The sequence below is a fragment of the Trachurus japonicus genome, chromosome 11, assembly GCF_045865225.1.
Source record: "Trachurus japonicus isolate A0001 chromosome 11, Traja_1.0".
Taxonomy (NCBI): Eukaryota; Metazoa; Chordata; class Actinopteri; order Carangiformes; family Carangidae; genus Trachurus; species Trachurus japonicus.
The window spans coordinates 25,345,048-25,489,226 of NC_140917.1; the positions used below are offsets into that span (position 1 = coordinate 25,345,048).

The window sequence follows — 144,179 nt, forward strand, 5'->3', positions numbered from 1 at the left end:
TCTCCCAGCCCTTAGTCGACATGAGGGTGAGTAGATAACGAGTGCAATTTGAATTTTTGGTGAACTATCCCTTTAAAACATGTAAATAAAAGTACACATTTTCTTCACTGGTATCCTACCGGCCTCTTCTCTACTGGTCTTCTTCACCCAAACATCTTTCTCTTTCTTCCATCCATGAAACAGCTGAAAGTTGAAAAGCAGTTTCTATTCCTGTGGATATAAATGTATCCCAGCAGACAGACGATGATGTATGTTACAAAGGCCCCAAAATAACCGCTGGGGTAAATTTAGACCCAGCCCACCGCCAGCACAGTAACTGCACACTACATACATGAATGAGAGACGGGCTCACGGATGAGCTGTGAGTCTGCATTTACTATGACACTGATAACAAGTAGTGGCCATTTGTGTTTTGTTTATGTGTGTGTTTGTGTGCTGAGAAAGAGAGAGAGAGAGTGAATAAGGGCGAGAGAGGCGAAGGTGACAGGGATTTTCACTTCAAAGGCAGCAGAGAGCACAGCACAGATTAAAGCACACCAGGAATCAAAGAGCCTCAGGTGGTAGGGAACACACAGGTGTCCCCCATGTGTACGTGTGTGTTTGTGTGCCCATACGGTGTGTGTGCGTGTGTGCATGTGCATGTTTGTGTTGCTCAAGAGAAAGCCCATCTATTTTTACCTCGTATCTCTCCCAGCACCTCCCTTGGTTCTTCAGGACTTTCAGGAAGTGTTGTTGAAGATTAAGAGAAATCTCTCCCACGGACCACAGCTGCTCCGTGTGTTCAACTCCACCTTGTAGATGTGCACAGACAGTTCAACATGTGAGGAGCACTTTGCAGCGTGCAGCCCCCCCGCGTTGCACAGAAAGCACCAGTGCCACTGATGTTGCTGGTGCAAGGACATGTACCATTAGTGCTGTATCAGTGGAGATGTATTAAGACCTCTACAAAATAATTACATACAGTACAATGATACAAATAATCAGTAACACTGAATGAAGTAGCCCATTGATGCTGTGGAAGAAGAAAACAAGACTATGGGGAAAAAAGATAACAATATGAGCCTGTGTTCTCAGCCTGACGAAATTATGCATGTTGGCTGGATTTATTTTTCCATCAGAGAAGAAAGCAGCAATTTTGGATTTCAAAAAAAAAGGAGGAAAAAAGTACAAGCAACTACTTAAAAAACAAACAAACAAAAAACACTGCATACCGTGTACAAGGTCTTGAAGTCTAGGCAAAGTATTGTAAAAAAAGGTGCATCGATTTTCAAGTCAGACAGACAGCTACACATGCTTTCAGGATTTATTCATGTCACATTTATGTTTTCTATTTCATTTGGAACAAAGTGGAGAAATGGGGCTATAGCCTACTTTTTAAAAATTTGCTCCAGCAGGGTTCACCCACCACTGCAGCAGTAATGGATATGTCTTAGTAATAGGAAACAATAGGGCCTTCCTTAAAGGCACAGCTATTCTCTCCATTGTGATACAGGAAGTACAACATACAGTATTATGGTAAAACAATGATGTAGCATACAGCTAGATAGATCTACATACCATGGCTTATCATACCCTTTAATTACTCTTTATGCCGTAAGTACATGGTGTGAGAGCTGTGATATACAGTAATGTGTGGTTGTTAAAAACTGAATACTGGACTTAGATTCATTACGTAAGTCACTAAACTTTAGCCCTTTATATCAAAAATGTGTGCAAAAGTCACAATTTTGAAATAAATTTTGGTAAAAGGCAATTGTTCACGCTACTTTCTACTTTTTGAAGATAGACCTAATTGACCTTACCATGAATTCCAAATGAGGAAAAGTCCATGAATTTAATTTGTTAGTAATTCACTCAGTTTTTGTGAAGAATAAACTGTAGAGATAATTTCTTCATTCTCTCTTTAGTACAGATTTCTCTTTCCATAGATAAAAATGCTCCAGTCTTTGCAGAATGTAGCCTAGTCTCATATAAAATGATGCAAAGTGATTTTTCTCTTTTTTCTTTTTTTCACAATTTCATCTCAGATTCACATGCCCCTCTATCAGAGCACTTTTCTCCATCAGGCCAGGTCAGTAATACCCGGCAAATGGATTTACAGTAATGGAAACACGCAGGAACAAAAGAGGTGTAGAGACCCAGGAAATATGAAAAGTGGAGGATAAATACAGGTGGGGAAAAAAGTGAGAACTGTGAAAACATGAAGGAGGAGGTGTGGAGGTGTCCTTGAACAACTCACATTTCAGCTGACACCTACAAGAGAAGATAGATAGATAGATAGATAGATAGATAGATAGATAGATAGATAGATAGATAGATAGATAGATAGATAGATAGATAGATAGATAGATAGATAGATAGATAGATAGATAGATAGATAGATAGATAGATAGATAGATAGATAGATAGATAGATAGATAGATAGGTGTGCATAATGGCAGAAGAGAGGAAGCCACTCTAGACTATTGACATTTACTTTGTGTTTCACCTCGTAAGTGAAGTGTGCAAAAGTAGCATCAGGGAGAGGGAGAAATAGGGAGAACAAGAGTACACACCCACATGCAATCACACACACACACACAAACACACACACACACTGAAGTGCTTTCCCCTGCCCAGTGCACAGTGCTAAGCATGCAGACAGCCATTAGAGCCCGTCCCTCCCAGTGGAGAGCACCTGGCGTGGGCCACAGGGCTGAAGCTCTTAGCCCTCCGTCACTGCCGGCCACAGCTCTCCACTCACCCACTCACCACTCCACCACAGGGGGGTGTGGGTCGGGGGGTGATGTGTTAAAGGGATAGTTCACCCAAAATTCAAATTTCACTCATTATCTACTCACCCTCATGTCGACTAAGAGCTGTGAGAATTTTCAGAGTCCTCCGTTCCTTCTCTGAGTTACGGGGGGGGGGGGGTCCGCGCAGCAGTATTTGTCCATATCATGGTTGTCAATGGATACCAACTTTCTTCGTCCAAAAAGACACACCAAAAAACATCCAAATACCTCCATAGTGCTCGTCTGTAATGTCCCTCTTGTATTGAAGCCCCAACATGAGAAATTGTTCCGAAAAAAATCAAATAAGTCTATATTTTAAGCTTGTTTACAGCGGAAGCTCCCAGTGTCTCAGTTCACTGCTCTTCCTGTGTCCGGCCGAACACTTTCTCATGTCGGGGCTTCAATACAAGAGGGACATTACAGACGAGCACTATGGAGGTATTTGGATGTTTTTTGGTGTGTCTTTTTGGACGAAGAAAGTTGGTATCCATTGACAACCATGATATGGACAAATACTGATGCGCGGACCCCCCGTAACTCAGAGAAGGCACGGAGGACTCTGAAAATTCTCACAGCTCTTAGTCGACATGAGGGTGAGTAGATAATGAGTGAAATTTGAATTTTGGGTGAACTATCCCTTTAACTCAAACACTGCCCCAACTGCTAAAGTAGTATCGCACAATCCTAAAAAAAAAAAGTGTCACTGTCGCTCACTCACTCACTCACTCACAGAGTACGGCGGCCTAACACACATTTACCCCCCACCACCCCACCCATCCCTCCTCTCTCCCCTGTCTTGGCTGTCTTCCAAATACACATAGCCACACACATGGGTGAACAAACACACACACGCACACACAATAATTACACTTACACAAGCTGACAAGTGTCTGCTCCAGCACAGGTTGCCATGGCAACACGGTCAGCAACGTTCTTGCTCTTTGGCTCCGTTGAGCATGACAGCGAGGCTAGTCAATATTTTAAGTACACTTGTGCACATTCACATATTATCAAGGCCCCCCCCCCCCCTCCCCTGCTCACATGCACCTGCATTCATATTCACTTCACTTGTAACTTCTCAATACAGTCCGTACATGTAGAAACTGTATTCTCTGGCACAGAGCAGACGTGTGATGGGGCTACTCTGATGTATTTATAGGTAATGGTTCTGATGATCTCAGAAGTGATTTGGTGGCTGTACAAATTAAATCACTGAAAGGGCAAAACATTATATTGATTTATACTGCCATCTACAGCACCAACACTGCAAATGGATCAAGAGCCATGATCACCTCATATTAGGAACGTTACAGTAGGCTATTGCTGAACATCTCATCCGTGCAGGCAGTAATATGCTGCTACAACAAGCCTTCACTTTACTGGTTTCAGGCTCTGCACCAGAGGAAACTGGCTGCAGAGATTCCCTGTCATTCAGACACATGAGCACTAGAGAAATACAGTTGAACTGATTCATAATCACAATAGTCTTGTCGGCCACTTTAGTGTGTGTATGACGAATCTAATACAAGTTATCATACCAGCTCCTTACCTTTAATTTTACCTTTACAAAGTTTAGGATGTTCAGCTGATGTTGACCCTGTCTGCAATGGACCAATTCAGTGTTTGTTAAAAGCTGGTGAACCCGGCCCTTACAGAAAAACCTCCACATGTGATTTTTCACATGTGAAAGATTTTGCGCATGGAAATGTTATTTGCACATGGGAAACATGTGGGAAACATGTGGTTTTGACCCAGTTTTTTGGCCCAATTTTCACATAAAATTGGGCTAAAACCACAGGTTTCCCATGTGCAAATAACATTATTCCCATGATGTGCAAAATTGTGAATCACATGTGGAGTTCAGGTGGTTTTTCTGTGTATTGTGAGTATGAAGTATTCATCCTTCTAATTGACATACATAGGGGGCATAATATTGGAAACACACCACTGTACACATGCTGGTCAGTATGCGATCACGTTTATGCCAACATAAATTAAATCATCACCTCTTTGACAGTGTCATCAAAAGCTGAAAGGTTATCATGTTACTGTAATGTACAGGAGTTTGAACTGGGCAAAGAGAATTTCAGGACCACAGTCAGCGACACGCAAACTTCCTGTAGTGAGCACAGGTGGCCACTAGAGGGGGATACAGCTGTATATTAATATTTACCATCACTGAGGGTTTTTGGTGTTGGTTATGTGACTTCCGTTACATTGTGTCCCTCAAGTGTAATTGTCAGTCCTGTAGCGGTGTCCTTGATCAAACACTCTGAATCCCAGCTCATCCAGGTGTGAGAACTGTGACCTTTGACCTCTCTTGGAGGTGAAACAGAAAATGACTCACTTAGAGATGACTTACTTCTTCATCCTACCTATTTTACAGTAAGACCCCACCATTTGTAAACAAATTGGTATATTAGTTCTCTCACCCTAATCCAGTGGTTCTCAAAGTGGGGTCCGGGGACCCCTAGGGGTCCTTGAGTGGGTTCAAAGGGGTCCGTAACTTTTTCTCAATTTTATTTTTTTTGAGAATTATTACATTTTTTCCAGAAATATCTTTAAGTTTTTCCAAAGATTAACACCATTGGCAGTAATTTGAACGTACATTGACTAAAAAAAGTAGCATTCTTCAGTCTCAGAACAAATATTTGTGTATTTCTGGTGTTTGTTTCAAGATTTTGTCTAATGGGGGTTAGTGGTCTAATTTGTGTAAGTTTAGGGGTCCCTGGTGTAAAAAAAAAAAGTTTTAACCCTAATCTTTTTTTTTTTTTTTTTTTTGATGGTAGAGGCTATTCAAACTAAGTGAAAAAACAAACAAACAAAAAAACACAACTGAAGAAGTTGCTTTAAACATCCCTTCTCATGCTAAAGGGATAATATTAATGGAGGGAAAACTTTGATTTTTCTTTTTCTATAACAACCCTTTCCTCCCCTGACATATAGGGCAACAAATGCCATAAAGTGTGATAATTCAGTGGTGAAACCAGCAGCATACTTTAGCAGTTAGCTTAGGGGCAGCCCTACAAGACCTAACCTCAGGCCTGAGGACACAGATGTGTTAATAAAACTAAATTTATCATGTCATGAAGGTGGAATTTTATGGCTCAGAAAATAGATATTAACCGTATGTTAATTCCCCATACTATTGGTGTATATTAAGAATAACAACAATTACTTCATTATTGGTGCACTGGGGAAAAAAGAATTTCCAAAGAGAAGATACTGAGAACTTTCATAAATTGTCTTTATTCAGCTATTGCAATGTTAACTTTGGTGCACAGTGGACAACAGTCATGGGACCACAGTATAAATTAACCTTTAGGTTCATCTGATGGCTAATCTGAGTGCAGCACCATGTGCAGTGGTTACATAGGGAGGATGAAATAGGAAGACACATATTATGATATAGTATTACAGTCAGGAATAAACTGCATAGATGTGATAAACAGTGTATTTTGTCAGAAATCAATATAAATCAAAGTTTTCAATAAAACAACAGAATAACATAGTATATCTTTATAGCAGTATGTCAACGTGTGGGCAATAGTTACCACTTCCACCACAGAGTTTTAAGGCCACTGAAGAACTCCTTTGTATTGCATTTTCAACTCACAATGAATGAGATTCACCAATCATCAATTCCTGTAGTGAAAATGATCCAAAACTGTACTTCTATTCACAAATGCAGTATTTGACATGAATGCAGCAGTTTTAAATAGGAACTTTGGTGGTTGTGCTGTGCACACGTCTAAAAACTGCAGTTTTTCCCTACAGTAATATCTAATTTCAGATGCCAGTGTGCATAGTTACAAAAAGTGCTGTTTTGGATTCAGACTTGTAGACACTGTGATGTGGACTTTACAGTGTAGGAGAAGAACGGTTAAAGTAACTCAACTGTCTGACTGACACACAAATCTTTTTCTTTGGTGGTGAGTTTTTACTGTCTCCTTCCCTCATTTCAATAGGCAGCCTGTTGATAGTCAGGTCCCTGCACCGCACCATGAATGCCAATAACAGTGGAGGAGAACACAACATGTAAACAATACAGGCTTAAAGATTAAAAAAAAATTAAAAATAAAGGCTTTGAAGATATTATAAATGAGGTAGTAAATGCATTCAATGTGTTGTGCCCAAAGGATATCAACAAGAGTTTTTTTGGTAAGAAATTATTGACAGTAAGGAAAACATATGTGTTGATCTCCAGTTGCGTTCCCTTATGGCACAGTCAGACTGAAATTGACTTCCCATTCACGTCTGTGTTTAACAGGGCATGACATACACACTTGTGATTGGACTTCCTGCCTCATTCATACCGCACACATTTCAAACAAGAATTTGACCGCCCATTCTCCATCCTTTTGGCCACACACTACACAAGTTAGTAAACTTAGTTCTCAGGTAGATTTCTGTCTGACTGTGTCATCAAGCTTAAAAAGATAGTTCAACATTTTGGCAAACTGCCCTATTGCCATAATCCCTATAGTTTTAGGAGTAGGTTCTTTACCTTTAATTGTCGGTGCAAGCTATTTTTAGAACGGCGGAGCAGAGCCGCGAGCTGCTCAGAGCTACGCTACGGAGGCTAATCGGATTTCCTGGTTTCCCTCATCAAACTCATCAATCCAACAACTCCAAAAGTCTCTCGTGGACAAGTTGTGACCTGCACATTCACCACACTATGAGATAATAATGGAACGTTACGAGACAGAGTTGTTTTTTAAGCAAATGCAGAGACTGCTTGCCGAAAAACTACCCACAACTGGAACGCGCATCAGCGGTTTGGATGAATTTACCTCGAAAACTACTCTGTCTCGCAACGTTCCGTTATTATCTCATAGCGTGGTGAATGTGCAGGTCACAACTTGTCCACAAGAGCGTTTTTTTGAGTTGTTGGATTGTGTATTGGATGAGTTTGATGAGGGAAACCAAGAAATTTCATTAACCTCTATAGCTTAGCTCTGAGCAGCTCGCGGCTCTGATCTGCCGGTCTAAAAACAGCTTGCACCGACAATTAAAGGTAACAAACCTACTCCTAAAACTATAGGGACTATGGCAATGGGCCAATCTGCCAAAATGTTGAACTATCCCTTTAAAAACAAACAAAAAAAAGCTTTCATTTTGTGCAGTAACAATTACAAGTGTTACTGAGAAACAAATGATCAGTTAACATCGTGTTCAAAGGCTCTTTGGCCTATATGATTAGTGTTAGTACTGAGACACACACACACACACACACACACACACACACACTTGTTAAGAGTATTGTAGCACCTTTAGAGACATTTGGATAAAACTGTGAACTGTGGAGGTAAACTGATCATCAACTTCTTCAGGATATTACCCACAGTATTTGGAGGTTACATGGAAAGTTAAAGTGTGGGCCTGCCCTGCTGTCACTTAGAAATGGCCTGCTCCTCCATACCAGCCTGTGTCATCAGATCAGACACGTTTTTCTCCAGGCCATCAATGCGGGTTCCCATTTCATTAAGTGTGAAAGTGAAGGAAACACATTTACGTGTCAAATTAGAGCCAGACAGCAACAACACAATACAGATGTGTTCTCAAATCTATAAGGTTCACATTACATTAATTACTTCCTGCCATGTGCATCATGTTGCATACAAAAATAAAGAGTCCTACCAGGAAGTGGAAATAAAAGAGTAGTAGGACTGAGCTACCGCATTAAAAACTAAATGACACTATATTAACCCCTTTTTAATGAGGGAGCTCTTAGCATGTCACAGGTGCAATTAATACAGCAGGATGTATCAAGTCACCATTAATGTTATTAGTAGGCTAACACCTGTGTTTTTCAGGGGCAGACAGTGATTAAGTAGTGCTGTGATTCTTTTTATTTTTTATCAGAGAATCTGTACTCTACTTGACTTAGATATATACAAAGAAAGATTAACATAATTTTCATTTTTTCTGTGTTGTTTACCATAAATAAACTTCATCACTGCCTAAAAAAGAAATATGAATTAAAATTGGCTTGTAGTTGATTCAATTGTGTTTTTATTGAGATCTCTTTAAACTTTGTTTCCTACTTCTTCTTTTTTTTGTAGTCAGTCATTAGATTCTGTGAATGTTGACAGAAAGAGAAATACTTTTGAGAACTCAACAACATTTTAAATCTAGCCTACTCCAGACCACAGCATTAATTTACTTAACTAAAATCAACTTTAACATAGCCTACTGTGCTGGAATCATATTTTGGCCTTATAGTACTTGAACTCCAATACCTTGTTCATCTGTTTTTGTTTTTTTTCTTTAATGAGGTGTAGGCCCACGTGTCTGCTGCTGTAGAAAGGCCTGGGCTACTCTGAGAGCTTTTAGCTTCCTGCAGATGTGGCATCATCTTCCCAGATGTGTAGCTGGACAGATGACTGTGTCTCAGGTGGGAGCTGCTGGCTAACTAGACCTGAACCAGACCAGCTGCTGTATCGTCTCAGATCAACTTCTATTGGAGATATCCTGGATAGAAACACGTGACGTGGAAACAGCTGTTTAAAGGATATTTTTGGACTCCAGCTGTTGAGACATCTCCTGGAATCTCCCTTCAAGTCGTCGCATCGTTTCGTCCATCTACAGGAAAACCAACACGTCAGGAAGTGTATATGTGTGTTAATTACTGTATGTTCTGCTTGTTTTCAAGACACACAACTAGCTGACATTAAAACTTACCGTGTCTGTCATGTCTTTAGCCGCCTTGGAGTCTGTTTGTGACATGTTTTCTTCTCTGTGTGGTCGCTGCAGTCTGACGGTGACTGTGTTTAAACTGGACTATGACAACGACGATACAAAATCAAAACTCAGCTACTCTCCAGTAACCTCGGCAGTGACTCCATAACTTTGCCGTAAGTTGAGTCGAGTGACTAAAAACAACATGACTTCCGGTTGTAGTGCGCGTCATTTCAAAATAAAGGTCAAATGACGACGGCGTCGTTACCTTGTCTACTGTAGTAAATTCTACTGAAGTGATAAAATGCTGAATCAAACTGCTAATTAAATAGTCATTAATATCGATTTATAATTGATTCAATAGCCTATTAGGCCAATTTGCCCCTCACACATAAAAGTATTCTGACATGAAATGTGGATTTCTTGACAATACTTCAAAATAAACACAATGAAATATCACAGAAAATGTATGTTACAATATTTAACAAAGGCCAATAATTTTGATTTTGAAATGAATTCGATCCATCAAATTTACCTGAGTTTTTAGTAGGATTTGTAAATTACAAGCTTGGGTGTTTTCAGTGTAAGATGTGCCCTAAACAGGCTATTTCATCAGAACAATAGCCTACCTCTATAGTACGTATTTGATTTATCACTGCAGCACATGTTGACTGCGGTCAAGTGAGCCGTCGTTCTTCCTCGCGGAGTCAAGCCAGCCGCACAAACATTTGAACTGCGCCCGTATCATAGAACTTACGGTAAATTCTCCGAGTCCACTGACGGAGCTAACGCTAGTTCAGAACCAAGCGAGATGACTTCCGGTTTTCAAAGTAAGACGCGGATAATACAAAGGCAAGGTGTGTGTGTGTGTGTGTGTGTGTGTGTGTGTGTGTGTGTGTGTGTGTGTGTGTGTGTGTGTGTGTGTGTGTGTGTGTGTGTGTGTGTGTGTGTGTTCCCGTGTGTGTGTGTGTGTGTGTGTGTGTGTGTGTGCGCGCGCGCGCGCGTGTGTTCCCGTGTGTGTGTGTGTGTGTGTGTGTGTGTGTGTGTGTGTGTGTGTGTGTGTTCCCGTGTACCTACCTAACAGGGCCTTATGAATTTTAAACAGGAAAAGAGCCTTATACTCCATTTTTACTGTACAGTAACATGACTTTGGCCCATAAGTTCTGGCAATACTTGGTACAGGTGACTTCAGGACCACCCTGGCTACTTCCACAGTCATTATCAAACAATTTTACTGTACCATTTTGGGGAAATTAAACCTCAAAGTTGCATCTCTAGTTTTTTTGTTTTTTCCTTTACAGGAAAAGTGCCTCATACTCCATTTTTACTGTACAGTAACATGACTTTGGCCCATAAGTTCTGGCAATACTTGGTACAGGTGACTTCAGGACCACCCTGGCTACTTCCTCAGTCATTATCAAACAATTTTACTGTATCATTTTGGAGAAATTAAGCCTCAAAGTTGCATCTCAGTTTTTTTTAAACAGGAAATATGCCTTACACTCCATTTTTACTGTACAATAACATGACTTTGGCCCATAAGTTCTGGCAATACTTGGTACAGGTGACTTCAGGACCACCCTGGCTACTTCCTCAGTCATTATCAAACAATTTTACTGTATAATTTTGGAGAAATTAAGCCTCAAAGTTGCATCTCTAGTTTTTTTGTTTTTTTCTTTACGGGAAAAGTGCCTCATACTCCATTTTTACTGTACAATAACATGACTTTGGCCCATAAGTTCTGGCAATACTTGGTTAAGGTGACTTCAGGACCACCCTGGCTACTTCCACAGTCATTATCAAACAATTTTACTGTATAATTTTGGAGAAATTAAGCCTCAAAGTTGCATCTCAGTTTTTTTTAAACAGGAAAAATGCCTTATACTCAATTTTTACTGTACAGTAACATGACTTTGGCCCATAAGTTCTGGCAATACTTGGTACAGGTGACTTCAGGACCACCCTGGCTACTTCCACAGTCATTATCAAACAATTTTACTGTACCATTTTGGGGAAATTAAACCTCAAAGTTGCATCTCTAGTTTTTTTGTTTTTTCCTTTACAGGAAAAGTGCCTCATACTCCATTTTTACTGTACAGTAACATGACTTTGGCCCATAAGTTCTGGCAATACTTGGTACAGGTGACTTCAGGACCACCCTGGCTACTTCCTCAGTCATTATCAAACAATTTTACTGTATCATTTTGGAGAAATTAAGCCTCAAAGTTGCATCTCAGTTTTTTTTAAACAGGAAATATGCCTTACACTCCATTTTTACTGTACAATAACATGACTTTGGCCCATAAGTTCTGGCAATACTTGGTACAGGTGACTTCAGGACCACCCTGGCTACTTCCTCAGTCATTATCAAACAATTTTACTGTATAATTTTGGAGAAATTAAGCCTCAAAGTTGCATCTCTAGTTTTTTTGTTTTTTTCTTTACGGGAAAAGTGCCTCATACTCCATTTTTACTGTACAATAACATGACTTTGGCCCATAAGTTCTGGCAATACTTGGTACAGGTGACTTCAGGACCACCCTGGCTACTTCCACAGTCATTATCAAACAATTTTACTGTATAATTTTGGAGAAATTAAGCCTCAAAGTTGCATCTCAGTTTTTTTTAAACAGGAAAAATGCCTTATACTCCATTTTTACTGTACAGTAACATGACTTTGGCCCATAAGTTCTGGCAATACTTGGTACAGGTGACTTCAGGACCACCCTGGCTACTTCCACAGTCATTATCAAACAATTTTACTGTATCATTTTGGAGAAATTAAACCTCAAAGTTGCATCTCTAGTTTTTTTGTTTTTTTCTTTACGGGAAAAGTGCCTCATACTCCATTTTTACCGTACAGTAACATGACTTTGGCCCATAAGTTCTGGCAATACTTGGTACAGGTGACTTCAGGACCACCCTGGCTACTTCCTCAGTCATTATCAAACAATTTTACTGTATAATTTTGGAGAAATTAAACCTCAAAGTTGCATCTCTAGTTTTTTTGTTTTTTTCTTTACGGGAAAAGTGCCTCATACTCCATTTTTACCGTACAGTAACATGACTTTGGCCCATAAGTTCTGGCAATACTTGGTACAGGTGACTTCAGGACCACCCTGGCTACTTCCACAGTCATTATCAAACAATTTTACTGTATCATTTTGGAGAAATTAAACCTCAAAGTTGCATCTCAGTTTTTTTTAAACAGGAAAAATGCCTTATACTCCATTTTTACTGTACAATAACATGACTTTGGCCCATAAGTTCTGGCAATACTTGGTACAGGTGACTTCAGGACCACCCTGGCTACTTCCTCAGTCATTATCAAACAATTTTACTGTATAATTTTGGAGAAATTAAACCTCAAAGTTGCATCTCTAGTTTTTTTGTTTTTTTCTTTACGGGAAAAGTGCCTCATACTCCATTTTTACCGTACAGTAACATGACTTTGGCCCATAAGTTCTGGCAATACTTGGTACAGGTGACTTCAGGACCACCCTGGCTACTTCCACAGTCATTATCAAACAATTTTACTGTATCATTTTGGAGAAATTAAGCCTCAAAGTTGCATCTCAGTTTTTTTTAAACAGGAAAAGTGCCTTATACTCCATTTTTACTGTACAATAACATGACTTTGGCCCATAAGTTCTGGCAATACTTGGTACAGGTGACTTCAGGACCACCCTGGCTACTTCCTCAGTCATTATCAAACAATTTTACTGTATCATTTTGGAGAAATTAAGCCTCAAAGTTGCATCTCAGTTTTTAAGTTCTGGCAATACTTGGTACAGGCGTTTCTAATGTCCTTTTGTTTTTCCTGCTTTCCTCCTGACGTGCGGCCAGTTGCGCAACTTGATGATTGACGTCTGACGTCACTTTCTCCCTTTTTTCTTTTTCATCTATGTTCCCACCAAATAGCACCTTTCGCCATATGTTTTTGAGCACTCTGAACACTTTTTTCTCTTTTCTTTTTTCCACTTTCCTCCTCTTTTCTTTTTTTCCCCTCAGGTTAAATGCCTCCAAACAGGCAATTTATGGCCTACGTCCTGAAATAAAAGCAATAGCACAACTGAAATTTGATATTATTGGCAGATTTTATTGTAATAATGGCGGAGACGTCTGTCCGTCTGCCTCCAGTGGCTGCTCCAGCACCGCAGCACCGACAGCGTGTGTGAAGCGTGTGTCTGTCCGTGGTGCTGAAATAACGCGGAGCGCTTTTCTCTAATTGCTTTTGTTGCCAATTTAAATTCAGAATATTGATAAATCCTGAAGTTTTTGTTGAGGATACCTGTTCATGTCTGAAAATGTCATAATGATTTTGGTTTTGGACGAAAACCAACTTCAAATAGTTTTTTCTGCTAAGTCCTGCATGGTTTCTTGTCCTTTACTTAATGTGTTATGCGAACCTGGAATGCATAAATAGTGCGTTTATTACCTCCTTTCAGGGTTTAAAGCATCAGCGACACATGGGCACATGGCAAATAATTCTATGTTTAACTGAGTAGGGCCTCATATGAAATAGGCTATTGAAATGGGGCCCCAGGTGTCTAAGGCCGACAGCAGCAATACAGACGGCTACATAATTTATTACAATATTACATAGATGTATGTATCATATTACTCTGTCCAGTAGCTAAACTTTTTTTTTTTTTTAAAGCCAGAATAAGGCATTTCACTAATTACAATAGCTAGGCCTATAACCTACAATGTGCATGTGTCTGTGAGCTAACCACGTGTGTCAGTTGACCCAAGGTGATAGACTATTTAGCCAATTAAAAAATATTTGTGATGACGCCCTTTATTTAAGCCACATAATTATAATTGAAAAATATGTAGACAATAAATGCAGTGTCTTTTACCCACATAACATTGGAAATTATTTGAAAGCCCCACTTACTCTTTTTTTGCAGCCATTCTTGCAATCAAGTGGAGATCCAGTGTACGTCGTCGTGGAGGTGTCAATTAACAGGGCATGTCATTTGCGCATGCGGTGATGCGTTGGATCGTTACCAAATAACTATTGTGAATTGATACGTTTATATCGATTTAGTTGTTGAAAACAAGCTCCAGATACAAATTTGAGGATTAATTTATCCAAAATGATACAGTAAAATTGTTTGATAATGACTGTGGAAGTAGCCAGGGTGGTCCTGAAGTCACCTGTACCAAGTATTGCCAGAACTTATGGGCCAAAGTCATGTCACTGTACAGTAAAAATGGAGTATGAGGCACTTTTCCCGTAAAGAAAAAAACAAAAAAACTAGAGATGCAACTTTGAGGCTTAATTTCTCCAAAATGATACAGTAAAATTGTTTGATAATGACTGTGGAAGTAGCCAGGGTGGTCCTGAAGTCACCTTAACCAAGTATTGCCAGAACTTATGGGCCAAAGTGATGTTATTGTACAGTAAAAATGGAGTATGAGGCACTTTTCCCGTAAAGAAAAAAACAAAAAAACTAGAGATGCAACTTTGAGGCTTAATTTCTCCAAAATGATACAGTAAAATTGTTTGATAATGACTGTGGAAGTAGCCAGGGTGGTCCTGAAGTCACCTTAACCAAGTATTGCCAGAACTTATGGGCCAAAGTCATGTTACTGTACGGTAAAAATGGAGTATGAGGCACTTTTCCCGTAAAGAAAAAAACAAAAAAACTAGAGATGCAACTTTGAGGTTTAATTTCCCCAAAATGGTACAGTAAAATTGTTTGATAATGACTGTGGAAGTAGCCAGGGTGGTCCTGAAGTCACCTGTACCAAGTATTGCCAGAACTTATGGGCCAAAGTCATGTTACTGTACAGTAAAAATGGAGTATAAGGCATTTTTCCTGTTTAAAAAAAACTGAGATGCAACTTTGAGGCTTAATTTCTCCAAAATTATACAGTAAAATTGTTTGATAATGACTGTGGAAGTAGCCAGGGTGGTCCTGAAGTCACCTGTACCAAGTATTGCCAGAACTTATGGGCCAAAGTCATGTTACTGTACAGTAAAAATTGAGTATAAGGCATTTTTCCTGTTTAAAAAAAACTGAGATGCAACTTTGAGGCTTAATTTCTCCAAAATTATACAGTAAAATTGTTTGATAATGACTGTGGAAGTAGCCAGGGTGGTCCTGAAGTCACCTTAACCAAGTATTGCCAGAACTTATGGGCCAAAGTCATGTTATTGTACAGTAAAAATGGAGTATGAGGCACTTTTCCCGTAAAGAAAAAAACAAAAAAACTAGAGATGCAACTTTGAGGCTTAATTTCTCCAAAATGATACAGTAAAATTGTTTGATAATGACTGTGGAAGTAGCCAGGGTGGTCCTGAAGTCACCTGTACCAAGTATTGCCAGAACTTATGGGCCAAAGTCATGTTACTGTACAGTAAAAATGGAGTATAAGGCATTTTTCCTGTTTAAAAAAAACTGAGATGCAACTTTGAGGTTTAATTTCTCCAAAATGATACAGTAAAATTGTTTGATAATGACTGTGGAAGTAGCCAGGGTGGTCCTGAAGTCACCTGTACCAAGTATTGCCAGAACTTATGGGCCAAAGTCATGTTACTGTACAGTAAAAATGGAGTATAAGGCATTTTTCCTGTTTAAAAAAAACTGAGATGCAACTTTGAGGCTTAATTTCTCCAAAATGATACAGTAAAATTGTTTGATAATGACTGTGGAAGTAGCCAGGGTGGTCCTGAAGTCACCTGTACCAAGTATTGCCAGAACTTATGGGCCAAAGTCATGTTATTGTACAGTAAAAATGGAGTATGAGGCACTTTTCCCGTAAAGAAAAAAACAAAAAAACTAGAGATGCAACTTTGAGGTTTAATTTCCCCAAAATGGTACAGTAAAATTGTTTGATAATGACTGTGGAAGTAGCCAGGGTGGTCCTGAAGTCACCTGTACCAAGTATTGCCAGAACTTATGGGCCAAAGTCATGTTACTGTACAGTAAAAATGGAGTATGAGGCACTTTTCCCGTAAAGAAAAAAACAAAAAAACTAGAGATGCAACTTTGAGGCTTAATTTCTCCAAAATTATACAGTAAAATTGTTTGATAATGACTGAGGAAGTAGCCAGGGTGGTCCTGAAGTCACCTGTACCAAGTATTGCCAGAACTTATGGGCCAAAGTCATGTTACTGTACGGTAAAAATGGAGTATGAGGCACTTTTCCCGTAAAGAAAAAAACAAAAAAACTAGAGATGCAACTTTGAGGTTTAATTTCTCCAAAATTATACAGTAAAATTGTTTGATAATGACTGTGGAAGTAGCCAGGTTGGTCCTGAAGTCACCTGTACCAAGTATTGCCAGAACTTATGGGCCAAAGTCATGTTACTGTACAGTAAAAATGGAGTATAAGGCATTTTTCCTGTTTAAAAAAAACTGAGATGCAACTTTGAGGCTTAATTTCTCCAAAATTATACAGTAAAATTGTTTGATAATGACTGTGGAAGTAGCCAGGGTGGTCCTGAAGTCACCTTAACCAAGTATTGCCAGAACTTATGGGCCAAAGTCATGTTATTGTACAGTAAAAATGGAGTATGAGGCACTTTTCCCGTAAAGAAAAAAACAAAAAAACTAGAGATGCAACTTTGAGGCTTAATTTCTCCAAAATTATACAGTAAAATTGTTTGATAATGACTGTGGAAGTAGCCAGGGTGGTCCTGAAGTCACCTGTATCAAGTATTGCCAGAACTTATGGGCCAAAGTCATGTTATTGTACAGTAAAAATGGAGTATGAGGCACTTTTCCTGTTTAAAAAAACTGAGATGCAACTTTGAGGTTTAATTTCTCCAAAATGATACAGTAAAATTGTTTGATAATGACTGAGGAAGTAGCCAGGGTGGTCCTGAAGTCACCTGTACCAAGTATTGCCAGAACTTATGGGCCAAAGTCATGTTATTGTACAGTAAAAATGGAGTATAAGGCATTTTTCCTGTTTAAAAAAAACTGAGATGCAACTTTGAGGCTTAATTTCTCCAAAATTATACAGTAAAATTGTTTGATAATGACTGTGGAAGTAGCCAGGGTGGTCCTGAAGTCACCTGTACCAAGTATTGCCAGAACTTATGGGCCAAAGTCATGTTACTGTACAGTAAAAATGGAGTATGAGGCACTTTTCCCGTAAAGAAAAAAACAAAAAAACTAGAGATGCAACTTTGAGGTTTAATTTCTCCAAAATTATACAGTAAAATTGTTTGATAATGACTGAGGAAGTAGCCAGGGTGGTCCTGAAGTCACCTGTACCAAGTATTGCCAGAACTTATGGGCCAAAGTCATGTTATTGTACAGTAAAAATGGAGTATGAGGCACTTTTCCTGTTTAAAAAAAACTGAGATACAACTTTGAGGTTCAATTTCTCCAAAATTATACAGTAAAATTGTTTGATAATGACTGTGGAAGTAGCCAGGGTGGTCCTGAAGTCACCTGTACCAAGTATTGCCAGAACTTATGGGCCAAAGTCATGTTATTGTACAGTAAAAATGGAGTATAAGGCATTTTTCCTGTTTAAAAAAAACTGAGATGCAACTTTGAGGTTTAATTTCTCCAAAATGATACAGTAAAATTGTTTGATAATGACTGAGGAAGTAGCCAGGGTGGTCCTGAAGTCACCTGTACCAAGTATTGCCAGAACGTATGGGCCAAAGTCATGTTACTGTACAGTAAAAATGGAGTATGAGGCACTTTTCCTGTTTAAAAAAAACTGAGATGCAACTTTGAGGTTTAATTTCCCCAAAATGATACAGTAAAATTGTTTGATAATGACTGAGGAAGTAGCCAGGGTGGTCCTGAAGTCACCTTAACCAAGCTTTGCCAGAACGTATGGGCCAAAGTCATGTTACTGCACAGTAAAAATGGAGTATAAGGCTCTTTTCCTGTTTAAAATTCATAAGGCCCTGTTAGGTAGGTACACGGGAACACACACACACACACACACACACACGGGAACGCGCGCGCGCGCGCGCGCACACACACACACACACACACACACACACACACACACACACACACACACACACACACACACACACACACACACACACACACCTTGCATTTGTATTATCCGCGTCTTATTTTGAAAACCGGAAGTCATCTCGCTTGGTTCTGAACTAGCGTTAGCTTCGCCAGTGGACTCGGAGAATTTACCGTAAAGCGGCGTTCACACCGAACGCGATAGACGCGAATGGAGCGGCAACTCTACATTGAAAATCAATGTAAATGGCGCGATGACACGCGATTCAGGCGGAGGCGGCGCGAATGGAGCGTCTGGTGCGATGAGACGCGGCGCGAATGAAGCGGCGCGTCTGAAGCGGCGAGAATAAAGTTGAAAATATTGAACTTTTCAGGCGGCATCGCGCCGTGACATCCAATCAGCGACGAGTTCAAGCCGACGACGTCACTTCTCTGTACGGTTGTTTACACTCAGAACAACATGAAGGAGAAGCTGATTGTATTTGAGCTGTGTGTGGGCACCGCTGCCGTCTTCTACACAGAGTGAACAAAAAAAAAAAACACACACACACACACACACAGTGAACCCAGACACGACGGCGGGTGGTTTTCTGGTGTTTCTGAGACTTGTACAGCAGTAGTACAGTGCAGCAAAGGTGGTGATATCAGCCACGATTGACGTGGAAAGGGAGCAGGTTGAGATCACCGGTTTTCAAATGAACGGGCGGAGCGTCTAGCGCGAATGACGCGATGGACGCGAATGATCCAAAATGACCAAGCGGTGCGAATGAAGCGTCTGGCGCGATTATATTCGCGTCTATCGCGTTCGGTGTGAACGCCGCTTAAGTTCTATGATACGGGCGCAGTTCAAATGTTTGTGCGGCTGGCTTGACTCCGCGAGGAAGAACGACGGCTCACTTGACCGCAGTCACATGTTGCCACCAGGGAACTATTGCACCGTTTTATTATGAAGGTTACTTTTGCGACATTTCCGGTCTCATACTATCCTATTTTGACTCGCTTGACTTTGATATCCTTTGTGAATTGTATGCATGGGGCATTATTGTTAACTCTTTAAAACCTGGTTAACTGTGTGCTGTGTAATGAAGATGAAGGGACAATTCCCTCTCCCCTCTCTGAAGCCTCAGTTTTTATGTAACAGATAATCCTGGATCATAGTGACTGATGACAGATGAGAGGTCATCTGCCATGCGACTTATATAACTTTCATTAAGACTTTATAATCTTTATAATCTGGATTTTGTGCCAGTGACAATCTGAATTCACTCCCACTGAATATGTTGAATTCATAGTGTGTGTCATTGGAGAGTCCCATAAAATGAACTTCAGAAGTATAGACCATTGGTGTGTTAGTTATACTAAACCAGGTCATCTGAAATAGCTCTACAGTCTATACAATATTTATGTCTTTATTTATGTCTCCTGGAAGGCTGGTTCAACCCATGTAAATAATCTATGCTTTTGGTCTTTGGGGAATTAATTTAGAATTTAGACAAACATGGAGCGAGCATGTAGCCTACCGTAAGAGGTGACAAAAGATAAAGTCATGTGGTTTCTGGCAGGTCTGACTGGGTAGCTGCATTGCATCATTGGGATTATAGTGAAATATTAGCGTTGTCGTAATCTGGGCCAGACTAGATCATGGTTATGTGTGTATAACTCAGTAGCCAAATCTGTGCTGCCAGACTTGAATGTTGTGCTCTGAGGATTCTGAGGGGCAAACAGCACCAGGAGAGATAGCCTAGGCTACTGTAGCTCCGCAGGACACGACTGATGACCAACTACAAGATAAATCTGCAGTAAATCAAGAATATTCCAGATGTAGGGATGAGAATAACATATTGCACACTGCATTTTACAGATGGCTCAAATCATCCTCTTCTAGACATATTAGCTACATACATATCATGTTAAAATAATAAGACTGTTCATGGGTTGTTGAGGCCCCATTTTATTTCACCATCTCCCCATGAGATGGACCCACCTACTGCCCATTTCTGAGTCCTTGATGCTACAGCTACTATACTCCATAATATGATATGCATTCAAGGTAACTGCAGCTTGTAATAGCTCACTATTTCTTGTATGCTAGGCTGTAATGTTTGTAATGTCTTGATTACTCTTTCCAGTGTCTGTGTGTGAATGTTGTACTGTAGTATGTTGTATTTGTTATGTGTTTCTATTCTCTTTTCCTTATCCTTCTTTCTTATTTTTACTTGGGACCCCCTCGAAAACGAGGTGATACACCTCAAGGGGTTAATCCTAATAAAGAAATTAGAATATAATAAGAGGAACATAGCTTGTATTAAATATTATAAGAAAGAAAAACTGAGGAATGCAGTTCCAGGCAGCCCACATTTTAACAGCTGTTTTTAGGACAAGCCCCTCAGAAACAATGACATACAAGAAACACATTTCTCTCTTCTTTGTTTGTTTGTTTTTGGTAATACTAGCTATTTTTTTAATGTATTGTTCCTTTTTTTATTATTATTTATTGTTTTTGTTTTTGTTTTTTTACAGACAACTGATGAGACATGAAAAGAAACACAATCGGTGGGGTAGCATAATGAAATACTGTTTGGTTTTGTTCCTAAGTGCAATATAAAAGTTTACATGCAGACTGGGGGTGTCCCATGCCCATGCATTATGAGAAGAAGAAAAAGCACGCTCTTCGCGTGACGTGACGTGTGACGTATCAGGAAGTGTAGGCTGGCTAAACCTCAGGATGAAAATACACTGACCGTGGGTCAGTCTCATATATTACATCCATGGTCAGTCTGCGAGGAAACAGTTGTAATGCAGGGACGCTGAGCTCATTTACATAGTTTAGATGAAATCTCCTGTCGGTTTCAAGAGCTTTTCACGCAGTTTCCGGAACATTGAGTGTTTTCCTCTTAGTTAAGCGCGGTCTGTCAAGCAGCGCTAGCTAGCATCAGCACAAAGTGTTGAATCAGTTCATCAGCCACAGACGCAGAGTGAATACAACAACAACCACGGTCGGTGAGCGTTGTTGTTGTGTCTGTCTGGTTCAGTAGCTAAACATTAATGTTACTTGTGTTCGCTCAGCTTTTCTCAGCTGTTCCTGTCACACCGCCCCCCGGCTCGTTGCTTTCTGATGCTCTGCTCTGCTCTGCTTGTGATGGCGTGGCAGTAGCCTCCGCTTTGTCTGCGTGAGCCTCAAAGGAGTAATGCTCTGCAAACACGGATGTTCCTCTCTTCGCCCTCTCCAACTCGCCAGCAGGAACCAGAGGAGGACAGCCGCCGTGCAGCAGTCTCCACAGGGCCAGGACCAGGACCAGGACCAGGACCAGGACCAGGACCAGGACCAGGACCAGGACCAGGACCAGGGCCAGGGACAGCCAGCTGACACCGCCTCTTAACGTCTTGTCCCCCCACACTGCCTGCTGTTGGGACCGCCGGTGGTGAAGCACCGACTTGGAACATGGAAGATGAGCTGTTCAACCAGATCCTGTCCGTGTTCAACCAGCTGGTGGCCTGGGTCGCTGCCGGGGCCATGGTGTTCGGTGGAGTGGTCCCCTACATCCCCCAGTACAGAGACATCCGCCGGACCCAGAACGCCGAGGGCTTCTCCACCTACGTGTGCCTGGTGCTGCTGGTAGCCAACATCCTCAGAATACTGTTCAGGTAACTTAACGAGTCAACGTAGTTCCAGTCACACACCATTCACATATTTACCTCTTAAATGTTCTCCTGTATGCCAGATCTGGTATAGGCTTATATTTTGTGATTTTTAACCCCCAGGGACCCCTCAGGCCAAAAATGTATTCCCTAAAGGTATTCACAATCAGAATCAGAAATGTTTTCATTGCAGAGAGCAGTAAAGATCAGTTTACAGGACAAGGAACTTGACTTGGTGTCAGGTGCAGACACAAAGGTACAAAAAATAGTAAAAGGTAGCAATATAATACAAATTTGGAATAAATTTAGGATTTATATAAAAAGAATAAAATAGGGTTATATACAGAGGTCCCTCAGGGTTGAGAGTGAAATAAATCCTGAAAATTCAGCATGTAAAGTATCTATATAACCCTGTGTGGCATTTTGATTGCACTTGGTTATTGTGTATGCTCAATTAAAGTATCTTAAAGTGCAGGGCTCCAGACTGCCCCTAAGTGGGGGTATTTTGCCCCTAAAATCTGAGACGGTGCAAGTAGGCTAATTTATATCTGCTTGTAAAATAATAATAATAATTTATTTATAGAGCACTTTCCATCAAAGTTACAGTTAGAGAACATTAAAAATTTTTTTTTTTTTTTTTTTACATCATTTAAACATGGAAGGGGCAACTCAAATAATATATGTGAGGATCATGAATGAAAAGGAAATGTGAATATTTGCTGTGCAAGTAGATTCATGGTGTGCACCCCTAAATTTTCTGCTTGCACTCCTGAAATTTTAAAGCAGAAGTAAGCGATGCGGTTGTTTTGGATAACTTCCTGTCAGCAGATGGAGTTAGCAGTCCCCGCCCTCGTCCCTACGTCACCACATTCACGCGCATCCCTTGGCTGCACACACAGAGAGGACCGCCCCTTTACGCTGTTCTCTCTCCTCATTGGATAAAGGTTGTAGGATACAAGGAAAGTTTTCTCCTCGGATTACAGCAGAGCAGAGTGACTGACAGACCCGTGTTTCAGACCAAAATGATTGCTGTCGGAAGATAGAACTATTTAAGACTTATATTAACACAAATATTCCACTTACTTCTGCTTTAAGTTAGGGGGCCACTGTGCTCTGAGTAAAAAAAAGTTAGTCTGGAGCCCTGAACTGAGGGTTGTCATTTACTTATTAGCTTATATCTGCAGGGTTTCTGCCATGCATTTTGTCGTGGTGGCCTGCCACCACTAAATTATTGCCGCCGCTGCTTGTATTGGGGCAGACGCACAATAACAATCTTACCAGTTACTATTACTTTGCAATCCTTCCCACCTACGTAAGTACTTTAATTGCAGTAGCAGACTCTCTACACTCTCCCATAGCCCTGCCCAGAGATTTACAACATACATTGTTGTGAATGGACCCAAAGAAACGGCCTATTTTCGTGGCCTAAAAGAGGTTTTACCTGAAAAAAAATACACTGTTCCATGGTTCGCTATAATATAATGGAACAGTGTATTTTTTTTCACGTAAAACCTCTTTTAGGCCGCGAAAATAGGCAGTTTCTTTGGGTCCATTCACAACACTGTATGTTGTAAATCTCTGGGCAGGGCTATTATGGGCTGGCGTTGCTAACGGGAGGAGTGCAGAGAGTCTTCTACTGCAATTAAAGTACTTAGGGGCTATTTGTAGATCATACAACCCCACTTAAAAAAAAAAAAAAAAATGCTACTATCCCTTTAATGCTGCTCTTTTGTTTCCTGTCTTACATCATTGGTCAAACTGATTAATCCAAGTGTGTCTGAGTAGTCACAATGGTCAGACACACCTGGATTAATCAGTTTGTCCAATAATGTAAGACAGGAAACAAAGGGGCAGCATTAAGTTCAGGAAGTAGTGGAGCTGTGCAAAGAGCCCATTAAAAAAAAAAAAAGTCTCAATATAGATCAGTGGTCGCTGTTGCCGGTGTGTTTTTTAAATTAGTGTGTTTGATTCTCGCCGCCACTCCTAGCACAAAACACTGATCTGAGTGCTGATGAGCTGTGTATCAGTGCATGGCCCTGGGCTGGTGTTCCTGACTACAATAACATGTAAATTCCCCCAAGAACAAACTGCAGCCTACTTCTGGTTGTATAATATAACTGCTCACACAGCTGGTGAGTAGAACACTGTGGAGGTCATGTTGGCCATGGTAACTCAAAGAGGTAATCCTAGAATGAGTAGACAAAGAGATCTTTACTTTACCATCTAGAGTGAAAAACCTACACACTCTTCCTCTGATTTTAATCAGTTCAACTTCCTGTCAGATGATATTGTAAGAGAACAGGAAAAACCTGCACTTGCAGCATTCCTGCTGGCAGAGCTTTGTCATGTTGAATATCGTTATTTACACACACCCCCCCTTTTTGTTTTTGCTCTCCTTCAGATTCGGCCGCTACTTCGAGACGCTGCTGCTGTGGCAGAGCATCATCATGATCGCCACCATGCTCATCATGCTGAACCTGTGCACCAGCGTCCGCATGGCCACCGAACTCAACACCAAGAGGCGCTCCTTCATAGGTCAGAATGAAATCCTCGGCGAGGCCGTTTACCGTGTAGATAAAGCTCAGTTACATCAGCGCTGTGAGAGTGAATGGGTCAGTGTAACCTAGCGTGTCAACTGTAGGAGTGTGTGGGTGTGTGTATGACAGAAAGAGTGTGCAGTTAGAGATATGATTGTGTCTAATAATACCAGAGGGCATGTGAGGGTGAGTGTGTGTAGGCAGGTGCATGTGTGATTGTTCAAAGACATGTAGGAGTGTGTGAATGAATGTCAGCATGTTGTTAATGGATCACCTTACCTCTTCTTTAACACGGTCAAATCTGACTTCAGACCAGTTTCGAGCGCCGCAACTGCCATCCCATTTTACTACACTGAAGATTGTTTATACAGTAAACCAGTAAAACATGGTTTCATAATCCACCACCTGACCGGTACAAACTGTTGTTTTCAACCTTTTTTAATATATCTAACCTTATTCAGCTATTTAAAATCATCTTATTTTAATCTCACCAACATTTTGGGCCATTTTAAGTGTCTGTCTGAAAACATGATAGATGCCTAAGTCATCGATTTATTAATTTATTTTTCTACACTTAGATAAAAAAAAGTAAATAAATTAAAATCAAAGTTTTTAGATATAAACTATTTTATCATTCACTCAGTACTGATACCTGTGCTATAAAAGTATCAAATCTGCCTGACTTTTACGTGCCCTTGAGAAAATAATCCAAAATGAGCCACAGTTCAAAGACTCCTGTAAAACCTGGAGCTATCCAGTTATTCAGTAACTTGTATGCTGAAACACCAGACGCTGTTTGTTCACGGATGTTCTTACACGCTTATGCACACAAATGGATAAGGAACAGCTCATAGTTGTTTTGCGAGTCATGTGTTTGAAGTCTGCGTCACATGTTTTAATTAGAGCTGCATCTCTGCACACACTGTGTAGCTACTGCAGGACTGGATGAGCAGAGGTCTGGAGACAGGGAAGGGCACATGGAATCACAGAGGAACTAAACAAGGACAGAAAAGAAAACATGCAGGTCATCTAGCCACAATAAGCCACAAATGCAGCTTTAATACATTTGTTTTCCAACTCTTCCAACTACAGAGAGCTAATTTCACTAACTAGTTGATACTCAGAACTTGAAAAATAGCAAAAGTTCAATATTAAGAGAAGTACATGTTTGTGTTCTTGCTGAGTCTCTTATCTGTCTGGAAATAGCTACACTTGATTGAACACAGCGGCACACAGCTCACAGCTCTCTGCAGGTGGCAGGATCCAACCACCAGAACGTCTGAAACTCACTCACTAACAAGTTATAATCTTGTTTCTTTAATCCCTCCTCCCCCAAAAAAACACAGAGGTGTAAAATGATAAGTTTTAGTTTTATGGGAAGCAGGAGTAGGCCTACTTCTTGGCTGAGAGCAGTAACTTCTTAAAGTAACTGTCATGCTGCCAGCCGGTGTTTCCCCTGCCAGGCAGCCCACCCCTCTCCTCAGACACTAAGTATTTTAAAATCTAAATATTTTATTCATGCTGTTTACCTAATTCATGGGGACTGACTCCATCTCAGCTCAGTGTCTGTGTTCCAGTCCTCTTCTTTCTGGTTCACCTCCCCACACACACGGCAGAGGAGAAAGTGACAATTTGTTATGTTAATTGCAATAAAAGCTTTCCGACACATGTTATAAATCCCTTTAAAAGCCAAACATGGACAGATGTCCACCCAAAAATGACCCACTCCTTTAACACGACGTGCAATCTGCTGACAGCAGAGAGGGAGGCAGCAGGCTGCAGTCCTGAGGGCACTGATCTGAGGAAAACACTGACAGCTGAAGTGAATACATATATTTCCAGATTTGTGAAAATTTGGATTCAGATCAGGTTTTTCTTGAAGTTATGAAAAATTGTCAGGATTAAATAAGCAGAGGTAACGTTTTGGGAAACAAAATCACTGTGTGATATATTTTAATACTCAAAAACTGAACACATCATCACCTCTGCTGCATCGATCACGTTCCTTTGCTGCCAATACTGATATTTTTCATCTGTGAATGAGAGCTGTCCCATACAGGCTCTATGAACAAGGTGTGAGGTGGAGCTGCCCCATTAAGACCACCGTGTGTCTCTCAGCCACTACGCCAGAGAACTGATCACAGGTCAGCAGTGACTAGAAGCATCGTTGCTAATCTGCCCGTCACATATTTTAATGAAAATCAGCTGATCCCTAAGAATGCTGATTCACAGCCAAGTTAACCAATTTATCTTTATTCATTTTTATATGGTCATGTGATCTACAGAGATTCAGTAGTTCCCAGCATGAACAAGCACGTAGTGACAGTGACCAGAAAAAAACATTTTTTTCCCCAAACTATTTAATAACAACAGATATACAAACACAAGCAAAATAACCAAAACTTTTCTGCTTTGGAAAGAAGTTCACTGTTCATGTAGGACAACATTACTAATTGCAAGGAACAGAGAAAGTACATCTCTAGGGCCTTTAATGGTGCAAATGCTTGCAAAATCTTCACCACTGGGACCTCTGCTGCCCTTTTCCGGTCTTTTATACCAAATGCATGATCATTATTGATATAACTAATCACGGAATCAGTCAATTAGCATTTCAGCAGTGTCGCCAATTACTCTTGATGACTTGAAATGTCTCGGTAAATGTCACAGAGTGTTACAAAGTCATGCTCACATTCAGGGGGTCAGCTCTGGCTTTGCTGAAAAATGAAGAAAACCAAGCAATTTTTTTCTCCTCCCTTTCTTCTCTGTTTTTTTTTTTTTTCCTTTTTTTTTATTTCTCGTCTGTAGCAACAGACAGTAAGGACGAGGAGGTCAGAATCCCTAAGAGGCTCTTTCTCGGTATGTACGGAACTCAATGTGTCTGCCATGAAACCTCAGTCGTAGTTCATCTGCCTGTCCCTCTCCATCTCTGTGTGTCATGCATGACGACCCGGCGGGGCTGCCCCCCTGCCCCCCCCCCCCGTCCTCCCACAGCCTGGCCAGCACTAACCGAGAATGACTAACAACGTTTACAACATGTTTAGATCAAACATGTAGTTGTTGTGTTGTTGCATCCATATTCACCGCCTGACCATTGTAGCCACTGCCGTGATGCTTTCAGTGCATGTTACCCTACACAGTGACACAAACATTTCACTCAGACACCTCTGTGGGTGTGGTTTTGCATGTTATTTGTGCTTAAAGGAGCTATTTGTAAGTTCTGCTATGGCTGCATGACTGAACTTCAGCAGCTGTTTACTTACTAGTCCAGAGGAAACGTTGCAAGTTAAGCATCACATTCAATTCCTTTACTCTTCAAGAGCTGTCTTCAGCACTGGAAAGCAACACAAATATTAAAGGGATAGTTCAACATTTTGGCAAATTGGCCCATTGCCATGATCCCTATAGTCTTAGCAGTAGGTTTGTTACCTTTAATTATCGGTGCAAACTATTTTTAGAGCGGCGGAGCAGAGCCGCGAGCTGCTCAGAGCTACTAATGGATTTTCATGGTTTCCCTCATCAAACTCATCAAATACACAATACAACAACTCCAAAACACTCTCATGGAGAAGTTGTGACCTGCACATTCACCACACTAGGAGATGATAACGGAACGTTACGAGACAGAGTTGTTTTCGAGTCTGCTTGCTTTGGTGTTAGTTGTTGGATTGTGTATTTGATGAATTTGATGAGGGAAACCAAGAAATCCCAAATAGCCATCAGCAGCTCACGGCTCTGCTCCGCCGTACCAAAAATAGCTTGCACCGACAAGGTAACAAACCTACTCCTAAGGGATTGTGGCAATGGGCCAGTTTGCCAATGTTGTTGAACTATGCCTTTAAACGATGTCTCTATCACATTTCCTCCTCTGTTGAAGTTAGCATGCATGCTAACTAGCTAGCCCTGGTCTGGCTCATCACTTTCAGATACTGTAGCCTCCAATCTGCCCTGAGGATGTAGATGCTGCTCAGAGGTTGTAATGTAACTTCTTGTCTTGTAAATGCAGTAAAGGCTGAAGTGTGTCAAGCAACAGTCACCACCACCACCACCTCCTCTCAAAGAGAAACCACACACAGCAGCAGAGGAAACTTACAAGTAGCCACTTTAAAGTGTCATTTCAGTGAAATGGCAGCTCAGGAAGGAAGGACAAACCTATGAACTCATTCAGGCTTATTCATAATGATCAGTGATTTTCCGTTTTAAGCAGCTTACTCACGTCATCCAGTTCTAATTTTTCTCACATCATGTTTATATTTTTGCGGTTTGATATGCACGACTTGTTTTTGATGTAAACTCCTAAACCAGGAGTGTTTTTTGCATGTGTGTTAAATGACCCCTAAACTAATGTATGTTTGTCATATCATGACCTGATATATGAATGTTATGCATCTTTTCTACTGCCTGATATTTTTTCGATTGACTTTTAATCATTGCTGACTTCTAACTGGCTCTGTAAATGTTCTTTGAACTACACTTAATTTCACCATAATACCTCTTTTTTTTAACAAATGTTATGTCAAGAAATGTGTGGTTTGCGATGAGTTAACACACTTCACTTATATTGGTCTGTATGTGTGCTTTAAGACAGATTTATTCTCTTCTTCATCAATAGTTTGTTCAGTGAACTTTTTAATGTTTCTGAGGGGATACTGAACATACGTTTTGCAATATTTTTTACAGGTTTGCAATATTCTTCATTCTTTTTATTGTCAACAAATTCTACTGTATGAATAGACCTAAATGAACAAAGAATTGCGTCCTTAGTTACAGACTGATAAGTGCTTTCATTCACTATTCTACATAAACAGGGGAACTGGAGCTAAATTTGATTTGAGTCCACAACCATAATCCTGCTGCTGTAAGAACTCACTAGAAAAATGTATAGTAATCCACAGCCTATAATAGACACCAATGTATCCAGTTGACTATTTATTCCTGTCGGTTAAAAAAATAAGTTGTGACAGTATATAGTATGTGTCTAGTTTTTAAAGTGGAGCATTGGTTGAGTGGCACATAAGAAAGTAAGACAGAAAGAAGAATGTTTTGATCTTGTTTACTCTAAGCAAAAAAAGAGATAAAGCTTTCATACAACAGAAACTTCACATTTAGTTGCACAGTGACACACGCTGATCAGGTCAAAAAAAATAGCTGAATCACATATGACAGGAATCTGCTGCGCTGCTCACTATGGCTTCAGACTGTCAATGTTGGTCCTGGTTGGTCCTCCACACCCAGTCAGTGATGTCTGGATGTTTGGTCTCTATCAGCTGCTGGCTGGCTGGCCTCTTCCAGTGCAGGGCTAGTGACAGTAGAGGTGCATGTGTTCTGTCCCTGTCAGGCAGTGTGCATCACACCAAGTCTCTGAAGCTGCTGTGTGAACCAGTGTTGTTTTGATTACATCTATGGTTTTTCTTGATATGACATAGAAAAATGCCTCTAGTGGAAAAATACACCACATTGGGTGGTGGCTTTAAAGGGATAGTTCAACATTTTGGCAAATTGGACCATTGCCATAATCGCTATAGTCATAGCAGTAGGTTTGTTACCTTTAATTGTCGGTGTAAGCTATTTTTAGAACGGCGGAGCAGAGCGGCAGGCTGCTCAGGGCTATGCTATGGAGGCTAAGGGAATTTCTTGGTTTCCCTCATCAAACTCATCAAATACACAACCCAACAACTCAAAAATGCTGTCGTGGACAAGTTGTGAGCTGCACAATCACCACGCTATGAGATAATAACGGAACGTTACGAGACGGAGCTGTTTTAGAGGTAAATTCATGCAAAACCCCTGATGCACGTTGCGTTCAGGGACAGTTTTTCAGCAAGCAGACTCTGTATTTACCCTGTATTTACCTCGAAAATGGCTCAGTTTCGTAACGTTCCATTATTATCTCATAGCGTGGTAATTGTGCAGGTCACAAGAACCAAGGAATTCCTTTAGCCTCTGTAGCGTAGCTCTGAGCAGCCTGCCGCTCCGCTCTGCCATTCTAAAAATAGTTTGCACCTACAAATAAAGGTAACGAACCTACTGCTATGACTATAGCGATTATGGCAATGGGCCAATTTGCCAAAATGTTGAACTATCCCTTTAAGCGCAGCTCATTGGAAAATTTGATCATGTAGAGAAACTTTAACTGAATGGGAAAAAAATCTGACCTGAAACTCTCCAACTGGCCCCAGCTCATAACTTTGTACTTGTTGTAAAGGAACAGTTTTGGATTATTTTGCGGAAATTTTTAGGTCTGCCTGTTGGGAATCAAAAAACAAGACCAATGCGCTGCTATTGTTCACATGAGTGCAAAATTAAAAATGTTTTCAAAAATTCAGTTATTGAGATAAAATTATGATATTTGCCAAACTTCATCTACTATGACTCCAGAGTTTTGTAATTTTTACTCAGGAACATTGAAAATGTATTTAGCCAGAATTTGCTGGTGTATGTTTACACTAGTACTGTTTATAGTCAAACGTTTCCATGCACTGTAGGCTCCACTTTTCACATAAAAAGCTAGGTGGTATTTTTGTGGAGGACAGTCTGAAGATGCAGTGTAGCAGATTTGGTGACAATTGAGCAAAAGTCGTGGGGGGAGAAAGGTTTGATAAATATTGCAGTTTTTGGAAGAAAAAAAACAGAGTGATGGACTTGATGATTTGCACTGGATTTGACGGTTTCTATAGTTATTAGGGCTACATTTTGGTGAAAATTGCAAAACTGTAGAATGTATGGTTGATGTTAGGAATTGTTCTTTTTTTTTTTATTTAAACGCTTGCTGTGGCCACCCCATGAGGGTTATTGACATGTGCTTGGAGTTGAGTAAATTAAAGTAAAGGGACTGGACCTTTGTGCAAAGTTTGGTAATTTTTCATGTATGGGAAGTAGGATTTCCTAGGTAGAAGAATACTGGCAAAAACAATAGGGTCCCCCAATGAAATATCATGCGCAATGATCTCTAGAGAGGGACACAACACAGAACCACAGGGCACTCTAGTATCTCAGGGTTGTAGATACCTACAGTCTATAAAGAAATCATGGTATACAATATCAGTTGTTTCTCACTTGTCCTCCTTCTGTACAGTACAATCTCACAGGGTTATCATGAGTTCATCCTGTCATCTTCACCTCAAACATAAGGTTTAACATACCAGGGTTCAATAGCTTATCACTAATCATTCTAACAAACTACAAAGAATAAGACTCCAGCAAAATTCCCACCACAATATTTGTCATTATGTTTAAAGAAAACATAATGAATGGTTGTTGGGGTTTGCTACTGACTCCTAGACCATAGGACTAATCATAAAAGAGATGGAGCACTCACATTATGTAAAACATATTCATTATATTTTGACAGGTAAAAAAAAAGGGCTGTTGTTCCTGGTGTGGACGCTAGAGGGCGGTAGGAAACCACGTTTGTGTAATATGGAAAGGGCCCAGTGTGTTGTGATAGACACTCAAGACTGGTTAATACACATTGATATTCAAGCGCTTATTTACAACCTGTATGTTTTCAAACATTTCCAAAGTAAGCAGGGGCTGAAAAGCATTGAGAGTTTTCATATTGTGGCTTTGTGTGGTTCTACCTGTTTGTGGAAGGAGGGAGCGGCAGCAGGGTATTTGCTTTTCTCCAGTGCCCATGCAGGTGCAGCGCTGCCAGCTCGCTTTGTCCACATGTTGATGCTGCCGGTGGCTGCAGCTTCTATATGAAGGGTCATTGATCAGTGAACTCTGCGTCATTAGAACTGACAGAGAGTCATGTTCTTTGATTGCAGCTTAGCTGGTGTGCTCCTGCTCATTGATCCGCTTGGGGGAAATATCACGTGGAAGCGTGTTGTACTCTGTATTATTGATAGGAGGCATGAAAACACCATGGTACAGGGAGGAAGAAAAGGAAACAAATTAGGCAGAGAGGCGCTTGATTTGTTAGTTCAGTGGAGGAGTTGTGATCTTTTTCAGGCAAGGTGGATGGATGTTAAAGGGATAGTTCAACATTTTGGCAAATTGGCCTATTGCCATGATCCCTGTAGTCTTAGGAGTAGGTTCGTTAACTTTAATTGTCGGTGCGAGCCATTTTTAGAATGGCGGAGCAGAGCCGCAAGCTGCTCAGAGCTACGCTATGGAGGCTCAAAGAATTTCTTGGTTTCCCTCATCAAACTCATCAAAGTTGACCTGCACATTCACCACGCGAGATTATAACAGAACGTTACGAGACAGAGTTGTTTTTGAGGCAAATTCATGCAAAACCGCTGATGCACGTTCCTGTCAGGGGCAGTTTTTCGGCAAGCAGTCTCTGTATTTGCCTTGAAAACAACTCTGTCTTGTAACGCTACGTTATTATCTCATAGCGTGGTGAATGTGCAGGTCACAACTTGTCCACCAGAGCATTTTGGAGTTGTTGGATTGTGTATTTGATGAGTTTGATGAGGGAAACCAAGAAATCCCATTAGCCTCCGTAGCGTAGCTCTGAGCAGCTCACGGCTCTGCTCCGCCGTTCTAAAAATAGCTTGCAGCGACAATTAAAGGTAATGAACCTACTGCTATGACTATAGGTATTATGGCAATGGGCCAATTTGCCAAAATGTTGAACTATCCCTGTAAGATCAGAGACGCCACAAAGAAATAGCAACTTCCACAGACCTCAGCCTGCGATGATATCAAACTGGTGTCGGTGTGCAGCTGTCAGGTGGACCAGCTTCACGTTGTGGCTTTCTACAGTGAGTCACCACTGTGTTGTTTGGTCGGCAGGACAAAATTTCTGTGATTGTTCAGTTTGTTCCCTTTATGTTCACTGAGCTTAATCATAGCACTTTTTTTTCCCTCATAGCAGCACAGAATCATTATCTCACCAGGCACTTCCATCAAACAGCTGGGCATTTGTACCCAGAAAGAAAAACACATTGCAGCTTACTTTAAATAGAATTTAGGCTCGCCCAAATGCGGATGGATCATAATAGATATGACTAGCTGTGAAGATTTCACATCGAGACATTGTACCTTATAATTTGTGCTGCTGAGATAATACAGAAGTGCACATAGGCTGGTCTGTGGTGCTGTAATTAGCCTACAGACACATCTGTTCTGCACAGTATGGCTTCTGTTGTAGCATGTGTAGTCTTAGGCTTAAGACAAGGGACGAATCCCGGTGTAATAGCAGCTCAGTGTGATTTATATGGAAGACTGCCTGCTGCAATCCTTTAAGGAGATTAAAAGATCAGATCATTTGGCTGTGTCAGAATCAGAAATGCTGGTGATCGCTCAGGTGGAGGTAAAAGGGTTTCGGGGTAAGAAGTAATATTTCTATGAAAAGTTTTGGCGGTGACAGTGGGAAAAGTTTCACCTCGTCTGATGTGGGCTTGAGTCAAACTTTACTTTTTTTTTTACTTGTTTTGAAGGCCTGACAGAGGAAGCCCTGATTAGATTCTTCAAGTTCTCCAGCAGCATAAAAATGAATTTGTCTCAGCAAGCAAACCGTGGACTTTGCTCCATGATTGAATTTTCTTTATGCCAAGTTAAGAGCCTTTGTGGTTTTATTCTCCAGGATACCTTGACCTGTTTGTTCTCCAGAGGCACAGGCCCTGTCTCAGCTCAATCCTCTGATTAACTTTTTTTTTTTTTTTTTTTTTTACAGATGTAGTCTATGAATTGAAATGTTTGCATTTTATTTTAGTCACCACCTTTAAAGATGGTATGTAGAGGAATAAAAAATTGACTGGAGAGAAATAAAGAGGATCGTACAAAACTTTTTCACTATTTTGCAAAACTTGTGTGAAACCTTGAGAAGGTTTGAGTTTGAAATGTTTTGTATAAATGTGATAAAGTTTTGCACAGAACCCCCCAAAGTTCTCTCAAAAGGTTTTGCAAAGGAACACAAAATGGTATTTGCTTAGGCAAGTGTATTTCTATGTAACTGTCACCAGAGATGGCAATGGAGTGGAAACATAAATTGGATAAGCTCATGAATTGGTAATGTTAGCTATACAGTATTTATCATAATGTTGTGTATTACTGTTGTGTAGTTTTTGTCAAAATCTGCCTCCATGATGCATCTTTTGGACTTGTTCCCCCGAAACAATATAAATGAAACATATACACACACATTTATACTCTGGGCTCACTCCTGGTCCCTCTACAGGGATACAGGCAGGACAGTGTAAAAGCACAAACACTAACTCAATAATATAACACTTTCTATTAGAGTATGCACCGAGTGTTTTTGGACAAAGTTTCCGAGAGTTTCAGAAAAGACCGAGCGTCCAGAGAAGTGAATTGAACAAAGCATTAAAAAGTAAACACCTCTGGTAGTAGGGTTTTTTGCTATTGAATTTTCATTGTACTCCATGTCCAATTCCCAGCACATCTGAATCACAACCTCTCCCCAAAGATGAAACATTTTAGATGTGAACTTCATGAATTAATAAGACAAGATGGACTTGTAACACAAAAAACTTACAAGCAACTCCTGAGAATCATGACCACAAATTAAATAAACACACCTTATTCATTTTTCACACTATCCCATTCCCATTCTGCCACCCAATATGATAAATCGGCAAGAATTTCATTAAATCTTGAGTGTGTTGTGATGCTTGTGAATTGGAGTGCTGTTTAGATAATGCACCTATGATGAATGTATTCCATTACAACACGTTATCAGAAGTCTTTTCTACAATCATCCACTATAACTGACCACAGGATCAAACGTTGGACTGACATCATGGAGGTAGAGGTTTGTAAGGAGCTTGTCAGTAAGCAATTATAGATAAATGGAAATGGTTTAACTCGCTTGGGCCATGAAATTAAATGATGCTGCATTTGAAACATCCATTCTCAGAGGAAGTTGCAGTGCAGGCAGAGGTAAAGCTCTCCTAAGCTCTCCAAGTTTAATGGGCTTTTTTTTTTTTTTTTTTTTAATGTTCACTGGGTCGCTCAGAGGCCACCAGCAGCTGTACTGGTAACTTGTAAGGTGGAATGTCTTCTTGCATGTTACTCAATGCATGAGTTGATGTGAATTCATCACTGGATTTTAAATGCCTATATGACAACTTTGACCAATCCATTTATTTCTTTTGGCTCTCTTGCATGACATACGCTTTAGTGATGATTGGATCTTCAATAACCTTCAAAAATGAATATATATGAATATATGAAGTTCCAACAGGATTATGCAAACTGAATATTTTCCTCACTTGGAGCAGCAGAGAGTCATCCCCCTGCGCTGTAGCAGCCCTACACCTCTGCTTGAGTGGTCCTATACCACTTAAATACTGGTCTAACGATTTTATGGAGCTACATGGCCACATAAGAGATGTCCATTTATTTCTACTGTCTTGTAATGACTCATTAGTCTTTCTGGTCCCACAGCGCTCCTGAACCTGTAGCTTCATTGGGTTTGGCATCTCAGAATAAATCACTTCATCATGTAAGGTTGCAGTTATCCAATCCCTAAAGGGAGGTAGAGGCTGAAAATTTAGGTTGAGTCCATTGTATAGAAGAGACACAGCATTCAGTCTAGGTGGCAGTGCAGAGACGTGGCCTGGCAGGGAATACCTATCATTCCGACAAAGCTGAAACCCCCTTCCAAATTTCAGAAAATGAAGCAGGTTGAAATCTGAGGTTCAAATTCCCCGGCTGCTATAGCTGTCTGTCTTTCATAGTAATGTTCCTGCTTCTCCCACGGCTGCTTTTGAGTGACAGCAAGCCATTATTTCAACTCCTCTTGTAGATTTTTTTAATTTTTTTCCAGAGCCTAACTGGGAACAGTTGGTAAACAAGCATTTTAAATCTCTAACTCTGACCTGTGTGCCTTCCTACACATGTACCACAACTCTGTGGGTCCTCAAACTGAGCTGCATGCAAGATGTTTGGCCACCACAGGGAGTCTATTGTACGCTAGCTTCAGTCTGTTCCCACACAGCGCCACCGCTGCTCCCCACACACTGCAGAGCTTAAAGAGGAAGAGGAGAATGCCGCAGGGTCTACAAGTGGCTCAGCGCGAGCTTGTGTATGGCAGGGTATGGCTCAGGTACGGTGCTGTGATACACATCCTTTTGAGGTCAGTGTGAACTGAAGTGACACGCTGCTCTGCTGTTCATACACACACACACACAAAAAAATACTCAGAAATGAGACTTGCCTGCTCCTGGTTTTGGAGAGACAGCTACAGTATACAAGATTAAGAGATGGTGACAGTTCAGCACTGGCACGAAGGAGTGTAATTATTCAAACATGAGGCTGAGAGAGTGAGACTGCACATGTCATAATCACAATGTGGCCTTTCTTGTTAGAGGCAAAGATGTTCATTCCCTGGCCACCAAATTAAGTTGCAAGATGGAAAAAAAAATGCTTCCACACAGGAATTTCATGTATCATATCATTTTTCCTTCAGACTGAAATCCCTTTGCAGCCCTGGAGACTGGGGGAAAGTTAACTTAACGACCCAAAGTCATGTCTGACATTAAGGGTGATGTGTTGTAAAACAAAATGTAGGAAGGTACAAAATACAGAGGAAACCACCTCCATTAGTAATCCGAACGCTTAGGACAGACATGTTCACTAACTGGTTTTGTGTGTACCAAGGTAATCCAGTTGTATTAAAAGGAAGTTATTTTCCTCTTTTAATTGAAGGGATGTCACTGTGCAGGAAGTAGTATTTATTACATCATACATACCCCTTTTTTTTCAAATTCTGTGCAAATTCTTCACACAAATGCATCCTAATTATATTTCATACCACACTGAAGCTTAAATTTAAATTATTTAATTATCAAACATTCAGAATGAATCGTGTTGTTATAATTGGTACTTTTATTGTATTTGCTAATGCACAAAATGTGCATGGTGCTATTTTCTGTTGTAGTTAGCTTAATTTACAAGCTAACAAACGCACAGCGTATTTGGCTACAGTTAAGTTTATTTAAATATTCAGCCGGTCAGAGAGCAACATTAGCATCAATTCAATGCTGTGTGCTGGCCACTTGATAAATAAATGTAGCCTACATGTTGTCAGGTTAACACTTGAACGTTGTTTTTATTTGAAGCCTTGCCTTGGTCTCTCTTAGATTACCTTGGTCAAACACGCTGTTAGCTGTCTGGCTAGCTAGCCAGTAGATGGTAAAACTGTAAATGTTAATGCTACTGCCAGATGCTGCTGCATTTAAATCCTATGCACATGCTCAGTTGTATCATCACTCAGTCATACATTACACGTATCATGCTTGGTTTTGTGTTTAGTGTGAAGCTGCAGGTCTTTAGCCGCCAGTTTGGCGCTATACGCTGCTCTATTGCCCTCCATGGCTTCCCCCTGTGTTTGGCTGTTATCACCAGGCACCAGCCTGATGCTAGCTGGCCCACATACCTGCTCCTCTGGCTCTGCTGCCAGCCAGCCAGGCTCCACAGTCACATCAGGCATCTGCAGCCACTGTTCCTACAGAACAACTGCTGCTTTACAGTAAACAAATATCGTTCAAATGATATTCTCAGTGTTCATTATACTGGAACAGAAAGTCTACTTGTTATACCTTTTAAAAATCTCTTTGTTCATCTTTTGTTCAGCATGCTAGAAGCTAAATAGATATGGTTCTTAGAGTTTGCTGTGGTAAAACTTGAGTTGCTGGACTGCTGTGGCCTTGTTTGAACTGCTCTTTCATATTTATTCTGTTTCATTCATGGGATTTGTTAAACTTGTCTGTCAGAAAGGATTGGTCCAGTATTACAAGGTTACTTTGCACACAAACGTGCCTGTCATGCATATTAATTTAGAAATGCCATCTAAATGTCACAATGGGGCAGTTAATTTTCTAATGAAACAATATTTAATTCAATCATACACTCAAATGTCATTTATGCTTATGAAAACATTTTTGAAGAACAGCAGGGTTGTTCAATTCAGGCAAAGTAGCCTATTTAATGGTGAACGTCATCTTAATGAGTCTTTTAATCTTTGGGTTATCTGCTTGCATGGGGCACTTTCTGGAGGTCTCGAGATTTGACCACACAGAGCGTTAAGGTGCCAATTAAGGAGATAAGGAGTGTATCATTTAAACATGATTAAATGAATTGTTTCTATTGCATTTGAGGTTTGTGGAAATCCCATTTAAGATACATCAGTGCAGCAACATCTGCCACAATTAGATTGTAATGATGAACTCTTTCAATGTCCTCTGCTCTCACATCAAACCAGCTGCCACAGATGTGCTGTTTCCCCAGCCTTTGTGCCCCAAAGACATGTTGAATGTTTAAGTATCATATAAATTACTAGTAAAAGCTTTTAAAGTATTGCCTTTTTGTGCTTTTCCCTTTTTAAATGAGTACCTGAGGCATTCAAGGCTTTGCAGCACTGAGATATTATCGTAGTATGATTAGTATTGGCTCTGTTGCTTATTACAGGAAGTCAGTGATGTTGTGCTCAGAATCCTTATCCGATCATTTCCTCAGCGAAAAGAGAGTCCATGAGAGGTGTTGGGGCATAAAAGCAGGTTTAAATGATTCATCAGTGTCCAGATTTCCATCCAGCCCATTACCACAGGGTTGAAAATACTATAACCTCAACTTACTGTCACTCTCCCTCAGGGCTTTTCATCACCCTCACTCCCTCACCCTCTCACATGACCCTGGATTCACAAGCTCCTGTTCTGCAAGAATCTGAATGAGACCACTTCCCATGCCGTGTGCAGTGTGAATGGCCTATTTGTAGCTGCGACATATAGATCTTTTTTTTCTGAATATAAGAACTGCATTGTGGGAGTTGTGTGAAAACTCACAGTCTGAGTGTGAAGTTAGTTTAAAAAATGTTCACAATAATGGTGTTTTTGCTTCCTTTCATTAACGAGATAAGACTTCAAAAAGAACAGAGGGGATTAGTAGATAATTATTTCCTCGGGTGATGGAGAAGGAGACATGAGGAGAAGGAGGAAATTTAATTTCATGCACATACAAAGAAGTATCCAGAGGTGTCCCATAGCCCACTGACTGACCTGAAACCAACCACTAAGTAGAGGAGTTTTATTTAGGCTAGTAGCAAACTTCAACTCTTGGAAGGAAGGACGGAAGCATCAGCATACCAAGTTCTGGCAATGATGGAGTACTTTCTGTTTAGACTTTTAATTTAGGAGTCACTATTTTAATAATAATAAACAATTACTGTCATCAGAAATGTGCTGGGTATGTTCATGCTCCCCAGGGGGTGAACTGATTTTCCAATTTTTTTTTCCTGTAATTGCATATTCCACATTATTAAAGCATTATGATCCCGACAGACTGTTTGTGTCAAGTGCCAAAAGCTCTGGATCTCCCATGACAGTAGCATTGGTAATTTTGTTGTCTTTTCTTTCTGTACACCCACCCACATCTTTCAAACTCAGGTCCCCTCTCAAGTTTTCTCAGATTGTATCATTTAAAGACTCGGGTGATCATCAGGGCCACAGACTGACTGTTACCCCTCATGATACATTGATGGACCTTGTGTTTTTTTGTGTTTAACACCATTTTTAGAAAAGCAAAACCATTTCCATGCAAGCTTTTGATGGTTTGGGATTGGGATTTTTCATCACATGCTCTGTGGTGTGTCTAAAAAGCAATCAAACCAAGAACAACCACAAGTCTCTTACAGTTACCTGAATGCACTTTGCTTTACCTACTTTATTGTAATGTTTCTGTCACTCATCTCATACTGACCATCTGTCCTCACCCTAAAACCTCCAGTTGTCATATTCATTTCTGTGGACTCACTTGTGGTCTCCCCCATGTTGTGCACCTTCAGACTTCGACTGGGGCTACTTCTGGTCGTGGAGTCGCTTCGTGGACTATGTGCAGTGCGTTCTGGCCTTCACGCTGGTGGCGGCCTACATCACCTACCTCCTCCTGGACTCTGCGCTGTTTGTGGAGTCTCTGGGCTTCCTGGCCGTCTTCTCTGAGGCAATGCTGGGCACACCGCAGCTGTACTGCAACTATCAAAATAAATCCACTGAGGGCATGAGGTATGGATTTAGTCCTGAATATTCCAATTTATTCTATTCATATTCTTAGAGAATTACATCCAGTTTGGCTTAAAGCCATGGGCGAGGGTTTGGACAGTTAACAGCTTATTAGCTCAAAGTGGATATTGGCGTGTCTATCAAATTATTAGTCTACTTTCACACTAATATGTCTAAATTTAAAATGTTTAATATGTTTAAATTTTTTGCTTTGTCTGCAACTGGTGACTGAGCTGCTAAAACAAAAACTTTTAGAAACGCTGCTGGACTCTGGGGTTGCATTTTAGTCTGGATGGGGAAAAAAATGGAGACCTTTGGAAATGATGACTCAAACACTGTGTGCTCCTTGACTGGTTCTTGACATGTCACAACTACCAGTGATTAATGCAACCTGCTCGTCTTTGTCAGCAAATGCTGTGCAGTTAAATTCTGCATTTTATGACTCGACAGCTTCCTTTGCTGCCATGTGATTGTTTTCTTTTTTTTTTCATGGATGGAGATCATTTCTGATACGGAACGAAATCACTAACCTGCATAGAGAGATAATTTAAATGTAGAAATGAGGATGAAGACTCAGACTCAGTCACACAAAATGAAACATCTTTGTGTTTCACATACTGTATGTGTAGTGCATTCAGAAAGTTGTAAAAGTATTGACTGCTAACACAGTTGAACACTAATAAGCATGCTATACATTGCAAAGTTAAGACTTGGTGTTTACTAGGGATGCACAATAATTTTTCTTTTAAACCGATACCGATAACTTTCTGCTTCCAAAGGCCGATACCGATAACGTACCTGGAGATAAGATATTTAACAACATCAATACTATAAACAAAACCAAAAACTGTTTTGGATAACACGTTGATATCAAGTCAAGTCGGCAACTACCAAATTATGACTGACTTGACGAGTTGTTTTCTGACATGAGGGAGTATTCTGATGATTTTTTTCAGTCAGAAAGTTGTTTTTCCGATTATACCGTGGCCACTTGAACACAGCAGTCGCTGTAGGCCGTTCAGGTCTCATGTAGGAGTGAGAGCGCTTGATTAAAAAAACGACCCACACCACAGTGCTGACAAAAACTATATACTGTAGCCTACTTTCCGGACTCTAAGCCGCTACTTTTTTCGCCCACCCCGGTGTCCCAGCTCTTGTCTCTGCACACCGCACACAGACACGCTCCATAACCCATAAATTTGTTTATGACGGTTAAGACTACACAAACACACACGCTGTAACATTGTATATGTTATGTAATGTTATCCACCGCTCCATTTGTTGATTTTACACCGGCTTCGTTGTAAACAAATGCACATGGAGGAGAGGAGCGTAACCAAAAGCAAGCGGACTTGCACAGTTCCATACTGTCTTTCTGTGTAAATATCTCATGTTACAGCATGAAAACCTGCTGCTTATATTCAAGTGCAGCCCCTATACAGTATGTATTTTCTTTTAAAATTAAGCTGGTGCAGCTTATATTCAGGTGCGCTCTATAGTCCGGAAAGTACGGTATATCAGGGCTATTCGTTATGCTATCAGAATGATGTCATAATTTCTTGATATCAGGTCAATAGTTATCGGGCATCCCTAGCATTTACCCAATATCAAACCAGCCAGTGTTTGCCGTCATTTTATGTTTTCTGATTGGTTGGTTTTATAGGTTTGAGTCGTACAGTAGCAGTAGTTAATACATCACCATTTGATCCTGCCAGAACTTTGATTTGTCAGCTGAGCTCCCATCAACCGTCAGTGGAGGAGCGATGCAGGGCCTGCATTACACAGATTTTACCACATGTCTCTTTTGTCGACCTTTTGTCACAGTCAAATTGCAATTTCAAAAAAGTCTGTTTACAACTTGTTACTTGATGCGTGAAGTGATAGACAGTGTCTGTGGGATTGTGTTCTCTCTCCAACCATGCAGAGAAGTTATCTACTGGCCCTGTTTCTCTCAAATATTTGAGCCACGAGTATCATTTTACCAAGACTCATTCAGATGGAAATCAAAGCAAAGCTTGTTGTGTCTGTGATTAATGACAACGTCTCTGCTGATGAGTGCTGTTTTATTTATGAGAGCCACTTCTACCACAAGCAGCTCTGAGGGTGTGTTACTGTGGCACACACTTGTAAGTAATGTCTCCAGATTATATTGTCTCACACAGCATCATTAACACTGACACGTGTTTATTAAGTATTATGAAGGCACCTGTTGAGCAGGAAGTAAGGACGGGGCTCCTGACATTTATTTATTATGCGAACATGACAATTGGCCCTCTGAAGTTTGTCTGGGAATCAATATGGTAATGAGGTTTCTGTCTGGCTGTATCTGTCGCTAATGTATCATATTGGCTCATTAATGTTGATTTGCATCAAGTCACAGGCTGTAATTAGAGGCTTTGAAGTGAAATTGATTTTTGAAAGCATACACAGTTTCAAAATCAATGCTGGTAGTTTTCCAAGCTGTGGCCAGTAAAATAAACCGCTTTTAATAGTACACAACATTTTAGTCGAAAAGCACTGAGGACACATAAATGGAATGGCAAGAATCTGGAAATACCATACATACTGATATCCTGAAGGGGATACAGTATGTACACAGGAATTAACATCTGCCTCAGTCAGTAAAAACGTGCGCACAGGAACAGCAAGAAAACCATTATTAGGAAGTAAAATTTGTCAAATAAAAACAGTTGATCACAAAAACAAAAGAAATTGTCACTGCAACATTCAACAACACTAAAAATTGCATCAGCAACACAAAACCACATGTGATTTATTGATAAAGTGTTGATACAGCACTTCAAAAAAAAAGTACAGCATAACGTCGTAAAATATTGCGATACTAAAGTGTACTGATGTTATCTGACAGCCCTAATAAACAGATTTGACAGCACATTAACGTGATTGCAAACAGATTCAACAGAAAAGAAATATGATCAAGTTGAAAGTGTTGTTAAGTAATTGAAGAGATTAAACTGATGATGTAGTGATTAGATTAAGTGTGAGTTTGAGTTTGTCCACCGACCACACAGGCCAGATAAAAAAGCTTTCTCACAGCGTGTGTCCCGCCTCAGAGCAGTGCCCCCCCCCCTCCTCCTCCTGTTGGTTAGCTTTCTGGAGCAGACAGATAACAGAGCTCCAGCAGGGCTGCCTGTCCACTTAAACGGCCATGACAGCTCCCACGCTGGGCCTTTCCATACCCTCTCTGTCCCATGCCTTATTTATTTTAGATTTTTTTGTTGTTGTTGTTTTTTCGCTGCCTCCTACCCACCCAACACTTTGTTTACCACCACTCACATCGGCCTCAAAGCCGTCTAGCTACTGGACGTGCTCGTGGAAGGGATTCGCCTCTTTACCTTTTCTTTCACACTGGCTGCAGCGGATGGATTTTTTCATCATATGGTTGCTGAGGCCTCTAGGAGAAGTAGTTTCACTTTTTATTTTGAACAAAAGCTAATGATAGCCATTGATGTTTCGGAAATAGGCCAACAATTTTCTGTGTAGTCAAACCCAGCAGCAGCAGCAGCAGGAGCCATTACATCATGGGTGGTGTATGAAATGACTGTGGTGAAGGGCTAGAGAATTGTGGGATATTAGGAGTCACTTGATAGAATATAATAACTCTCACATTCTGACATTGGTTCAGAATGGTAAACTTTATATGTAGTGGGTTTTTGAAGGGAGTTAAAATATATGGCTCATCAGTTGATAAAATTAAAGGCAATGTTAATAACTGTTTCTCACAAACAGTTTTTATATGTTGATCATTGCCAAAGAGCTTTATAGTATTTCACAGTTGCTTTGGCCCAGTTCTCTCAACAAATTCTCAGTGTGCCATGCCCTCATGAAAAGAGACAAAACTAATGTGTGACTCTGTTGGAAAAGATGGTTGGTTAATTTGGCGACACCCGTGGTTTCTGTGGTAACAGTGAGTGCGGTTTAATATGATAATTTGCAGAAATACAACAGAACTCAACTCAACTCAACTCAAACAACTTTATTAATCCCACCAGGGGCAATTGATTTCAGCAGCTTGCACAGTAGAAGAAGAAACCTGCTCTGTTTATAGTTGAGCCAAACAAACACTAAGGGTCGGCCATTGTTCAGTTTTCATTCGCAGCGACTTCATATATAGTACATCTGTGATACAGCCCACGAAGAGAGTGAACTGTAAATAGTGAGGTTGATATCAATGAGATAATGCCGAGGTAGACAACCTGAATGCACCTAGGGAACTGTGGACAAACAATGATAACTACTGTATTGACTTTTTTTACAGTCTATGATTGAGAGGGAATAACAGAACCTAAATTGGTTAATAATTGCAATAGAAAATGATATGAATGGCGTCAGAAAATTTAAAGGTGTTAGCTACAAGTTTAATTCCTTCTGTCCAGTAGGTGTCACATTCACACTCACCCACTCTCGCTCCAACCTTCAATTGTACTGGTTGCCATAGGGAGTGGCTAGTAGCTAAAGCTAAGCTAACACTAACCGTATTAACGAGCAGCAGCTCCGGTGTTGACAGCAGACTGGAACCACATCTGAATCATTTCATACTAACTCACCTACAGACGAACCCGACAAACCTGCAGCATCACGCCTGCACCAGAAAAGTTACAGTACCGACTGACCGTTAGTTAGTATTAGCATTAGCATTAGCATTAGCACGATGCCATTCTCTCCAAAGAGCTATCACGATCTGACTCCCCCTGAGCTCCGCCTCACGTGACATCAACATGCTAATGCTGTTGGCGCAGAGAGCATTTCATGTCGACGTTGTCAACATAACCAGATGTAAATATTTATATATTTTTGACCCATCAAAATTTATTAAACAATTATTTATATCCTATGAAAAAAAATTGTAAAATCAATAGTTTTATTCTACACCCATCTCGTTGTTCTGTGGATGTAGGCCTATTATTTTTGGAAAAATTAATTGTTTTGATGAAAAAGTTGTAGCTATTACCTCTAACGGCGGTGTTCACACCGGGCACGAGGCAAATTTTTGGTGTGATAAGATTACATACAAAGTCGATGTACAGACGCAAATGGACGCGAATTTGTGCCAGCGGCGCGAATGAAGCGAACACGAAATTCGCCTTTTCGCGTGAGTTCAAAATATTGAACTGCTGCGAGTAAAGACAAATATTCCAGCGGGCAAACTCGAGCGAGTAGAGCGAGGCGAATATTTCACTCGCGTCCGGTGTGAACACGCCGTAAGGATTCCTTTTTTTTAAAGATATTTTTGGGAAATTTTTGCCTTTAACTGACAGGAAAGTCAGGAGAGAGCCTAGGGGAATGACACACAGTACAGATTGGCACAGTCAGGCTATTGCCAACATGAGACATGCTCTTAACACTCAATCTTATGGCCACTGGCCAGCTGTGAGAATACAGCCTCACATCCGCTCCTTATTAAAGAGCACTCAGTCGGTCTATGTAACATGTGCTTGCAGGCTGAGATTAACAAAATCACCTTGGTGATGAGCACTGCAGTGTAATTGCTTATGATGTCATCATCACTGGTATTTATTTCAAACGTTGGCAAGTTGATAGGAAAAAGGGCAAAAGAAAGAAAGAAATGTAGTTCCTTTTGAGAACTGTCAAAATGCTGCAATATACTGGATCTATTACAGTGTGAACTAGTGGTTTAATGTTATGTGCTTTCCAGCTTTACTGCATTACTGTGTTAGATGGTCAAACCTCCACGTTATTACAAATATCTGAGGTTTCAGTGCCCAGCTACAGTGAAGTAGAGTGAAAAACATAATTTTCCTGTGTTTAGTGTAATGTCAAGTCTAAGGTATTATAATATCCAGCCGGTATGAAACATGAAGCTTCATGTCGGTCCTGTTTGTCAGCTCTTTTGTCATATTCCTCCATCAGCCGGGGCAGATCATGTGACGGCTGTGAGAGCCTCCGTAGACGGCAGACGACATTGTCATTTCCAGTTCTGTTGATTGTTTGTGTCCTCCCTCTGTGCACAACCTGTTGAGTGTGGCAAGCTGTTGCTAGGTTACTTTACCTCTGCACTTCATTCAAAGTGTGTCTGTGTGTGTGTATGAAACATAGACTGTGGTATGAGCCAGTGCGTGTGTGTGCACAGGAAGCCAAATCCTGTAAAATGAGGCTGTTTTGCTTTCAGAGTGCATTTTTTAAGGTTAGAGCTTGTGTGCAGGGTTACGATCAGCTTGGCTTTTTTGGCTGAGGCTATTTTTAGCTACAGAGAAGTGAGAGATACAGTCAGGCTGAGGGGATAAATGAATGTGTGCAAGTGTGAATGAAAAGGGTGCAGTGTTCATTTTGCAGAGACAAACACAGACGGACGAGAGAGGCAAAGCAGAGTGCCCTTTTCCTGTTAGTGTCTGGAACAACAACAAAAAGAAAGGGTAGAACTTTATAATAAGTACACACTATTAAAGGGATAGTTCACCCAAAATTCAAATTTCACTCATTATCTAGGCTACTCACCCTCATGTGGACTACGGGCTGGGAGAAGTTCGTGTCCTTCGTGCCTTCTCTGAGTTACAGCGGGGCTCCGTGCAGCACTGCATGTCCATATGACGGTTGCGAACGGAGCTCACTTTTCTTTGTCCAAAAAGACACACCAAAAAACATCCAAATACCTCCATAGTGCTCGTCTGTAATGTCCGCCTTGTATTGAAGCCGGCGTCAGTGCGATTACTGACGCCGGCGCAAATCTCGCGAGATTTGGACCGACCAGGAAAAGGAGCTTCTGGTGCAAACAAGCTAAAAATATATACTTATTACATTTTTTTCGGGACAATTTCTCATGTTGGGGCTTCAATACAAGAGGGACATTACAGACGAGCAGCATGGAGGTATTTGGATGTTTTTTGGTGTGTCTTTTTGGACGAAAAAAGTGAGCTCCATTCTCAACCGTCATATGGACATGCAGTGCTGCACGGAGCCCCGCTGTAACTCAGAGAAGCCACGGAGGACTCTGAAACTTCTCCCAGCCCTTACGCCAGGAATACACTGGGAACGGCCGTGCCGCGATACGTAAGCGGGGCGGAACAGAATTTTTTAACTGCTACACCAGGCACGGACGCGATGCAACACGGCTTCACTGTCGGCTTCACCTTGTCAAGCCTGCAGTAAATGAGTGCACTTTATGCATCTCAACACATTTTTACATCCCTCCTGTTAAAATGGATTGACAGTACCTTTTTCACAGGTAATTTGCTGATTATGTAGGGTTTGCAAGTGCAGACTATATTAAAGGGCCCATATTATGCACTAACTTTCTACAGGTTTTGTAGTGGTCCTATGTGTTCCCGTGGCCTTTCTATGACGCCTGGATGTGGAAAAAGTCTGTTCACTCCCTTAATTGATTTCTACACTTTTTTGAGATCGTGTCTCCAAACGGGCGAATTGGAAGTGCTGGCAGACGTGACGTCAGGATGCGCTGAACTCAGGTGACTCCACCTCCCGGTACTTCCTTATACCCCCCCTGGGCCAGTCTGGAAAAACGTGAGCTCCGCCCGCTGACACTTTTCCGGAACAGCGACCCCCCCCCCCCAATCCACACACGCACGCTCTCTCTCTCCCCCCGTCCGCCATTTGACATGAAGCGGTAGGCCTACGGGAGGAGCGGTCCGTACTGCGGCCGCCAGATGATCATTTTGAATCATTGACTGAAAAACAGCGGATCAGAGAATATTGGAATGATACCGCTTCTCATCAGCGCAGCGGTCCGACTCCTCATCACGGAATGAGAGACATCTGAACCTGATCTGAACGAGGAAGTCTCCTCTCCCGGCGCAAAACCACGTCAATATTCTCATCAGTCCATACAACAGTGCAAAGTTTGTGCTGCTCCTCAGTTTCACTTGTTTTTTTTATTTGACAGTTTCACACAGAACTTTACATCTTTTTTTTTTTACATTTTTTCAGACAAGATGCCAGTCTCAGAATTTTTTTTTTTTATTGGAAATCAATGCCCGTCCCCTGTCCCAATGTCAACACTGGCACATGTACCTGTAGTGAAAACCACACCCTCTCCCCGTGACAGGTGTGGAGTGGACGTGGTTTACACATCTTATTTGCATTTCAAGGTGCAGACACAGAAATGGCTCATTCTCAGGAGAGCTCTGGAGAGCCACTTTTAGATTACTGAGATGTAGAGCTGCAGATTGATTTGGGGACAATACACTAGGAATACTATATGGTTGGACAACTTAGAACCATGTGAAATAGTTGAAAAACATCATAATATGGGACCTTTAAATGGTATCAATTAACTGTTTAACTACACGATCATGGATCCACAATGTAAAAAAACAAACCCCATAATGTTGCACTGCTACTGGCTTTGCCTCTGGTACATGAGACATTTATTTTAATCACTTTTAAACGTAATATATTTGTTTTATACACAATTCTCTGTAGTTTTCTACCTGTTGGAGGGCCGCGTAGCCACACGACGAGGAAATAAAATAGACTCGGCGCGAAAAAGAAGAGAAACGCCGCGCGACGGCCGCTAGAGTGCGCGCCGCTCACATGGCCGATAAAATGTTTAACTCAAGCTCTAACTGTGCTTATAAACTACATACTAATGAGTATCCATGCGTTATAAATGAAGAATTCAGTATTAATGCTTAACCAATGCTTAATAGTGTGTACTTACTATAACGGGTTAACACAAAAAAGTAATATATCAGATCTCATGCAGCACATCAGCGTAGAAAAAAACATCACACTGACTTCTGCCTAATGAATGTCCCGGCCTCTGTGCCACCGCTCACACCAGGGTTACTTCTGAAGTGCCAGACTCCTTCCCAGTGTGTATGTATACTCCGGCTCTCAGTAGGAACTAGAAGCCTCAGCACCTCATCCACCCGGGGGGACGGAGTCGGAGTCGGAGTCGGAGTTGGAGCAGCACCAGCGTTGCCGGTGCAGTGAATCATATTTGGACGTCTTCCGTTTTGCACACACACCAGAACTGCAGTGTGACACTCTGTCGACAGGCAGCAGCAACACAGTTTTGAATATTGCATTATTCAGAGAGAGGAGTTTAGATGTTTTTGTCCCATGAGGATGTTGTTGACATTCATCCGATGTTCATTCACCCTCTTCTGTTAAAGTTCCCAAATTATAGAAAGTGAGATTTATTTCCCCCTCAGTCTCAGTTTTATTTTTGACCACTCTGCTGATCTTTTGAGCTCTCACTCATAAATTTACTTTTTACCTTGCTGTTTTAGGATTCGTTGTATCAGTCGTGCCGATTTAATGAATTCCTCTGGGGCTGAAAAGCTGCTATCATTATAGTTGTGTGTCTCTGTGTGTGTGGACTGCAGACAAGCTCACTAACAGTGAAAGGGATGATATCCACCGCCTGGACTCAGATAAGCAGCTTGATGGCTTTGTATCCAGACTGGCTGTCCAGGCCAAGCATATTTCCACCATAATTTCCCCACACACACAAACACACCAGCGGTAGACGTCCCAGCCATGCACTCACCTTAATGTGTCTGCTTGGTCTCTTGTCTACAGTTCCAATCAATCCCACTCAAAACTGCACTGGGCCGGCAGCAACGGAAGTGAAGACTTCTTTTTCTCTTTTTTCCCCTAGTAATCCACTCACTGGCTGACTCAGCCGCCCAAATCACCCACCTGCCCAAACACAGCTCCACACAACACTGCAGCATGTGGAGAGACTGTTCACTGTCTGGGATAGAGTTTTACACAACAATTTAGACTATGGGCTGTCAGGACGAACCTCGCTATTCGAACAGAATTCAAATTATTTTAAAAATCAGAACATTCCAAGGTGGAAACTGACTTTCGAGCATGTGCCTTCCACAACGACGCAAATTAACGTTGTGTGTTGCGACGTTCGGGGTAGAAAACATGTTGATATAACAAACAATTTTGCTGTTGTGTGCAACGTAATGTATAGAGGTGCAGCTTCAAATTCACTAGTGGAGTTTTTTTAATTGCCCGTTTATTCAGCTGGGGCGATGCACCTACGTACGTTCCCACACTACACACACATCTTCTTCTTTTATCGATCGATCCGTGGACCACTTGCATGCCGTTTCGTGGAGAGCGATCTGAACGGATCACGGATCAACTGTGATCTGTTTCACCACTACTTATAATATTTCAATTTCCCTTCTTAAAGTTTTATATTGAGTTGGTAAAACTCAGGTGTGTTGCAAATGTTACATAACAGATTTGGTTGGAATGCCCCTTAGTGGACGCAGGACGTAATAATAAGCTGGTAGTTGTATATAATGAGCTAAAAAAAAAAAAAAAACACACACACTTTCACTCCTAAAGTTAATTTTCTCTGGTTCTGTTCAGTTTTGAAACTTGAAGCGTTTTCCCCCTTGGTCCGCTTTGGTGCCTTCACACAGAAAAACATTCAAGTGAACCAAAACTTTGCTTATTGGAGTGTCTGATTGGAGAGCCCATATAATACGTGTGAATGTGTGTTGTTTGTCTCTTTATATCAGTGATAGACCGGAGACCTGTCCTGGCCGTGCCCTGCCTCTTGACTTTGTTGAGTCTGGCTCCAGCTGTGTGGGTTAGCTAATGGATGGGAATGGATGGGCTGATTTAAAGGCTGAGGAGAGCTCCTAGGGGGACGTGCAGCCTGTTTCCCAGACCCCGGCCTTGTCCCAACCTCACCCCCTGATCTCTGCCTATACCTCCGAGCCTTGAAATCTAATGTTTACCTTTGTGTCTCACACATACGCCCCCGGGCCTTGCCCTTTAGCACTCTGCACTCTTTTGTAGTCGGCAAGCCCAACCAGCTCACATGAAGTCAGCCAAACACTGCTCATCTCACAGCTCATCCACCCTCGAGGAATAGAGGTGAAAGTGACAGGATAAGACACTCAGGATAAGAGAGAGACTTGAACAGAGATATCAAACAATTAATAAGAATAGAAAGATACTGTCGGCTTCAAAGGAGAATCATGATCATGACTTAATTAGTCATAATTTGCTTCAAACAGTCATTTTTTGATAAGCTTTTATAGCAACACATTTTTCAAAAAAAGTGTAAGAAAATTGAATCTCTGTCTTTTATTATGGCCAGTTTTTTAAAATCATTTTAATTGTGTTACTTTCATTTTTTTTTCTTAACATAATTTAGAAATTTTCATGAATCCCTGAACTAGTTGAAACTCAATTTGGAACCAGAGGAAACTATCTGAGCCAAAGCAAGTGAAAAAATATGTGAAGACAGATACTGCATGAGGGACACACTAAGTAGGTGTGTGTGTGTGTGTGTGTGATGAAGGTTTTGTGTTAATAGTTCTTAGGCCACTGCTATTATTAGCTGGTCCTGAGCCTGAGGTACATACCGACACCGACCAGCCTGCCATAAAACAAATAAACTACAACAACACAGACAGAAAACACACACATGCACGTGCACAGACAAACACAAAACAGGGTGACGGGACAATCCAGACGGCCAACTCGCAGCCTTATAAGGCTTGTGGTGTTGAGCTGCATCCCAGTATGCTAGATAAGAGTGCCAGAGCCTTATTTAGCCTACAGGCCGCTGTCACACACACACACACACACCTACACTCATAGAGCCACGTGCTGGCATGGATGTGTATTGACTATACTGATGGTACTGGGCCGTCACGGCGCTGCAGCGTGTAGCAGGACAGTGGAGGAGAGCAGCATCAGCTCCCTGAAGAAAAACCTCCTGAAGCAGCTGGAGAACCTTCAGACCATCTGTCCCACCGCTCCAGCCGCCATCTGCTCTCATCGCTCAGCTTTTCTTTCTCTTGCAGTAGATGAAAACGAATCCATTTGTTTCTGTTCCTTTGGGGGCGGAACCCCCGTGGAGATTTAAAGGGATAGATCAACATTTTGGCAAATTGGCCCATTGCCATAATCCCTATAGTTTTAGGAGTAGGTTCGTTACCTTTAATTGTCGATGCAAGCTATTTTTAGAACGGCGGAGCAGAGCCGTGAGCTGCTCAGAGCTACACTACGGAGGCTATTGGGATTTCTTGGTTTCCCTCATCAAACTCATCATATTCACAATCCAACAACTCCAAAACGCTCTGGTGGAATTGCAGAAATGTAGAGACTGCTTGACGAAAAACGGGAACGCATATCAACAGTTTTGCATGAATTTACCTCAAAACGTTCTGTTATTATCTCATAGCGTGGTGAATGTGCAGGTCACAACTTGTCCACCAGAGCGTTTTGGAGTTGTTGGATTGTGAATATGATGAGTTTGATGAGGGAAACCAAGAAATCCCATTAGCCTCCGTAGCGTAGCTCTGAGCAGCTCGCGGCTCTGCTCCGCCGTTCTAGAAATAGCCTGCACCGACAATTAAAGGTAACAAACCTACTCTTAAAACTATGGCAATGGGCCAATTTACCAAAATGTTGAACTACCCCTTTAAGGAGAAAGCACCAAGTCCTGTTCTGTGAGGGAATGCAGTTGCTTTGTGAATAGTGTTTTTTTTCTCAACAAAGCAAATTAAACCTAATTTTGCAGCAACAGCAGTCGATAAAGTCCACAAAGACCTGCAAAATGAATTTCAAAACAGTGGCACAGAGTTTCAGAAAACAATTCAAGCACAAAAATAGAACCTAAAAGATGAAGTAGGTTCCTTTTTTGAGGAAGAACTCAAAGCAAGTACAGAACAGAAGTGCTTCATCTACAAAATAATGAATGGTCTCTCAGCCCAGAACATTTATATTTGAAGAAAATGGGTTTCAAACCTCAGATGGTACCAGGCCGACAGCACATATTTGATACACAGTTTTCTGCACAGAACTGTGTAAAGTGGAGCTAGAATATCAGGTTTACCATCCAAAATCCAGTTCTCCACTTAGATGTCTTGCTACAGAATAGGTGCACATTCCTCAAGTCTGTCTTAAAACAATACTCACACTCCCATGCACATTAAAGAGTCCTGGAATAGGTTCTCCTGCCCACAGTGGAGGCACAGGGATTCCTCCTCAAAAACTGTCAGGGCTGTGGATCTGACCACCATCACCTACACTGTGTTGTACACTGTAGCTGGTGTTGTTCAAGCTCAATGTTCTTCATAGCTGCACCATTGCATTAATGGATGCACATCATATATGACATATCCCAATTGGATATATTGGGTGCATCTCCCACCAAATGGCTTTTCAAGCTATTTCAATTTTACAGACTTCCTATGTCAGAATAAAATTAGGTTTGGCGTGCTCCCATCCTCTTTTTCTTTCATCTTAATGTTCAGAAATTGACATTTAATGACTGTCAACTTCTCCAGCACTAAAAAGGAAGAAGCAGACTGAGTTGATGATGAGGACAGAGAAGAGAAGACTGTGGGCTGTTCGGCAGCCATTAGCAAACTAAGATTGTTGTTGAAGTTGTTGATTAGCCCCTTGAGTTGTAACAACTCGTTTACGAGGGGGTCCTACACAAAAAACATCAAGACATAACACAACTCAGCACAATACAATGAAAGGAAACAAGACAATACAATACCGACAATAAATCAAAATAAAATAAAAAAAAAAACAGACAAGACAGACATATACAAAGATCACTTTGACAAAATTGCAACCAGAGTTTGAACAAATATTAGATGAAAATAAAAAATATGGTGACAGAGTTAATGAAAGCAGTAGCAAGATGTTTCAAAGTAGGAGGATAGGACTTTATTAAAACAGATTAGTGATTGCGACGATCTAATACCTACAGGTAGATGGTTCCAGTCCTGTGGGCCGTTTGTGGCCAGTTGTGTTTTTTAATCCAGCCCGTCAACTACTGGTACATTGTCCAAAGTATAGCAAAGATGGCTAACTTTGATGCACTGGCAAAGAAGGAAGACCGACAGCACTCCCACTTAAAGTCAACGTAATTCCATTTTAAGTTTCCTTTTACTTGGCTTTTACATGTAATTTATATTAGTTCACACTAACACTCTCCATCCAAAACCAAAAGGTTTGGTGGAAAAACTAAATTGAATTTATATGGGAGGCAGGTCAGGACAGTGCAGAATTACTACATTTATGTATTAACTATAATAATAATACTAATAATCATAATCATCATCATGTAGAATTCCAATAAGCAAGAAAGTCTGGAGGAAAAAGTTTTTCTTCCTGTAAATGTCCACCTGTTGTATGATTGGAAATAATTTTTCAGTGACCCTGTGAGACCTTTTGTTTTAACAGAATCTCACAGTGAGAATTTAAGTTCTGTCATTTAATACACATTGTCTTTAGATGTGAGATGGTATCAGAGTTAATCTTTTTGAAGTCTTTTTAAAGTCCTCTACTTATGGTTAGGTATTAGGACACTTTAGGATTGGCATTAGAATTCATAATCAAAGCTTGACTGGCCCAGCCTGTGGATAAAAAGGAGATTGAACAGTTTAAAAACTTTGTTGGCTTTAAACTTTTGTGAATAGATAACTTTTATTCCTCTTAAATAATTTCCCTCTTCCCTCACTAATCTCAGCCCTGGTAATACCCCCAGTTCCAAAACCTCTAATAGGTGCATGATGGCTCCGGGGTGGAGTCTCTCTCACCCTCCACCAGGTGACCGGAGCTGCATCAGAGCAGTTTGGGAGCGAAGCAGAACCCCGGCTGAATCCTGAGAGACATTTACACTGAACCGCTTACCGGCTGGAGAAGGATGATAAGCTAAGGAAAACGAATAGCTGCAGACTTCACTAAGCGTGTTTAGGAAGTAATAACTCCTTATTAAATGAAATATTAATACACCGGATTTTTAAGGATTTAGCTCAGTAGCTTTTACGCCCGAAAGGCTGAATAGCTTCTGTGTCACTAGGTCAGATTAGTTATAGCTGTAAAACCAGCATAGTATACAGTATATAGTACCTGCTCAGTTCAGCTCTTACCTTTTCTCACATTTATCTTTTGATAAGTGTCCCTGTGCACTAACCTTCAGTGTGTCTTTTTTTACATTCAAAGCAATAATACAAAGCCAGCGCTGCTATAGAATGCATCAGCAGCCCATTGTCCAGCTCCACTTCTCCACCACTGTCTTTTGTGCCCAGAGCACAACAAGCTTCCTCTCTCTCCCCCCTCCTCCTCCTCCTCTATATACGTCTCAGAGAAAGTGACAAATAAGTAGCCAGACATGTTCATGCCCTGTTGCCCTGTTGTCCTTCCTGAGATACCTCTTATTAGGGGAACCAGCAGAGGAATTGATCAAACACGAATCCTGCCTCTCTCATCATTACCTGCAGGTACAGTACACATCGTCATAGAGCCACCGAGGGGCGGCGAGGAGGAGGAGGAGGAGAGGAGGGTCTCTTTCCACAGAGCTAACAAGCTCCTTACTGAGAGAGGAGTGTGAGGATGGCAGGCAGGGGGGAGGCAAACACAAACACATAGAGTATAGAGAGACGGGGAGATGGTGGGAAGAAGAATTGATGAGGAGAGGAGGAGAAGTATTGCGGAGAGTGCGCTTATGCAAAAAGAAAAGAAAAAAAAGTGTGGAAATGGAGGCAGAAGGGACATTCAGAGAGGCTGCAGGGAAAATGCTGGCGAAAAAAAGTAAAAAAAGAAAGAGAAAGCAGCAAGTTGGCCTTACAAATGAAAAGGTGAAGCTGGTGGAGGCATGAATAATGCAGGAGGAGACCGGGCTGAAAGGCTTTGCCCCCAAAGAGGCTAAAACACAGACGGCTGGAGATACAGTACCAGCCCGGTGGAGTGGGAGGGGGCGCTAGATTACCTCTCATCCATTCTTTACATGTGTTAAGAGGCTTATAGAAAGGCAGTGAATCTGCTAACACAAAGACTCACCCTGCCTCCCTCATTGTGGAACCACCACATTGCACCTGCCGCAGGAAGCAAAGCTTAGTTTTCAGACAGATTTATTTGAGTTTGTTCCATCAGAAGGGTCGGCTCACGTGACAAAACTCAGTTATACACGTACAGATAATACTTGACCCTGCCGTGGATTCATGTTTACGACCCTGTTATGAGATTAGAGCTTTGACTGATGATCGCAGCAGGGGAATATTAGATTGAATACGAACAAAATATGTTGTGAACACATATCAATCAAACGCCAAGCACACAGCTGTTGAGAATAAAGGGTCTTAGATTTAAAGTCATAGCTGCCATAAGCACTCAGGGTCTTACTACTTTTATAAACAAGAGATTTCCTTTTTGATTTTTGCATAAATTTGCTATTTTCTAAGATCATTTAATGATGGTCATCGCAGTTTTATCGATTTAAAATGAAATCTGCACCACAATAAAATGTGTTGAAAGGGATCTGAACACCTTCTCAAGACACTGTAGAGTTCTGTTTTATTTTTTATTATTAAATTATCCATTGGTGCCACCCACAGCAGTGTCCAGAAGACTGCTATAACTATTTAGTGTTAATGTTTTCACATAATGGAAAAAGGGCAAAATTTACATAAACCACATTAAATCTAACTTTATTAACATATGAAAACAGAAGCTGAAAATCTGAATAACTATCTAAATCGCTGCATTCAAAACAAATTATTAGCAGTTGTGAACAACAGTGTACAACTGGTGGTTGTCATTGTAACGTAACATTTTTTTCAGCTCTCTCAAGCTTTATTACCTTGACTAATTACAGTAGGTACATTTATCACATTTATTAGCAGTTCAGAGGGCAGACGGTGTCTGGTCTTGTGTTGGATGCAAAAATAAACAAATCTGAACAAATAAGAAGCAAAGTGATCTTCAACACTATGAACACAGATTAGAACAAATAAAAAAATGTCCTGCAAATCTTAATGAAATGGTTCAATGTAATTCAATTTCATATGGATAGTCCTAATATAACATGTTATCTCAACTTTTTCAGTGTGAGGTCAAGACGTGATGATATTAGAGAAACCCAACAGTTCCCATAATGACTAAGCGCTTGGCGACAGTGGAGAGGAACAGCTCCCCTTCAGTAAAGTGCTGACCAATCAAACCGACGTGTCTGAGTGAAATGATTTCAAATATCTCAGCATGTGTTGGTTTTTGTTGTGGTCAGGCTGCTTTAAGAAGCACATCTGAGGAGTCCTGTGTGTGTGTGTGTGTGTGTGTGTGTGTGTGTGTGTGTGTGTGTGTGTGTGTGTGTGTGTGTGTGTGTGTGTGTGTGTGTGTGTGTGTGTGTGTGTGTGTGTGTGTGTGTGTGTGTGTGTGTGTGTGTGTGTGTGTGTGTGTGTGTGTGTGTGTGTGTGTGTGTGTGTGTGTGTGCACACAGGTACATTGTAAACACAGTGCTGGCTCAGTCCTTTCTTTGTCAGCATTGCCTACATGTTTCTCTGCCTGGAGCAAAAATTGTTATTAATAAAAGACTCAAACACAAGTGAGTTTTGCAAAAGTTGATGTGTGGATGCCATGAAAGCTAATCCAGCACTTCCATCAGCAGAAGTTTAGAGGACTTGTAGTGGGTCTGTTGTTGTATTTCCTGTGTGCAGCAGTACACTGTGTCTTTGTCTGTCTTCATGGTATACAAAGTTGTGTGTGTTGACCTCGGGGCTTGGTGCTTTTCCTATGTTTCTTCTTCTCTTGTTAGACTTCCTTTTCCATCTCATTAGTTGAGTTCACAGTGTTTCTCGGTGCCAACGAGAGGACAGAGATTATGCTTAAAGGAACTGTGCCATCACAAATCACATGGGCACTTTTCTCCACTCGCTTCCAAAACAATAACTCTTTTATGTTACTGTACAACTCATAGCCTGGATTGTCTCATGAGCCCATCCTATAAACAGCCAGCTCAGTGCGTGCCAGAAACGCTCATGAGTTGTGTAGTTAGAAATGTGCCACAGGATGTGGAGTTGATGAGAAGCCTGCACCCTGAGAAGATTCATTATTACAAGTTGCCATGGTTGTTATTGTGGCAAATTTGCTATTCCCCTCTTGCATGGGTTGATACTGTGTTTCTCTGACCCCCTTTTTCTGTTATTAACAACCACTGCCAGTGATCACATTGAATGCTGAGCTAAATATTATATAGTATATATAGAAACCAGGAGGAAATGTTTCCAAGATACAGGTCAAACAATGTCTGGAGAGAGATGCTAATACCAAGGGGAAATGTACGGAAAATGTTCTATTGAATAAGTAATTATATCTTGTAGAATATGCAATATAATTCAGTAGAGTTTAATTCATGATTATAAAATGATATTCCTGCAGTCTTATTAAATGCTCGGTTTAACTGGTATCACCAATAAAATGGTATTAGCCATGATCCCTATAGTTTAGTAGTTTAGTATCCCTATAGGTCACAACTTGTCCACCAGACCGTTTTGGCGTCATTGGATTGTGTATTTGATGAGTTTGATGAGGGAAACAAGAAATCCCATTAGCCTAAACAGCTCGTGGCTCTGCTCCACTGTTCTAAAAATAGCTTGCACCAACAATTAAGGATAACAAACCTACTCCTAAAACTATAGGGATTATGGCAATGGGCCAATTTGCCAAAATGTTGAACTGTCCCTTTAAATGTAAAGGCAGTTCAGGTGCTTCTTAGCCAGAGTAACAATAATCTGATGCTGTACAATACATAACATGCTATCTACCACATCAAGGCTTTTGGAGAGTCAGTGTTCACAGCAGTATTTTGTTTTCATTCTTCACATGTCCTTCAATAAAACAAAGGAACAGCACGTCGAGCTAAGAGGTGTGAATTGAGGCTGCTAACATTAGCTCTCCACTATGAGGCTGAGAGACAATCCATGATCTCAACTCTGCCCAGCTAATTAGCGGTCTAGATAGATAGGTAGCATATCGTGGCTCCTTGTTAGGCTAAATAAAAGGCTTGCTGTGGTTTTGATCTCTTAATTAATTTGATGGTTTCAAGAACTTTGACTGGTCTTGCTCCGGTTAACAGGAGGGCCATGGGTGACAGTTGTTCAGCTTGCTTGATTCAGAGAGCCATGTGATATGTAGTGGACTAAACACAGTAGACAGGGGGCAGTGACTGTTAGCAGTACCACTTTAATGAAGGTTTTTTTAATATAGCCTCTATATATATAGTATGTATATATATATATTATATATATAAATATATATAAAAAAATTAAGTCATGTGTAATAAAGTGAAATGACACAGGGAAGAAGTATTGAACACATGAAGAAAACGAGGAGCAAAAAGGTATGGAAAGCCAAGAAAGCAGCTGGAGTCTGTCAGTATTTAGAATGTAATCCTGTCCCCAGTCAGTGCAAAGTAATATCAGCTGGTTTAGTCCTGATTGATGCCTTTTAAAAAGGTTTCTCACCACCAAGGTGTCAGACAAGAAGCATTGCATGATGGGTAAAAGCAAAGAGCTGTCCAAAGACCTATGCAACCTTAATATTGCAAAACCCACTGAAGGCATTGGTTACAGGCGCATTTCTAAACTTCTGAAAGTTCCAGTGAGCACCATTGGGGCCTCATCCAGAAGTAGAAAGAACACGGCATCGCCTTTCCATACCTTTTTGCCCCTCCTTTTCTTCATGTGTTCAATACGTCTTCCCTGTGTCATTTCACTTTATTACACATAACTTAAAGGGACAACGAGGAGTTTCTATTTGGTTATAAAAAAAGTCTCACGTTAATGCGGATGAATCTCCGCTACCCACACTTGTTAATGGGCCCATTTTCGATAAATATATCGTTTTGTCTCTATCGTTATTTTGTTATTTTAATTAATGGTGGAAATGCTGGTCGAGCCGACCAGCGTTTCTTTACTTTCGGTTTCGCGGACACTCATGAGAATAACGGCGCCGTATTGCCGTTTATGGTCGGGACTACGACGGTAACTGAACCTCTTTGAACCTCTGACTTTAATTCTTGATGAATGAAAACATGAGTCTGTCTTGCGCCGGTCAAAGAATTTCACGGTGTGCGGAGGCTCATAAATGTAGTGTGAAAACACTTCGCTTTTCCAAAACTCCTCGTTGTCCCTTTAATTTATGGACATAAATGTTAGAATTTCTTTGTATGTGTGCATTACTCGGGTTGATACATCTGGTGAAAATTTCATGTCAATAGCTCTATTAGAAATATATTTTCTGGGAAAAATGTTGACGTGTTCAATACTTATTTTCCCTGCTACATATATATATATATATGAATAAAAATGATATAATCAGTCTCCTTTAATCATCGTCTGTTTTTTTCACTCTTTCCTTCCAGTATCAAGATGGTGCTGATGTGGACCAGCGGCGACACCTTTAAGACGGGCTACTTCCTGCTGACCCAGGCTCCGGTGCAGTTCTGGACCTGCGGCCTGCTGCAGGTGGTGGTGGACGTGGCCATCCTGTTCCAGGTCTACTACTATAGCCGCTACCCGCAGAAACCCATCTCACACACCGTCTCCCACACCACCAGTGCCAAAGCCCTGTGAGATCCCCCTGCTGACTCCTCTTAAAGGGCCATCACCCTTTTTGTCAAGGAAGCTGTGGACATGTATAAACATACATGAGTACCAGAGCAAACTTGAGACGATGCAGGCGGCTCACTGTCACCTCTAAGTATACATAAAGAAAACATACAGACCCATAAATAAGACACGAACATACACAGACACTGGGTGACGGCGGTGTCTGCAGCGATACCTGAAGGACACTTGTTACACGCAAGCTCGACCTTTTTGTTTTATTTATTACCCGCCTCGACTTCTTCCCAACGCGACGACGGTGTGCTCGTGTCTTGAAATGCAGACTTCACGAAGAAATATATCCTCCAATCGGCCTGTGCATGTGGAGAATAATTATGCACACGTGTGAATATACAGCGTAACGTATAAACTGCAGATGTACGCGCTGAAAACATGGACCAGTTTCCTTTTGTCCGCGCACTTTGATGATTGTTGCATGGACCCCTCTGCCTTAAAACACACACACACACACACACACACACAAACACATTCAGAGATGTTTTGCTGCAGTACCAGCAATATAAATGTATGAATCAATCAAAAAAGAAAAAGTCTTGATATACAACATGACTGAATGTATAAAAGGCATTTGAAATTGAGTTGTTTTCCCCAACACAGTGGAGAAATGCTGGTCAGTCTACCACTTGTTGGACAGATAGTCACCACATGCTGGGACACACAAAGAATCTAGGAGCAATCAGATTTGACCAATAGAAAACAATCCCAATGGTTTGGTGGTGCACTGCATTGGCTTCTCAAAATTGATTTTCCATAAACATCAGTGGTCGTTGTCAGGCCGACACACAGATGCCAGTATCCCTGGAAGTTTGAGTCATAGAAAACATGGTAACATTCATCATCATCATCATCATCATCATCATCATCATCATGACCTGGATGGGTTTTCAAAAAGCAAATGCCAGCATTTTTGTACTGAAGCTGTTGATGGTATTTTGTAGATTATTTTCATCATGTTCACGCGACAAGTTCTAAAAAAAAATTTAAGAAAAACCCACCCAGGAATCTGTTAAGCTCCAGGATCCAATCATCATTAAAGTACATTTCAGACTGAACACAAAGTGAACTTAAGACAAAGCACAGTTGCATACACACAGTAAGTGGAACCCATGAAGGCCGTGGATGAGGATGCTGGCTTTAGAATGAGTCGGAGTCATATAAGCCAATTTTCAGCCCAACCGTGCTTTTAGCTGTGGAGCCGGAGCTCCCGCTGACATCAGAGTGTGAGCCGTCACAATAAAATACAACACACTCTCTGGCTGTGCAGGTGCTTCTAGCTATAGCTGCAGCTAATGTCTGTAATGTCGTTGTCTAAGTGTCTGCTTGGGCGGGGCGAATAAAGAGGAAGCGCAAAAAAACACAGATCAGCGCCGGTGAAGATGAGTCTATCATTCAGTCTGAACACACCTGCACACTAGAAGAAGCAATCTTCACACCACAGGAACTGTCATGACATGTCAATCAAAGTTTATAAGATAACTATGGTTTAAATAGCTGGGGTATGTAACGCTGACGGTGGGAAAAGCGGAGTAGTCTGATCCATTATCCACTTTTGCTGTGGCGGTTCATTAACACAAGACTGAGATACAAACAAAGTGTGTATCTGCTGAATCTAATGTGAGCTGAGTTAATTAATACTGGGTTTAATTCTGAATTAACTGCCAGTGCTTTGTGGCCAGTTTGTCACCACGTCTGTAGTTTCTTTTTTCACCAACTGAGGGGGGAATTCAGAGCTGTCCAACATTTCTAACTGAACAATATGAGGGAGAAATAACAATCAGTAGTGATAACATTATCATTAATGGCTGAGATCCAGGATATCTGGACAAAAGACGTCCTGCAGTCATGGCAATTATTTTTGGAGTTGCCAATAAAAATGATAATATAAGACCCAAGTTGTAAAGAAGAATTAATGTTCAAGAGAGGTTTCCTTTTTACAGGCTGTTACTTCTGATTATGCCATATCTTCACCACCCTCATATTGCCAGTGGGTAACACTGACTAGCCGGTTCATTATTCATATTGCAAATCCAATATCCCCTGATATCCATGCTCATGACTCCACTTGCTCTGCGCGCCTCTTTTGGGCAAGTTGTACTCATCCCATCATTTTGTCAGGAGAAATTAATTTCCTCTTTCAGAAGGAAGAAGAAGCCACAGTCCAAACCTTTTTTTCTTTCTTTTCTTATTGATGTTGCTTTGTAATGTTTCTCCGGGGAGAGAGGAAGAAATGCCAAACCAGGAGGTGTATGACTGTCAGCCCTTCAGTGAACTGTGTACCAGAGCAGACCTGATTCTGTCCTCCTCCTCCAAGCCTCAAGACATAGAAACTTCCCTTCTGTTCCACTGGGAACGCCGCAGAAGTTTGCCATGAATATTTCTTTCTCTTCTCTTAAATATAAAAAAAAAAAGACCAGGTGGACGATTCCTCTGTATCTTAGTAGTGGAAGTGCACTTTTTGTGTTAGCCACCCTATTTATTTTGTTACCTTTTTTTTTTTTTATAATCCCAAATATAAGTGCGAGTTACCGGGTATGCCTGTTGTTTATACAGACTGTGGTGAGGGTGACTGTTTTGTATGGTTAATGTGAGACAATGTTCGCGACAGGATCAAAATGACCTCAGAGTTTCACCTTTTTTCACTTTTTTCATTCATTGTACCTGATTTAATGTTTTTTTTTACCTTGTTTTGTATCATTTGGTTCATTTATTTTATCACGTGAAGTTATTTTCCCATAAAAACTGCCAAGTTTTGCATTATCCTGTCTGTGATACCCACACATAGTTTGTTGATGTACCAAAAATATCATTACAGTGATGTTTTCTTATGCTATTTTTACTATGTTATATGTGTTTATTTGTGTTTTTGTTTTTTTCTATTACATTGCGAGCAGCCCAGCTCGACAAGTTACATCTACCAACACTTGAGACTGTTCAAACACAAAAGTATTGTTGAGAATCTTTGCATTGTCACCCAATAAAGAGGACAGGAACAGACTTGTGCATCTTGTTTTGTGTGATGTGTGTCAGTTGTGCAGACATCCAGCGCTGCTCGCTTCAGCCGTGCAGCTCTGGCAGACGTCAGCTGTCAAAGGAAGCATGAGCCCACCAGCCATGGTCCTTCTTTGGGCTTTGGGTATATGCCATTTGAAGCAATAATAAGCACATAAATTGTAATGTGTCGGGCTTTCGTATCAAGCACTCCCCACCGATACACAGTGGAGACGCAACACAAATAATAGATGTACCAGCCAAAAAGGGTAAAAGGATGGATATGAAAAGGCATTTTCTAAAAGCAGATCCAGATTCATAATGTTCCCTTCTATTTCTTTCAATGTGCCATTAACCTCAGACGTGTCTGTCTCTTTTAAATGAGGCTTGAATAACATTTCTGCATTGGTTTTGCTTATTTATGTAAGTTCTTTTGCTGTCATGATCAGCTAAATAAAATCATGAAATAATGAGGAAAATCTTTACCAAACAAATGCTATGGAAGTCTTACGTACAGTCTAAGACAGATATATTATGTATAAACAGAACCACATGGGCCCTCATCGACAGAAATGTGTCAAAGTATGTCTTTAATTTGGAGTTAGGAATCATGGAGATAAAGTTGTGCTCAATTCCTCAGGAGTTTGAGTGGGTGTGGGAAATGTTCCTGCATGATAAATAGTGTAAAATTTCTGGTACAGACTTGTGAATATCCTGCAGAGGCCGGTCTGAGCATGTATTAGTGCAGTCACCTCAAACCTCCTCAAAATGCATCGCTGCATCAAACCTGATGTGATGACAGAACTGTTACTGATACACCTCTCTGAGGTAACATACTTTGAAGCGTGTTATATATTTAACTTGGTGTATCCAACGCTTGAGAGCAGCTCAGATGGTTGAGCTCGGAGACCTAGTGATACCAGAATTATCACCTGAATTTGCAGTTTAGCTTTATGGGGCTTTTAACTGTCCTTTTTAATGACTCCTAAATGTTTTGTTTCACTCTTTCAAAGGGTACATTTTCAGCCATAAAATAAGATAAAACACAGATAGACACAGTTAGTTAGCTGATGAACACATTGGAGCATTTAGCGAACAACTTAAGAGATTTTCCCAGGAAAGTGGTAAAGACTAAAAACTGCAGTCACCCTGAGGGCTCAAAAACAACCTACAAAATTACATAACCATGCTAGAAATTAAAACAACACATGCACTTCAAATTCACACAACACAGCAGAAGAGTTTCCATGGGTTACACTAAAGTGAGGAACCTGGTTTGGACTTGTTCAACACCAAATTCTGACTATTGAAGTTAAAATCATTGAATAAAGTGCATTCATTGTTGTTTTCTAGTTATTGTTGACTTACTTGACTTGATCTGACTTAGTCAAATAATTAAAGGTGAGAAAGACAGGAAAGTCAGGAACAAATAGTGAAAATGACATGGTACCATGAGGGTCACACATACTGTAGGCCTCAGCTCAGTTAGGATTATGCATTCAATGTAGCACACTTGTGTTTTTGCATGTGTTTCTAGTGGTGGTTTGAGAGATACAGTAATTAGTTCAATTAACTCTCACTACATAAATATACTTTCTTCTGTACCTGTCAGGGAAATAAACTGTACATGATGTGATCAATGTGTATGTAACATGATAGTGACTGTATGAGAAAGATATGAATGTGTAAGAATTGATGTATTATGGGCGGTAGAAGATACAGCAGGTTGTTGACTAACCAGAAGGTGGAGGTTGGATTCCTGGCTCCTCCAGTTGGCATGTCAAAGTGTCCTTGGGCACTGAACCCACACTTACTCCCCAATCTGTGCATTAGGCGTGAATGAATGTGTGTGTGAAAGGGTGAATGTGACATTGTGACAGTGTAAAGAGAATAGAAAAGCGCTATATAAGTAAGCGAGTTCATTTACCATTTACCAAAGGTATGTGCATAATAGAGTGAGAGTATGATGTGAAAGTAAGTAGCACAGTAGGATGTTCAGAAAGTGCAATTCTGTTGCATCAAAGACATTTGTAAACAATGACACAGACAGACACCCATGGTCCCTCCCTGACTGAGTCTTATCAGCCTCGACTGCAACAATAAATCTAAATTGTTAAGGACTATATCTTCTTTTCTAACAGCTGCTGTGAAGTTAAACAGCTCAACCCCGTGTGCTGCTCCTGCTGTTCCCGTATTTTCTGCAACTAATCATCTGCAGAGTCGACAATCTGTTGTTGTCTGCTGTTTACAGCAGATTGCATATTAAAACAAAGCAGCATTGATGCAGTCTTAGAAGTAGCACATGCTAACTTTTTATAGCTGATCTTTAAGTAGATGAACAAACTTTATCTTCAGTTTTTGTTTTATTTTAAGGCAGTAAATATTGTCCTTTCTCTGTTGAGTATCCTGGAGCCTCACACTACTTTAGAAGTAAGCTAAATAATGTATTAAACTGTTGGAAAGCCAGATAATGTGGTTGATGGAGACCAAGAGCTAGAAGAAGAGGGGTGGATAGTGAACTTACACCCAGAGGTTAACAAGAAACATGACTAACAAAACAACTAAATAACAAATTGACTGATAAATAACAACCCACATCAATGCTAACAACTATCCTTGGACAGTTACCTTGGGCGGATCTTACATCACAATAATCACAGACTTGTTATTCATAGTTGTGGCTTTACAAACTGTAAGTCAGGCAGTCTGAAATGAATGGCTGAGCATAACAACTGTGAGGTGAATTCAGTTCAGGGTCGATTTTTTTTTCCCTCAGCAAGCTGAGCCTGAGCTCGACCATGTAGCGTTAACAGGACCTGTAAACAGAATGAATCTAAGTTGAACACTTCAATGTTTACAGAGCACGGAGCCAACATCACTCCTGCAAACTGAATTAATTTAATATTAATAACGTATGTGGGAAGAAAAAGAAAACCATGGTACCAAGCCACAGACCAACCGATTCAAAGTGTTCTTAGTGCAGAGGTACAGCACGCACTGTCTCGCAAATTTGAGAGCGTCCTTGTGTGTAATAAATTGTTAAATCAAAGCCTCTTCACATGGGACTGTGTTCATTATAATTTTTATTACATTTTTTCAAAAGCTGTTCCTCAGGCTATGGATCTGGATGAGGCAAAGCACAAATCCATTCAAATTGGGTTTCTATTCAAATGAAGTCCCATTGCAACATCCACTCCTCATCAAAACAATCGTTTCATATATTGTAGATATAATAGTTTTTAAAGTGTTCAGTGTGATATTTTCATGCTTTTTAATGATTCAGTTAATACAGTGACTGCGATTCAGAGTTGGCAGACCAAACCGATCCTTACTGTCTGTGTGGCATATTATAAATATCTCAACCTAATTTGCACTCTTGAGCACTTACACTGCATTGATTGGTTCCAACTTGACAACAATTTGGGGAAATGGTTTTTTAATGTGTCACTTCAAAGTACAAGGCCCTCAAGCCAAAGAAAATGAAGTTCAGTATTTGCAATTATATGAGGAAATCACGTAAGACTGTGAAACTTATTTGCAACACCTGAAATGTGTTTAGACTTTAGCATTTCGTGTCTCCTGTTCTCACAGCCTGGAGGTGAAATCCATAATATTTACCACAATCATCAGTCAGCCTCTTTGACGAAACCTTTCAGCGAGAGTTTCACTGGCTTGTTTCATGTAGATTAAAGATTTTTTCAGTCATCACTACAGCCAACTGCAATCTCCATTTGTCACACTGAGAACAACACCTGTGCTCGTTCGTTGTCATCAAATATGGTGAGTGATCACAACATCATTTCTAGAAAATTCAGATTTTTTACCCTGCAGTTATAATGGACAAACAAACCAACTCCGTATGTTTTGGAGGGGGGAAAAAACCAAACCCCAAAAAGTCTTACTCAGGGACCACTTAATTGATTTTATTCCAGATATCTCAACTGCATCTAATGGCTTTCATCAGCAAATTGACTTCCAATGGACTTGACAATGACATCCACCTTCATCTAGTTTTTATAGGCTCTGTCTTCAACACCTTTACTTTGCCTTATTTATGTGTTAACAGTTGAGCCAACAGCTGAGTAAGGTCTATGAGTTGTTGACGACTGCGAAATGTCAAAGCTCTGGAAAAATCCAATAAGTGGTCCTTGAGTTAGTTGTCAATGGTCACACTGAACATAAATCAAATCTCTGAGATGGTTATCTCCACATTGTTATTGTTGCATAAGATCATTTACAATGTGCAGTAGGTCCACAATTAATTTGCCTGCTGGGATAATAAAGTATATTTTGTTTCTGATGGTATGGATGGACATTTTCAGTAAAATTATACTTTCTTACCAAGAATTACACCAGCAGATTCTTACCATTCTCAAATGTTACTCTAGCTTTGCTTAGAATGAAGACTGAAGGGAAATCAAGGGATAGCAGCTAGCTTAGCTTAACCCACAATGTACAATGTTTGTTTAAACTGTACAAATATTGACAACTGGTGTTTTTATGTGCTTGAGTGCTGCCCTTATTGTGCAGTTGCCAGACAACCGGTGGAGACTTTATGCTATGCTAAGCTTCATTTTTGAGAGTGGTTCCAAACCTCTCACCTAACTCTTAGCAAAACAAACATTGAACTCTTCTTTTTAAAGTATCAACACATGGCAGACAGATGAGAGCAGTTATCACCTCTCTAACACTCCCCAACTCACTGTATAGCCCTTTGACGGATACATCACTTTTGTGTTATTATATATCGGTGATTAATTAGCTCTGCATTATTGCAAATAAAGATGATGACATCATTGTGTACTGACATATATATAACAGAGTCCCACCTACAATGAGTTATTTGGTTTGTCCAAATGCAATACAGAGTGAATGGAGATGAAAATGAGAGTCTGACACCTGGCCTTTATTCAAGATAATCCTCTCAAATGCAGCTACATGAGCAACACCAGTTTAGTCTGAACGACGACATTAGATCTCCCTTTTGTACAGACTTCCCTCAAGTCTGAATCGCAGTCAGTGAGAGCGCTGTCTTTATCACTTTTTCAATCTCATTTGACTTGAGTTGTTCAATCATTATATCTTATCTTTACCCAAACCAAGACAAACTTTTCACATGATTAAATCCGAGACCTCAAACTCCATTGAAGAAAAATCTCCCAGTTGCCAGTCCTGCTGCTGTCCTCTTTAAAGTCCAGCTCTGGGTATCATGGCCTCCGACTGTAACACTGATAGACAGCCAGTCAGAGCAGCTAAGTTTGCATGGATGCTCTAATCTCAGCAGCCCTCTGAGCAGCCAGCGTCTTCCTCCGCTGCAATGCCGAGGCGGCGGCGTCCGTCATGCCGTGGTAGCTGTCCGTCTCCTGAGAGTCCTCGCTGTTCTGGGACTTGGTGCTGTCCTGCGAGTCCGGCTTCTGCCTCAGCGCCCGGTTCTGCTCCTCCTTCAGCTCCACGTAGGAGCGGGAGAAGGTGTGAAAGATGGAGGTGACGGGGAAGGCCATGAGGAGGATGCCGCTCAGGATGCTGCTGAGGGCCACCACCTGGCCCGGGATGCTCCTGGGCACCATGTCTCCGTAGCCCACCGTAGTCATGGAGATGACCGCCCACCAGTAGCTCCCGGGGATGCTGGTGAATTCCTGCTTGGCGCCCATTTCGCTTTCAGCCAGGAACACCAGCGGGGAGAAAAGCGCCATGGCCACGCACAGGAACAGCAGCAACAGGCCGAACTCTCGCGTGCACCTCCTCACCGTCAGGCCCAGCGTCTGCAGGCCTAAGGAGTGCCGGGCCAGCCTCATCACGTAAAAGATCCGCAGGGCTCGCAGGACCCGGAGGACCAACCCAACCTTCTCCAGGTAGTTGTTCCCTGAGCCCAGCTGCTTCCCCCCCACCGACATAGAGTCCACGATGAGGGTGATGTAGTAGGGGAGGATGGCCACCACGTCGATGACGTTCAGAGGCGTGCGCAGGAACATGCACTTGCTCTGCGTCTGAATGAATCGTAGCAGGAACTCCAGGGAGAACCAGGCCACGCACACCGTCTCCAGCACGAAGATGTTATAGCACCTCTGGGAGCACTCACCCTGTGGAGAATGAAAAGCACATAAAGACACACATTAAGGCTTGTGTTACATAATGCAGCAGCTACGGCGGCGTTCAGAGAGTGGGGTGCGTGAACTCCAGAAGCGATTCACTCAGATCGAGGCGGAGTGAAGACACGGCACAGAGTCACTAATTAAGAACGGGTTTCAAAGCCTGTTTGATTTGTGGGTTCGAACACTGACAGAAGAGGTTGGCGCGTTTGATCACGCAACAAAAAGGTGAGTCTTGTCTTTCACAGAGCAAAACACAACAGAGGAGTTGCTGCAAGATTGATGAAGCATAAAAACAAAGGCTTTGATTAGCTCATCTACTGAGCCTCAGTCACAGATCAAACCTGAGAGATGAAGAGGTGACAGCTGTACAGATGATCTTACATTAACTGTCTTCACCCAGGCAAAGGAGGCTGGCGCCGCGCTTTGTTAAAGCCACCGAAGCTGAATTATTCTCTCCTTTAATCTTTTCATGATGATCTATTTTTTCAAGACTGCTGAAATAGCATTCATAAATATTTGAAAATATAATTATAAGAGATTACTTGGTTATTAAGTCAAAGTCACCCCTGGAGGAGACTATAAAAGAAGCGTGTGAGTATGCTTTTCAGGTTACATCATTTACTTAGTGTTATTAACGACATTAACGAGTGACAAATAATCTTTGCTTTATGTCAGATAATTATGTGTGGACTTATTAAAATATGGGGGGGGGGGGGTTAAGCAATAAAAAAAACTCCTTGACTTTCTTGCCTTATATTATACACTTTTACTGTGTTTTATTTTAATGATCCATAGGAAGATTTATTTGTTCTTTTAAGTACTAGAAAAAATCATAGCGTTTTATCTCTCTCAGGTTTCTCTTTGTAGCAACAGGTCAATGAGCCAATCAGAACTGTGGTGGCTTCTAAATGTGTATCTTCTGATTGGTTACCTGTTGTCTGTGTTATCTGTGTTAAAAAAAAAAAAAAATCAGTCTGAGGAAGGGTCTTTGAGCCCGAAACATTACACTCCCCCCTTGGGTGATAATAAATTATTGCTCTGGAGCTTTTGCTGGTGTGCGGATATTTTCTTTTTCATCATTGACTTTTTGTGTCCAGCACCCAGCTTTCAGATTTTGGGATGTGCGTGCTTTTTCTATGTTTTCAAAAAAAGAAAAGAAAAGAAAAACAGACGGAAAAAAAAAAATCTCCTGCAACTAAGGCTGCCCTTGTGGGTGGGGCTAAGAGAGGTGGCTGCTTTTCTGTGACATCACAAAGTGACAGAAGTCCTGACAGTTGCTGTTAAGGCGTATAGGCTGTGTGCATTTCTGGACTGATGCTTTGATTTCATATTATTAATATAGACTCTACACCTGTTTACCAATGAAATAAGATAACATCTGTACCTTAACACAATATGGAGCATTTAAAAAGTCTTCTCAGTAATGCCATGCACTGAGAGAGACAGATGGTTGTGTGTCTCATACATAATGAGACAACATGACGACAGTGGTGAGTCAGGGGATTCAAAGCCGCCTGCTGGTAAAGATTGTCTGCAGGTGTGAATGTGCACAATTGTGAATATATGAACAAACTATTTCTTTTCCTTTGTATTTGCTCAGTCAACAGCTCTGCTCCATGGAGACATCATTCCAACTGACTGCCCGCACAGGAAAAAGAAGTCCTCTGAGATTCAGTCTCATGCATTTTTAAGCACATACACTTAGTTTTGCATATAGCACAGTTTTTACCCTCGGGACGTCAAACTTGCTAAACCCATTACAGACCATGTAAAATCACTGATCGGCAAAAGCCGGGGTCGCAGTTCTTCACACAGCAGCAACAATAAGCTGCTTAAGGGAGAGCTCACAAATGAAATGATAGAAATTTGTGACAGCAGGGACTTGAAAAGTATAGCTGACAAGTCTGCCAATCAATTTAGCAGCGCCACCAGTACCAGTGTTGATTGGCTGTGACAGCAGAGATGTTTGGGTTGATCACTGTTGAAAATCACTCACTCTCACAGATGAAGGTGCTTTCTTTCAAGTGCACACAGCTTTTAGTGGATGTGTTGGTGTTGAACGGTAATGGTTCTGATGCAGGTTAAAGTCCTATTTCACCTCCACAAACTAGATGTTACAGTAATGTATTCTTACTCAACCTAACTTCTTATCTTTTGATTGAAAAACCCTCAAACTCCTGATCCAAATGTTCTACTAATTTAATAAAATAAAATAAAATGAGAAAAATAACAGAAGCATGCTAAATTGAAAAGTTAACTTTCGAGCCACGAGACTTATCCAGAGATAGTTTTGTAAAGCTGCTCTTAGCATTGACCTTAAAGGGATAGTTCAACATTTTGGCAAATTGGCCCATTGCCATAATTCCTATAGTCTTAGGAGTAGGTTAATTAATCGTTACCTTAAATTGTCGGTGCAAGCTATTTTTTAGAACGGCGGAGCAGAGCCGCGAGCTGCTCAGAGCTACACTACGGAGGGTCATGGAATTTCTTGGTTATCCTCATAAAACTCATCAAATACACAATCCAACAACTCCAGAATGCTCTTGTGGACAAGTTGTGACCTGCACATTCACCACACTATGAGACATTTACCTTGAAAACAACTCAGCCGTTCTTGCACCGACAATTAAAGGTACAAACCTACTCCTAAAACTATAGGGATTATGTCAATGGGCCAATTTGCCAAAAATGTTGAACTATCCCTTTAATTCTTACTGTAGTAACCTACCAATTTCATCCGTCTAACTTGGTCCACTTTAATGTCTGCTTCAGCAGTAGGAAAACTCAACACCCACAACACACTCACTGCCTTTCATTTTATCACTCCAACATCAATAATCTTACAGGCGAGGTGGATTATGTAGTAGGTGTTTGTGTTCATGTAAATGTGACATTTCTGTTAGCTTCATGTATTCTCCTCAATGGTCCACACACATGACTGATATTTTTGTCTGCTGCTATTTCCGTCTCTCAGTGCACGTAAGCCTGAGTGACATTTAAGTCACGTTATTTCTGTAAATCATAATTTCTTCACTGAACTGTCTTATTTACTATTTATCCACACACAAACTGCCCACCTGAGCATAAACTCTAAATCCTGTTAAACGACTGTTTAATCGCTAAAAGCAGTCTTCATATTTGTCATGTTTTTCCTAACCTTTAAAATATTCAGCTGACAATGTAATATGACTTTGAGGATATGACTTACAGTGTTTTATGGGTATCAGGAAAGTCTCATCCTTAAATCATGAATATCAAATTGGAAAAATGTTGCACGGGGATCATGTTGCAACAGGTGCAGCAGCTTCTCACAAAATCAACTCACAGGTGAACTAATATTGATAATATCTCTCATTTCCGGTACTTGTTCCATAATTAATAAACCCTATAAAACACCTCCTCTCTGAGCAGTGGAAACGGAGCACATAGACATATGTTATTCCCTGTTAGACACAGTCACATCAGAAAAATGTGCATTGGCTGAAATCCACAGTTAAATTAAAGCAAACAACCGGGTGTAAGCTCTCTGCCTCAACACAGCTCCATAGGACCCTGGCCTGCTGCTGCCAACCAGAGAGTCTGCCTTCATGCTCTTTGTTTTCCAGTGTAAAATAATACAGTAACTGTGAGGTGAAGAGCAGAACCAGCTTCAGTTTAACATGATTTTCAGCCAATTTGGACCTGAAACAAAAGACTTATCTTTTTAGAAAACCTGCGACATTTGGATAATCGACATGTCATTTCATCGGTATAATATCGGTAGAATTTTTTCTCTCTCTCTCTCTCTCTCTTTTTTCTTGTTTTGTTTTTTCGTTATATATGATATAATTCAGCTGTAACTGTGCCAATCAAAATTGCTTCTGTTCTTTCTCCCTCTATGCTCTGTGGCAAACTTTTTGGTAACTACACAAGTCATTTTTCTTCTACCAATTTTCCATAGACCACCACAGCATGAAGCCATCCTGAACTCGACCTGCTGTTGCAGCCCAGTGTTTCAGTGTGAGATGAGATCCAACCTCCAGCCGAGCGCTGTCATTTCACATCCACACCAAGATGTAAAAGCTAGTGTACAAATCCTTAAGGAACGCCCCTATTTTAACATGCAAACCACTATGTTTCACACATCCTCTGTCATGCTGCTCCTCTGCATCCACAGGGGAGGCTGTCTGCCTGAGACACGTTTGCATCTCGCACCGTCCCTTCTTTCCTCGCATTTGACTTGCGTTGTTCTGTCAGAGGTTTTCTAGCTCAGTGCTTTCTTCCCTCCCGCCCCATCCAGCCTCTGATGTGCACAGAACAACGCGGGATCAAATTAAAAACACACAATTATCCGTCTCAGCGAACAGGGGGACTCTGACCCTGTCACAGCTGAAGACAGGCGTGTAAAGCAAACAACACAGGAAGCGACGGCCTCACCTCTGATGCCCGCGTATGAGTCGGAGTGGGTGTGATTCAACCAACAGGCAGATGGGTTTGTTTTGGAAAACACAGAGGTTTTTAATTGATTTACTTACCCCCTCTTGTTTGTGCACATCACTTGAGCTCCACTTGGTTTCTGTTGTCATATTTCAGAAACCACATTAATGCACACAACAAGACTCTTACAGAACAATAACACGACTGTGTATGAAGCCTCTTTAAGCATGAACAGTAGGCCTACTGATCACACCATTAAATGGCAGATGGAGTATTCTATAACCACTAAGTCAAGGTTTCAGCTTCGGCACCTGTGTCTTAAATGTTTAAATAAAACAGTAAAAGAAGTAGAAAGCCTTTTTCTGTCGCTGATGTAATTGGATGTTCTCCTCGCACATGAAGCGATGAGCTGCTGGAGGCAAGTTGTGTTCAGTAAATATTTAAACAGACTGGAATCAGAAGGGTAAGGTATGAAAGGGCCTCCATTACAAACATCTTGTGCTTGCTACTGCTGAAGTAAAGGCATATAGCTTGTCTTACTCCTGTCTTCTCTGTGCTACCACCAGATTTCAGATGTGTGGAAGTTGATAGACACACTTGATCCTGAAGCCTGAGGAAAGTTTGAAAACACATCTGAACAAGCAAAACTGTCACCGTTGTATCACTTGTTTGTATCAGTTTGTTTTCTCTCACTAGTCTGTGTACCTTTGTTCCAAACACTTCTTCTGCATCCTTCCAAAACACACTGATAATCACCTCACCTATGTATTTATAATGGCAGAGCAGGGACCTGCAGGTTTTATCTCTCACATCCTGACAAACAGTCTCACACCTGCCCTTTTTACTCTTTCCATATTGTTTTTTTATTCTGCAACTGGATGTAATATCAAACGTTATGCAGATGATACATAAGGGATAATGTATAGTTCGGAGGTTGTTATGGAGAAATAAACCCCGACAGGTTGTATGGAACCCCGACGCGAAGCGGAGGGGTTCCATACAACCTGAAGGGGTTTATTTCTCCATAACAACCGACCAACTATACATTATCCCGCTTAGAACACGGCCTACAACTAAATCATTCAATAATGTAACACAAAATAATGATAAAAAGAGATTTTATTCATGTAAAATTAGACCGTTGCTCGGGACGCCGCTCTGACCAGCGCAGCACAGAAAAGAGAAACTATGCAGGATATTTACTTTATGTTTCATTTTTACCGTCATTAAATAGCTTCGGACTAATAGTGATGTTAGATAAACGACTTGTAACCTGTTACAGGGAGAGTGGAGGCTCCTAAGTTATTTCCACATCGTGGCTGAAAAGTAAACTTGCATCAGAACCTCTGACCGTGTCACAGCTCCTCTCCTCTCCTCTCTGTAGCTCCGCGACACAAACGCACCCCATAATCTCTTGTTTATGACAGATAGGACTACACAAAATACACGTAACGTGTATGGTAATCCATCGATCCACTGTTTGATTATCAAAGGCTTCAAATGCACGAACGGGAGGAGGCTCAGCAAAACAGCGGCCGTGACCGGACATGCAGAGTCGGCCGTTGCTATGGAGTCCCTAGCAACGGTCCGCTGTTATATCTATCGCTCTGGCTCAGCGGTGGTCTATCGAGAAATAAACACCGCAGAATATTGGTGATTGACCAATCAGAATCGAGTATTCAAGAGAGCCGTGTTCTAATATTGTATATTGCACTGCAGATCCCATATAGTGTGACATAGTATCTCTCCAGCTCTGTTTTACTTATCTAGATGTTTATCCCAATAACCACAATTCAGCTTTAAATGCTGACAAATCTCAAGATATGCTTTTCTCAACAGCCACAAATAGCAGTTTAAAGCAGTGTTATTCAACCTTGAGTTTGGGACCCCACGTTGGGTCATCTGGATTTCAAATGGGGTCGCCTGAAATGTCTAGTAATTGATATTTTTTTAACTAATCATTATTGTTTTTAACATTATGATTAAAAACACCACATACAATCTTAAACAACTATATACTTTCACTTTCTCAAATATAAATCAAGTTAAAATAAAATGCAGCATATAAAAATAGTTAGCTATTAGCCTATATGATGGCAAATTCCAAGCTTACCAGAACACGTCAGTTTGTTAGGTGGTAATGACTAATTAATGAACATGTACTTTTGAACAAAAATAATTGATTTTTGTGAATAGACAACAAGAGAAGTTACACACTGGGGCTTTAAATAATCTCCTCATAACCACTAAAAGTGGTGCCAACACTAACCCAAATACCTTGGTGTGTAAATCAGGACAAACAACAACAAAACTTTTAATTAGTATTATGGATCTGTACACAAGCTAAAACCCAGTGGTCCGACCTCTCTCTCTGATGGTTGGTTTCCATATTACAGTAATTACTCACAAAGCCCTTCTTTAAAAAAAAAAAAACTGCCAGCATACCTTACATCCATGTTAGTTTGGTCAACTGGACCACATTAAACAAGGACTGCACACTGAGCTTGGAAAAACAACTTTGGGGCCATCAACCTGAGACTGTCACAAAGCACTTTCATTAATTAACTGAAATAGTTTGTTGGTCCCCCTTGATTCTTTACTTTACATCAGCTTACATTATTTATTTATTGTGGCATTTTACTTGACATCATTATAAACAATGACAAGTGTCCCCAAACAGTTTAAATAAAGACCTATGAGTCGAGAGTGTTCACATCTTTGTGGTCCGCCAAGTCCTTATCTAATTTTGTTCCCTGATCATAACTGCAGCTGTTGTGGGTGTTACCCCCCCCCCCCCCCAGGCAGTGACAAGGGGCAAGGGCAAATTCACATTTAAAAACAAACTCAACAACTCACAGAAAGAGCTGAGAATTATGGAGATTTATGCCTTTTAAATGAGTGTGTTATGTCTTAGTTTTACAAGAGAGAAGGCTTCAATGATGACTAACAGGCTTGTTTGGCAAATGCACCTCTGGTTATCTGCCCCACCTCCAGTAAACTGAAACACACGCACGCGCACACACACACACACACACACACACACACACACACACACACACACACACACACACACACACACATCCTTGTAAATATATCTTTGTGAGGACATGTCATTGACATAATGTATTCCCTAGCCCTTTACCCTAAACTTAACCATCCAAAACAAATGCCCAAACTTAACCATTACTCTAAACCTAATTTAAACCTAATTATAATCTTTTATTTTTTTATTTATTTATACCAACAAGAAAATGACAACGACAACAAGAAAATGACAACAACATAACACAAAATACTAGACTAGACTAAACTAGAAAAAGCAAAAAGAGAAAGGAGAGAAAAAGAGGGAGAGAAAAGAAGAAGAAAAGTAAAAAATTAAAATGGTCTATTTAGATTGTGTGTGTGTGTGTGTGTGTGTGTGTGTGTGTGTGTGTGTTCTTGTACATGCTACATTGTGAGGACCGGAACAAGTTCTTAACCAACAGACTGAGGACATTTTTGGGAAGTGAGGACATTTTGGCCGGTCCTCACTTTTTCAAAGGGCTTTTTGAGGGTTAAGACTTGTGTTAAGACGTTAGATTATAATTAGCATTCAAATTTAGCAAATTTACCTCCTAAGCCCTCCCCTCTTCCACTCTACCTACTCACAACAATTTGTGGAAGATGTTGAAGATTTAATTGTTATTTTTGTTACTGGTGTGATGTTTATGTAGAATTAATTGTATTCTTTCTGTTTTCATGGCTATTATCGTTGGTGTCATCTCCATAACTATTAGCATTATCACTATTATCTCATCATTTTACAGGCAGAGTACACACACACACACACGCACACACACACACACACACACACACACACACACACCTTCCCAGAGCTCTTCCTCAGGAAGTGTGCGTGGCTGTCTCCCACACAGTGGATGAGTGGGATGTAGCTACCAGTCACAGCATAACTGTGGGCCAAACACAACCATGACAATAATGAAATACTGAATCTTAGCATGTTCATCATTAGCCATATTCACAGCGTCGACATCTTTGCTAAACCTCATCACTCGGGGTGGGAAGACTCAACGCCGTCACATAATCGTTGAGCTATTTAACGTTTCGGTGTTCACCACAACATCTGATATCGGCTAAAAATACAAGCTTGTTAGCGTCTTCCGGGTTTGAATAACGTGAAATGTATCTTTGTTGTGCGTTGACTATCCACAGTTTTACTGCTTTCCTATCTTACATTAGCAAGGGTTTCATACCAATATTACTAAATGCCGGCTAACGTATTCAAATCACCCACCCCAAGTGATGATGTAAGGTAAGATGGCGACGTGAATATGGTCAATGGTCATCATTTTAATTGAGTGTGTTGGCATGGCAACATCTAAACATACTTCCCCATCCGTGTTAAAGAGTTTTGTTCTCTGGATCACGGGTATTTCTCTGTCAGTGGGTTACGATCAACATAATCATGATATGAAACATGATGATTCTCCAAAGCTAAAAGGAACACTTAATGAACATCTGGTTGCTAAGGAAGCAACACAACAACCTGACTGAATGACCACAGGCACAGTTGTGGTCATTGATGGACCCACTGCAGTTTAGGCCCATTGGAAAATAGCCCATAGGAATTACTGTCTATTTTTAGCTCTGTGGCAGACTGACGACCTTTCCCTGGTACAGTACACCCTGCCACTGACCCAGTGCATGATGGGAAACGCTCCTGCTCCCCACAGTTAACGATATATTCAATATCCATCAGTGCTTGCTTAACCCATCAGCACGTGGCCTCATGCCGTCTTCTTCCGCACATCTGAACACTGACGGACCTTATAGGCCACTTACATCCTGAAAATGTAATTCATTCAATTTCAAATCTGTGAGGCTGAACGCCGGCTTTGAGATGATTGCAAGTAAACTAAGATGCCAGAGAAAGTGGAGCAAAACAGCAAATCTGAGGGGCAGGATGAATCAGAGGAACCCATCAAAGCAAGAAATGGGGCCAGGTAGAAGCAATTTCACACAAATTATACACAAATAAAAGCAATGTTCCCCTCTAAGTCAACAGTGTAGTGACCTGAGGTCAGTGTAATCATATCTCAAACAGAACAAACAACAACTTATTAGTAATAAAAAAAAATTTTCAAAATGGACGCCCAAGCTTTGTGTATGAATTGGCTGAATCTTGATTAACACACAAACTATTCCACTCAAACTCAGATTCATTAATTATGTATTCATTAAAACTTTGTCTGGAACTTCTTAAACGATTTAATAAACATAATCTTTGAAGAAAAAGCAGTCTGAGCCACATTGGAGTCACAGAGACTGATGAAACTCTTTAATCATTTAGGAAATTTATTCATTTTCAATAGTCTGTAAACTGCCATAACTCACACACAGCGCTGGCGTCAACCCAGGCAGATTTGCTGCTTGTCAATAAGTATTTACAGACAGTTCTTAGGGGAGAGCAAGAGAATTTTACGGTCTTTGGCTTCACCACTTTGGTGGATAAGAAATATTTTTATTTCTTTAAACCTATAATCCTTCTCCATCATATACAGTACAGTGTGTGCTTTTCCCTCTGTGAAATAACACACATTCAGCCTTAAAAGGTACATGCAAGCTTTACAGAATTGTTTTGCGAATAGCTTGCACTGTGTATTTGCACTTATGCACATAATGCAGTGTTCCATCTGTTTGCCTGATAATAGTAAACCTGAATAGCCGGCCGTCCGCTTCAACCTACAGTACAAAAACTGTCTACTGTACACTGTATGAACATACACTGTTATTTATATCCTGCTGTCTGCTGCTGTGACAACCCCAATCCCCCTTGGGAGTCGTTACAGTTCCATCTAATCTAACCTAATCTTAAGTGCCATCGATATTGACGTCTGTTGTCTGACAACTGTGCGCTCACACTCTCTCTGCTCCCCCCTCTATGTTAAAATACACTGCTATGACTGATGGAGCAGGAAGCAATGCAAATGAAGACAGCACATCTAATGAGCAGCAGTGATCTGGTGTCAGCACAGAGGTTTGATTCTTTATGTCTTTATATGGTTGCACCGGGTGATTTACTGTAGCAAGACTCTTTTACCACTGTTGCAATTAGACAAACTTTATTTGCAGCATTTATGAGCGAGAGTAATGCAACTGAATTGTCTAAAAGGAATGGCTGTAGTAATAATAATAATAAAAAACACATTTCAGGCAATATTCCACCACAGCAGAGTGTTTGGACTGCGTGTTTGCAAGCTCAGTCTCTTGGGCCTGAACTCCTCTCCTCATGTTCTGATTAGATTTTGGCACCACTGTACCCTCACGTCCCCGGAGAATCATCGGTCAATATCCTTCATCTATTCCACACGGCAAAGTGCTTCCTTTGTGGTTATGTTGGGAATCTTTAAAAAATACTGGGCATTACTGGACATTGTTTCAGTTAATGGCGAGCTACTTTAGCTGAAAATGTTTACTAATGCAAATGTTTCAGTGGTAACCAGAGAGGCATTTTCTAGAAGTCAATCCCTCTTCATGTGTTGAGAGGCTGTTCAGCTGGGTGTGCCTGCAGCCCCGCAGGGAGGAGCAATTAGTGTAGGCACAACTGGAGCGTTTTCCTGTTTGCAGTAAGTATCGAAAAGGCAGAGGAAAGACATAATTTAACCTCTTTCGCCCTCAGTTTTTGTAGTTCCTCAATTAATCTTGGTTCCAAATGGCAGTGCACCAGCCTGCTACAGTACTGTAAGTACTGTGGAGGAAAGCTAAGAAACAGTGGTGGTTAAAGCTTGGATCTAGCCACAGCTGTTGGTAAAACCAGAGTTTGAATTTAAAGGCAGTGGTGCAGAAATCAGAGCAATGGTTTAAAAAAAGTATTCACCACAAAGACAAAGCTTCACGTGGACTGTTGGTGTATGGCAGTACAATGGAGAAGCTCGGATCTCTTTCACCTCTGTAATTTTTAGCCTCCAAAAGCCTGCATTAAAGCAGATATCAGTGGAATGTTTTTGTTAATATAAGTCCTAAATAGTCCTATTTTCCGTCAGCAATCACTTACATGAAGTATTTCAGCCTAAACACGAGTCTCTCCGTCACTCTGCTCTGCTGTAACCCGAGGAGAAAATTTTCCTTGTGGGATACAAGTGTTATCCAATGAGGGGAGAGAACGGCATGAAGGGCTGTGTGTGCAGCCAAGGGATGCGCGTGAATGTGGTGACGCAGCACGAGGACCAATTGATGCCTGACAAGGGCGGGGGCTGCTAACTCATGGTGCGTTCAAGGAAACTCGTACTTTGTGTTTTTCCTTCCTGTGAAGTCATACCAGTTCGATCTGGTACGAGTTCACGGGTCGGAAGTTACGAGTGGCCGTTATAGGGAACTTTCACAGACAACAGGACGGTAAAAACACGAGCTACGGGTTACCTGGAACGCTACCAAGTCGTAGTTGTGACTTGAAGCTGTAACTTACGGTTTCAAAAGCCTGCCTTGAACACAGCATTAGCCGAAACGGCCGTGCCGGTGATATCTGCTTTAACAAGCACATACTGCATTAAATATTTTCTGTCACTAAGAAACTCAGAAACACGTTGCTGACTCTTGAGTCACTTTTCTATCACTCACATTGACCTTTTAACACATCACCAGGGGCATCGGAACAGACAGTGCAATCGCACCGGGGCCAATGCATTATAGAGGTCCATAGTGAAGGAATATGGAGAAGATTGAATTTTTTTCGTATATATATATAGACAGTGCAGACATTGCACCGTCTGCTCTGATATACTATATAGTATGTAGCCAATGTCGATCTGGCCCTCTGCGTTGTGTTTCTCACGGCCTGCCCTAGGTGGGGTTCGAACCCTAGTCTCCTGCACAGCAGGCGACGATGCTAACCTCTTCGCCAAGAGGTTCACAACTGCTCGGCAAGCTGGTTAGCACAGCCTTTATGGGTGGAGTGAGTGCACATCTGTTACATATATTGTATATATTTATTTATTTTTATATACCTTCGAATATGACAAGCTGTTCTCAGACTTTTGGACCTTCAATATCAATATATACAGCAGTGGTTGCCAACCAGTGGTTGCTGCTCCAGCAGCTCGGAGCCGAACAGGAAGCTCTCAGCCGACAGTCCCACCCGGTCTTCATCTGGAGCAACACCGTGTCCTCCCCAAGGTCCTCCCGCGGTAAAATGTGATGGTCTCTGGGCCAAAGCAGGCCGGCACCGACCCGTACCATAGAAGGACCGCGACCACCGGTGGGACCGGTGTTCCCGACCTGCTGTGGCCCAGAGACCATCACATTCCGCGGCAAGAGGCTGTGACACGGCAGGGTGCGTCTGTGTTATTGTTGTTTATTGCCCCCCCCCCCCGATGGTGGTTTTGTGCATAGAACAATATTGTTGTATATTTATCTTACACGAGCCCTTTGATCCAGAAATGTGAGTGTCAGAAGAGCGACAGACACAAACAGAGCATCACAAACAGAGCACCTTTCATAAAAGACGATCTATCTCCTTTTCTAGAAAAAAAGCAGGTATTTTGGTGAAACCCAGCCATGTTTAGCTTGAGTTTTCTCAGGAACGGAGGCACGTAGAAACAAACAGTTTGTGGCCATTTGAAGCAGAAAGTTTCACTTTTCAAATGAGCCACAGTATGTGTTGGTGGAAATAATATAGAATATGCTGTGGCTCTACAAAAATCGTAAAAAATGGCTGGTACACTTGACTAAAACTTTGGAAAGGAGCGTGGTACTCAATGAGTTAAGATGCGCGAGCTCATAAAAAAAAATGATATATACAGGCTTTGAGATAGATATATATTCTTAGAACACGGCTCTCTTGAATACTCGATTCTGATTGGTCAATCACCAAAATTCTGCGGTGTTTATTTCTCGATAGACCACCGCTGAGCGGACCGTTGCTAGGGACTCCATAGCAACGGCCGACTGGAGGAGCAATCACTCATCAATCAGTGAATCAAAACATTACCAGCTTACAGTAAAGAGAAACTTTACCTTATGTTTCATTTTTATCGTCATTAAACAGCTTCGGTACTATGATGTTAATGACTTGTAGCTTGTTACAAGGAGAGTGGAGGCTTCCACATCGTGGCAGGTAACCAAACCTGCATCAGAGCCTATGTATGGTTATCCATTGATCCACTGATTGATTATCAAAGGCTTCAAATGCATGACCGGGAGGAGGCTCAGCAAAATAGCGGACGTGACCAGTCTTGCAGATTTGCTAAATGATGCAATTATAAATCGATGAAAGTCGTATTTTGATCAACATTATGTTTCAAATTAATTATTTTACTCGTAGGCCATGTTCTAAGCGGGATAATGTATAGTTGGTCGTTCCATACAACCTGTCAGGGTTTATTTCTCCATAACAACCTCCGAACTATACATTATCCCTTACATATACCATATGTCTAAAATATAAGCATAAACAAACATCTTAGTACTATGACATAATAGCATAATAGTACCATGACATAATAGTATACATCATTGTATGAAATTGTTTCAATTTGTGATAGGCTTATATTTGCCTGTTTTTATTTTGCATGCATTTTTATGAAAATCTATACAGATCATTACATTAGTTTATGGGTTTGTAAAGTCCTAGATGTTTATTTACATTTCTAATACATTACATAATTAATGAAGTTGACAAGGCAGAGAGTTTGCTATAGAGTTCATGCATTAGACATAGTATTACTCCAATGGGGTTTACAGTTATACTGTAGATAAGAAATCACTCAGAATTATTTGCCAAACACTGGACGAGAAGAACAAATTATCACTGCCATGATGGATTGCACGTTTCTCTGAGCATGAGCAGTCGTTTGTCTAACTCACAGTCAGGAGGGATGACTGCGCGTCCTCTTTTCAGCACAGACGAAGACAAAATTATCTAGACTATTTTCTTATATTTGCACATATTTCTCTTGCATCAGTCCACGCCCTCTGAGCTCTGGCTCCCCAGTCCCTTGTGATGATATATGGCCGTGGTAGCGGTGTACTTTACAGTGGCTGGGATTTACATCAGAATGGAGTGTTTGGGGCTGTGAGGCATGAGCAGAGTCACTGAAAGGTTAGATCCATAGCTGGGGCTCTAGCAGGAGATAAATGGGACAAGAACACAGTTTCCAAAGATGCTTATGTGAACAGAGTAAGCAATTCTGAGGGAAGAAATCGACAAAACACTTGAGATGTTTAATCCCCTATTCATCCAGAGAGTGAGGACGAGGGACCATAAAATGTGAAATGCAATATAGCTTCCTTTGATTTATTTAGTTTTTTTTTTTGCTTGTGTGGTTGAGAGAGAGAGAGAGAGAGAGAGAGAGAGAGAGAGAGAGAGAGAGAGAGAGAGAGAGAGAGAGATGAAGCTCTCTCAGCCACTGTATGCTTCTCTAAGAGCCACATTATGTTAGACAGACAGGCTAAGTGCTTTCCATCGCGGGCAGCTCCTTAAAAACTTCTGGTTTCTGCCTGAACTCTCTCCTCCGGCTCAAGTGACCAAGTGCAGTTAAGAGGCCGCTCCCTGGGTTTAGGTTGCATCGCACTGGTTCCTCACAGCGCAATTTGATTTATAATAGAATCAACATTTGTAGCAGCTTCATGGCAGGACTTGGCAAATAAAAATGTTGAGATGCTTTGTGCATCAGATTTTTGGCAAGTATTCCAATAGAGTAAATAAAGATAGGCTGAAATCATTGTTTCTATATGTCATGGTTATTGTTTGTGAAAGGGGTCACAGCCACTACAGAAAAACCACATGAACTTCACATGTGATTTTTCACATGTGGTTTTGGCCCAATTTTATGTGATTCACATGTGAACCATGTGGTAACGTGTGGTAACATGTTTCCACATGTGTTACCATATAGATCACACGTGTAAAACATGTTACTACATGTGGAAAATGGGTTCACATGAGATTCACATAAAATTGGGCTAAAACCACATGTTCCCCATGTGAAAAATCACATACAGTATGAAGTTCATGTGGTTTTTCAGAGAGTCAGGTGACAGATTCCCTCTGTGGCCCGGTTTAGTGTCTTCTAATTAATTGTTTTGGTTTTCGATCCCACAGCTTTACTGCTTAGGTTAATTGTCATCACTGTCAACAAGCTAGTTTACAGGCAGTTTGACAAAAACAACAACAACAACAATAAAACAAACCAAAAAAAGATCACCCACAACTTGATACAACTACTGATACCAGTTAATATGAAGATAGTGACTTTAATTTCCTTAAAGTCTGGTAAAGACCAAAATAAAGCTACAGATAGTCGATGCAGATATACAACGCAACATTTTGTGTGTGTTCCTTGTGCAACAAGATGGCTAACTGTTTGATAACACATCCTTAGCCCAGCAACAGTAAAAACTAACTGTCAAGATAGTTCCTTAGCTGCAAAGGATAGATATATATCTCTGGGAGTTGACTGAAGGGAATTTTGCTTTGGATTTGTTAAATTTATGGAAAGTGTTTGCTAACAATTTATCCACTACACAATACAAGAAAAATATGTCTCCACAGCTTGTTTATATGAAACCAGGTTGAGATGAAAATGACTTCAATTCATTTCAGTGTTCAGTGCTGGTCCAGTCACAGTATAGTGAAGCTGCATTCAGAATTCAAAATCCGATTTTTAGCCAATCCAGATTGGAACTGGATGGCTCTTTTGAAGTCTAAACAGTCACAAATCGCATTTGGACAGATGCGTCTCAGTCTGAACAGCTCCAAACACTCAGATCGGTTTTGGCTGTCTGTGACGTCACCCTACGCCACGCCAGACCGCACTCTGACCGCCCGCCTATTTCAAGTTGTGGAGCGATATCAACGGAATGGAGCAGTCAATGGAAGACGTCGAGAACATCAGTCCTTGGACAGAGGACGAAAAACAACGCTCCGACATCGTTGCTACAGCAACATGTCAGGTCGGTCAATAATGTGGCCCAGTCTGAACAGAGCCAAATCCGATTTGGACACTTGCTGAAAACAGTGTGGACAGTCAGCCCTAAAAATCAGATTTCAGAAGGAAACTGATTTGAATCAGATTCGCCTGCAGTCTGAACGCGGCCTAAATGTGCTATCATGTAACAACTGGTTAGCATTATTTTCTAATATGGAGTGCCTTGCTGCTCCTTTCATATCTCAAACACTGATGTTTCCAAAACATATCCATGAAAAATATACAAAATATCATATTATCTATCATCATATCATCTGGAAACTGGTATCTAATAAAATGATCATGTCACTAGTTCCATTAATAGATCTATGCAGATGTAAATGGTGGCCATCAAAGTTAATGGATATTAGGATTCTTTGTAATAGAGGAGTGGGAGTGACGTGGTAATTAGAAAAAGCAATTCACCAAGTTGAGCCAGTTTCCGTCTAAGTGCTCAGCGACATAAATACCTCGCTTGACATTAGCGTGAATGACAACAATGCAGGAAGCAATGCCCACATAGGCTCCTCTCCTAACATGGTGATGGGGAGAGAGTCCACAGCTCTGACACCTCAGTGCACACCATCACTTCTGGGAACATAACAGGAGGAAATCATAGGGCATTGTGCGTAAGTTTACTTTTGTCTTTGCTGTGTTTGTCGTCAAAGCCAAAAGTGCAGCCACAATACTTTCTGGGCAAAGTTTAAGCCACATGAAAGGACTTTGGTTTTCAGCCATGCCACTACATGAGGAAATGACAGACTGCGGTTTGCCTCCCTTCATTTTGTTATTCTAGGTTTCTCAAGAATGACACGACCACCTCATTATACCCATAAACCATTGCGTTTGAACGTTGCTTCATATTGGGTTTCTCACTCCTAATTGAACCACCACTACCTAACGTTCTGTTGGAGGAGGAGCAACACTCAGGCTTCTCTTGGTGGTTAATTGGTGCCACGATGGCTGTTTTCAGCTGTCCAGAGTTTGAAACACGGTGCGTCATTAATCATACCTGTTGCTCTCCTGATGATAATTAAACCAGCAGATTCATACAGGCATGTAATGACAGATGACACTTAATTGGAGGTGAGACTAATGTTTCTAAAGCCTACTGTATCTCGGTTCAGCTTTCATTCGCCTTGTTTTCCTGATTGATTTCCCCTTTGAAGCTCACTCACTTTATACTAACAAACCCCTCCCAGCCTGCTGATGAAGACATACAGCATCTCTGACAGAGGGAGAAGCTTCAGGGCTCATCCACTCATTCTCTGGTCTGCTGATGTCATTCAAGAGCTGAATTATCCCAATCTGGATCCAAGATCTCCAAAGGTTTTGTGAGGTCTCCAGGGCAGATGCAGACATGAAAAGGATCAAGGATAAGACATTGTCAGCTTTAATATGCTTTTTCTCCCTACTTGTCACGTAGCAACAAAAAAAAAAGTACGAACAAAAGCCTGAGGTTGCAATACTCCTCTTCCTGTGAGATGAAAGCTAAACACAGCAACAAGTGGATGTTCTCTTCTCTCACTTTCAGCCCTAATTAGAGACCAGAGACTGTGAGTTATGAGTATCATCATTTGTAGCAGCTCTGTGCATGTTTTCTTTAAATTGTGAACACTGTACCTCATATAATTATATAGTCTTTGGGGTATAATGCAGTTGAAAGAACAATTCAGCTTTTTTCGGTGAAGCAGCTTACTTCTTGTGCTTTGTAAAAAGGAAATGAGAGACTTTATGGACTCTGTGCATGAAGAACAGACATGAGAGTCCATAATTATGTTCAAAACCCAAACCAGGACTACCCATCCAGCATACCTCTTGAAACCATGCATGCCATGAACACAGCTTTTTTGTATACAGGTGCCTCATGAAGGAAGGAGGAAGCTAACAGTGTCATAGCCAATGACACTTGCCCATGATGTATGATGTAATGATAATGTTTTTATATCAGGCTGGATAATATAGCTGGGACAGGACAGAACATGACATTATAAAATATAAATTATTTCTGTAATGTGGTGAAACCATTTTAGGAAACCAGAATAAGTAGTATTACAAACTGGTAACAATAACAACATTGAACCTGTTGCTCTATAAAGTGAAAACATATGCCCCTTCTTGACGTTCAAATATCAACATAACACACCGACTTTTATCACATACTGTGCATACATAGACAGAACCTCTGTGCAGGACATACACTGTGTGCTGCCAGACACTGTGTGTCCAGGTTTTGGTTCTTGTCAGGACAATGGAACCAAACCGTGAAACCAACACATTTATTCATTTCTTGGATGGACATTAGCTACTGGCCATTGAAGCTCTTCCATGACTCAGCAAAGAAACATCCTGAAATGAGCTGTGAATGTAATCTATGTTCCACACAACCATTAATCATTAATCCTCTACTAGCCAGAGGAAATCCTCTGTTTTTTTTATTTACAAGTTCAAAAAAGTTAATTTATTGTTCTGCACTGTATCCTACATAAAAAGTTGGTGGATTTCATTGGTATAATTAGATTAATGTTGATCGCATGAAATCACATTTTAAAAATACAATCTCATACGGTTATGCAAATCACTGCATGATGATATTATGCATTCATAAGCCTCAAGGCAACTTTCTTAGTAGGCCTTTGCTACTTTTTATAGGAAATAGTTTCTTGCTGCACACATTATTCATTACAACTATTACCATAAAATTCAAATAGCATGAATCTCATGTTAAAATCACAAAATTGACTTGATTTTTCCATTTACATTCTCTCTATTTCTGACTGTTTTCCTTGTTTTACCTCAACACTATTCACCATCCATATGGTGTGGAAATAAAGAATCAGATGGTGGTTCATTGGAAGCGGCTGACTGGTATTTTTTTTTGAGTGAGTGACTGAGAAATTTTAGCAACAATTCAAACTCAAACTTTTTAGACAAGTCTTGGAGTCTGTATCTACTCTGTTAATTAAGTGGCAGTGAGGCAGAGACTGCACTCAACAAACAAACTAACAAAGATGTTCTGTTGCTGCTTACCTTCACTCTCAGTGATGATTTTATACACAAGTGTGAAATCACAGGACAGTCTGTTGTTGTGTTTCAAAATTGATCGATTGATCTGAGTGTTATGTGTTGTATTCATGTCATTTTGTCAGAGTTGCCATTATAAAATAAGGATTTCAAAAGCAGAGCAACAGCTTAGATATGGCTGGTAAGGTAACATTGTGGTAATATAAATGAGCCACTTTGCAGTTACTGTTTCAAAGTTGTTCCATTTTTCAACAACAGAAAGACAGAAAACATGTAAATGAGAAGAGTTTCATTGTGTAGTAAACACTGCAAATGTGAGCATAAGGAACAGATGGAGGACTGACACTAAGCTGAATATAAATATGACACTGTGATGTCATGTGTTCACTGAAGTTCTACAACAGTTTTTAACTTTAGCAGCAGTATCACACAATTTATCGCATCCAACCACACTTGTTTTGACCTGGATACTCCCACTGTTTGACCACCCACCAGTCTTTATGCTAAGCTAAGCTAACCGTGCTCATGCTCAATCTTTATTAGGTCATAAAGAACAGATTTATGGAGACCTCCTCATCTACAATAACTCTCTGTCTTTCCTGAACATCCCCTACAGAAGAAATGAGTTTTGTTTTGTTCTTCATAGTGAGATGCACAGAATCTTTGGACTGCGACATCAAAAGTGCATCATAAAAAGCCGTGCACAGCAGAGCAGTTAAAATCTGTCTGTTTAAATTAAGCATCGAAAGGGAACGCGACATGGTGCACTGTAAATAAGCACATTCTCCATTTACAGCCCCCTTTTTGCTCAGTGGTCAGCAGGTCTAGATAAGGTTTGGGTAAACAAGCCTTTAATTATAAGGATTAAGATTTCATGGCTACAATTTGCATAATCATTGTGTTACATAACTATAATGAGCTTATTTCACATTCATTTAAGCTTATTTCATATTCATTTTTGGAAGCAGGTCAAGTAAAAACCAACTTTGCGGGAAAAAACATCTGTGGGATTTTGAAAATACGGAACCGAAGCCCGAAATCCAAACACTATTCATTCATTTAAAGGTATGTGACTGCATGGGCTTTTCATGTTCCGCATGCGCTGTCAATTACCGCATACATGGAGGAGTATGGATCTCATGTTGCTATGAAGGAATGTGTGCTCCTGCCGCAGTGAGGGGAGCTACACAATAATCTGGTATTCAAGCGAACCGAAAGGAAGCCTGGTTGTCCCTGAGCCGTCGCCTCTGTGTCTGTGTCACAATGATTTACAATAAAGCTCAGGAAGACTCGGTATGTGGGCTGCTGCATCAACATAATCTGAATTTGACTGTAGCAGCTGTAAAGCACACACATCCCTTAGGCTGTGGTACAAAAAAAAAGAAGAAAAACAGGAATCCTGAGACTGGGGGTTTCTTTCCTTCATAATTATGTTGTATGAAATCGTAACTATGGTGTTTTTCATAAAAAGCTGTTCAGCACATGGAGGTTTTAATATTTGTTCCACAGTTACACACAAATGAGACTGTTTATAAGATCCAATGTTGGATTTCTTGAACAAAGATTTTTACATTTCCCTTTGACTTGTAATATAATCCATGATATTAAACTATATTTCTCTGCTTTAATGTTTTTCTAAAATGTGATCCTGTCTCATATTTTAAACGTCAGACATGCTTTTATGCTTCTTTGTTTAACTGTGGTTGTGAAATGATTGTGAGGCTCAGTACTCAGTACCGCTGCGTAAAAATCCAATAACTCAAAAGATGTTCCAGAAATTAACTATGATAGAAATAAGTCTGGACTACTTTGATCATTTATATTCAATCTACAGATAAGAAAAGTTGAGAAAACTGTTATTAGTGAAGTGACGAGGAGAACTCACCCTCTCCTCCTCCTCCCTGAGGTCAGGCATGGTGCTGACACACAACGTCACAGCAGTGATGGCCACAAATATCACCGACAGACAGGCGAAGATCTTCCCTGGCAGGCCGGAGTGGGGGTTCTCCACCATGTCCCTCAGTCTCCGCATGCAGCCCCCCACGCGGGTCTCCTCCTGCGACCCCGTCCCGGCGGCGGTCTGCTGGCTCTCCTCGCAGGACTGCGGCGACGTGAGCTCGGCCTCCTCTTCCTCCAACCTCTGCTGCTCCTTGTACTCCTCCTGCCTGAGGCGCAGCTTCCTGAGGCAGCACCAGTCCAGGTTGTCCTCCTCCACCCCCCAGTACAGCAGCTCCTCCTGGAAGGACATGGCGCACATCTCCCTCAGGAGACGCAGCTTACCTGCCGCCAAGAAAGTGACGATGGTGCGGAAAGCCGAAGGGCTCCGGTCGAAGAAATACTCATTGCTGCTGCCGTCGTAGTCGTCGCACACGTCCATGATCTCCGCCTCGTTGCTGCAGCTGCGCAGCTTTCCCAGCCTTGATAAGGGGAACTCCTCCAGCGTCGACCAGGGGATGCGGTACTTGATGCCCCCCACATTGATAATAGCCGCTCCATCAGCCAGGCCGATCTCATCTCCATCCTGTTGGCGGGGCTGAGGGTGGAGCAGGAGCTGAGCCCGCTTGTAATACACACCCTTCTTGGAGGTGACCTCCTGTGGGTTCTCCACGCGGTTAAAGTGGAAGGAGGTGAACTGGTGCTCGGTGCTGCCTGCTAGGAAAGCCACCTCCTGGTACATCCCTGCCGCTCTGCTGGGGGACCCTGTCCTGTAGGATGCGAAGGGAGGGGGGCTTCACAGGGTCTGCAAGGGGACTGGGAGCTGGTCACCCATTCAGCAACACAGCATGTCTCTGTAGGACAAGAAACAACAAGTCAATGATTACTTTTTTCGAATGTCCGTACACACTTTGACAAAGCTCAATCTTTGTTCTTCAAACACCTCAGACTATAGTCCCTCAGTCTAACTGTGCATTCACACCAAAAGCTTCCAAAGCTTCAAAAACGCCGGAAGTCATTCCTTTTCGATGGGAGCCCGGCGACCTGAGCGACCAAAGCGTCAACTGCCGTCAGCCACACTTCCAAAGCTTTCAAAGCTTCCAAAGCATCACCAGATGAGAAGTTGAGTCTCGGTTAACTTGGTATGGTAATTAGCTGTGACGTGGTTTGGCGGCAACCAGTCAGAATAGAGGTGTCCTTCAGCTCCTTTAAAGCAGAAGTAAGTGATCCGCTAGTTTTGGCTAACTTCTTGTCAGCGGATGGAGTTAGCAGTCCCCTGTCCCCAGTCCTCGTCCCTACGTCACCACATTCACGCGCATCCCTTGGCTGCACACACAGAGAGGACCGCCCCTTTATGCCGTTCTCTCTCTCCATTGGATAAAGGTTGTAGGATACAAGGAAAGTTTTCTCCTCGGCTTACAGCAGAGCAGAGTGACTGACAGACCCGTGTTTCAGACCAAACACTCTATAGAAGTGATTGCTTTCGGAAGATAGAACTATTTAAGACTTATATTAACACAAACATTCCGCTTACTTCTGCTTTAAATGACCAGCGTGGTCGAATTTAGACGTCGGTCACGTGAAGAGCGATGAAAGCGGCTAAAAATATGCCTCTTTGGAAGCTTTTGGTGTGAACGTGCAGTAAAGGAGTGCTGAAGATTCTTGTTGGAGAATGTTGCTTCAAAAGGTTTTTTCTCAATACAAAACCTTTTCAAGCACCTTAATGATGTTCTCCACACAATTGCTTTACCACTGTTGTACAAACAAGTACAAACACCACAACTTTGTCCAACAGGTGCACCACTGTCCCTGTTTGAAGTGCAAGTGGTCACCACACCGTCAAGCTTGTGGAACCGTGAATCTTCAGTTCTATGCAGGACCAGCAGGTTTGATCTGTAGCTATTTTGTTTTTGGTTGTGTTCTTGATACATTGTGAGTTAGAGAGTTTGTGCTCAAGTCTGACCTTATCTAAATATATTTTTGAATTTTAGTTATTTTCAAGTTTGGGTTTGTTCAAGTTGCATTTTCTTTTGTCTTTGTCTGCACATTTCACAAAGGAACACTGTGTCCAGGGGCGCTTAATAAAAGTAATTTATGATGATGCCAAAGGAGAGAAATGTAATTACAGGAATCACACTCTCTGCTTCCACTTGATCTGCAATTTCAGAGCATCTTATCTTCTCTCGGCTATATTGGACATATTGCATAACCTCTTTGATCCAATGAGAACACGTAGGAAGTAGAGGGTCAGTCCATGTGAGCAGCCACCTGGCCAATGACGTGCACTTACAAAGAAACTTGTTTGAACACAGAAAGAACTTGTGATCCAATGATCTCTACTGGATTGATGTGATCCACACAAACCCAAAGTCAATGATTTTTAACTACAGTTCTGAAAACAGAGATGAATAGTCTGTTGGAGAAGACCCATGAGTCAACACAGTCTGCCTTTTTGAGGAAAATGTCAAAAACCACTTTGCTAGAGTTTAATTGCGATGGAAGCACAAAGAGAATAACCCTGTGTCAAGTTGTGGTCTGAACCCACGCTGAGAAATTAATAATGTTGTTTTTCTATTTACAGCATCACCAAGCTGCAGAACGAGACGATTTAAAGCACTGTTTAACAAACTGTGGGAAATCACAAAGTCAATAACAGACTCATTGTAATGTACCAAAACCAATATGAATATAGGGGGTGTAGCACAGTGTAGAAAACTCCTGTTTAAAAACATACACTGTGACGTTAACATATGTTCAGTGTTTCATGTATGTGCTGATGGTTTATTCATTTCTCATTTCATATGAACAAACAGCTACTGAAACAATGTATTATTCAAAACAGGATTGTCTTGTCCACATGAAAAATAGCCTATATTCAGAAGAAGAAAAGGACGACAGCTAGTAGGCATTTCTGCCTGTATGGAAATTATCTTTCAAAGACCAGACTTCAAAATAAAAGCCCTACAGCACAACTCACATCTGCACCGTTATTACAGTAGGTATTGGTGATGAAAGAAAACTGGTTTGAAGTGTTTTGTGAGCAGTTCTTTTGTGAAAAATCTCTCAGCCACAGCAATTTGTGAGAAGAAGAAAATAATAGTACAAAAAGGAACAAGAAACTTCACTAAAAAAAAATGAAAAATGTTTTCCCCTTTGACGCACTAAATAGTGAAGTCAGATGGTGAAACAACTCAATGTATTCCTTTATCTTGTATAACAACATGATTTTCAGTTGTGTTTGTATAAAAGCTGTGGAAGCCTCTGTAGCAATAAAATCTATCTGAGTCTTTAAAGTGAAACAATCGATAACTAAGCAAAAAATATATATCGCTGCAGGTTTTGCAGTTTTTGAATGTGATGTCTTCTTGTCTGTTTTCTGAATGAAACCAGCATCATCCCTCCCTGATCAAACAGTACACAGTGTCAGTCTGTGAGCTTTGGCTCCTTTCACATCTTCAACAACAAGCTCTTTAGATCCAATTACACATCTCTGAAGTCCTGCTGTTAAAACAAGCTGAGACATTTTTTGTTTAATCAACACGGGCATCTGGATACACAGTCCAGATAAGGATGGCTGTGGTGGGCCAGAGGCTGTGGGGCTGATGCAGGGAGACTGGGCACATCATCACAACAAATGAAGAGTGGGCCCCCTCCAGCGATCCTCGGAGCTGCCTCCTCTATTGTGAGGCCAATCATTTTGAAACAGGCCGCTGTCTCCAGGGAAGTGGGTGAAGGGGGTCAGAGAGCGGCACCTCCACAGCGACTCAGCAAAGTGCTTCTGACAGGAGCAGTTTATTGAGCATGACACTGCACCCAGGGGTGGCTCCAGGAGCACAGAGAATGAATTCAAGCTAACAGGAGAAGCTAAAACCACACAGGAGTCACATCTCTAATAAGGCTTGTTGAGTCGAGGAAATCCTACTGTTAAATACAGTACATTTAAAGCATTTTATAAAGTAAAATATTTGGTTCAGTACGTTAAGGCAGGAATGATTTAAGACTGACTGATAAACACCATCCAGCTGGAAGACGGTTTAGATTAGCTGAGCACAGAGTCTGGGAGCAAGAGGGAAGTGGACAGCCTGGCTCAGTCCAAAAGTAAATACACCCACCAGCACCTCTAAAGTTCACTAGATGACACCTCACAGTTTCAGTGTTCCATATAAAAAGCCACACAAAGACCAAAAATGACAGGTTGCACATCTTCACCAGGTGGACTGTGCCTTGACCAGAAAGAAAATTGAATTTGAGCCCACTGTGGGTCTTAACATTAGTGTAATAACTCATCTATCAGACGATGTAGCCCAAACTTTGTGCAAAATTCTATTTTCGAGTAAATCCAGGATGAAAGTGGGGTCGTTTTTTTTTCGCATTGGATAATGCAGGCACACAAATTATGTGTCACGTTGCTCAGCTTGGTCTCGCCCCAAGCATTGAATGTCCCGCCCGCTCGATAACAACCAATCAAATTTGTTTTCCTTGCTCGGGTAAACTCGTGCTGCAACTCGTGGAAACTCGTGGAAGGAGGCGTGACAAACAGGACAAACGGCCATTTCTGAACACCTTTAAAGGTGCTGGTGGGTGGACTTTTTTGGGGGGGGCACAAATCCAGCAGGATTTGATACTGTATAAGTTGAGCAAGCTCCTGGCTGTAGTTCACAGATGTTTACTAAAATGAATCCAGTGGTCTGAATGCAGGTAGATGCAGGTAGAGTCTGATTAATTACCTAAAGTGATGTCACACTATAGCCTACTGAGAATTACATGAAGGTACCAAACTCAGCTTGCCAATTAAGAGTAGGCCTAATGAAGGTGTGAATAGTCCTAGTGTAATATGAACAAAATACCAAGGACAGGTGATTAGGTGTTACAGGTTTAGGTGGATCTGCATACTGGTAGATATGATTCTTGCTTTAAACCAATGCTGTAGCAGTGATTTAAAGGAGTGTGCAAATGTAAAATAGTTCAAGGATTTTAGATTAAATGCACAGATCATCTTATCTAAAATTAACCCCGATTAAATATCTGTGTGCCCATAGTTACATAGCACAGTTAAAGAGTTCAGAGTGACAAAAGAGAAACACCAACTTCAAGGTTAAAGCATTTCAACAAAGAGTTGCTAGCAGCTAGCAGCATGGATCTAAATGATATTAGCCTTTGGTCCAGATGGAATATGAGTGACATTTTCATGGGTCCCAGAGGACGAACCCTACTAAATTCAGTTATCCCTTGACCTTTCTTCCAGCTTCCAGTATGAGAGAGACTATTACATGGATTACCATCACTTTTAGAACAGATTTTCAAGGTGGGGAGAACCATCATTAATTTCAGTGACTTTCATGATCCTCTTCCTTTTTCTCTAGACTGATCCAGTCTACCAACACTGAGTCAGACCCTCATCGGCCACATATAAAGCTTATGACATTTCCATCAGTCTCAGTAGTAGCTTCTGTTCCCTGGTGAACATGGTACTAGGCTATATCCCTTATGCTAAACAACAACAACAAGCTAGCATTATCACTGAAAGCACATGTAGCATGTGTCATATGTTGAGTGTGGATCTGTGCTCTTCCTTCAGAAATAGCACCTGAAAAAGATGCATTACGTGCCAACTCTGCATTATTCCTTCACCACAAGTTGCTCATGCTAATACAATTTACAGGACTCTTTGCATAAATGTGTAACCCATGCATCACTGATGCACCCGCCTTCCCTCAGCCACTCAGTCTTCATCTTTGTAAAAGGCCTGAAGCAGAGGTCTATTTTGGGACGCAGGGATCTTGACTGACACTGAACTACCACCTGACCTGCTGCTAAATCGACTGATTGATCTCCTCAGTGCGACTCTTTGTCAGTGACAGACTGCGCTCAAAAATAATAGGACAATTAAGTTTGTTGCCTGAAGAAGCAGTGCGGCAATCAGTGAATTTCATAATCCTGAATGATGCAAAAATGTCTCTCTTGAACTGCAATAACCAAGGAAAGAGGGCTACTCACAACAAAATCATTCAAACAAGGGTCCTAGAGGCTGTGATGAAGAGAAACTTTTAGAGTAAGCTATGAATCACAGAAACTGATGATTTGTTGACCAGTCAGGATTTGAGTCACCATAGAGACGCTTTATTACTTTAATTTATTATTTACAATGTCTGTAATCGGAAATGGCAAACATCAAGACCCGCTTTCCGCAGTATAAATTATAAACGGGCTAAATGGGTTGTTCCAAAGTTGACAATACTTTTTATACCCCACATCCCATTATTAACTTATTGAGAAGGCATTAAAAGCTTAAAACTGAACTGGAGCTGTGTAATGCTGAGTTATTTGATCTGAGTCATTTGCTTTACCAGAGTACATTGAGGACCAGCAGTGAAGCCAGTCACAGGCTGGACCAATTGAAATACATTCTGTAACAGTACTACATACAAATCTAAGAAAAGAAACATCTCAACTTCTTTTATTGGCCTATAAAGACAATAGGACAATAAAGGTTATCAGCTGCTGTGGATGTGGACATATCATTACTTTCAGTCAGCTGTCTTATGTGTTGGTGTAACAGAGAAATTAGTTAATTTCATCTCAGGCTTCTTCTAAATGTTCATTAATGAAATGTTCCTGCATTAACCACGGAGACAATGATGAGTGAATCACACTTCTGACTGAGATTCTGCTGCAATAGCTAATGCTAATGCTAGTGTAACGGCTCTCTGCGTTGTGCTGCAGGTTTGCACGTCTTCTATGGGTGAGTGAGTATCGCTTCACCTCACTGGTCCCTTGTGACTGTTAGTGGCTATACCCGCGGAACAACAGGGAAGAGTTTAGAGGAAGAGTTTGGAAATGATAACGGATTCACTGATTTGTGTTATTACCATGGACTACAAATAAAGATACAGATTTGCCGGTGCATATTCTCATTTGCCCAGGTCATAGTATCTCAAAGGAGGTTAAATCGAAAGCAACTGGACTTAGTTTCCTAGACAAATAACTAAGTCCACTTGCTTTTGATTTAACCTCCTTTGAGATATACAGATTTCTAAATTGGCAGCATCCAACCAGAATCTTATCTAAAAAAAAAAAAAAGAGGCAAAGTGGTGGGTTAACTAACAAGCTAGACGTGGTGAGCTCATGTTATTGCAGGACAAGCTGTGTTATCTGTCCAATATTTGCACAACAAATCCTCCAAAAGGCACCAATAATGGAGGGTGGAAATAAGTTGCAGAGACCTAACTGTTTTGTTGGTTGTTTGTAGCTCTGCTGTAAGGTTGGACAATTAGCCTACCATGGGAGTCTTCTGTAACCAGCCTCTTGGCCATTTAAGGAATTGCAATTTTAGCACTTAATGGTAGGGTTGGGGATCTTATTCTGTGGCACTGCACAAAATTGAAAAAAGTCAGTCACCTGTGGAACGAACCAGCCTGGAAAAACACCATCCAATCATCTTGAACGCGACATTCAAGATGCAGGATACATGTACCACACTCCAGTCTGGTAGGTGGCTGGCAATGTAGTTCTAAGCTGGATGCTGGATGGTTTATTATGATGTTAGGTGTTTTCTTTAACGTGAATGAGCCATGAGAAATAGTTGGCGGAAAGTTAGCAATGCTGCGTAGTGTCGCACCACAAAGGCGATACTTTGAGGCACAACCAATGAAATCACCTTGATGTGAACCCAGGGCTGAACAAGCGGTGCGTGTGCCTGTGCTCTGGAGGCGTGGCTTCACAGAGAAGTCTGAGGAAAGGAGCTTGGACTTTTGTCTGTGTATTTTCAAAATGTGGCCTGCTAAAACCGTTTTTTCCAGTATCTCCAACCATACAGTACCTTTAATGCTTGGTCACTTCATAACCACTGTATGTGGTGGGAACAAGTAAAAATGTTTTCTCCAATAATATGACAACACACCTAACCATGGTAAGTTGGTACACATCAAAGATTTCTAGATTCTGCTGACTAATATTAATTTTCATCTCAGACTAAAACTAAATGAAAATCAGGCACAAGATCTAATGCTGTTGAATTTAAAGCCAAAAATGAAAGTATGGGTGCTCAGTCTGGAGAGGAAAGTGGAGCCACTTCTCATCAAAGTGATTTGGACAGTTTCTCTTTGCACAGCATAACAAAGGATGCAGATTTCTGTTGTGCAAATTTTCCCCACCGGAACTGATGGACTATTTTTGAGTTAAGTGTTGTTGACTAGAAACATTTGGTTTCATTGGACACATTTTAAAGCTACAGGCCCATCAGCTTGTGTTAAAACTAATGGAATGAACTTTTCCCTTTATCCTGCGCAATCTCAGAATTATGTTCAATGTTTTTAAATGTGAAGTATAGAGTATATGTGCCATATACCTGAGTGCCCACAGTTCTTTGTTTTCTTTTCTTTTCTTTCCCCAGATACATTCTCCAGATGAAGCTCACCTGCTGTTGTAACACACACTTAAAGTGAAGGCTGGATGGGCTGTGAGAGAGGGGTTTTTTGGTCTGTTCTCGTCGGCACAGCCCACGTACGACTGACAGCTTTTTGAGCACACTGAACAGGCAGCGTTGCCTTTGAGATGAAAAATGTTGCGAAGTAAAAGTGCCACTGAAATCTAATTTGAGCTTGAATGCACCATCATAGTTTCATCATTTGCCTCTGAAAAAAACCCTTGGTTCATTCACTTTTTGGAGCGCCTGACCATAATACAGTGTCTGACAGAGCCACGGCTTGATATTCTAATGCTGCTATAGAAGCTTCATAAGTACCGTTACAATTGCTAATAGAAATTTAAACCTGCGCTTGGAGCCTGACAGTCGAGTGTCAATCAGCTGATTCAAAGAGCCAGGGAGGGGGAGATGATGGGCTGAAGAAAGTACTGCCGGGGAAATGATCTATTTGATGGTGAATGTGATGTTTGTGTGGAAGTAGTAGTTATTAGGACAGAGGAGCAGATTAGAGATCACAGCAGAAAACAAAAAAAGGAGGAAGAGCCGCCTACTTAGTAACACATGAAGAATGTGACACATCTCATCTCTGTTTTCTCTGTTTTGCCTCCTCATTATGTTCCTCTCTTTGCAAAAAAAAAAACAAGGAGTAGAGCTGTGGCTTTCTACCTCATGTCACCGTGGCCCGGTTGTCTGCAGGTTCTCAGCCCACCCGACACCTTCCTCCCATTAGCTCACCTTTAACTGCAGAGTAGGAGGACTAATGACTGAGACGAGCTGATGTGGCCGTTTGGCTGCGCTGCAAAACCTGACGCAAAACCTTTGTGTTTCAGAGCATATTGCCATATTTGCTGCAATCTGTTCTCATTAGTTCCTCCTCTGAGGTTTCAGAGGGGACCAACCGTGTGTGTGTGTGTGTGTGTGTGTGTGTGTGTGTGTGTGTGTGTGTGTGTGTACGCATCGTATATGTGAATTTACAGCACAAGAGCCCCTCAAAGCCTCCGTCTCCACACATCAACAGGTTAATGATTCCAGCACAGGGAGGCAGTGACATTTATATGGCCAATCCATACAGGAAAGTAAGAAGGGGGGGATGTCTCTGAAAAGGCATGATAGCTGTTTTAAAAGCTTCTCATCTACTTAAGGTGTAACTCTTTGACTCAAGTATTGACAGGCAGATCCAATTATCCATGGACCACCCTCCAGAAAAGTAAGGTTCCTGTAATGAGAGTGGGAGCTGTACAGTTTGATCAAATTTAACAGAGAGCAGCATTAAGCATAGAGCAAAGGTGATGACAGGAGCTCATGTAATTACACACAGACACATCCCTAAATGAAAGGAAGCAGGCTATAGTAGTCCTCCAGCATCCCCCCCATAGGAGCAGTGTAATAACATAATAGGAGGAGATACCATTAAGTACCATAAAGGCACCTCTGGAAGCACTGGAGTGCCTTCAGGAACATTATGGGATTGTTATAATAATGAATCAAAAATACCTTGAGGACATTATGAAAGCATTAATTGAGGACCATCACCTCCTGTGATGCCTTCATTCCCCCTATAGGAGAAGCTAAATTGAGGAAGTTTGTCAAATAGAAATGAAACAATAGATTGAGCTTCTATAAAATAATAATTATAAAGAATAAAAATAAAAAGTCGTGGATCTGCATGTGTTATATTGTTCTGACATTTTCCAACGGAACAGTTTCGACCTCATTCAATCTCAAATAAAGAAACAACCTGTGAGATGACTGTGAAATCCCCGTGGACAGACTCACCCACTGTGTTGTTATTGTTGTTGTTGGGCTCGTGTCCATCAGTTTCAGATCGCCTGTGCGTCCGCGGCCGTCAACATGCAGCATGCCTTTTAAGTTTTCTCCACGCCGAGCCGTCTGAGACACTGTGGCGTGGCCGTGGGCACAGTTAACGCGGAGCTCAGTGCGCGGCGCTCACATGTCGCGCGGAGTTTCATTTATACAGGCTCCTCCAGTCCAGACGTCCGCACGCGGCCGTTTCCCCTGAAGAATCCCTGAGGTCCACGGGAGACGCAAACATGTGTGTTAAATCCACATCAGCAAAGACTCTGCCTCTCTCCAGCAGAGACGACGGGGCAGATGTTGCAGAGGAGTGTGCGCGCGTGTATGAGTGAGTGAGTGAGTGAGTGAGTGTGAGTGTGTGTGAGGCTTGGAGCAGGTGAAGCGGCTGTGTGTGTTTGTGTGTGTGTGTGCAGCTCACTTCTCGCACCGCTGTCTGTTCAGGTGCGTCCGGAGCTGCGCGCTCCGCGGTGCGCTGCGCTGCGCTGCGCTGCGCTCTGCCAAACTGTGTCTCTGGGAAACCACGACTGTTTCAATACAATTTCACAGCGTCAGGGGGAGTGTTGTGTTGTGTTGTGTTGGTTATGTATTTCTCCTCTCTGCTTTGTGATGGGCTCCAACTCTGCTTTGCTTTCCTCACTAACTCGTGTCCTGATTTGGCACCAAAAATCTGATTTTCAGATTTCTGGTTTATAAAGTTAAATAAACATTTACATAATGTAAAATGCTTATATCATTTAATTATCATCTTAGCTCCGTAAAATGATCCTATAATATAATTTTATTGTTTGTTTTTGGTTACATCCACATCTTCCCAAAGCTACAGAGAACTAAAAGATAACATAGTGAGCCATGCACAGTATAGTGTAGGTGACACACACTTTCCCATATGCCACACTGTCACTAAGTCACACACACACACACACACTCCATCTGAGAGAGAGGGCGTGTCTTCTGCAGACCAGCTGAAAGCCTGTCTTATAGCCTGAGTTTCTCTTTAATTCCAGTCCAGTCTGTCAACAGGATGTCAGCCTCAAACTGAGCGCATTCAAAACGAGAGACAGCGGAGAGACAATAATTGCTGTGATCGATGGTAAAGCAAACAGTGGTGATGGCAGCAGAAGCATCCATTTGCAGGATATCTGGTTTGCTAAATGCCTGCTAACAGTTCAGGGTTAAAGCTGCAAATGTGCTGACATAAAAAATGACTCTGTTCAGATTTTAAATGGGAGCAGTTTTCAACGGCTAAAAATAGAGACGGGGACGGCGCGTTGTGTTTTAAAGACTGAATGTTGGTTGTAGAAACTACCCATCAGCCATGTGACATTAAGTTCAATTGCCATTCATCATGCTGAAGTGTCCTTGAGCAGAGAACACTGCCCAACCACCAGCTACAGGGCCGCTTCACTGCAGCAGCGAGTTTGACCTCTGACCTCTATTTTAGAAAGCAAGAAAATTGTTTTCTCTGCAAACAACTGCAACACAAGAAGAAAGAAAATAAAAAAAATCAAACATGAATTGACTGAACTTCTGTTTTGCAAAAAATAATTCACATTCTCTACAATCCATCAGGAGACATGCAATTAAACAAATGTCAAAGTGACAGTCAGCAGCTTAGAATGTATGTATGGATACATAGGGAACAACTTACTGTATCTTGACTTTTTGTTGTGAGTACAACATTGAAAATACCTACAGTACGCTTCCCGCAATGCAATGCAGTGCAATTATATTTCTACATGTAAGAATATGTAGTCTCCATGACCCAACTGAAATTACAGCCAACAGTCAGTGATCACAGCCACTTTGTACTGTAATAATCTACCATGGTGAGATCTTATTACACATGCATGTCCTGCCTTGACTTGAGATTTAGAGAGCAATTACAGAAAGTATCAAGCTGGACCTTGAGGGGACCTGAAGCAGAAAACATGCTGAATCCTGAGAGGAAGACGTCCTTGTTTAAAACAAATAATTGATTCAAAAAATGATTCAGGAATATGCCCCAGAGGTGACTTTGGACTGAAAAGAACAGAGAGATTAGAGAGTTATGAGATCCCTAAAAGACCAGGAAAGTTAAATGGACTTTTTAATGGAGTAAAGTCACAATCAGCCAAAGAGGGACTTCAGACGTCCCCTCCAGGAGTCCTTAACTCCGCAAGTCCATTCCATTCTGTGTTTGTTCCTTTGACTTGAGATGGCGTGTTTCTAAAGTTAATTCTAGCTCACATCAAGGTAAAAGGTTCTTCCGGGCCCTTTTTCTCTGCCGACAGGCATTATTAATCTGCCATCAGTTCCCTTGTACTCATCTCTCTCTCTCAGGCCAGACTGACTTTTAGTGTATGAACTTGTTATTCAAGGAGTTCATGCCACTTGACGAAATGAAAAGGGAAGTTTGTTGTTGTGTAAAATCATATTTAATTTAACCGTTCTGAGACATGCAGCTATTCTGGGGTTGTTCCATCCATTATATGAAAAGCTTACCTTATCAACAAGAAAAACAATGACAGCAGCAGAACATCAGAGCAATGAGTTTACAGTCAGCGGTATACTGTAAGTAAGCATGAGTTGCACTGATACAGCTATTAGCCACTCACCACAAGCATCTGGCATTGATGAATTACCATGCTCTCAATATGCTGCATCAGCCATATGGGTACATAATAAACTTTGACTTCATCATACCCCCGCCCCCTCCTGCAGGAGGAAGATACTGGGCCGTGAGTAACAAGCTGGGCTTATGGTCACATTATGTTTCCTGTCTGGTGTCCTTGCAGACCTCAGAGTGTGTATACTGAGGGAAGAGATGAAAAGAGCCAAGAACACGCGAGACCTTGTTTACTCCAAACAAAGCAGTAGGTTAATGATGCTTGTTCGTGCTAATGTGCACAAAAACAGTCTTTCCTTGCTCTTTAAGGATCATTAGCCATCTTTTCATTTTATTCTTTTATATTTTTATTGCCCTGGAGGCTTTGTTGGGTTCTTTCTTCTTTAAGTGGCCCTATGTCAGCCTCACCTGACTGCTCCGTCAGGTCAACTCCATACTGAACCAACTGATCCACACTGTTCAACTGTTAATCATTTTACAACTTACTATTTCAACTGTTTATTACTGTAGCTATCAATTTAAACTTAATCCATTACATTTAGCTAACTACTGTAGTTCAACCATTTATCCACTGCTTTGAGTCGGCCCATTACCACCACAGGCCTGTTACAGCCAACATTTTACATACATGGTTGCCCATAAAGTTGGAATAATTTTGTTTTCAGACACATTCCTCTTTTTATTCCTATCATAAAAGGTTTATTGTGGTTTAATTTTCACTGTGATGTGTTTGGAAAAGATTGATCAAAAATGTTTTGAGACACACTTCACACTTTATCAAGAAAAAATGACACTGTCACAATCATTTCATGAGAAGAGATTAAAAATATATATTGTATTCTAATTTTATGGGCAACTGTGTTATCTGTTGTTTTTTTTTGTTTTTTTTTAGCTATCTCATCCAATAATTCATCAGCTAAACTTATTGTAGTTAACTGATTTTTATCTATAATGGCTATTTGTGTCTAAAACTCACAACACAGCTTTGCCATTACCACTTGAATATTTCAATCATTTTTCCAAAGTAGATATTATTGTTTTTTGATGCTTCCCTTATGGGACTGATCAAATATGTCTTTTTGACTTGGTCCTGCTGAGGATATCGATCCCTTTTCTCTATACGGTATCTTCTTCCTCAAGGGCGCAGAGTGAACATACACACCCAAATAAATTATGAATCAGTTAATACCAGGTTTTGCCTTATGATTGTGACCTGCCGTTGTAATGAGATGCTAACCTTGTGCACGATCCCGACTTGATTCGAGGTCGGCAGTGAGGGGCTTTCAATATTAATGACACAAGCTGTTGATGTGTGTCTACCCATCAGTCTCCTGGGGCTCAGCTCACAGCTTGAAGATTCAGACACAGCAGAGACCTGCAGCTGGTGAAAGAAAAACAGAACAGGCTGAAAGTGTTAAGAAGGACGAGTCCTTGTGCGTTGTGAGTCACTGAAGTTTAGACAAAGGGAATCCGGTCCCGTCAGGCGGTTTTGGTTTGTTCAAACTGGGTCAGTTCTTTATTCTAGTGTGTTTGTGTTACATTAAATCATCTGAACCTGAACTGATGCAAGTTAACAAAAATAAGTTAGTCACCTAGACTAAGTCACAATAATACGGCTGAACACTTCACAACCCTCAAGGACTGTGGAGTTGTTTGCAGAAAGTGAGAGTGTAATCCAACCAACAGAAAAAGTAAAACAACTAATTAAAGTTTAAATTTTACTTTCTTGGCACGAACCTAAAAACTACATTTTAACCTCTGGTATAACGCAGCTCAGGTACTCATTTTATCATAAAGTGGCATTACAGTACATTTTCTTTCAGTCAGCTACAGAATAGATTTTAAAGTTCTGCTACTGGTTTACAAATCACTGAATGGTTTAGGTCCAGAATACATGAATGACATGTTAGTAGAGTCTAAACCCAGTAGAGCTCTGAGATCTACTGACTCAGGTCAGATAGTGGAGCTCAGAGTTCAGACCAGACATGGTGAAGCAGCATTTAGCTGTTATGCTGCACACAACAGGAGCAAACTACCAGCAGAACTGAAATCCCAACTGTAAGCACTTTTAAATGCATGTTAAAAACATTTCTCTTTTCACGTGCTTATAGCTGAGCTCCTTTTAAAAACTTTATTTACTTTTATTTGCTCTTGCTTTTAACTCTGTTTTTAGTGTTTTGTTTGTTTTTATTCTGTTTCATGCTTCTTTTTTAATGTTTTGTCTTTACGTAAAGCACATTGAGTTGTTGTTTTTATTCTGTTTTATGCTACTTCTTTTAATGTTTTGTCTCTATGTAAAGCACATTGAGTTGCCTTGGTATGAAATGCGCTATATAAATAAAGATGCCTTGCCTTGCCTTGCCTTACATTATCCTGCAGGTTAAAGTATACAGAAGCAGATACATTCAGGTTATTTTCACCAGCCCACCCACCCACAGATACAACGTACGGTACAACAGCACAGCAGGACACAGGGATCGAAACACAAATAGACATGCAGATATAATTTGTCAAACATAATGTAATGGAGCTTTTTTTTATTACTTTTTCATTCTGAAGACCATGGGGAGACAAGTTGTCACTGGTGAAACGGCTAATGAGGATGTGAGCAGCAATAGAGCTATAAAATAGATGCTTATACAATGTAGGAAAAGAAAGCCAAATGTCACCTCTGGATGGCATTTATTCCCATGTCAGCTTTACAGCCATTTACCTTTCTCACTGCAATTCCCTTTAAGTGAAAAGATTGCATAAGTTTAAAAGGTCTAGGTCTCCAGCATCCTGTAATCATTATGAGATAATGAGTCGTAATGGTCAAATCAATTTAGAAAAAAGGCACTTTAGAGTTGAATAAATTACATTAATGCATTCCTTTGTGAGCACTTTTTGTCTTTTATGGATTTTTTCATAAATGTCATTGGACTTGGAGCAGTCGGTGGGTTCAGGAAGTGTCAGTCAATGTCAGTACTTATAACTACTGTATAAGGCAGCTAGAGAGAACATTTCTAATTCCTGCAATGTACTGTAGATTGTGAATGGTGGTGAATGTGCTTTTTTCACATATATAGAATATTTAAAGCTGCACTAATCAATCAATCAATAATTGTTATGGGAACAATGGATCTAAAGACTGTATTATGTGGAAAGGGGTTGCTCATGTTCCGAGAGGCGGAAGCACCTCTGGACATCAAATCTGAATATTATCAGGTATATGTAAGAGACTGTTCTTCAGTTTAAAAAACAAAAGAGCTCATAGGTTGTTTGTTCAGCATGATTATGACCCATAAACATGTCTTTTTTTTGTTGGTTTGATTTGGTTTGTTATTTGTTTTTTTGGCAATAGTACTTAGCAACAGTATTAACTGTCAGGGGCTGAGAAGTGTAATTACACTTGAGACATATTAATGTATGTATTTTTCTAACTCTAACCAACTACATTTACCATCTAAAGGTACATTCACACCGAACCTTTTATTTTTGTCAATGCAAACGGGCGATTGACCGATTAATCACTGGGGCTCTGAGACAGAGCGAAAAATCGCTTGTCGCTCAAGATGGAAAATCCAAAAGGTCGACATAATTTCTCTGGTCGTCAGTAGCTCGTCGCTCAACACTGATTGGCTGCCGTAATCCCGGTGGTGCCGGTGTATACAGAGAGACATGGCAGTGGGCATGATGCCATCAAAATGAAAAGGTGAGTCTCTGCCTCACTGACGAGCGATTGCAGCTGAGAGACAGAGCGATAACAGAAGAGCGATAACAGAAGAGCAATACGAGCGCACTTTAACAATCATTTAAAATTCCTTGAGCCCAAGAAAGGGTTTGTTTCCAATATTTCAGGACCGTTTCCTGAAATATCGCACCTACTGTACAGTGCCACACATAATGGACATAATGGACATAATGGACGTGGGTTGTCATGATTACCAAGATAAACACAGTGAGGTTTTAAGGTACAAAAACAATTTACTGTTAGACTTAAATAAATTTACCAGATGTGTAAATATATACAGGCAACAGTTAAGTCTGATGAGCTGACTTTACATCAATAATTCTTTGTGCAATTTCTTCTTTTTAGTGAGCTAAGCCATGCTGCACCAATCAATATTTTTCTAAAATCTTCATTGGATATCAATCACCCCACCATATGTGACCCAGCTGAGGCGGATCAGGCCCGAGCTTGTGTCCAGATGGCAGGCTAGCTATGTCGCTCCCCGTGGTTCTCCTCTCTGGGCCACAGCCATCTTGAAACTCTCTCTGATGCCTCAGTGTCTTCATGGACGGTCTCTTCCAAGCCGCCCTCCCATGGTACTGTTAACTCTATCAGAGACACTTGATTCGTGGACTCAGGAGAGTGAGAGTGTTCCCACAAGTAAAAGTGGAACTTCTGGCCCAACACGTCCCCGGCCCAAGTCTGGCCCATTAACGACCACATCTTAGCAAAGTCTGGCTGTGATCCTCCAGTCCTGGCTGAGGGCCTGAAGATTTTCTGTCTGTGCATCAGAATAGGTCCTGATTTGGGAGTAGTATTTGATAATCATGTTGTTTGGGTCAGATTCTGGCCATGGAACCTTCTGTTACTGGTCTAGAAGAAAACTGTAGCATTTCCAGGTAGCTGCTATTAGCAAACACACTGAATAAAACTTGCAGCAACCTAAAAGGTGATTATTGCTGACCTTCAAGCCAAACAGCCAAGATATTTAGATTATGAGTTGGTGAAGACTAAAACAAAACATGTTAATTAAAATTGACTTAATTTGTAAACAGAAATACAAATCAAAATCTATGCTAATGTTCTTGTGTGTATGCCGAGTATTAACAGCAGACAAAATAGTCGGTGAACAAAAGTTATTAGAATGAATATGCTTTCATTGTGTGACTGCAAAAACATCATCAAACAATGCTAATGTTCTGTGTCTATCACATCGCTATATCAACATTATGAGGTGATAAAATGTGTTAGCTCTGTTGTGTTGGTAGCTTCCAGGTTGCCAAAGAAGATTAATACTAGCTTAACTCCCTGGCCCGAATCAACAAAAACATGCAAGTACTCTCATATTTTCAAGGCCATGAAAATCCTCTGGGAAGAAGTTTTCATTGTCAGAGCTATAAAAACCAAAAGGTCTTTGTGTTGAGACTTCTTCTGAATTTAAATAGACATTTCTTCAAACAGTAGTTTTAAGGGGTAAAAAAAAAAAAAAAAGTCAATATTTTAGGTGTCCGCCTTTATTCTGAAAGACTGTGCAAACAGCACCTATATGAATTGGACCACTGCTGGTAGCTTTCTGTCTCGACCTTTGTTATAATGGTGTCATAAAAAGTCAAGATGAGCACACATGCTGAGAAGAAAAGGCAATATGGACACTGACAGTGGATTTCTGAGAATCTGTCTTTAGTGTTTGTCTGGCTACAGAAATGTGGATCAGAGGGGGGTAGAAGTGAAGTTTGCAGAGATATCAGTGAGGCAGATTGTTGTGTTGCAGAGCTAAGTGTGCTGGAGTGTCAATAATGTAGAGTGTCTTGGTGAGCTTTCTTCATGGTATCACATCCCATCAGAGGACAGGTCTTTCTCCTCTTTATTGGCCCCATCAGGCTGACAAGTGCTCTGCTGCTGTTGTGCAATATTGAAGGGGAGGGAGAAGAACAGAGGGAAGGAATTCCCATTCCAACTGCCATCGAACTCCACAGTGACATTTTTTTTCCTTTGCTGTCGCTATCACTATCACTATCATGCCTTCCTCAAATCGAGAAATCAGATCTTTACAAAGTGACAGGGATGAAACGATTCCTCCATCCAGCGCATACAGAGCTGCAGCAGTGGAACCTGTCAAGGCCCTGGTAATGATCTCCTGCATCATGTGCATCGGTGTTTATGTTGCACACACGTGCATTAATATGCACGTTATTTGATTTGCAGAGAAGAAGACAGGAGTTGAAATTAGATTTGATGATGTTGTGATTTGATTTGGAGAGAAACAGGCATGATAGGGAAATGTCTCCTGCGTCTGAAGTACAGGGAAACGAATCACTTACTGCAGTTTACATCAGCTTCTTCCTACCAGCACGTCGTCCGCTCGCAACAGTCGCACAAGTCTGAGATGAAAAAGATCAACTGTGTGCAAAATCCAACTTCCCCTGTCGAGCAGTGCACATAAAGATGGGTCCGGGGCAGCATCACAGAGCAGCCAGATCTCTGGATGGACCCCTGACCGCTGACAACCTGCTATACACACACACACACACACATACACACACTGGCACGCCTGTTTGACAGTAAAAGAAGTCTAATGAGGAAAAAAAATCTATACACAGCAAAAACATCTGTCTTAACAAGTCCCATATTGAGCTTTGAGGACTCGTCTGTCTTGGAAAAAAAATGGGTTGCCAGTCCAGTGGTCCCACTTGTTGACAGTGCAGTTTCTCTTGCTCCATTTGTAGGAATACATGGAAGATGTATCAATAATAAGGAATACGGTACCGGTAACAAGAAAATTGCAGTTTTCTGATTGAATTGTAATTGTATTATTCACCACTGTGGCTTAATGGAGCTTGCACACTAATTAGAACAGAGCACTTTAAGTCGTGCTGGGATCGGCTAACTGGCATCAGCTGCTTCATTCATGCGTCACCATCAGTGACAGCTGCTTGGCTGCCGGTCCACAAGGAACTTCCAATCACATTCACATCACTTTACATGGCAACCTTTAATACTGTAACCTGACACCTCTGACTGACTGATACCTCCGTATACCTCCGGAGACGCTTCGCTGCCAGAGCTCACATCCACCTCTCCGGCCTCCGCCTCATGTGCAAAACTCTTGGCACTGTTGATTTAACAAAAGATTTAATGTTCTCGGATGTGTTTATAAAGAACAACTCACTTCTCCCGGCAGGCTCTTCATTGTTGCATGGATTCTTTGAAAGCTCCATCCAAGAACAGAGACATTTTCACATCAGAGTTGAATAGAGCTCGACTTTTGTTTCTCCTCGTTCCTCCTGCATTTTCTGTGAAGCACATAAAATATCTGGTATCGGCTGACATTTACGCCTGCTGTTATAACATGGTGACCACTAAATATTTTCTCTTTATATGGTTGTGCAGGTAATTGGATGTGGTCCAATCACAAAGCAACCTGAGAGGTTGTCCTCCTGTAAAAACAACAACAAAATATATATAATCAAGCCCTTATGTCGTCGTCTTATGTGCCAGCAGCTTATACATTTTATTGTCTGGTGACCTTTAGCAGCCACAGGAATTATGAGAATGGAGGAAGTTAGATGACGTAGTCTATTTCCTGTGTGAAGGTGATTTCTGACTAGACCACAACCCAAACCATGTGTTCATCACCGTAACCATGACGACGAACGCTCATCCAGCCAAGTGCATTATTTCTTTTAACCCCAATCATGATATTTTTCTAAAAGCATTCCTGAAGCTTTTGTGCCTGATTCTACTCAAACTGTGTCTGTTCTACTGCCTTAACCCTTTATTGTTGTTACCATGACAACAAATGTCTGGTACAACTGCAGCTGATATGTTCGTACTGAATGTTTTAGGCTACATCAGAGGATAAAGACAAATGGCCGATATGCTCATTCATGTCAGAGAATTTGTTGTCATTTTTTTAGGCACACTGATGTGGTGTAACTCCGCTTCATACTGAAATATCTCAACAAATGAAACCAAAGGACGAACCATCGGCCACGAGAGGAGAAATTCTTATCACTGGTTTCTTCCTAATCTTCCAATCATCATCAAATACAACCTTTTTCCAACAGCGTACTTTTTATGAGCAAATAACTGCTCAGCTGTTTAGTACAACATGAAAAAATGTCTACTTCCTGAGTCTTCACCAATATTACTCTTGTTGGGCAGAGAGTTGACATTTCCCATGATGCCTGACGGCAGTACATCTCCACTTCCAAGCCTTCACCTTTGCACCAGCAGCACAGCAACCAGGAAAACACCTCTCTTCATCTCAGCTGGAACAGAGCAGCATCCTCCAGACCTGTTTCAGTGGAAGAAGCTCCTCTACTGAACAAACTCCTCTCCCCACAGAAGTATCCATCAGTAGTGGACAAAATACAACAGAAACACAACAGTAGTAAAGTAAACTTGAGAATATGACACTAATGATCTGCCATCTTTGCACAAGTCACTCTTCATTTCACTCAACTATCCCATATTCGGTTGTATTTATATACTGTATTTGTGTAATATATGTAATATGCATTTACTGTAATTTCATAAAAGTCAATAAAGTTTTCTCCTTAGTTCCTTATATGTTGTTTACATTTATCTAATCTGTATGAACCTGACAACGGCTTCAGAACAATTATTCATGATGGTTGAGAGCACTTTCACAACTTCTCATCCCTGTTTGCTTAACTATTTAAATGTTAAATTTTTTTGATTTTAGGAAAAGCTGCTTGAGTCACGATTGTTTAAATTCCATAATTTCAGGTTATTTTCCGTTCAGCCTGTTTGATTTATTCTTGCTTCACTGCCACTTTCCTACAAAGCATCTTGATAATCCTGCTGTCTTTGTAGTTTGTGAATTGTGTTCTCATTCTACGAGTTGAGATTATTCAGGTGTGATTAAAACTGTGCATCTAGTTTAAATTGTCACATGGCGGCTGTTAGACTTTTTACTGAATCCCAAACAGCTTATTTTTTGTTCCATGAAAAATATATAAAATCTGCAGTAGAATGGGAGCTATATGCAGGGAGGCTCTGTGAACTGTCACTTTCTAAATGCTGGGATGGACGAAAGACTGTAGGGAGTCAGCTGAGAGCAGCACAGGGAGGAGACTGTGGAAGACGGATGAAATCAATAATTAAATGATTTCCTTGTTATCACTTACTGTATTATTATAATTAGCAGTAGTAGTATGCGTATTGTAGTAGTAGTGGATCACGGTTTGGTTAAAATGGACAATGTTAGCCATGTGTTGCATTCATATGACTCTGAAGTCATAATCATATAGTCACATTAACAATCTGTGGTTGCAAATAGATCTGCTGTGATAATTAACATCTGATTGATTATAAATGTTATTTAGTCCTCTCTCACAGCAGTTCATTTTCGTTAAGTCAAATGGAACTTTTTATTGAATGACTATATTGATCAAATACAATCAGAAGCTGCACAAGTCGGATTATTATACAAATCTAATATATTTACAATGTAAATACAGGGAATATACATTTTTGTATGTTATCACACTAAAATAAAAGGCTTAACCCACCAAACATCATCATATTATCATACGCTAACATTTAGCCTAAGATGCTGTGGTGTCTAAGCACTGAGCCACAGAGCTGCTGATGCTGCTGATGCTGCTGTGGACTCAGGTAGATTCTTGTTTGACACATGCACAGAAAACCAGTTTCTCATGTGGCTGTGACTGATTGCAGAGAATCTACCAGGTAGAGGAGAATGATTTTGGTGTCTACACTCTGTGCGTGTTATTTCAGAACACAGTATGTGGTCTGAAGATCAAAGCCGACACGACCCTGCCATTGATGTAGTAATTTGAAGTTCTCGATTTCCTAAAGTCAGACAGAGGACCAAGCTTTGTTTTGTTTTTTCTATCCCAGGCTGTCGGAGCAGCTGTGCTCAGTGCTCCTCATCGTCAGCACCCATTCACAGAGGACTGTGTGTGTGTGTGGGGGGGGGGATTCATGGGATGGCACTGTCTGCCACATTTGTTACCTCTGTCACCAGCTGCAGGAGACATCTCATAAATGGAGTGGGCCGTGGGTGTCAGAGGACGTCCGTCTTGTCACACAGCGATATTCGGCTTTGCCTCCGCCGACTCCCACCTCCAGTCCCCATCCATCTCCACACTGTCTCCATTCCTGCTCATTGGTGCTGCATGACATTGAAAGAGGGTCAGACCTGCAGAGAATACAGTGCTGTGACTTGCAAACTCAGACAAATGCTGAAAAGCAGCAAACCCAATTACATTTTTGTCTACTTAAAGGGTAATTGCCATTTTTTACAATCTAATATGATCATTTACTCACCCAGATAACTTTGGCGACATTACAAGTCGTTCCGACGAAATTAGACTCAGCCGAGAGCCGCATATATCCGTATAATGCGAGTCTACAGGGCAGCAGAATGCAGCCTCTAAATAACACATTATCTGCCGCGAAACTCGTTCATTTCACCAATATTTTGTTAAAGTGCTATTCCCCTCGGAGTCTGTGGTTACCTGTTATTAACATCCGTGGTCTGTACAGTAGGTTGACCTATAACCTCTGACCTGGATGATGTCATCTCCGCGGTGCGGCGCAGCTTGTTGCTACCGCTAATGCTACGGTTCGTTTCTGCGTGTTTCCGACTTGTCAGAACAAAATGAGCAGCTGGATGAAGTTCAGCTTCCACAGTCTTCCTCTCCTCAACCTGGACTCACTAAAGCTCCGGCTAGTTGAGCTACAAATGAACCCGAATGCCGAAGCAGAATGATTATTATCAGAATGAGCCGGGCAGTGCTCGGAGATGACATCATCCAGGTCAGAGGTCAGTAGGTCAACCTACAGACCCCGGATGTTGATAACAGCTAACCCCGGACTTTAAAGAATCATATTGACTTTTTAGTCATCAGCAGAGGATGGATCTCTATTTTGCCAACTTCCAAATGTTGATATTAGTGGTGGAATATCTCATCAAATGTTCAACAGTTTGTCATCAGATGTTTTACACATCTTCATGGTCTCTTGATGGATATGACTCTTGTGATGCTTTGACTTTTCATTCAGCCCCACCCACAGCTGTAAGTTTTGCTCATCTGGTGAAATGTCCCAGCTGCTAATTGGCACCGATTTGCAGTCATGGTTCCCTGATAATGAAATCCACTGACTCTGTACTCCCCTGATCCACTATAGCTCAAACATGAGGTTGATTAGTGGTTTTGAAATTGGCTTGTGTTTGTAAAGTGCTTTTCTGGGCATAACCGCCACTCAAACCTCCGTGCACTCGCCTTTTTTTGCAATTTGCAAAACAAAACTACTATGCAAGTTGTTTGGGTCATAAAACATTCAGAGCATTCCCATCAGCCTCAGCACTTTGTGTTCAATGCTAATTTACAAAAGTCTAAAGTTAGCATGCTGACACACACTAAACTAAGAGTGTGTGTAGAAATGGTAAATATAATTCCTGTTGAACACCAGCATGTGTGCACTGTCACAGAGAGCATATTAAAGGGATAGTTCAACTTTTTGGCATTTTGCCTATTGCCATAATCCCTACAGCATAGTCATAGGAGTGGATTCATAGGCAAGGCAAGGCAAGGCATCTTTATTTATATAGCACATTTCATACCAAGGCAACTCAATGTGCTTTACATAAAGACAAAACAAGCATAAAACAGAATAAAAACAAACAAACACTAAAAACAGAGTTAAAAGCAAGAGCAAATAAAAGAAAATAGATAAAGTTTAAAGTTTTGAAAAGAGAAAAGAGAAATGTTTTTGACCTGGATTTAAAAGTGCTGACAGTTGGGGCTGATTTCAGTTCTGCTGGTAGTTTGTTCCAGTTGTGTGCAGCATAACAGCTAAATGCTGCTTCACCATGTCTGGTCTGAACTCTGAGCTCCACTATCTGACCTGAGTCAGTAGATCTCAGAGCTCTACTAACATGTCATTCATGTATTCTGGACCTAAACCATTCAGTGATTTGTAAACCAGGACTGGGAGCCAATGTAAGGTCTTAAGAACCGGGGTGATGTGATCTGATCTGTTTGTTCTGGTTAAAACTGGAGCTGCAGCGTTCTGAATGAGCTGCAGCTGTTTGATGCTTTTTTGGGGGAGACCAGTCAGAAGACCGTTACAGTAGTCTAGTCTACTGGAGTTAAAAGCGTGAATCAGCTTCTCCTGATCAGTTTGGGACATAAAACCCTTAATTCTGGATTTGATCTTAAGTTGATAAAAGGCTGATTTGGTGACTGATTTGATATACATTTACCTTTAGTTATCTGTTCATGTTGTTTTGAGATCAGCGGTGCAGAGATGAAAGCTGCTCATTGAACACAACTCATCAAATACACAATGCAACAACTCCAAAACACTCTTGTGGACAAGTTGTGACCTGCACATTCACCTATGAAACAACAGCATTACGAGATGGAGTTGTTTTTCGAGGCAAATGCGTAGCCGGAACAACATTCCAGACATGGCTGCTGGGCGGAGTGATTTCAAAAGCGCAAGTAGTTCTGAGTATTTGCATAATTATTCCATAGTGAACATGGCAAATGTGCAGGTCACAACTTCTGTAGAGAATGTTGAACTATCCCTTTAACATGCTGACGTTGCATCTAACCTTTTAGTCCTTGGGCCAGACCAGATACCGGTATCACTTGGGGGGCAAAACCTTACCTAAACTAAATTGTTTTTAGGGTCAATAGCCTTTTCATAGCATTTTATATTTTTTGTTATTTTCCCCTATAGGCAGATTGTCATTGAAGTGGCTTGTCAAGGGGCGGTGCTTGGCACAGTGGGTAAAGCAGCCGCCCCATGTAGAGGCTACAGTCTTCACCGCAGGCGGCCCCGGTTCGAATCCCGTGTCGGGCAGACCTTTCCTGCATGTCATTCCCCCTCTCTCTGCCTCTCCCTTTCCTGTCTATCTCTACTGTGTATAAAAAGCCCAAAAATATTTTTGTGAAGTGGCTCAGATCGGATTGGTAACATGAACGTGTAAACGGGACAAATACGCATGGAATTGGATATCGTCAGATCAGATTCAGGCCCCTGTTATTATGTGGAAATAAATCAGATACAAATCGGATATCTGCCAATACGTCTGCAGTCTAAACAGACAGATCGGACCTTTCCTGGCAATGCGTGTCATACGTCATCAATGATAATATTAATTCACATGCTCACACGTTTTCCCTGAACCTCTGTAGCCTGTGATTGACACGTGGGGCTGATCGGGACACCTTGGCCAGTTGTCACAGGAATTATAGTGTTTCATTTTCATGGTGTCAGAGCGTCTGTTTTTGTCCAGTCTAGGCAGATCGATACGAGGGCAAGCAAGGTGTGAGTGTGAAAAAAAGAGAGCGCGCGAGACAAACACCAGATTTCGTTTGAGAAAGGCCCAAACTTGTAAAAGTGAGACTCTCTAACAAGGACAAAACCTTTGATACCTATGCCATCTTAGATGATGGATCGAAGTTTGCCTGGTACAGCAGAATCTATCTATCTATCTATCTATCTATCTATCTATCTATCTATCTATCTATCTATCTATCTATCTATCTATCTATCTTGAGGTTCGCTCACTTTTAAGAAGAGAAAATATGAAGTTATTCTAATTTGCACAAAAAGCAGAAATGATGGATGTCCTCCATGCTGCTACTTCACTTGTTGAATCTTAAAAAGCTTGAACTCAATAACAAAATACCTGTAATGTATTTGTTTTTTATCAGGGTAATTGATATAAAGCTATGTAATGACGCTGTAGCAAACCAGACAGTTTGCCTTGGTGTTGTATTTCACTCATAAAGTGTTCTTTTACAGAAAACCAATAACCCCCGCAGACATTAAAGCAATCAGAGCTGAGCAGAGAGCACGACTTAAATTGCTGGAGTAATAATAACCTGGTAAAGCTGCTTCCTGATTAATTAACCCTGGCCCACACGCTTTTCTCTCCACGGCTCAGACATGAGAGGGCACACCACGACTTCCACAGGAGCCTGGGGCCATTGGTTTTTATGAGCACTGTAAATCAAAGGGCCACAGATATATAATTTTTTTTTTTACTAAGTCACAAAGTTTTGTTTTATATCGGAGAACTGTGAGAGTGAATTACCCTGGCGGGTGCACCCGCTGCTGCTTTTGGTGACGATTACATGAATGAAATATAAACCTCTGTGCCGCTCATTAAGGCTGCGGATGATATAATTCCCCTTGTTATCGAGGTTGGCAGCAAGCTGCTGAGAAAATTATAATTAGCAACATATATTACCACTAATATGATTATCTCATTAAATATCTGCCTTCTAATCAAATCATAATGATGTTGATATCATTGAGGGGAGGGTGGTTAACTCCTGAACTGTAAAAATGAACTCTCCTGATACAACAGCTACAAAGATCTAATGAAAATAATATTAAAAACAAACATTCTCCATTCCCTTTACTGTCAGTCTGGTTGTTAGCCAGATCATACTGTAAACTCAGTCTTTTTAACTTTGAGGGAAGGGAAAAGAAGAAATATCATACAGGGGTATGATTGGAATATGTATGAGCCGTGATATTGCTAATATCCCCGATGCTGATCCCAGATCAGAAGGTCATGAGTCAGTGTTCCCAGGCTGTGCCTCCTTTCCCACAGACAGAGAGGGGCACATCATGAAGCCGTCAAGAGAGGCAGCCATCCAGTGGTGGACACAGTCACCCATCACCGCCACAAATAACACACTGCCCCATTAATGAATCTGTCGTAGGCTTCTCAGGAGGAAATACACCAACCGGAGACCAGCGTTTTATTTTTATCTTGAGATTGGTGGCGAAGAATGATTCCTCTGAAAACAGGTCTGGTGCTTTTTCTCAACAGAAGTCTTTCTTTGAGTGGTTCATGTACTAGCTGTTGGCATTGTTTCTCATCTTCTTCCCTCCCACGTCCTGCTCCATCAAATCTGTCTATTTGGTGATTAAACATCATGTTCAGCACCATCTGTTGCATGAAATCTTGTCTCTCTTTTTCTTTTTTTTAACAATCTTGACACATAAAGTTTAACACAAACACAGGAGCGCTTCAACGCATCAGTTTCATCTGTTTTACAAATACTACAGTATGTATACTCAATGACATCACCTTCGGCTAAATAAACATACAGAAGGAAAATCACTGTTTATTTGGATTGTAAACAGCTGAAAGAAACCATTCACTGATGTCGCTTTTGTCCTGTTTTAAGAGGAAAAAAAACACTTTTCAGACTCATAACTGGAGAAAACAGAGAGGCCAAGATGAATATTTTTGCCCTATGAGAAGCTCGGCTGAGCTTTGTTTCTGTGCAAGACTCAGGAGGTGCTTTGAAAATCCCTGTTACATAAACAGAGCATAATAGCGCGCAGCCATAAAGAATCTGCCAGTACAATGTATAATCTAGAAAAAGCCTCTGATGTTTTCAAAAGGAGAAGCCGAAGACATCAACCGCAGTGCATGGCAATGGACAAAAATACCCCGGGTGTTAGTGAGCGCTGTATTTCTGGAGGAACGGAAATTAGCCGAGGTGTGGGATTGTGATTAATATTCTCAGTCACTAATGATTCAGGAGCAGAAGAAGAGCTTGGCTGGTAAAACCAGATCATTCTGGGAAAGGGACATGATATGGACATATGGAGAGACGTCCAGTCATTATGGTGTTTTGTTCAGTCCTGACCTTCTTATGACGAGCACTGGAAGAAAAAGGATAGATTGACATTTTGGAAAATATGTTTATTCTCTTGCAAATATTGGTCAAATACCAAGATTTAAAGCTGAAGCTAGGATTTCAAAGGCCGGCTGTTCTCTCTGCGTATCCCTAGTTATGAAAAGCTAATCATCCACCCTTCATATTTAGCACACAGACCTGAGAATGGTGTCAAAATGTCAGACTGTAAGTCACAAGATTAAAAAAAAAAAAAAAAAAGTATTAATTTGAAATCACCATCAATAGAGAACAACAGGACAGTGGGATGTAATTAGCATCGTAATGGAAGATGGCACTTGATGTTGACCCGGCCCAGTTATCAGCTCTACATTTCCTAAGATTTACACATTTTATTAAAAATAAGCGTCCCTCATTTATTTCTGGAAACTATTAAAATGTGACTTTCTTGATAACTTCCCTGACCTGTTTTAAAAAGTGGGCTTCGTTCTGCCAGCCCGTCTCCGTCCTGACTCGGAGTCGCTTCGGAAAAGAAGATAACACTTGTTCCGAACATGCCCTCAAGCTTTCAAATCCCATGTTTGACTTGATTTATCATGTTTCATTATGCAGCTTTGAGCTCATGCTGTTCTCTATCTGGCTAACTTACCTTGGGGATGATTGATTATCGTGCTGCTGGACCTTGTGTAAGGACTTTCCAGTAAAATCATTTCATTGCACTTTTGAAGGGTGGATACATATGTATTGTAGGGTATGTAGAGTAATAATAATAATGCTGTAGCGAGGTATTCAAGCTGCCACTGCTCAGTTACTGCTGCTGATAAAGCTCACACAGTCTGTTTCCTACAAGTAGCAATAGCCTCAGACAGGATTCAGTGCAGTGTTTGTCATTAGAAATAAGATGAACGATGCTGGGATCCCAAGTTTCTGACAGATTTGACCTCATTTATTTTGATGTTGCGCTGCGTTTGCTTCACAGATTGAAGCGATAACTGTGGATGCAGGCGCCTGTAATGGTTTGCTATAAGCAGAGTAATCAGTCCCTTTCATTCACTTATTAATGGAGGCTCTCGCCCGATTTACAGCCACTTCCACCTCCCTCCGCTGCCCTACATACTGTACTCCGACAGCTGCCTCATGTCTGCTCTCTGCTAATCAAAGGTGCGAAAGGTTCAGAGACCCTTTGATGTGAACCCAGTTATTATTCTTCACCTCGCCTCACCTTTGGAGATGAGACTCATGACTCAAGATGTGGAAACTCAACAATGAAACACACGGATGCTCCGGTGTTTGACGACAGATAACTCTTTTAAATGTGGAAACATTAACTGCCTGTGTATGGAAGTATATCTGTCATCATGAGGTAAATAAAACAAACACATGTTTCTCCTCTGCTCAGGAGAAGGGGGTGTCATTACACGTCACAATTACAGTGCATTTCTGCATTGTCTCATTGAACAGGAGCCATAAAAGCCAACCTGTACATATTTGTATGGGCTAGACATATGCAATATGTTGCATTTGCACTTTTTTATTTTTTATAATGTGTCAAATTGGAATGCTGAGTGCTAACTAAGCATAGAAAACACACAATAGTCAGTTGATATTTGATAGAAACTAAATTGCAAGCCATAAATATATTATAAATAAATAAATATGTCTTATGAAACACAATCAGGTGCATTTGCCGTTAATAACACAAAGAGATTCAATCTTCTTCTAGAAGAGAAACGTTTTTTGATACTTTATGATCCAAGGAGACTGAAGATCATGTCCTGTATCAGTGCTCATAATGATATAATCAAGAGTGAAAGTCGGAGGTTGGAAGACGATCAGATACCGTCGTAGTTCCGACCATAAACGATGCCAACTAGCGATCCCACGGCTGCCGGGAAGCGTCCGGGAAACTGAAACTAGGAAATGCTGGGCGAGTCAACCATTAAATGATAATATCAAAATAACTGTAAAGACAAAACAATATATATTTATCATAAATGGACACATTAACAAGTGTGGTTCATGTAGATTCATCCACATTAATATGAAACTCTTTTATAACCAAAAGCAAACTCCTCAGGGTCTCTTTAAAATTTGTGACAGACTCAGACTGAGCTTACAAAAGTTTTTATGTGGTAACAAGATATTATTGTGTTTCACCACTGCCACAGTGTTTTTAGTATGCAAGAGCTTCACAACACCAACTATAGTTGTACTACACAAACTCAAGATTACTATAAAACATTGTTGTGACAGTCTTAAAGAATCTGTAGTGGTACGTTCTTACATTAACTCGGAGCATCATGTTGCAAAAAAGTCTGTGACTGGGGAAGTTATATGTGTTCATTAGCAGAGCCATATCCTTTCCCTTTTTTCCAAAATAAAAGCCTTCATGAATTTTAACACAATGTCACACAATGTTTCAGATTACACAGGATGGCCAATAAGACTGCAAGGGGCCGGGTGCCCCCCCGTGCCACCATTGAAGCCCCGCCTCTGTATAGCACTACACACCATCCTACTACTTAGATTTCACTCACCTGAGATTTTTGTTTTGTTTGGGTCTTCCTGTATCTTCACAGCAGGTACAGCTACACTGCAGTACAGTCAGCACAGATCAATGACACCTCTGTTAAGGTGGGAACCAGCAGAAGGTCAAGGAACCAGCCAACAGAGCCTCAGGGTTTGGTTCTCTTTCTAGTGACTAACAGAGGAAACATTCATCAGTACAGTGCTCTTGTGCAGCTCATCTCTACAGACTCAGCCCTCAGAAGAAGCCCTCACAGAGACAATACAGGTGGAACAGAGCTCTGACCTCAAGTGCCAATCAGACCGGAGCAAATCATTGTCTTTATGGCTCATCAATCACATCCGAGACGCAGCAACACCTTTGGGAGAAAGACAAAAGAAGAAAATCCGGCTCAGCAGAAGTAAGATCGGAGAGATGAAGGTGGATCCTCGGGACGGGGCCGATGGGAGCAGCTGTCACTCACCTGTGTAGAAAGTATATTTCATGTTGTTCAACCTTGAGGACAGGGTGTCAGGAGATAAGAGTGATGAAACAGCACAAAATCAGCAGCTCCATCTAGACTTCCAATCTTCAGGTGTGTGGGTTCATCCAAAAAGAAGCGAGTCTGACAAATGAAACCTGACTCAAAGTCCACTTACTGGCCTTCTGTGATCACCTCGCTCCAGATGAGAAAGTCTGCTCACACCAGCGTTTAAAAGAGTGAAAGTTTGCATCACACTCAGCACATCACAGCTGAAGTTCCAGGATCAGCAAACTTGGAGGTTAAACAAATTATAATAATACTCTGATTTTACTATGTTCCACAGGGATTTAATTTCACTTTGTTATTAATGCACCTGTCCATTTTTTACCATATAAAAAACAATTCTAATGAGCTTTTTTTTTTTTCTTATTCAATTTTTAGATGATTTACAGTATACTTTAGTGCTGCTGCTCTGGTCTTAGCAACCATTGGAGCCCAAATCTACCCATTCATGCAGTGTTTTTCTCTACACATAGTGTATAGTGCCTTTCTATCGAAGACATTCACACACTCACGATACATCAGGTGGAGTAACTTGCTCAAGGACTGGAGTAACTGGGAATTGAACCGCCAACCCCCCTTGAATTAGTTGATAACACAGATAAAGAAACAGATCCAGGTAGATTAAAGGGATAGTTTCGAGGTAAAATCATGCAAAACTGCTGATGCGCGTTCCCATTGGGGCAGTTTTTCGGCAAGCAGTCTCTCTGCCTCGCAAAACAACTCCATCTAGTAACGTTCCGTTATTATCTCATAGCGTGGTGAATGTGCTGGTCACAACTTGTCCACGAGAGCATTTTGGAGTTGTTGGATTGTGTATTTTATGAGTTTGATGAAGAAAGAAATCCCATGAGCCTCCATAGCGTAGCTCTGAGCAGCTCACGGCTCTGATCTGCCGTTCTAAAAATAGCTTGCACCGATAATTAAAGGTAATGGACCTATTATAGGAGATTATGGCAATGGGCCAATTTGCCAAAATGTTGAACTATCCCTTTAGATATGGTGGATTCATACATACAAACTAATAACAAACTAAACACAATGACACTAATAGTGGCTGAATAAAGTCTGTTTTCTTGCCCATAAAAATGTTTGTTTGGTCATAAACCTGTGTTCAGGGGTGGAAAGAGTACCAAAAAAATCTACTCAAGTAAAAGTACAGTTACCTTGATGAAATTTTACTCAAGTAAAAGTAAAAGTACTGGTGTAAAAATCTACTCAAGTAAAAGTAAAAAGTAGTTCATTTAAAATTTACTCAGAGTAAAAGTTACTTAGTTACTTTTTTTTGGGGGGGGGGGGCTATAATGGCTCGGTGTTCCAAATTTGTCCCTTCTCCATCGATACACTGGTCTCCATCATCTTTTAGCTCCTGTGGCTCCAACTTGATTCTGACCTTCTGACACTGCAGTTGTCCAGAGCCAATCAGATGGACAGTTACAGTTTCTGGCACTAAGGTTGTCACGATCATGATCATGATACTAAAATTTTCAACTCAATATCTATATTAAGGAAAATATTTGATACTCAATACCATTTTCAATATCATAGGGATAAAAAAGAAAAGAAAAATCTCTCTCTCCCTCTTTCACTCACACACACCTGCTTTCTTTTTTTTACTGTAGGAGGGGGGGTATTTTACTGTAGGCTCTCTGTCTCTCTCTCTCTCTCTCTCTCTCTCTCTCTCTCTCCTCTTTATTGTAATTGCTCTGACGCAGTGGGCTGTTTGTCTGTTCCTCTGAGCATGGCCATGGATCTGACTGGGCTCCTACATTTAACTCAACGGGCCGGCAGGACTAGGACCGAGAATGAAGTCGGGTCGCGCCGGTCCGGCCTTCAGCCCCGGTGTGTCTAGTCATTTAATCTGGCAGGGTCAGCGGTCCCGTTACCGAACACAGCCGGCCGGACATGTTCATGAGTTCATTAAAAAAAAAAAAGCCCGGACGCCCCGGACAGGACGTGAGAAGTGGACATGTCCGGGCAAAAGAGGACGTTTGGTCACCGTACCATGCCTGATAACGTTGTCTTTAATCATTAACGTCAGCTTTTAACCGCTAGCTGCGGCTAATGGCTAATATTAAGACGACAACATTGTAGCGACGAGCCCTGTTATGCTCAAACTCACGTAGCGGTGGGGGGGAGAGGTGTGTGTAGCCTACCTGCTGCTGCTGTGTGCATCTGTGAAGGGACAGAGAGAGAGAGAGAGGCGGCAGCGGCGTAGCTACATGACAACCCACACAGACGCAGTGCAAGTTATATATTTTTTACTTTGTAACGGAAGCTATTGAAAATGTAACTAAGTAAATTTCTTCCAACAATATGTACTCAAGTAAAAGTAAAAGTACTGATTTTAAAAATTACTCAAAAAAGTACAAGTACACAAAAAAGCTACTTAGTTACAGTAACTTGAGTAAATGTAACTCGTTACTTTCCACCCCTGCCTGTGTTCACCTGCCTCGCTACATGGAGGAGCATCATTTTGCATTTTGTTTGTGAGATTTGCTAAAACAAACGTCTCAGTGGTTTGAGATCATTTCTTAAACCAAATCTTCTGTTTTTTTTGTTTTTACTGGTTTCACTTCTCAGACTCTACACTGCACTCACGGCTGTGAATCATCATCAATCAACCAGCTACCAAAAGGACTTTTATTTACACTCAAATGTAGAATCAAACAGAGTGATCATCATTGCTGCAAATGTGAGAAAAATCCACAGTGAAGCAGGACGATCGCCTTCGTCACAGGATAAACAGCTCTCCTGTTTATTGCTGTTTGCTTTGGCTTTTAAAGGCGGCGGATCGTCCGCTGTTACGGGAAGGAAACACCCCATAATACAACGTCCCCAGTCACGCTTTCAATAGACTTTATGACTGTGATTTATCCCACTGTTTCCTCTTCTCCTGAATGACAAATGACTGACTAATATCACAATATCTTCTTTACCAGCACAAATCCTCCTGGAATTGCAATGCCCCCCCCCCAACAATGGTTTTATTTGGTTTAGGTTACATTGTAATTTTAAACAGAGAATTCTATTTTATTCATTTCTGATGAAACAATCGGCTGAGAAGAAATTGTCCTGATTTTACCCTGCAAAAGAGATTCTGTCTGCCTTCTTTTTTCTCTCCCCCCTCCTGCATCTAAAATTGTAAACTGATGAGTCGTGCTGTCTCCTGTAATGAGGCTGCTTGTCTTGGTGTAACAACAAGGTTTTTTTTTTTTTTTCCCCCACATTACAATACATTTTCCTACACACGTATCAACCCAAGCGGCACGCTGGAGCGAGTCCTAATGGTTCTGGTATGGTTTCCATGACACAGAAGCCATTAACAGAGCAGGACGTCTTGGTGTGAGACTCATCGCGCCATCACATTATGATTCTACTGTTTAAAACCCAGCAAAGAAAGAGAGGCAGCAGCAAAAGCTAATGGACTTTTGGTCTGGGGTATGATGTCGTGATCATGTTCGCAGGAAATGAAAATATTTCACGCACGACATCCTCGTTAGGGTGCAGAAGAAAAAGCCCAGCGTTCTTTGTCGTTACTTAGAAACATCTTTATTCAATGAAAGTATCTTTTTTTTCTCTTCAAGGTCAAGTATGAAATTTACAAATACGTTAAACGTCAGTTTTTGTTTTGATTGAAACTCATTGGTAGAACCACTGTAGACACAGAAAAACAAAATGGGATGACTGTCACTGTAGAAACATGTTTGTCTGTTATGAAGTGAAACGAAGTCGGGGGGTAAAACATTTACCAAACACACACTTGTCTTTGTGTCTTAGGACAGGAAGGAACTACTGCCTACTTCTACAGGCTAAAGGTGTTTGACTGAATGAGACGAGGACAGAGTCTGCTGTGTTTGACAGTGAAGGTGAACAACACGCTGTACACTCTGTTAGGATCACACTGAGCAACTTCGCAGGATGACTCGTTTTAAAAACGGCAAGACGTTGTGGAAGCTGTTTGGTCTCCAACACCCAGAGCTGTGTGGTATCGGTAAAGTGCAGTCACACCGTATCTTCTGAGGTAAACCACTTCAAAATGTCACCGTGAAGACAAATATTGGAATTTGAAGTCACTTTAGACATTTTTATACTTCATACTACTGTTGTTTGTTGTGTAGATTTAATGAGTTCATTTAAAAATCACCAGGAACTCATTTTCTCATTTACCTGGTGCCGTCAGGTCATTCAGACTGTTTGTGGTTTTGAGATATTTCAGGTTTTCACTGCCACCCCAGCACAGTGAATGATGCCATCATTAAAAAAAAAATCAAAAAAAAATCAAAGAATAACTATTTCCAGAAGCCTTTCTGCTGATTAATTGGTTTCTATAACAACAGCTAACAACATTTATTGCCAATTACCCAGATGGACATTGACAGTCATTTAGGAGAAAGATGCTACTCTAGTTTCTAATGCTGTGAGCACCACAAGTGGAAAACTGAGCAAACACAGTCCTGAATAATACGTCTGAACCGTATTAGGGAAACTGTCTTTACATTTAAAAAAAAGGTAAATGAGAAAATATGAGATTCACAGTCAGCACAGACTGCCCCTCTGAACTGAACTACACTGTACAATGGATGAAAATGAAAATGCACCAGTAGGGTTGAGTTTCCAGTGACAATGCACCAAAGGGTGTGGTAATCACAAAAAAAGATAGTTACCTTATGATTAAGTCTTCAAATGTACACCGAGGAGGAAGAAACAACTCGGGGAAGTGGGGACACATTCAAACGTCTAGATCCGCTGGTTATGACCCTAGAAAACTGTGGAGGAGGTCGAAAGAAAAGTAAAAAGTGGAAGTCAAGAGTAAAACTTTTAGCTGCACGCCTTGGCAAACCTATTCCGAACTCTTTGGCATGTACGACCAGCAAAAATGTATACACTTTAGAATTTCATTTTTTCTTTTTTTTCTTGTGAATATAAAAATTGAAATAGAAAACAGTAAAACAAAAAAAAAAAGTATCAAATTTTCACGTCTCCTACTGTTTGTTATCTTACAATAAAATGTTAACATCAAAGTGTTTTCTGCCAAAAAGGCTATGTATCAATACTACAAAAAAAAAAAAAAAACCTAAGCCTTTATTTACACAGCAACATGTCATTTCTGTACAGGACATTCATTTTTATTACAGCACACATTCATGGCTCATACATCCTAAAGTACACACTGACTTCAAAGCAGAAAAATAATTTTTTCAGGTACCACTCGTGGGGACGACTGGACTTTTTTTGTGTGTCTTTTTTCCCGTGACGGCTCCTCGTCACATAAAGTCATTGAGCTCGGCCTCCAGGGCGGCCGCCATCTCGTCCGCCTCCGAGCTGCTGCCTTCCTCTTCCTCGTTGGAGTCTTTGGAGGACTCGTCAGCGGACTGTTTATTCTCCACCTCCTCCTCCTCCTCGTCCTCGTCCTTGGCTTCCTCGTGTTTACGTTTGTGGCCCCTAGAAAAAACGACAGAGGGAGATTTAGGATGGAAACTGTAAACCTTTAATCTGTGGGAGTCCTCTGCTCTGCTGCTGCCTAAAACAGGGATTTACATCATAAACATTGATGCCCTATTTAAAACGGATGCCAGAGCTTGATTAGCTTTTATTTGTTCCATTGTTTCACAGAGGGAGACCAGAAAGAAAATAGGTGAAAGTCAGATTTTATAATGGAGAGATTATACCACTGGAAATTAAACGCCATCAAAATCCACCTTATTGTTAACATGCTGCATGTTATAATGTGTTTAACATGTGCAAAATCCATGCTCTTAGATGAATGTGTTTGGGCTGTGCAGGGTTTTATAGCTGTAAGCTGAGTTAACAGTTTGTAGCTGTAGCTTCACAGTTTGCATTAAGTTTGCATGACAGAAGCATCAATCTTCTCAACTACCACTTATCTCTCAAGATGTTCTTCTAAAAGATTCATAGGGTAGAGTATACATGAGTGTGACAGCTCGTCTGGCTAGCTGGACACTTTCCAGGAACTAGATCCCAAGCTGCCATGTGTCAGAAGGAACTTCGCTATTCCAACAGGATTTGAATCATTTTAAAAATGAGAACATTCCAAGGTGGAAACTGATGCTCGAACGTTTGTTGTTGTTGTGCTCGACGTAGAGCTGCAGCTCTCACACTACATGCACACCTTTTTTTCTATTGATCGATCCACGGACCACTCGTGTGCCGATCCGTGGAGAGCGATCGGAACGGATCACTGATCAACTGTGATCCGTCGCGCCATAATATTTCGATTTCTCTTGAAGTTTTATATTGAGTTGCAAATATTACATAACTGATTTGGTTGGAATGCCCTTTAGTGGATGCGGGACGTAGTAATAAGCTGGTATAGGTGGATATAACCAGATAAAAAAAATAAAAAAAAATAAAAAATTGTAATATAATTTGAATATTTAACACAAGAAGCATTAGAAATTCTAATCTGATTTGGGGGGAATATTGACTGTCCTAATGTGTAATGTAGTCAAATGCTTTCTGTGTTTATTTTTGATTTGGTAAAAAAAAAGTTTAAATTGTTAACATGAAATCAAGGTTTACTTGGAACAATCTAGGAGGATCATGAAACACATGATACGGTACATGTTTTACCAGACTTACACTGTCTGAATCTTAAAAACGGACAAGGTAAAAAGGTAAAAGAGTGTAAATGTTCCATGCATAAAGCGACAGAGGAAGTGAGTGTTTCTCTGCTCTAACTGGTGAATTAATTCTCAAGAGGATCTTCTCCAGCTAGCAGCAAAAACTGAGCTTCTACAGGAAACTGTTGTTTAACAATAAGTGACAGAAATTAATAAGACTGGTTGTTTCGTTGGGATATGAAAGCAATATGTTACACAGATTAAACAGTGCTGCATGTTCAGCACACTACCTCCACCCCTGAGAATTCCACAATTCAATTAACAAGGGCTTGTTCTCCATATACAGTACACTGTATCCATGAGATGTAAAAACTCTCCACTGTTCATGAACTAAACCGTTCTGTTGTGATGAGGGATTCAGAACAGCTGGAAAACCTGGGATACAGAGACGGAGGAGACATGAACAGAGATCATACAGGGGGGTAGAGAGTCACGGTTATGAAGACTAGGGATGGGCATTTGAAGAAATCTTTTTGATCGATCGATCGGGAAAATAAATTAACTCCAGCGGTGATTTTTTTTCGATGGATCAGCTGTGTTTACCGTTTCAAGTATCAATAGTTCTGATGGTTAGACAGATGAATTAGTCTCTAACACATCCTAAAGTTTTGACATGTCAGAGTTTTTCAGAAGAGGAACTTGTTTTTTTTCCTACTTCCGAATTGTAATGAACGAAGTGTCGGGAGTCACAGCTGTAATCTCGTCCCTCTGCAGCCTGTCTATCTCTCTGCCGGTGCCGCGGTCACACTGTGTGTTACAGGATTGATTAACGTAATGTACGGATTGTCGAGTCCTTCTGACCTCAGTTTGTTTTGATACTACATGTTTTACCCGGTTTCTCTGTGTCCACGACCACCGCTATCCTTCATCACGTTGAGGGATGTTTGATTTGCCACTTGCAGTCCGAGCAAAAGGAGCGTTGTCCAGGGCAACGTGACATAAACGCATACCCTGGCTCACAATGGCTACTAAAAATTAAAGTGCCTATAAAAATCATCCAAAGTGTGGGAAATAAATAAAGGTATTTGTTTAACACCTACCATTGTTTTGGGTGTTTTAGCTCTTTTGTTTGAAACGGGAAAAAGTCGCAAATTTGCTGCTATCTAAAAAAAAAAAAAAAAAAAAGGTTCGACGATCAGTCGACTACGTCAAAATCTGACGAATCAGATTCGACTATAAAAATCCTTAGTCGAAAACAGCCCTAATAAAGAGCCGCGTTAGCCCTTGTGTTTTTTTCCCCCTGGTGTTTAGCCTGATATGCTGTAGGCTAATCAGACTCATGCCTGTGACATGAAAGATAAGCATAGGCTACATTTCTAAATTTCACTCTGGGGAAATCAATGTCACAGTCAGAAATGAAGTTATTATGAAAATCACAAACTGACTGATCAGGCAAGAATTCAGTTTAGGTCTTACGAAACTTTAAATGAATTTTAAACGTTTCCACTGGAGGGATGTTGTAAAACGTGAGATGAGAATGAACTGATTCCTGCCCGTCGCTGCGAACAAGTTGATTCATGATGAAAGCAAAATAGATTAGGATGAAAAACAAAACAAAAACCGAAGCACACATTCCTAAGTGGCAGAAACATTCTTTGATGCGTCTGTAAACATGCCATCCCACTTCTCCATGCTTTCCTGTGCAGAGAGGCTTATTAGCATGATGCTAATGAGGTGTGTATGGCGTTTGTATGGATAATGTGTATGTCTGACACCGGCCCCCTCTCATTAGACCACACCGCTGTCAGACAGCCTCCCTAACCTCCTGCAACAGCGGGTGTGTGTTCATTAAAGGTCAGATGTCGGATGATATCGGTGGGAGGATTCAGTGGCATGACAGTTACAGTGGAACCCTGCAGGCTGTGTGTGTGTGTGTGTGTGTGTGTGTGGAGGGGAGAGGTAATGCTTGTGCTACAGCAGTACAGCACTGATCCTATTATAACATGTTTACATTTCAGTGATGAAAGATTAATGATCATGTATTTGGTTGGTCACCATTGGGCTGGTTGGTGACATGGAGACACTACGGTTGGCTGTGTGTATGTACACTCTCCCTCTCCCATCCCATTTCCAAATATTAACAGTTGAGACAGTGGGAGGTGGGGGGTGGGGTGGTGGGTTTGAGCTCCTCCATTGCTTTCTGCCTCGCATCATTACATCCAATCTACATCCTCGTCGTACATTAATCCAACCACACAAAGAAACTCTCTGTCCCAGCATGCTCCTCCTGTCAGCTTTCACATCTAATCCATTCTTATTAGCTGTTTGCTGCTTTCACATACACTGATACAGAGGGAGCTTCCTGCAGTCCACTGCTTTGTTTACACCGTAACTGTTTCAACAACCGAAATACAGGTTTTAATTTAAAGGTTATACAGTAGCTTCAACTTTTTCATCAAAACAATACATTTTTCAAAAATAATACATCAACAGAAAGTCTAGAGGGGTGCAGAATAAAAGTATCAATTTTACTGACATTTTTTAAAATAGTACCGGTATATAATTGTTTTAGAAATGTTGACGGGTCCAAAATATATAAATATTTACATCTGGTTATGTTGACAACGTCGACATGAAATGCTCTCTGCGTCAACAGCATTAGTACGTTGATGTCACGTGAGGCGGAGCTCAGGGGCCAGGTCGTAGCTCTGTGGAGAAATGGCATCGTGCTAATGCTAATGCTAATGCTAACTAACGGTCAGTCGGTACTGTAACGTTTCTGGTGCAGGCGTGATGCTGTGGGTTTGTCGGGTTTGTCTGCAGGTGAGTTAGTGTGAAATGATTCAGATGTGTTTCCAGTCTGCTGTCAACACAGAGCTGCTGCTTGTTAAATATGGTTAGCGTTAGCTTAGCTTTAGCTACTAGCTCCCTATACGTAGGCGTACCTGGAAACCAGTACAATTGAAGGTTGGAGCGAGAGCGGGCGAGTGCGAGTCTGACATTTACTGGCCGGGAGGAATTAAACACCTTTAATTTTGAATTAGATTTTTTTTTGTTGGATTCTATTGGTCTTATTGGAGATTTTTATATTGTTAAGTTCCACAAATCTTAAAGGAGCTGTATGTGAAACGGTGGCCAAAACAAATTAAGATGATTCCTTAGTCTCTGCTGACATATTGGGTGATGATTATTTGCCATACAGTACATTTCTTACATATAGCTTCTTTAACAGCTCATCACTGAGTCAAACTAGAATCATTTTCCTCAACAGGTTACGGTCTCCTCCCCTGCTCCTGGTTCATGTTTTAACTTCATTGTTGGATTTGATACATGATCACTGGAGCATCAGTTCACAGACTTGATATTTGTACTTTATATCTAGAAAACTAGCAGGGCTTAGAGGAGAGGACAAACTGCTTCGGCCCAATCTCCTGCTCTGTCGTGGCTCTGCATCTAAACCGATAGATGGATCCCACCGGCTGAGAGTACAGAAACTCATTCTTCTGGCTTCAACAGTTTTCCATCGAATGCCTTTTGTGTTCCAAATCCTGCAGGCACTTTTTGTTACTCGATATTGCTGAGCAATTATATAATCACTAAGGCTGCATCTGAGCTCCACAGTAATCTCTACAATCTCATGGCCTTAGAGTTTATAGCTTTGACAAATTTTCCCCTCTCAGTAAAGTCCAATACTTCCTCCCTGCTGCAGTCCGGGTAGTTACCCTGGGAAAGTTAAGAGCTCAGTCAAGTGTATAAAAAGCCACTAATCATATATTGGGGACATGGGAGAAAGAAGACGCAAAAATAAAATGATAAGACTTCTACAAACAGCTGTGCTTGTTGAAAAAAGTCACATTCCCCATTATCTTTTATTATGATTTATTATAAGTCTGCCGCAGTGTGAGTGTTGAGATAATAGGACCTTATGAGACACCTCATGTTGATGTGCTCATTTCTCTCCTTCTTATTGGCCAGTAAAGTTGAAGATGTAACTGTGAGGGCCATCAGAATTTGAAGAAAAGGTTGCTAAGATAACACCTTGAAGGGGAACTATGCAAGTCCGGTCGCATTTCCACTGTTTTGCTAACCCTCCTCCCGGCCATGTGCATTTGTTTTTAACAAAGCCGGTGAGAAAGCAATCTATGGAGAGGTGGATAACATTATTTACTGTATCATATACACGTTATGACATTTATTTGTGTAGTCTTATCTGTTATTAACAAGAGATTATGGGGTTACAGAACGTGTTGGTTTTACATGGAAGGCAGAGAGCCTCCATTCTCCCTGTAACAAGTTACAAGTCATTCATTTAACCATCACAATCAGGTAAAAATCTAGAATAAATCCTCTTTAAGTGAAGTTGTATTTTTCAGACAGGTCGTATAAATACTGAAATGCTGGCTGGTCGGGTGGTTGTAAAGATGAATGAATTCGACCCTGGAGCGAGGCTTGGACTAAACCCTGAGAGAACACTTCATCAAGCCGCCGTCCAGGATGCGAAAGGGAAGGTGGGTCTGACCTGTCAGGTAGTAACCACCAGCCGGAGCTGCAGCTACTAAGAGCTCTGAACAGGTGATCACTGGGACTGAATCATTTGTCAAACTGACATCCTCCCCCTCTCTCCCCAGACGCCTCGGGAAAGTTAACTAGATTCTGACGCTCAGCCATGAGGGTGCAAAAGGTGAAAATGAGTCATTCCAAACCTAGACGTTTGGGACTGTTACTTTGGGATGTCATCATCTGTACTGTATATCCTCTGGTAGGGTGGTTGCATTAAGGCTGCAGAGTGGCTGCTGGTGGGCAAACAGCTTGCAGTTCCCCAGCTACAACACTTTACAGATACATAAGTGATATAAAACGACAGATAAAACGAATGTAAGTCAAAGAAACGGCATCTGCTCACGGTCGAGATGCATTTCTATAAAATTCTGAGTTCAAGTCCAAACAGCACTAACGCTGCCCAAGGGAGCGTTCAGAGGGTAGGGGGGAAAGAGTTTAGAGAGAGACGGCAGGCTGTGGTTTAATCTTGTGATGCAGCGCAACTATCCCTGCTGATAAAGAAGCCACAGCCAGAGCTGTACCTAAGGCGTCCCAATCTGGAGCTGCTGAGGATGGAGGCAGAGAAAAATAAAGAGAGGAGGAAGGAAGGAAAAAAAAAGAAGCAGAGACTTCAAATGCCTCTGACAGCGCTGCTTACATCAAAAAAGGAAAGAGGGGCTGAGGGAGAAAGGGAGTGGAAAAGGCAAATGGAGCAAATAAAGTGTGAAAGAGGAGGAAACAGAGCAAAGAAGACAGAGGAGGGAGGTAATGAGCTAAATAATGAACTCCACTGTTGGACTACGACCAACTCTTCTCGGTTCCCTGTGAAATTTATACCAACGTAGGAGGTTAAACTCCAAAAGGTCTCATCCCAAGAGAACGCCCTCAAGCAGAGGCTTGAAAAACTGACCCGGGCTGAGATCAATGTGGCAGCTTTACACGCTCGATGCTTTTCTATCCATAAAGGTTCAATTAGTTAGAATAGCATTTAGCGCCTTCTAGAAATGATCCTGCATAATGAATCTGTTAGCAAGTTATTGCTTTTAAGAAATAGAGGGGAAACGACTCGGCAGCTCCAATCACCTCCGTCCTCTTGCACACTGCTCTGTTTTTCCCATAATCCCATATCATCGACATCAGATGTGTCAGATGTAAAGACGCCTAGGCGCGTACGCTGCCGTCCCTCTGTGGATTCAACAGTCCCGTATGCAACCAGCTGATAAGCAGCACGGTTAAATCATTGTTTTTATACAGACGTTATCGTCTCCCTGCCCCACGTTCTATTAGCTTAGTATCAAATCTGACGAACAGAGGAGGATAAAAGGACAGGCGTGGACGTGGGGGCGGGGACGGGGTTCTTACGAGGGACGTGTCAGTTTTGCTTAGCTATGCTTCACAAACGTCTGACTTTCAACTGCGCTGCAAGGGGACAGAGAAGCACAGCAGTGAAAACAACAGGCACAAGCACCGACTAAGTAGCTTTTTCAGGCTGCACGCTTTTAAGTCTCACTCTTGAAAAATACATGTTGACAAAGATATCAGGCCGGATGCATACGAGGAGGAGAGGCTCTGAGCTGTGGGAGCTAAATTGTTAAAACTTGCTGTGGAGTAGAGTTGCACGATACCCACGGTAGCCACGGTGCCCCGCGGTGCCAAAACGTAACGGTTCCTACTATACTAGAAATCCTACACGACGGTACTACCGTGGATTACTACTACGGTGCCAGTTTCCGCTACATAGCGGCCGCCTCTCCTCTCCTCCCGGCTTCTCCCTGCATGCTACTCCCTTGTAAACAAAACCCACATGCACCCACTGCAACCTAACTACACAGCTGCTGAATGATTGGCTGTTTGCCTGTTACTGGTGATGTCCGGGGATATGATAGGCTGTTTCCGCACACTGGGTCCGCCCGTCTGTTATCTGGTTGGCTGTTTGTGTGTTCATGCCGGCAAGAACGGACTCTATGAAGACAGCTGAGACAGCTCCGGCCGCTTCGATAGAAACTCGCTTCAAAACAAACAACGAGCTAAAGTTCTGTCTCGTCCGACGCGCGCACGGCTTCACAAACACTAGACAACACAGTCACCATGGCAGAAGCACCGGGCGCGAGCGGCGAGTCTGCTGCGGCGTCGTCGTCAGTAGCACTTAATTAATTTAGCTGTGTTTATTTTCTCATTGGCTAATATCAGGCTATATGCTCCGTGTACAGGCTGATGAATAAAGAGTTAAAGGATGTCCAAGTATAAAGCACCTAGAAAATGCATAAAAATATAGTTTTCACAGGGAATCAGTTCCTGTTCATTGTATTCTGTCCTCTATGGTTTATTATGTTGGAGAAGAAGCATTATTGCATGATTGTCAAATAGATTTTTTTAAAAGACAGTGGATTTGTTTTTATCCTAAGTTGATTATTTATATGTTAAACATAAATGAATGTGCAAGAGACTGAATGGTTATTTATTTTCAACCATATAAATTCTAACTTCATTTATTTGTTTTTTATTGCTTATTTAAAAATATTTGTTTCAGTCTAATTCCTACTTCACCAGTATTATGTTTATCATGCACCAAACAACATTATTAGTAATTAATAAGTATTTATAACTTGTACAAATACATAAAAAATTCATGAAAATAATAATAATAATAAAAAAAGGTTGCAGTATCGTGATATTACCCGGAACCGTGATACTTTGTCTGGTATAGTACCGTGGTTACTCATTTTGGTATCGTGACAACTCTACTGTGGAGTGTCATCACACAAATCAGAGAGGGGAACGATTCCTCTACACTTGTAGTGCTAGAAAATCCAAAACAAAGTGATAGCAGGTTTATCTGAGCATGTTCAGTACATGTATTCATGTATATTCAGCAGCTCTAGCTACCTATTTGAACAGGCTAGTGAGTTTATTGCTTGGTTTGAACTCAACTGTGCTAATTTTGAAAGGAAAAGCTAAATGATATTGTTCTGATCCACAGGTGCAGTGGATAGAGGAGACACATTTACCTTACATTCACATATAGCATTTGCTTTTATAAACATCACCAAAGCTTTAGCACTGTAGGAGACTTTGGTGGAAGTATTGAGTTGTACTATTTGTGTATTTGGTAAGTGCAGGGAAGAACTCCTCGAGGTGTTCTCCAGGGGGTTGAGTCTTCAAGGGATTCTTGAGGATGGAGAGAGACGGCTGTGCTATGGGAGCATTTAGCATTTAGTTCCATCAGACGTGAACAGTCTGGACTACAGCTGCTTTGATCCGGATGACATTCCTTGGAGGAACATAAAGTATTTATAACCTTGTTGGAATTGGACCAGCCAGCCCGAGTGCTCCACCTTTCATTAAAGAAAATATACAATGAAGCTAAGTAACCGAGTTGTTATATCCCTCATCTGATACTTGACATCACTGAGCTGCCCAATTACAACAGCACACAATAATGTTATGAAGCTGTTATGATGGTTATTACACATCCAGCTTGTACAGAGCATCTGCATTTAACACCTGCCGCCATAGTCATGTAGGTGTGGTATGTCGGCTCCTTTTCCCTCTGTTTTTGGTCTCCACCACCTCCGTTTCTTTAGCTGCTTGTGTTCCGCACCTCGTCATTTGGCACAAAGCAGATAACAGGGATCTAAGCCTTTCTTCTGTTGAAAATAGCTGCCTGCAGCATCTAGGAATGATGTTGATGAGAATAATTTGACTGAATAGAAACAGTAAACATGAAATCTAATTGCTGAAAAACAGTCAAAATGCTGATTAAAGCTTTGGGGGGCTGCAGAGTCTGGTGACTGTGTCCTGTGGGTTCTGATTGTTGCTGGTTGCGACACTTTTTTTTTTCTCATCTCAATGGTCACACTTCTGACTGATGGAGGCTGTAACATGTGGCTCATAACTTTGTCCCATGCAGCTTTAATGGTCATGGCTAAATCTCATGGGAGTGCCTCCAACTCTTGGGGCTTGTATTGAATTTAATGGCTGAAACTTTATTAACTGCAAAAGTTTTTTTGTTTTTGTGTGTGTATTGCACTGTGTGTTACAGTGACTTATATTATGGATGTCACGCACTTTAGATACACTGTCCCCTGGACAATAATAAGTCTTTCCTCACAAAGTGTAATTAAACTGTAGATACACGCTCACTGCTCCGTCCCACAGCAACAAATGTGACAAAGGTGTGAGGCGGCACGTCAACTGTGTGATTCACCGTCACTGTCACTTCTATCTCCCCAGCCACCGATGTCTGCATCTCTGGCTCAGCCACCGGCAGTAAAGTCAGATTAAAGCCCCCCCCCCTCAGGCGTCCTTTCATATAACTTACGTCTTCTTCTGGTCTGCTTACTGGCATTTCATTCAAGCAGTACAGGAGAATGTGTCTGTCTCCTTACTTTATGGAGGAGGGGGTTTAGTTAAAGACGTCCAGGCTGTAATAAAGGCTCGTAACAGTCAGGTTGCCAGTAAACAACCATCAAATTAGCAGCAGTCCTTGAGAAAGGACAGAAAACTCTTAAAAGATGAACTCGCTGGACTGGGATAGTTGTGGCCTTATTTAAAGGAGCTTCTTGTTGGACCAGTTCCAAAGCTGCTTAATTCATTCATAAGCTCAGTGTGTCCCTGCTCATAAAATATTTGAGTTTTTGCTTTGGGGTTTTCTGTCTCTACAATCCACCAGAGCTGTGCACACACCCGTTTTGCCCCCGCTGTCTGCTTTATCTCTCATATCTCCCAAATATTAAAGCCTACTCAAGCGAGCTGAATATGACAAGTGACACATGCGAGCTCGGCTGAGGAATGACATTCAAAATAGAAAAGTGAAAAATTTAACGCCTCCATCTGAAGCTCAGGCGGCTCTGAGAAAATTTTTGCATGAGCGCCTTCCACAGAGATGGAACCTTTAACCCTGGCAGCGTGAATGTCACGGGGGATAATCGATGCACATCAACACAAACAGCATGCTTCATTTGATTTACATGTTTGTTCTCTCACTGGGAGTGACTCAGTGTTCATATGTTCAGTCTGGTCGCTTGGAAAAGTGCTGAGTTAATCTTTAATCTACATATATAAGAAGAGTGAGGAGACCAGTCGCCAACACAATGGAAAACATGACAGATTGGCGTCTTAGAGGAAGTCTATCAATGTACTGTGTCACTGAAATACTAAAGGAACCTAGTGATACAGTGTAGCGTTGAAACCTACAACACAACAACATCTGAAAGATCATTGTCAAAAATAAAGCAGAATAATCTGGGATGTCCTGACTTTTGGTCCCATATGGGTCCCAAACACACTGGTTCCTGCATTTCCCATGATGGGAGCTGATTATTAAAGGGATACTTCACCCTAAATCAATAATTCACCAATTTTCTACTCACCGTCATGCCAAGGAAGGGTCAGCTGGACACCCCTGGAACTCCAAAAGCGTTTTGATGACTCTGAAAGTTCTCCAAACCTTCCTTGGCATGACGGTGAGCAGATGATTGGTGAATTGTTGATTTTAGGTCAAGTATCCCTTTAAGTATGAAACTGAACATGGCTGTTTCTGGCCAAAGGTTCCAAAATCCATTTAAATCAGGTTAAATCTTGTTTCTTTAACTCCCACAAATGTGTAAACAAATATTTGCTGACTAAGGGAAGCTTGTGTGCCAGACTATTTGTGATCACACAGTAGGTTGAGCTTTGCTGACTCTGGATAGATCCAGCTGTTCCTTTAAGAATACTCTGTGAGGTGATCAGACTTTACTGCAAATATTTCATAATTTCAACATGACAAGAAGCCTTTTCCCAAACAGCAAAACCAAAAATAAGGATTTAAAATTCCTAATTCCACAGTTGGCTGCATCAACTGAGACCAATGGCATGGTAGTTGTGCACATATATATAAAAAAAAAAAAGTACTTTCTCCGAGGTTTCCTCTGAGTACACTGGGTCTCATTCATGAAACGTGAGTAAATCTGTGTGTAGATTTGCACATAAAAGCTCACTCTACTAAAACTCTACTCCGGATTCATGAACGGTGCGGGAAACTCAGATTTGATCGTAAACACGTGTGTAACTTCATGAATGCCAACCCATCGTAACCTAACAACACGCCCCCGGTGATCAGCAATTAGCATAGATCTCCATACATGAATAGCCATATAAGGAGATCCTGACCACCATATTAGGAGGTAGGTGCATCCTGTTCACCTGCGGCCATGACGCAAACGAGGAAAGAGGGAGAGAGAAAAAAAGAGGGATCGCGGATCTAAGTCATTTTGGGTGAAGTGGAGTCCAGAAAAAATATTGAATTCTCTTCTGTTAGTAGTGGTGACAGGGACAGGTCAAAGGCTGGAGGGAAGAAACAGATTTAGTGAATTAAGTAGGCCTATCCTTGGTTGATTAAAGAACCGTTTAAGAAGTAAAGCCAGAATAGTTCGATATGAAACATGAAAAAAAATAAAAATACACACAACTCCAGAGCTACAGCAGCGACGGGAGGAGGAGTCTCTTCACAGCCTCAGCTGTAGAGGAGCATGGTTGTATCAACACATGAAGTTATATAGGCAGGTTATATTGTTACAGAAGCACCAGCCGTCTGTCACAGCTCCATCCAAACCGGTGCTGACTGCGCTGCTGCGCAGGGTGAAGTGTGCGCCCACCGAGCCTGTACTGTAGCAACACAAAAAAGTTTTTTCCGGTTTTATATCAGATTATTATCGTCATTAGATGGAGCCTTGAAGTGTTTGTGCGTGTCCGATCCCTAAAACGTCTCTCTCTCCAAATATTTCTAATTGTTTGTCATGTTTAAATTACGTGTTTCAAAGGCGTCGACGTGTTTTGAACATGAGAGAGAGTAATACGGATTAAAATTGTAATTTTCAACAGTGACAAGCAGTATTTATTTGCATTCCTACATTTACACAAGCGCAACACACAGTCCGGAGCAGGTGTAGATTTTGTGAGTAGCTACGAAAAAATCAGCACTACTAAAAGATTGATGAATGCGGAAATCCACGTAAATTTGCGCTGCTCAGGGTTTACACACAAATCCGTGCTGCTCACGTTTCATGAATGAGACCCACTGGGTCTGAGGAACGTTACGTAATGATTTACAGCTTTAATACCAACATCTGCTCCACTGAATCCAGTCGGAGGGAGGATACCTGCTGAGATGCAAACCTGTTGGGTTGGACATGAAACAGAATTTTTAAAACCTCTCATCCTTTAAGAGTTGAAATAGGAAATGCAGGGGAGTATGCATCAGGTTTACATTACTATGGCTGGCGAAGAAGAGCTAAATACTCAAAAATATAAGTGCTCATGAGGAAATCATGGTTGTTATGGAATCTTCAAAATGAAGCCACACTCTAAACACCTCTAAAACCATGACTGCTTCTATACTCCCACCTTCACTCTCTCCATGTCCTCCTCATCAGTCCATGCAGTGGGTGGAGAAGCACTGAACAGTGTCTGTGCTCAAAGCATTTCCTCTCCAGCAGGCTAATTGCCCCAGTGTGACGAGGTGCTTCCTAATGAGCCACTCTCCTCATCCTGCCTTCATTGCAGGCAGCTGTCTGTTGACACAGGCAGCAGTAGGCTGTTGCAGTATTTGGACACTACAGTACACTGGGAGTCTGAGTTTTTAAAGTTTCCAAACTTAACACACATCTCAGAAGCTGAGAGGTGACTACACCAACTCCAGGTTCAACTCCAGTAGGAAAAAAAACAACTCCCTCCACCTCCTAATTTAAAGATTCAACACACTGTTATGTCATCTATTAATTCACTGTGATGGCCAATGGAATACACTTCCCACTGGTCTAAACATTCTAAGACCTTTGAACATCTGTCTTCTGTTGGTGACCAAAAATATTCACACCTGGGTCAAATGGCTCCATGGGTAGACATCAACTCCAGCTCCGATCTGGCTCTGAACAGCATTGATGTAAACACAAACCAACCAAACTGTCACTGCTTGTCCCAGTGTGAAGTCTTCCAGAACACAGACACTGTACAGACCTGGCACCTGCTCCGCACTGAAACACCACAGCTAGAAGAGTCAACTACAGCCCTGAGATAAGTTTCAAAAACAATCAATCATTAATCATGGAATCTGACACATACAGGAACACCAATGGGATGAGATCTGACAGATCTGTATTACCAGTGTGTAAGGCAGCTAGCAGCTCATCTTGTTTTCTATATCTGTGTGTCCACTGAAGGGGAGACAGCCGTCAAAGGAGTCAATCATCTTTTTTTTAAACCAAGTTTACCCTTAAAGGGTAGATATTATGGAAATATCACTTTCTGAAGGCTATTTAACATATATTTGGGTGTCTTGCCTTTTCGGCCCCCAAAATGTGAGAATTGACAAAAAATCTGTAATGTGCAGACTCCCTAAGTTGAGATCCACGTGGTTTTAGGAGCTGTTCCCTCAGTTGTCTTCCAGTGATGTAACTAGGATTCCAATTTGCATAATACCACCCCTACCTGGGACCGGTAGAAGGGCTGGGGCGGGGCAAGCAGTGGTTCAACACCTGGGAACTATTTTAATTTGTAGAAAGGGGGAATAATATGTCTACTTTAAAGAAAGAGGACCATATCACTCCAGTTCTGAGGTTCCTAGTCTACACTGGCTGTTAGAGAATAGATTTCAAAGTTCTGCTGTTGACTCATTGAATGGTTTGGAGCTTAAATACATTTGTGATTTGCTGTTGCCATATGAACCATCCCAACCTCTCAGGTTATCTGGCCTGCTTTCCATCCCTAGAGTCTGAACTAAACATGATGAAGCAGCGTTCAGCTTCTACGCTCCATGTGTCTGGAACCGCCAGAAAACTGTAGGTCTGCCCCAACCCTCGGTGCTTTATCAAGGCTGAAAACCTTTTTGTTTGCTACTGCCTTTCATTGATTTATGTTTGATGCTTTGGTTTGTTGCCATTATCATACTGCAACAGTCTTTTCTTCTTGTGTTGTCTTTTTTTTTCATCTTGCTATGTGCTATATACATAAAGTTGCCTTTACCATTATTATACCCTTGCTTACACCTTCTACCTTTAATATTATGGGTATAGTGAGCCAGTTTATTCAGCGGTCTACAGACCATTCCTCTTTTGTGGAGCTGAGGTTAAAGAGAGGTGTCCGGTCCACCATCCCCAATAACAGTCTGCAGTTTCCCATAAAAGATCAGCACTGACAAGACTGCTACTGGTCAACACTGATAATTCACCGGTCAAAGTTCCCCAAAGTTGTCCCGGCATACTTCATATTCTCACTGGAACCAGAGACAACCGGCCCACACAAAAGCAGCCTCCCTGTCCTGCGTTGTTCTAACACAATGCTATTTTCAGCTCATCTTGTCTTTGTGGACTTTATGGATCGCTGCTGCACAGAGCAACGCAGCTAAGAATTTGGGGTATGCCTGTGAAGAAGACGCTCAATCATTCAAGTCATGGTCTATCTAGGCCAGAGAATCCTCACCAGTCTGCACAAAGCCGTTCGGATGAGAGACAGAAACATCTTCAAGAACTTAAACGAGCTGCCTTTGACACGTGTCTTCTGCTTATCTATCTTTGAGCTCTTGCGCAAGTTACTGTCACTGTTCCTGCTCCTTCCACATATCCATTAAATGTACACCTGAAAGTTAACAGCTTCTCTGGGGACGTGGGCTCTTTTTCTGGGTGTAGTGTCAATCATATTCTAAAGTAAAGGTATGAGAGGCAGGCTGAAGGAGAGCAAAAAAAAAAAAAAATCAATTCAACATTTTACCTCAGAACCCTTCACAAATGTCTGTCATTAGCTGATAAAATTGAACATTGAATGGAAGATTTTAAATCTACAGAATGTCCTCACACAGAGGTATTTCTCCTCATGTATAAAAAGCGAACTGTGCACAATTTCTTTGTGACAGGGAAAAAAAAAATCTAGCAACTTGTGCATGGGCGGTGATGAACAATGGCTATTAGCAGGCCAGCCTTCCCCTGAGATGCATCTCTTTGCTTCATAGTGAGATCAATTGGAAACCAAAGGCATAAATAGAAAAATCTGCCTGCATCACCAGCTCAGAGCCACAAGCCAGCAGAGAGAGAGAGAGAGAGAGAGAGAAAAAAACAAAACTGGGTCAGATTACTTGCAGTTTTAGTTTTTTCCTACTTATGCATTCCTCCTTCCTCCTCTTTTGGTGTATGTGAAAAGCCTGAGTAAGCATTCCTGTTCCTCACAGCCCGATGCTTCTCTCGCACTGTTGAGCTGTTTATCAGGGACGGTGAGCACAGGGATCACTGTGTTTCTCCCTCCCGCTCCAAAAGAAACAGATACTGGTGGATGGGGGGGGGGGCAGCCGAGCGAGGCCGACCGTTGTCAGTGTCTTTTAAAATCGTGTTAGCTTCGTAATCCTCCTTTTCCTCCGTGAGACTTCTTTTA

At 41.2% G+C, this 144,179-nt stretch overlaps 4 protein-coding genes across 7 annotated transcripts in view; 1 reads left to right on the forward strand and 3 right to left on the reverse strand.

Moving 5' to 3' along the window:
• Positions 1-7,823: 7,823 nt before the first annotated feature.
• On the reverse strand, positions 7,824-9,674 carry hsbp1l1 (heat shock factor binding protein 1 like 1). The gene is made up of 3 exons (XM_085790408.1): positions 9,459-9,674; positions 9,293-9,359; positions 7,824-8,262 (listed from the first exon to the last, which is right to left on the reverse strand). Exons 1-3 carry the CDS (start codon positions 9,501-9,503, stop codon positions 8,168-8,170), a joined length of 207 nt encoding a protein of 68 aa, XP_085646534.1. The 5' UTR covers positions 9,504-9,674; the 3' UTR covers positions 7,824-8,167.
• Positions 9,675-21,765: 12,091 nt separating this feature from the next.
• Positions 21,766-63,955, forward strand: slc66a2 (solute carrier family 66 member 2). Of its 2 annotated transcripts, XM_085791996.1 has the most exons (5): positions 21,766-22,060; positions 24,456-24,589; positions 27,397-27,447; positions 40,343-40,559; positions 60,697-63,955. In XM_085791996.1, exons 1-5 carry the CDS (start codon positions 21,858-21,860, stop codon positions 60,905-60,907), a joined length of 816 nt encoding a protein of 271 aa, XP_085648122.1. In that variant the 5' UTR covers positions 21,766-21,857; the 3' UTR covers positions 60,908-63,955. The 2 variants fall into 2 exon arrangements, with proteins under 2 accessions (XP_085648122.1, XP_085648123.1); XM_085791997.1 differs by lacking the exon at positions 27,397-27,447.
• Positions 63,956-66,873: 2,918 nt separating this feature from the next.
• On the reverse strand, positions 66,874-102,118 carry kcng2 (potassium voltage-gated channel, subfamily G, member 2). Of its 2 annotated transcripts, none has more exons than XM_085792009.1 (3): positions 101,581-102,118; positions 91,330-92,233; positions 66,874-70,029 (listed from the first exon to the last, which is right to left on the reverse strand). In XM_085792009.1, exons 2-3 carry the CDS (start codon positions 92,119-92,121, stop codon positions 69,202-69,204), a joined length of 1,620 nt encoding a protein of 539 aa, XP_085648135.1. In that variant the 5' UTR covers positions 92,122-92,233; positions 101,581-102,118; the 3' UTR covers positions 66,874-69,201. The 2 variants fall into 2 exon arrangements, with proteins under 2 accessions (XP_085648135.1, XP_085648134.1); XM_085792008.1 differs by lacking the exon at positions 101,581-102,118 and adding an exon at positions 97,377-97,432.
• A 25,608-nt stretch (positions 102,119-127,726) lies between these two features.
• The window catches only part of ctdp1 (CTD (carboxy-terminal domain, RNA polymerase II, polypeptide A) phosphatase, subunit 1), a 95,153-nt gene continuing 78,700 nt past the window's right edge, over positions 127,727-144,179 (reverse strand). For both annotated transcript variants that reach the window (XM_085792011.1, XM_085792010.1), the window contains exon 13: positions 127,727-128,100. In XM_085792011.1, the coding sequence (XP_085648137.1) occupies positions 127,923-128,100 (178 nt within the window). In that variant the 3' untranslated portion in view covers positions 127,727-127,922. The remainder of the gene's footprint in view (positions 128,101-144,179) is intronic.

What these genes read in the sequence shown, in the direction of transcription:
- hsbp1l1 (XM_085790408.1), bottom strand. Translation starts at nt 9,503, where the DNA reads ATGTCACAAACAGACTCCAAGGCGGCTAAAGACATGACAGACACG. An exon ending in CTAAAGACATGACAGACACG is followed by an intron (nt 9,360 to 9,458) that starts GTAAGTTTTAAT and finishes GTTTTCCTGTAG; the next exon opens with ATGGACGAAACGATGCGACG. An exon ending in TCAACAGCTGGAGTCCAAAA is followed by an intron (nt 8,263 to 9,292) that starts ATATCCTTTAAA and finishes TCACTTTCACAC; the next exon opens with TTAATGAAATGGGAACCCGC.
- slc66a2 (XM_085791996.1), top strand. Translation starts at nt 21,858, where the DNA reads ATGGAAGATGAGCTGTTCAACCAGATCCTGTCCGTGTTCAACCAGCTG. An exon ending in CCCTAAGAGGCTCTTTCTCG is followed by an intron (nt 27,448 to 40,342) that starts GTATGTACGGAA and finishes GTGCACCTTCAG; the next exon opens with ACTTCGACTGGGGCTACTTC. An exon ending in AAATCCACTGAGGGCATGAG is followed by an intron (nt 40,560 to 60,696) that starts GTATGGATTTAG and finishes CTTTCCTTCCAG; the next exon opens with TATCAAGATGGTGCTGATGT.
- kcng2 (XM_085792009.1), bottom strand. Translation starts at nt 92,121, where the DNA reads ATGTACCAGGAGGTGGCTTTCCTAGCAGGCAGCACCGAGCACCAGTTC. An exon ending in TCAGGGAGGAGGAGGAGAGG is followed by an intron (nt 70,030 to 91,329) that starts GTGAGTTCTCCT and finishes CATTCTCCACAG; the next exon opens with GGTGAGTGCTCCCAGAGGTG.